Source organism: Geotrypetes seraphini, chromosome 8, assembly GCF_902459505.1.
Source record: "Geotrypetes seraphini chromosome 8, aGeoSer1.1, whole genome shotgun sequence".
Classification (NCBI taxonomy): domain Eukaryota; kingdom Metazoa; phylum Chordata; class Amphibia; order Gymnophiona; family Dermophiidae; genus Geotrypetes; species Geotrypetes seraphini.
In genome coordinates, this window is record NC_047091.1 from 30,679,296 (window position 1) to 30,801,191 (window position 121,896).

The window sequence follows — 121,896 nt, forward strand, 5'->3', positions numbered from 1 at the left end:
GCACCGTGTTGCGTCCGCGCATGCGATGCCCCTTTCCGACGCGATTATGTCGGGAAGCTTTTCAAAGTGACAAAGTGACGGGTTTTGAAAAGCCATCCGGGCCCCAGGACATGTCCTCAAAAGGAGGACATGTCCGGGCAAATCCGGACATCTTAGTAACTCTATTCTTGGTATGCAAATTGATCTCATGTGGATATGCTGAAACTCAAGTGGCTGGGTAAGCCCCAAGGACTGGGTTGAAAACTTTACGCGGCAGCATGCAGGGACTCCGGGAGAGATTTCTCGGTCTGGCGAGACCCCTATCAGCTGCCTGCAGGGGCTGGCTGTACGCGGCAGCATGCAGGGACTCCAGGAGAGATTTCTCTGCCGGGCCGGGTGCAGGCGGGGGGATTAGCTGAGCCAGGGCATTCTGGAGGCTCCTTACCCTGTAGTTTGTGGATCCCCCGCTGCTGCATTCCGATGAGGATGGCTGCTGGAGGAAGATTCTCGGGCCTCACTTCTCTTCATGAAGTCTCTCAGTGCCCTCTTCCTTAGCTTGCATGCACAGGCGGGTACAATGCAAGCACCAGGCAGCGGACGCACAATTCATGAGGATCCAGTGTACTCATCCTTTTTCTGCATCCCGGACATTTCTTTGATGTTTCTGGCATCTTCAAGATGGTAAGTAGAAAAAGTCTTGATGGTAGAAAAGTTGTAATGGAGAGCTGTAGAAAAATCCGACCAATGGGAACGGGCGGAGACTAAAGACTGGGGATTAGGGGGAAGCAGGGGGAAATGGGTAGGGCTCGGGTATGCCCAGTGGGGCCCAGGCACTGCACGTGCTCAGAGGAAAAAAAAAAAAAATCTCTCTGAGCTATTGGAGAGCTTATCCACAAATTGGAAGCTGTTGACACCAATAACACTAAGAGGCCTTTGGCAGCTGGATTCATTCTCCCTACGCACCTCCACTGTTGGGACAACACCCATATGTGGCTGACTCATCCTGCTTGTCCTAGGAGAAGCACTGGATTAGATGATCCCTCTTCCAACCTGGTTTCCCACAATTCCATAGATGCCCACTCCAGTCGAGATCCATTTGTTCCCCTCCATATAATCACCTTACTGAGGCTTCCGTGGGCAATGGATTTTTATACACGCAAAGGAAAGGAGCTGGTAGGTCTGTGGAAGTTTCTAAAATTTTTAGCAAGCACTTAAAATATACCTTCCTATAAAAGGAGGGGGAAGAATCACAGAACTATTTAGGGAACAAAGGGATCTTCTAGCAGATTGGTATCAACGTTAATCGAAAGCAGGCAGAAACTGCGTAAATTGTTCAGCTGGACCATCAAGATTAATGCTAAAATGATTACCTACAATTTGGAATTATCTGAATTCCCACATCAGAGCACGGTTTCTGAATGCTTTCAGGCGCATAAATATAATTTGATTAAGGGGGAAAGAGCCAGAAACTCGACAAGTTCCTGAAGCAGAAAGAAAACGAAAGACCACATACAGATGTTTACTGACCATGTTCCAAGCTTTTCCATATTCAAATACTCGTAAAGGCCGCAGACAATGAGACTGACCGAACAGTCACTCTACTGAGATCTTACCTCTGCCATCCTATGCGACAGAAATGGAAAGCATTCCCAGGTTATTAACGCACTAGGGCTTAAGAAATGTTATGTATTTTTCAATTTTCTATACCTTTCTCCCAAGGGAGCTTAGAACGGTTTATCCTGCCGTTGTATCGGGCGATGGTGCGCCCGCATCTGGAATACTGCGTCCAATATTGGTCACCGTACCTTAAGAAGGATATGGCGTTACTCGAGAGGGTTCAGAGGAGAGCGACGCGTCTGATAAAGGGGATGGAAAACCTTTCATACGCTGAGAGATTGGAGAAACTGGGTCTCTTTTCCCTGGAGAAGAGGAGACTTAGAGGGATATGATAGAGACTTACAAGATCATGAAGGGCATAGAGAGAGTAGAGAGGGACAGATTCTTCAAACTTTCAAAAAATATAAGAACAAGAGGGCATTCGGAAAAACTGAAAGGGGACAGATTCTAAACAAATGCTAGGAAGTTCTTCTTTACCCAGCGTGTGATGGACACCTAGAATGTGCTTCCAGAGGACGTAATAGGGCAGAGTACGGTATTGGGATTTAAGAAAGGTTTGGACAATTTCCTGCTGGAAAGGGGGATAGAAGGGTATAAATAGAGGATCACTGCACAGGTTCTGGACCTGTTGGGCCGCCGCATGTGCGGGCTGCTGGGCACAATGGACCTCAGGTCTGACCCAGCAGAGGCATTGCTTATGTTCTTAATTTATTTAGGTACTCAAGCATTTTTCCCTGTCTGTCCCGGTGGGCTCACAATCTATCTACCTGGGGCAATGGGGGGGGGGGGGATTAAGTGACTTGTCCAGAATCACAAGGTGCAGCATGGATTTGAACCCACAACCTCAGGGTGCTGAGGCTGTAGCACCACTCTAGAAATCAAAATGTAGCATAAGGGAGCCAAGTGTAGGACAATCAAACCATTGTGACATTACTGATGAGGTTGTCTCTTAATGGTGGAATAAAGCATTATGATGTCACAATCCCAGCTCTGGTTAATGAGGCTGAAACTCTTCACACTAGTTATTCATTCAAGTTTCTATACTTTTCTCCCAGGGGAGCTCATAACAGTTTACATGGATTTATTCAGGTACTTAAACATTTTTCCCTGTCTCTCCTGGTGGGGTCATAAGGAGCAGTGTGGGTTTAAACCCACAACCCCAGGGTGCTGAGGCTGTAGCTTTAACCACTACCCACACACTCCTAAGACATTAACAAAGACCCAATTTTCTTCTGTCTATTTTTAAAATTATTTTGTTTCTCAGCCCTTCCATCCCTCCTTCCCCCATCTTGAGAAGAATGCCAAAGCAGCATATTTTCCTCTGTGCTGGCCCAGGACTGGAAGGGAGGTTTGTTTTGAGACTGCACACTTTAGTTCTGGTCCGTGCTGCTAGCATCGATCATCCTACTCACCCTGGGATCATCATTCCTGTGAAGCATTCAGCTAACAGAGCAATTTCATAAAGCATTCTCTACATTGTGAAACAGTATTTGGGGCATACAAATCACCTTTTATAAAACTGCCCATAATACAGGTGCCTAAAGTTATGTACTTACATCCTGTATGCATATATGTTTATCCAGCCTGCTTGGAGGTGTTCTTGGCAGGAGAATTTTAGCGGGTGTTTGCAGTCATGCATGAATTATATAAAATATACATAAGGGCATAAATTAAACTGGAAAATATGTGCATGCCTGTGAGGAAGTGTAAATGCGGATGGTGACTTTCTGGGGGATAATTGCAAAAGGAAAGTACGTTATATATATATACTTTCCCTTTTAAAACTGCTGTGAATTACGTAAGTGCTTTCCTGCCACACAAACGGGGCAGTCTGTTATACAATTCACCCTTATGACAAAGCCAGGGAAGAAGTTCATGATTATAAAAAAGCCTTTCTATCGCAATTAGGGCTGCACATCGATTAATCGCGATTAATCGCATAAAGCATCTCTCCCTCACATTTCCTTCTATACTCGTACGGTGGCAAATATAGAAAGCAGAAGTAAATTCTCAGAACCAACATGTTTTAATTACTAAAATGAAAAGAAACCATTTTTCTTATCTTGACTGCTGCTGATTTTATTTTTCTAATCATTTTTGTTCCATCTTTAAAATCACTAGGCTAATAACCGCTATCACAGTTTAGTAAAATGGGGAAGGGGGAGGGGGTTAAGTTCAAGGAACGGAGCTTTCTTTTTTACTGCCTCTTCTTTATGGAAGTCCCTCCCTCAGTTCTTAAGACTTGAACTTTCCTGTCAAAAACTTCCCCCCCCCTTTTAACACATGCTAAACGCTAACACATGCATGTTATACTATGGACGCATTAGCGATTAGCGCAAGCTAAATCCACGCTAAAATGCTTAGCGCGCCTTTGTAAAAGAGGTCCTCTATTTATTTAAAGAATTTCTATACCGTTTAAGGCCTAAATGGTTTACGTGGTATTACGTACATAATATTGTATGACAAAATAAAAACAGGTAATATTTCTTTGAATTTATATATCTACAATGTATCAGTTGAGATGATATTCTTTGTAAGATTTTTGTTATGGATATTTTATTTTTAAAACTCAATAAAAATGATTGAACATTAAAAACGGGTAATATGGAGGTAAGCCTCGGTGATATCCTGGAGAGTCAGCTGCTATGACTGTGCGCACTGCTTCCATCCGGAAATGAGGAATCTGCAAGAAGCGGTTGACCGACTTTAGATCCAGATGAGCCTCTAGTCTTCCGAGCCTTTCTTTGGCACGATGAAGTATAAGGAGTATCTGCCTGTAGCAGGTAATTAGATGCAATAAAACAATTAGATAAACGTCTGTAACTCATGCCTACATCTTCTTTGAACAATAGAAAGCTTTCCTCTATTCCTATTTGGAAATGGTGGGTTACAAGTCAGTACAATTTAAACAGGGCAAAAGCGCCTAATAAGATTAATTTAGATTTTTAAAAAATTTTAAATTTTGTGTATGATGTAACCTCAGTGCGTAGGTAAAGCTATTGATCTTGGGAACCCTGAGTTCCAGGCTTATATAATGTAACAAAGGGCTATTTCTCAAGCCTCTTTGGCAGAACCATCATAGGTATACATCTGTGCTTATAAATAATATTAAACCCACTCAAAAAATGCATCTGTGATAGTTCAAACTATATTGATACAAAGTTGTAATCCACCAAACCAAAGAGGTACTCAAACTAGCGATTTCATGGTACTTAACTCAGATGCTCCTCGGTTGCTCAACGGCTCTCCAGATAGTAATTTATTTATTTATTCATTCAATTTTCTATACCGTTCTCCCAGGAGAGCTCAGAACGGTGGGGGGATTAAGTGACTTGCCCAGGGTCACAAGGAGCAGCGTGGATTTGAACCTACAACCCCAGGGGGCTGAGGCTGTAGCTTTAACCACTGCGCCACTCTAGAAATCAAAATGTTGTAAAAGTAAAAGTGAGCCAAGTACAGGACAATTAAGCCATTGTGACATCACTGATGAGGTTGGCTCATATTGGTGGAATGGGGCATTGTGACATCACAGTATCAGCTTTGGTTACGAGACAGAAACATTTCACACTATTTATTCAATTTTCTATGCTGTTCTCCCAGGGGAGCTCAGAATTGTTTACATGAATTTATTCAGGTACTCAAGCATTTTTCTTTGTCTGTCCCAGTGGGCTCACAATCTTTCTAATGTACCTGGGGCAATGGGGGGATTAAGTGACTTGCCCAGGGTCACAAGGAGCAGCATGGATTTGAACCCACAACCCCAGGGTGCTGAGGCTGTAGCATTAATCACTGCGCCAAACTCCCTATATTTGTTCCTGGCGCAGGCAAATCCGGCTCAACTGTGCCCAGTTTCAGGTCTATTCCCTTCTTCGGGAGCCAATTTAAGGGGACTTGAAAAAAATATCCGCACGGTAGAGGAAGAGAAGAAGCCCAAGAGTAGTTAGTGTAGATCTTCTTTGAAAACATATTTGTTTGTGAAAGCCTTTAATCTGAAGTTAGGTGACTCTGTGACCTTAGGGATCCACTTACCTCCACAAGAGCCTTCTATTAGTTTTTATTTAATAGTACATCTGTTAAGTAAGCGAGTTACAATATACATGCACACAAATTAAAACATATAAAAACACATTAAACATTTTTTTCACCCATAACATAAGAACATAAGAACATAAGCAGTGCCTCCGCCGGGTCAGACCATAGGTCCATCCTGCCCAGCAGTCCGCTCCCGCGGCAGCCCAAACAGGTCACGACCTGTCTGAATCACCAGAAGGGGCCCCCTTGCCACCTTGGTTTCCCATTGAGTCCTATCTTCCTATCGAAGTCCTAACCCTCTGGTCTTGCACATGCACTACCTGGTTGGGTTTCTATACTTATTACCTGGTTTGCTTTCTATACCTGTGTTACATCCCAGCACCTCTCTCAGTATCCCACGATCCCTTTATCCCTCAGGAATCCGTCCAATCCCTGTTTGAATCCCTGTACCGTACTCTGCCTGATCACTTCCTCCGGTAGCGCATTCCAGGTGTCCATGACCCTTTGGGTGAAAAAAAACTTCCTTGCATTTGTTTTGAACCTATCTCCCTTCAGTTTCTCCGAATGCCCCCTCGTACCTGTTGTCCCCTTCAGCCTGAAGAATCTGTCCCTATCCACCCTCTCTATGCCCCTCATGATCTTGAAGGTCTCTATCATATCTCCCCTGAGCCTCCTTTTTTCCAGAGAGAAGAGCCCCAGCCTTTCCAACCTCTCGGCGTATGGGCAGTGTTCCAGCCCTCTTATCAGTTTCGTTGCTCTCCTTTGGACTCTCTCAAGTACTGCCATGTCCTTCTTGAGGTACGGCGACCAATATTGAACGCAGTATTCCAGATGTGGACGCACCATCGCTCGATACAATGGCATGATGACTTCCCGCGTCCTGGTTGTTATGCCCCTCTTTATGATGCCCAGCATCCTGTTGGCTTTTTTCGAGGCTGCTGCGCATAAATCGTACATCTCAGTGCATAGAATCAACCATATTGATATGCTAAAAAAACATAGTTTTTTGGGGAGGGGGGTTTGTCTCCTCTACCTAGTCGCTGGCTTTATTATTTCTTCTGTGTCTTCTATAAGCTGTACTCTTATCTTTAGTTTCCTGACCCGAATGTGTATTCTTTGCTTTTAATGTAATAATTATATTGCACACTGCTCTGTTATTGTTTAAAGCAGAAGTGTAAGTCCCTTCTCGAGGGCTGCAATCCAGTCGGGTTTTCAGGATTTCCTCAATGAATATGCATGAGATCTATTAGCATACAATGAAAGCAGCGCATGCAAATAGATCTCATGCACATTCATTGGGGAAATCCTGAAAACCCGACTGGATTGCGGCCCTTGAGGAAGGACTTTGGCACCTCTGGAATAAACCATGAACCAGATGCAGTCAAAAGAATAGGTAGTCCCCACACTGCATCTGGGTACGCACATCTGAAAGCTCCTTTACAGAACTGCCCCACAAATGTGGAAAGTCTTATTAGGGCCAAAAAATAAGTAGGATCCGAGCAGTGAAGTTAACAGGTAATACCCGATTTAAAAAACAACAAAAAACCTGTGTTAAGCCAGCAATTAGCTGTAGTCCGTGTTATCACTTTGGTCATTAGGAAATGAGAAATCAGTCCCAGGCTGCAGATTTTGGGACAGTCCTGGATTTCTGAGCACCCAATTTTGGTGCATTATGGGGCAGATTATCACCAGGCACTACAAATCCCACAGTGCTTTGGAATGTAAGTCCCAAAACCAGGACTGGTCAAAAAATGTTTCCAGCCTGGAACTGGGTAACTTGGCATCTCTGGGAAAATTGAGGCTGGGGGGGGAAGGGAAGGAAAGCGAAAAGTTGAGGATCATCGCGGAGACACCGCGAACGGGGGACAAGATCGCCTGGGGGTCCCACAGTAATGGCGGCCTCTCCCTGCCGATGACGTGTACGCCCTGCGTCTGGCTCGGTCGCGCTGCTGATGACGTCAGCCCAGCGGGCTCCGCCTCTCGCACGCGGCGCTGCGGCCTGGCTCTTCTTTCTCGCTCCGGATCTCGGCTTCCTTCGCTCCGGATCTGCCTCTTTCGTCCTGGTCTCGAGCCGTTAACAGGGGCAAGATGGTGAAGCCGCGCTACAAAGGGAGGAGCACCGTTAACCCCTCCAACTCCAGCAGCAACCCAGGTACTTCCCCTCCCCCCTCCAAAATATTCATAAGCTCCATCTAGGCTCCCCCCTCTAGGAATCATTTGTTAATCTCTTATCTAGAGTCCTTCACAGGGAGCTCCAGAGAAACCTCCCCCTCCAAGTTCATCCCTAAATTCTGAACTATTTATAATTCACCCCCCACCCAGGGGCCTAGTGATTAGAGCATCTGTCTCAGCACCCTGAGGTTGTGAGCTTGAATCCCACCGCAAGTCGCCTAACACTTCATTGCCCCAGGTACAAAATAAGTACCCGTCGAACCACTTTTAATTGTAACCACACTCTATATCAAGTCCCATCCACCTACAAAGAAACCTCCCTCTCCAACTTCATCCCTAAATTCTGAACTATTTATAGTTCACCCCGCACCCAGGGGCCTAGTGGTTAGAGCAGCTGCCTCGGCACCCTGAGGTGAGCTTGAATCTCACTGCAAGTCACCTAACATCGATTAATCGCCCCAGGTACAAAATAAGTACCCGTCGAACCACTTTTAATTGTAACCATACTGTATATCAAGTCCCATCCCATTTACCTACAAAGAAACCTCCTCCTTCAAGCAACATAGTAAATGATGGCAGATAAAGACCTGACTGGTCCATCCAGTCTGCCCATTAGTTATACCCATTAAAAATACCTGATTAAATTAACTTGTCTCTTCTGATATTTCTGGATCATAGACTGTAAAGTCCACCTGGTAGGTTCCAAATGCTGAAGTTGCCATCCAAGCTCACTCCAGCCATTCTGTTTGCAGGATATCTACCATAAAGTCTGGCCAGTAACATCCTCATGGTCCAAGTTAGGAGTTCCCATAGAGCCCCCCCCCCCCAAGTACTTGTAGAGATCCCCCTCTATGAATCATTTGTTAGTGTCTATCTAGACTCCTCCCCAGGTACATACATAGAAACCGCCTTCATTCATAATCTCCACCTAGAGCTCTGTTATACACCATCACAAAAACCTGTGTTTTCTATATTGAAAGCCAAAATTGGGGTGGACTTGATTTAAATAATGGCGTGAATCGATTAATGGAATTAATTTACTAAAAAAATATAAACGTGGCATGAATATACAGCTTCTCATGACATAGCCTCTTACTACTTAGATAACTTTGATAGATGATATTTAAATACCTAAAATAAATAATCCTTAACTCATATTTCATGATGAATAACTTTTGAACTATAATGTTTTTTAAATAGAAAGCTATCATTAGATAGATTTTTTCTATAAAATGCATTGAAATTTAAAACCGATATTTTTTTTATTTAAAAAAAAAATCTTTGATTTTTATCCACCCTGGCCGAAATGTTGGGCAGAGGTTTTGCTGCAGTGCAATGCTCTGCAATCATCAGTGTATTTTAAGTTTCGGATGTGCTTCTCTTTCAGATCGTGTTAAGGGAGCTGGAGGCAACAATATGAGAGACCGGGCTACCATCAGGCGCCTTAACATGTACCGGCAGAAGGAGCGCAGGTAGGCGCCTTATTGTGTCTGACCTGGGAATGGAATCAAACTCAGAACATTGATTACCAATTTCTCATTAATGGACGATCAGAGAATGGGGAACAATGCCCTGCTTTGTTGCACACAGTCTGGTATAGGTTGTAACCAGTGCAAGAATAGAAGGCTTTATGTAACAGTGCTTCAACTTGAACACTTTGCTGATGTGGTGGATCACAAGTACCAAGCCTAAGAATACGCACAAATTCAAACAGAGTTTTCAGGCTATAATACCTATTAGCGAGCTGTCAGTCCGTCCACATACGTACGGTATGTCTCGAGAGCCCTCTGAATAGATTTGACTATATTTGTATCTGAACTTCCAGCAGTCCTACATATTTCCTTCACATTCATCCATTGAAAGGGCCTCGATAGTTTCCAGAATTTATAGGAGTGACAGAGCATTTAGGGAGCCCTCCATGCCTGTAATTTCTCACATTGTGTTTATTTCTTTGCTTATGTCCTCGAGTACCTGAACTCTGTTGAAAGTTAATGAGTGGCCCCTCTGAGCTTCACGAGTGTGCAGACATCATAAAAGTGAGCTGAAATATTAGAGCTGTTACATCTGGATGAGTGAAAGCTGCATTATGACATCACAACCTGAGCTCTAGAATGTTGCGACTTATGATTTTAAAGTGTCTGAGGCTTGTGCAGATGAGGACGGAGCTTAGGCATTTGTGGAATGAGGCGTTATGACATCACAATCTCAGCTCTAGAATGTTGCTACTTAGGATTTTAAAGTGCTTGAGGCTTGTGCAGATGAGGATGGAGCTTAGGCATTGGTGGAATGAGGCATTATGACATCACAATCGGAGCTCTAGAATGTTGCTTCTTAGGATTTTCAAGGGTTTGAAGCTTGTGCAGATGAGGACAGAGCTTGCAGGAATGGGGCAGGGGCAGGAAAAGAACTCACGGGGATGGGACAGGGAAAAATTTGTCCCCGTGTCATTCTATAGCCACGCTGTCGCATGTAATATCTCGCTAGAGGAAGCGCTTAGGCTGCTGTCTTAGTTAAGTCAGATGTGTGTTCTGAACTCAATATGCGTTATCATGCGGTAGAATGGATCTTTAAAATTACATTATTGTTTGTTGGAAGGAAGAATTGAGTCAAGTAGTAGATTTAAATATTCAGAACAAGTGCAGAAGTGAGGGGAAAATTTTGTCTCTCCTTTGTACGTGAGCTGGTCCTTCATATCGTGCTTACAGAAGGGAGCTGTGAGGTCCCAAAGGCTCGTGCAATGCCACGTCTTTTCCAATTCCGTCCTTTAAACGTAACCTAGTAAATGACAGAAGACAAAGCCCAAACTGGTAGTTTATATATTGCTAACAGACTTTTATCAATTTCAGGAACAACCGTGGGAAAGTCATTAAGACCCTGCAGTACCAGTCATCTGTTGCGCCTGGCACTGTGGCACGAGTGGAGCCAAATATAAAATGGTTTGGTGAGTTGCTCTAACCACGTATTACCTGTTTGACGAACAGATCAGGCTTGTATGGCTTTAATATCACCACACTCTTAAAGCGTCCCTGGAGCCATGAGCCCAGAAGTAAAAATGAGACCTTTGTATATTTATAGCACTTTTCTAGCTTTGTATCTGCTCTTCTCGTGGACCTGGTAACGGGCTAAATCACATTAAAAAAAAAATTATGTGTCATTACTGTGGATTAGAAAGCTAGAGCTGTGTTTTGTCATCAGTCAAGTGTCATCTTTAGACAGTGATTAGCCCATATATGATATCCAATATAGAGAAAACAACCTGAGCCTCTGATATCGCTTCCTCTCTACAGTAACTTGCAAAATAATAAAAAAAACATACCCGAGCCAGCCAACGGGCGGCTCCTTTTACCGAGCTGCAAGAGAGGGGGATGCAGTGGTTAAACCCACAGCCTCAGCAGCCTGAGGCTGTGGGTTCACACCCACGCTGCTCCTTGTGACCCTGGGCAAGTCACTTAATCCCCCCCCCCCCCCAAGATACATTAGAGTGTGAGCCCGCCAGGACAGGAAGGGAAAAATTCATTTAAACCGTTCTGAGGTTCCTTGGGAGAACGGTATAGAAAAGTGAATAAATAAATGCGTACGGCAGCTTAAAAGGGCTTTCTGCAGGATGCGCTGAAGTGTCCCACGGTAAGTTCCAAATGTGATCGTACAAACTACATGCTAAAATTTTTTTTTTAACTTTTTTTTCTGGGTGGTGGGGAGTGGGTGTTTCCATATCTACATTGCAATGTGCTAACGGTAGCATTAGCGCATGGCCTTTAATTCAAAATATGGAAACTTGGCCACTTTCGAGCTGCAATACAAACGGCCCTAGCGCGCGGGACCAACTGGCGTTGGGGCGCACTAACACCACTTTCTATTGCAGCTTTGTAAAAAGACCTGTTGCAGGTGACTAGAAGAGTCTCACTTTCAAGCAGGGTATTTGGATGGGGAGCAGCTTGTGATGCATTTTAGGGTGATAGGGGAGTATTTATTCCCCCCCCCCTCTGTTGATGACTTGTTGGCTGCATTTCACTTGCTCATTTCCTCCACCTCTTTTTTATTTTTTTTTTCCCCCAATACCCAGGAAACACACGTGTGATCAAGCAGTCCTCCCTGCAAAAGTTCCAGGAAGAAATGGGGAGCGTCATGAAAGACCCGTACCGGGTTGTCATGAAGCAGAGCAAGCTGCCAATGTCTCTCCTCCACGACCGCATCAAGCCTCACGTGAGTGCTGCCCGTTGGGTCAAGGCTCTGTCTGCCTTCGGGCATTAGTAAAGAAACCCAAGCTGGTTAGTGTCGGATTGGGAGCCCTGAGGCGCGGCCAGGCAGTTAACCCAGGTGTGACAGAGCTGTTTAGCATCCTCAAATATAAATGAATCGCAGGTGGAGCTGCGAAATAAGAGTCTACTTTGCAGCACAGGAATTTCCTCTTCTGTTAGTAAGAACAATAGAAAATAATCAAGTTTTAGAATACAAATATTTAGCCTTTACTGAAAGTAATCAAAACCATGGCACATGTGTCAACCTTAAGAAATTGTGCTGTTTGGAAAAATCTGTGAAAGTTTCGTGCGCTAACTGATGGATTGATTTCCTGTGGAGAAGCAGAAAGGACAAAATTGATTAATGAATTGCAGATGATTTCCCTAATTGCCTACATTCAGTTCTCGGTTTTCTGGAGAACACTTAGCTCCTATAATTTTCTTGGGAATAACTGGGCACACTGGGTGGGTGTGTTGGTCTTTATCTGCTGTCATCCACCACAGTGTGTTTCTGTGCATCTGCTGACCAGATGGTCCCATCGTGTGACTGTAGCTCTCGTGTAGCCAGTTAGGTAAAGCGGTCTTTCCCACCCACCATTCACCAGACCTGGCACATGTCAGTTCCCTGCCTGACCTGGAATCGGAGGGGGTTGTCTTTTGATGCCACTGTTCTGCAAATTAGGTCACAGGCCTCAACCTCCACAATGTGGCAGAGCCCAGTTGGGCAGGAAGTGTAAACCAAGTCACAGTGCTGTGACCAAATCGGGATTTTAGTGTGTACAACTGCAGGGCTTGGATGAAGACATAGGAAAGAATCGCCAGTGGAGGGGTAGCCCTAATGGTTAGTGTACTGGGCTGAAAACCTGGGGAATTGGGTTCAGTTACCACACAAATATGCAGGACCTCAGAGAGAAATATATCTACATCCACACCCAATACCTCTCTTTTGAATTACAATGGTACCTCGGTTTACGAGTGCACCGGTTTGCGAGTGTTTTGTAAGACGAGCAAAACATTTGCAAAATAGGCGCCTCGGAAACCGAGCATGGCTTGATTTACGAGGGCCCCCCCCACGATCCAGCACCCTCCCTGCCGTGATCCGGCACCCCCCACTGCGATTGGGTACCCCTCCCCCCCCCCGCTGCGATTGGGCACCCCCCCCCGCCGCTGCTTACTGTCATCTGGGCATCGACATGTCCTGTGCGTTGGTGCCGGTGCCCGAAGATCGGCTTCCTCTTCTTGCTGGGCCTTGAGCGGCGGGGGGATGTGCACAGTCGCGGGGGGGGGGGGGGGTGCCCAATCGCAGGGGGGGAACAATGCTGGTTCTCGTGGGGGGGGGATGGGGGGAACGTATCAAAGCGAGTTTCCATTATTTCCTATGGGGAAACTCGCTTTGATAAACGAGCATTTTGGATTACGAGCATGCTCCTGGAACGGATTATGCTCGTAATCCAAGGTACCACTGTATTTTCAAAAAAAAATTTTACTGTTCAAAATTTGAAAAAATGTATTCTTCAGTGTTAATCACCTATCAGAGGAAGAAAGGCCTCAGATCCCCGTATGCTTGAAATACAAAACTTAGAAAAGCATACTAGAGAGGGAAAACACCTCATAGGCCTTAAAAAACCTCAAAAACCTCTGTAACTTTAGCAGAGCTCTGGTATTGCTTCAGCTCAGAAAAAGAATGACAGCCAAATCTCTAAAGCAGTCTGTATCCAAGAGTCACGATGTAAAGTGAAACTTATCTCGCTCGAGTCGTTCGTTGACTTTTGTATGCTAAATGCGGTACAAGCCTGTGTCAGCCTGGCTAGCTGCCGTTTCGCCGAAGGGTTGCTTCAGGGCAAATGGGACACACACACTGTCGGCGTTTTCATCTTACGCTCACTTTGCGGCAGTGGAAGTTCAGTTCTTATTACAGCGTTTTTTTGTCTCTGGACAGCTCATTTAACTCTGCACTGTCCTAGGTATAAAACTTAGATTGTGAACCCACTAGGGAGAAAGAAAGGACCTGCATATAATATACGCAAATCACTTTGATTGTACAACAGAAAAGCGGTACATCAGATCCTATTACCCCCTTGCTAAGGGGGGGGAGTGATTATTGGTTCAGTGGTTCCACCCGCAGTTTAACGAACTGGCTTTCAGGGATTTATTCTCCTATCGGTCCCCATGATATAAGTGTATTTTTTCTTCCTTTTTTTATTACTTGTGCTTGGATTATATTATTTGTGGACTAAATAATTAATAATGATTTCTTGTGTGGGGTTTTTTTCCCATCATAGTGGCTGGTGTTGGCTAACCTAGTGTGCTACATTTTATTTCCAATCTGTATTCAATTAGATTTACTTGCTTATATTTGAAATTTTGAATAAATAAATAATGAAAAAAAACATCCCATAGCCCTTTACCACAAAAGTCCAAAATAGAGAGAGGTAAAGCTTACTAACAGAGGAAGAACCTGACACGGCCATGTTTCACCCGAGCAGGCTGCATCAGGGGTCACTATCTGTCACGGTGACAGCATGAATTTTTCCCTGATTACCATTTTAATTGTGTGACTGATAATGCCAGCCTTTAGAAGCACCACCAGTTTTTATGTGAGACAGTTTTCAACGGGTGATGACCCCTGATGCAGCCTTCCTGGCGAAACACGGCCACGTCAGGTTCTTCCTATGTTAAGGGTTCTCCCTTAGTAATAAACTTTCTCTATTTTGGACTTGTGGTCTGGTGGTACTTTCCTGTGTCAGTTTATTTTCTTCTTCTACAAACAAGAACTTAATCAGAACACTTATCTTTCATTACAGTCCTATCTGACGGGACCCGTCGCGCCTGTATAGCTGGCTTTCTCAAGGGTCACAATACCAAGACTGCATGGATTATTCTAAAAATAAACACATGAATTATTCTAAAGATAATGATTAACTTTGTGTTAAAATATATCACTGTTTGAGCTAGCACCTAATAGAATCTTAAATTGTATTGTGCCTACTGCAATTTAAATATTTAAACATTTAAATAGGCTAAAGTCTTGAACATGCCGGGCGAAGCTGGTCCCGTCGGGAAGGAGTGTAATGAAAGATAAGTGTTCTTATTAATTCCTTGTTTGTAGAAGAAGAAAAAACATTGAATGTATCTGGATTTATAAAGTGCACCTTTAATTTTGAGTATATTGGGTTAAGGGGTTTGAGGCCACCCAGTGATGTGCACATAAGAGGGTTTTTTCCAGGATCGACGATCAAAATCTGGAACTGATAAGTCTCAGACTGTTTTCAATTCTTTACGTACTGAGCAGGTTTCTGAGAGACCCTTTTCCTCTCTTTTTCACATTTGTTTCTTTCTACAGTTAGAAAGAAGCTATTCTTTAGCAACTCTCCAGACCGGCCCAATTCACTGATGGGTAATAGCTCACTATGACCAGCAGGTGGAGACTAAGACAAAACTTTTTGGCTGTAATACAAGTAGCTGTGCTTCCACCTAATATATTCAGTCTGCTCTCAGTCTCCAAGCAGGTGTGGTAAGCTGTGCCAGTCTTCCCTGGGTTAGCGTAGGCCTGTTGGAAGTTGCATGGTGGTCTTCTTGAGGTTTGTAGCAGTCCACTTTGTGGCTTTTTCCATCTGTGTTGTGGTTGGTATTTTCCTGTGTCCCTTGTTTGACCTGTAGCACCTTGTCTTCTTTTTTTATTCTGTGAGGTTTCTATGGAGCACCTTCAATGATATGTAAGTGAAAGGGGGTAAAGGTATCAGTAGATGAAGTGGACACAGGAAAGTAACGCCAATGATCAGCCTTTGAATGAGGGCTAAAGGAATGCAGGGAATAAGTGATGCCTCGGAGAGCTACCCTGGGTCAATTCATTCATTAAATAGAGTTTCGTCTCAACTTCACCTCTCTGCTTAAACTATTATAATATCGTCTATTTTGCATCATTTAAGAAAAATTTACAACTTATTCGATTAGTACAAAATACGGCAGTACGCTTAATTTTTGGCCTGAAGAAATATGATCACATTAGCCCATTTTATCTGCAATTACATTGGTTGCCTTTTGAGGCACATATTCTTTTTAAATTTGGTTGCTTTTGTTTTAAATCTCTTTTGGGTTTGGCTCCGGGATATCTAGAATCTCAATTTAATTTTTATACCTCATCAAAAATCACTCGTAATAAGTCCGCTTATTTGTCAAGCAGATTCTTATACTGTTTTTAGAAAACTTTTAAAAACACACTTGTTTGATAAGTTTGTTAAATAACTATGTAATTTTCTTCTTGTTACTCATTTTTATTAACTTGATAAGAACATAAGAATCACCGCTGCTGGGTCAGACCAGTAGTCCATCCTGCCCAGCAGTCCGCTCACGCTCTAAATGAGTCCAGCCTCACTTGCGTACATTCCAGTTTATAAGAACTTAAGACGTACCTTTCACTGACAGTTCTTTGTTGTTAACTGCCTGGAACTTCGTGGTTGGGCGGTATACAAGAATATATTTATTATTAAAAAGAGCAGAGGGGATTTCTTTCCTATCTGCGTGACTAGGGCAAAAGTGAGGCGCTCCTGCTCGCTGCAGTTCTCCACCAGACTCCTCTGTGCTGTGTGATATCCAGACACTCTGACTCAACACTTTACGGTGACGGAAGCAACATTTGACCTGTTGTGACGGCATCTTGCCTACGGATCTCACACGGTCCAATTTTAAGAGGGATAACGGCAGAGTGCCTTGTTGCAGATGAGATTAAAACGTGCAGGAAAGTGGACAGAATGAGAACCGATGGAAGAGGCGTGGAAGAACCTACGGCTGTTAGATTTATGAAGCGCTTGTAGAAGTGATGCACAGCTGGAACAAACGCAAAGGGTCCTTAATATGACTGGTTCTATCCTATCAAGATTTGACCGTTGAGATAACAGTGTACAGGGTTTTCAGCTCTTGTGCTTCAGTTAGAGTGTATAAATGCTAATTTAGGAAACATTGTTTTGCAGTCAAGAAACATCAGTGTAGACATCAATTTACAGGGATTGTAAGAGTGAATAGCGTAGCTGGTTTTAAGAAAGTTTTGGACAATGTCCATAGTCTGTTATTGAGAGAGACATGGGGGAAGCCACTGCTTACCCTGGATCGGTAGCATGGAATGGGAGGAGTGTGTGGCACAGTGGATGGAGCTACGGCCTCAGCACCCTGGGGTTGTGGGTTCAAACCCCGCCGCTGCTCCTTGTGACCCTGGGCAAGTCACTTAATCCTCCATAGCCCCAGGTACGTTAGATAGATTGTGAGCCCGCCGGGACAGATAGGGAAAATGCTTGAGTACCTGATTGTAGAACCGCTTAGATAACCTTGATAGGCAGTACAGTGGTGCCTCACACAACGAACTTAATCCGTTCCAGGAGCAAGTTTGTTATGTGAAACGTTTGTTGTGTGAAACGCGTTTTCCCATAAGAATACATGTAAAACAAAATAATTCGTTCTGCAGCCCTGTTGTCCCATAAGAATACCTGTAAAACAAAATAATTCGTTCTGCAGCCCTACATTTCCCTCCCTCCACCTCACCTCACATGCAGAGCCTGCCAGCCTTCTCCCTCACCCAGCCGCACGATCTGCAGGAGGCTAAGAACTTCGGGAACTGGGTCAGTTCCCACTGCAGCTCCATGTGACTCTAGGCAAATCACCTGACCCTCCAGTTGTCCTAGGTCAGTGGTCGGCAAACCGCGGCTCGTGAGCCGCATGTGGCTCTTTAGCCACTTGAGTGCAGCTCTGCACTTGCCTAGGGCCCGAAACTGTCAGAAGGGTCCCAGGGCTGGCGTAAGAGGGGGGAGCATAGATCTAAGGGGCCCTGCGATCCAAACTTCTTTATTAAACACCTAAATTTTCCTTTTCAGAGGGACCCCGACATGGCAGCTGTTCTCATAAACTGCCGGTAGCTGCCCCGAAGCTTTCCCTTTGCGGCGATCTGCCCTATCAGAAACGGGAAGTTGCAGCAGAGGGAAAACTTCGGGGCAGCCGCAGGCAGTTTGTGAGAATGGCTGCCATGTCGGGGTCCCTCTGAAAAGGAAAATTTTGGCTGGAGAGGGCAGTGATCTCTTGCCTTCCCTACTGCTCCTCCCCCGTACTGTCCAGCTTTCCCTCCCCTGCTGGCCAGAACTCCTCATCTTTCCCCCAAGAAATTCAACAGTTTTCCTTCCTCCCTCTTCGGCTGTACCAGCAGGTTAGTTTGTCTGCACAATATTCACTGCTGCTGTGCATCAGCGGGTCTGGCTCCCGGCACGATCTCAAAAAGCTGTGCACGCGCAGCTGCTGCAGTTGATCAATGTTCTCCTCTCCTGCAACTTCCGGTTTCCGGTTGCGTCAGAGGAGAAGATTGAACAACAGAGCATGCGCGCATGTGCTGCTCCCTGAAAGCGTGTGGCTGGCCGAAAAAGAAAGCCGGAAAACTCGGCATCCGAGGTAAGGTGAGGGTGCTGCTGTTCCCGGCTCACATTAGGAAGCGGCGAGAGTAGTTCCGCCCCCCCCCCCCCCGGGCCCCTCGGGCGACTTCGTTGTGTGAAACGAAGTTCGTTATAGGGAGCAAGACAAAAAGTTCATTATGCGCAGCGTTCGCTGTGCGAGGCGTCCGTTATGCGAGGCACCACTGTATATAAAAGCTAATAAACTTGAAACTTGAAACTTGCTACTCTTTGGGGTTCTAGAGTCTTGTTGCTCTCTGGGATTCCGGAATCTTGCTATTCTTTGAGATTCTGTATGGAATGTTGCTACTCTTTGGGGTTCTAGAGTCTTGTTGCTCTCTGTGATTCCGGAATCTTGCTATTCTTTGAGATTCTGCATGGAATGTTGCTACTCTTTGGGGTTCTAGGGTCTTGTTCTCTGGGATTCCGGAATCTTGCTATTCTTTGAGATTCTGTATGGAATGTTGCTACTCTTTGGGGTTCTAGAGTCTTGTTGCTCTCTGGGATTCCGGAATCTTGCTATTCTTTGAGATTCTGCATGGAATGTTGCTACTCTTTGGGGTTCTAGAGTCTTGTTGCTCTCTGGGATTCCGGAATCTTGCTATTCTTTGAGATTCTGCATGGAATGTTGCTACTCTTTGGGGTTCTAGAGTCTTGTTGCTCTCTGTGATTCCGGAATCTTGCTATTCTTTGAGATTCTGCATGGAATGTTGCTACTCTTTGGGGTTCTAGAGTCTTGTTGCTCTCTGTGATTCCGGAATCTTGCTATTCTTTGAGATTCTGCATGGAATGTTGCTACTCTTTGGGGTTCTAGAGTCTTGTTGCTCTCTGTGATTCCGGAATCTTGCTATTCTTTGAGATTCTGCATGGAATGTTGCTACTCTTTGGGGTTCTAGAGTCTTGTTGCTCTCTGGGATTCCGGAATCTTGCTATTCTTTGAGATTCTGTATGGAATGTTGCTACTCTTTGGGGTTCTAGAGTCTTGTTGCTCTCTGGGATTCCGGAATCTTGCTATTCTTTGAGATTCTGTATGGAATGTTGCTACTCTTTGGGGTTCTAGAGTCTTGTTGCTCTCTGAGATTCCAGAATTTTGCTGATTCTTGGGAATGTTGCTACCCTTTGGGTTTTGGCCAACTACTAGTGACCTGGATAGGCCACCGTGAGAACTGGCTACAGGGCTTGATGGACCATTGGTCTGACCCAGTAAGGCTATTCTTATGTTCTTAGAATCGATGCAGAATTTTATTTTATTTTCATATTTTGATGATAATGTATTTAGAATTTCTGCTTATTTACCTTCAAGTTTCAAGTTTATTAGATGGCTTGATTAACCGCCTTAGACAAAGTTTCTAAGCGGTGAACATTTAAAAAATTACATAGATTAGGTAACAAAACAGTACATACAATTAATAAATAAACTTAAAAAACTAAAAATTAACATTGTTAACAAAAGGTAAGGAGGGATGAAATACAATTTGTAAAGTAAAGAAGAAACATCAAAGGAAAGTACAAAAGGGTAATAAGACATTAAAGGGAATTAAAATAAGCAAAGTAATAAGATTAAAAGTTAACTTGCAAATGCATCTCTAAAAAGGAAAGTCTTTAATTCGTTTTTAAATTTTAGAAACTCTTTCTCCTCCCGTAAAAACATAGGGAGGGCGTTCCATGTCTGCGGTGCCGTACAAGAGAAGATATATTGTCTCCTAGTATTGATAATTTTTAGAGAAGGAATAGACAAAAGATTTTGTTCGCTTGATCTCAAGGTTCTCTTTGTAGAATAAGGGATAAGTAGTCTAAATAGAAATGCCGGGGACTTATTATATAAAGTTTTAAAAATAATTGTGCATAATTTATGAGTGATTCTGTGTAAAACAGGAAGCCAGTGAGCCTTTTTAAGGAGTGGTGTTACATGATCAAACTTTTTGGATTTAGTTATTAATTTAATTGATGCATTCTGAATAATTTGTAGACGTTTTATTTCTTGTAAAGCAATTCCTTTAAATAGGGAATTGCAATAATCGATTTTAGATATCACCAGAGAATGAATAAGTATATTTAGTGATTTAGGACAGAGAAATTTAGAAATAGAACGAATTTTCCGCAATCTGTAAAAGGTAGTTTTCACAATGCTACTGATATGATCGTGAAAGTTGAGTTTATTGTCAAAAATTACTCCTAAAATTTTAATATTTTTAACTAATTGAAGGGGAACATTTGAAATTGAAATAGGAGTAATAAGAGAAAAACTATCTTTCCAGGGAAAAAGCATGACATTAGATTTTTTAATGTTAAGAGCGAGTCTGTTTTTGTCAAGCCAATGATGCACTTGATCTAGTTTTTCATTAATAGCCGAAATTTCATTTATGTTGTTATTAACTAATGGGTGCAATAATTGTATATCATCGGCATAGGCAAAAACGTGAAATCCAATGGATTGGCACAATGTCAGTAGTGGAGCCAAAAAAATATTAAAAAGCAAAGGTGAAAGAATAGACCCCTGAGGAACCCCATGTGTAATATGTGAGGGTGAGGATGAAGATTCATTGAAAATAACTGTGGATGTGCGATCCTTAAAGTATGATGTAAACCAAGCTAGAACTTACGGCCTCTTTTACAAAGCCACGCTAGCTGCTGCGCTGCGCTAATGGCCCCGAAGCCCATAGAGATTTAAAGGGCTTCGGGGCTGTTGCTGCGCAGCAGCTGCTTGCACGGCTTTGTAAAAAAGGCTGTTAATTGCTTATTTATGATTTATTAAACTAGATTTATTTGACGTACGTCTTTGTTTCTGTTGCATTTCTGGAATATTGTGTTCAAGTTTCAGATTTATTATAAATTTGCTATACCACCTAATCAGACATCAAAATTAAAAATGGCTTTTAACATAAAATACAGATAATGGTACAGACAGCTCTTCCAGAAAATTATTACTCGGACAAACAAAACGATTTTCAACCAAACATTAGGAAAAGGGGGAAGCCTTTGGTGTTACTTCGTAGATATGTTCTCAGAGAATTATTTGTTTTTTAATAGAAATTTTAAAAATGAATAAATATTGCAGGAAAAAGCAAAGAGAAAAGTCTTAAAAATGTCCTTCAAAGAGTGGTTAAAGTCTATAGGCCGTGCTGGAAGCTGTACTTCTGAAAGGATGTCATCGGGGTGGCGGCAGTCTACGAAAACAGAGCAGAGCGCACAGCAGGATTGAATAAGCGCGTCCTAGAGGAGTGGAGAGATGGAAAGTGTCTGAATTAGAAACTTAGGTACCTCAGTGGTAGACCAATGTTTATTCAGGTTTCAGGTTTATTTAAAAATGTGATATACCGCCTTATCAAAATTCAAAGCGATTTTACATAATATAAAAACAAAGTATAAAAAGAACGTACATTAAAAACAAATTACAAACAATGCTACAAACAATCAAACACACTGACAAACATTAACTTACCGGTACAGGATGGAGAAGGGCAGAAATACAATTTGTATAAAGAGAAAGAGGGAGGGAAAAGGACCGAAACAAAAATATAAATAGTCTAGAATAATCTAAGATAAGCTAACATGATTAAAATATGGCAAGTAACAGATTTCCATGACTGTCCTTAGAAGGACTATTATACACCGAATGCAGAGATCATGGGATGAAACTTCACGGGGTAGACTTGGGCTGCTTGCATCAGAAAATATTTCTTTTTGGAAAGAATGGTAGAAGCATGGAATGACCTCTGAGTGGAGACAGTGTGGGAGGAATTTGTGACGCAGTGGTTGAAGCTACAGCCTCAGCACCCTGGTGTTGTGGGTTCAAATCCCATGCTGCTCCTTGTGACCCTGGGCAAGTCACTTAATCCTCCGTAGCCCCAGGTACATTAGATAGATTGTGAGCCCACCGGGACAGAGAGGGAAAATGCTTGAGTACCTGATTGTAAAACCGTTTAGATAACCTTGATAGGCGGTATATAAATCCTAATAAACTTGAATAAGCCCAGGGGATTCCTGGTTAAAATGAACTGAAGGGAATGTCAGAATCAATGGGCCTAAAAGTGGCGCAGCGAGGGCGATGGTGCCCCTCCCTCATTTTCCCGCCACTGCTCCTTCCCCCATACCTCTGTTCATTGTGCGAGCAACCACCTCATCGTGCTCCTCGCGACCGCGTCGGCTCTCCCTTTGACGTCGCTTCCTTTGTGCGGCACCCAGAAGTCACGTCGGCGGGAGCCGATACGGTCATGAGGAGGACGTTGAAATTGTTGCTCCTGGCGGAAAACATCATGGAAGGGGGGGACCATGCGGCAGGGAGGATGAGGGGAGCTGGTGCCCGCACCATGGCGGCGCCCGGGGCAGACCACCCTCCCCCCCTTACTACGCCTCTGGGGCCTAATATTCTTTATTTGTTGTCAGATTTTGTCTCTGCGATCCCTCAAACAGTGCAGAAAACCAAGAACAGGCCGACTGGCGGCTCCCGATGTGTGGCTAATGCCTTTCATCCGTGGTCCAAAATTCCTGTAGTCGGTAAACGTCAAGGTTCATTCCTTTAATCACAAAGACTGGTATTTTAGGCATCCAGCTCGTCTGTTTTCATGTGCATTTAATAATGGCATGGGCTGAGCCTAGCACAGTTATCTGGAAATGAAAAAAAGCATTTCTCGAGCGAGTCGGTCCTTCATCCATGAACAAAGTCCATGAAAGTTGTTATGGTGGCTCAGCTTACAAAGGAATTGTGTTCACAAAACCAGCCCCAGCTTCTCTCCCCCATGACAAATCTGGACATTTGGCGGGGTTTGCGCCTTGACTGGAAAAACAAAGGAAGATGGAGAGCAAAGATAGCGAGTTTGTTGTTGTTACAGCTGAGATTCTGCTGGATGTCAGTCGCTGATAAAGTAGACAGGGCACTGGGTTTTGGCAGCAGGCCTTCCCTTGCTGTGGATTGTTTAGACTTTGTTGCCATGGTGTTTGGATTTATGTGGCCATTTCTTTGGAAATATTTGCCAAGCCTTTTTCGGCGCTGACAGGAGAAATGCGTCTGGTGGGCTGAAAAGAGACAGCCCCGTCCACAGACTAAGCAGCTCGGTGACGGGTGAGAAACACTATCCTGTCTTCTGTCATGGATGAGCTTTAAGTAGGTAGCCAGTGGCCCCCAAGGGTTTTGCTGTTCCTGCAAAATGCTAAAATCATGGTAATTTAGGAAAGAGAAAAGGACCTGATGTCAGGATGTGCAAACAGAGGTTCAGTTACCATTTAAGAAAGTGAAAACATAATTCCAGGCATCCAGATTCGAAAGTTACCCTCATGTCGGAGAAATTCAAAACAAAGGGAGCTTATGGTGTTTGTTCCTTCCTTATTAAAAAAAAAAAGAGCTTTAAAAGTTATCTAGTTGGGTCTTGGGGTTTGTTTGGTTTTTTTGGTGAGGTACTCTAAAAATGAGAAATTTGGAAACACCTTGTTTTCTGTCTCCACAGAATGCCAAAGTGCATATCCTAGACACGGAGACTTTTGAAACCACTTTTGGCCCGAAATCTCAGCGGAAGAGGCCTAACCTAACTGCATGCGACCTTGTGGGCCTGGCGGAGCTTGCCGAGACATCTGCGGAGGGTTACAGCCAGGAGAAAGATCGGGATCTGGTTACTGAGGACACTGGAGTGAGGTACAAAGTCGGAAAGGGAGCACAGGAGGGAGTGACCGATGTCTGTCGGGGGATCCCTTGCCGTAGGTGCTCAGCTGATAGCAGCAGGGATATTTTCCCCTGATCAGCTGAGCCGGCGGTACTCTCCGAAGCTACGGTTTCGGGGAGTCCTGCTGGCTCAGCTGATCGGGGATAACTTCCCCTGCTGCGATCAGCTTATGGCTGCTGCAGGCTGGCTTTAGGCGGCATAGGCAGCTGAAATGTAGGCCAGGATTTTCCTGGCCCACATTTCAGCCGTGATTCTGTAACCGGCACTGTCGAGTGATTGACATGCTATCGGCAGCCGCTTTTAAGGCCGCCGCCCACATAGGCACTGGTTAAAGAATCTGGGCCTTTGAGACTCTCCTGGTTAAGTGGCGAGTAAAACCTAAATCTTGGTGAGACCTTTAAACTTCAGCCCATAGAATTCTGATATCATCTCTTGTGCTTTGCTTAGAAATGAAGCTAGAGAGGAGATCTATAAGAAGGGCCAGTCCAAAAGGATCTGGGGCGAGTTGTACAAGGTATGTGACATATCTCTCTCTCTTTCCCTCCCCTCTCCCCTCTTTTTATTCCATGGGTAAATGCTGCTGCTAAAAGTTACCACAAAGACTTTCCCCAGAGCCGAATCAACTACTGGTGCCCTACATGGATATTATGGTAGCTCATAAGGAGAAGGGAAGGGGAGAATTGTTGAATGATGCATTGCTGAACTCCTCAGACAGAAAGAAGCTCACTAAGACAACATTTTCCCCTAGATCGGGGGTGTCAAAGTCCCTCCTCGAGGGCCGCAATCCAGTTGGGTTTTCAGGATTTCCCCAATGAATATTCATGACATCTATTTGCATGCACTGCTTTCATGGTGTGCTAATAAATCTCGTGCATATTCATTGGGGAAATCCTGAAAACTCGACTGGATTGCAGCCCTCGAGGAGGGACTTTCACACCCCTGCCCTAGATACTAAAGGGGTAACTTGAGATGGCATTTTCCACCTGTAAAGTGTCTTAAAATGGCTCTTAAAATGTCACAGCAGCTTGAGTTGTGGGTGGGACTGACCCGGCATCTAGAAATGGTCTTTAACTATTTCTTTACCTCTGTGTCTTGAAAGTGATGTATATATGGAACAAAACATTTCTTGAAGTACCCTAGAGCCATGATTCTCAAGCCATTCCTCGAGACCCTCCCAACCAGTCAGGTTTTTAGGATATCCACAATGAATATGGTGAGATAGATTAGTATACCAAGGAGGCAAAACATGGAGATCTCTCTCTTGCAAAGTGCTGGTTTCAGTACTTCAGCAGTATAGCTATTTGGGTGTACAGTACTGCCCCGAAATTTACGGGGGTTCCGTTCCAGGAGCACCTGCAAACTTCAAAAAACCGCAAATGCGCTTTAGGAGCGGATCAGAGGCAGGAGAGGGCTGCAGGGGCAGCGGCGGGTGCTGAAAATCGGGTGCAGGATCGTTCTTAGTATTTTCTGATCACCTCTTCCGGGAACTAAAGTCAGGCTACACCAGGGATCTCAAAGTCCCTCCTTGAGGGCCGCAATCCAGTCGGGTTTTCAGGATTTCCCCAATGAATATGCATTGAAAGCAGTGCATGCACATAGATTTCATGCATATTCATTGGGGAAATCCTGAACACCCGACTGGATTGCGGCCCTCAAGGAGGGACTTTGAGATCCCTGGTGTAGCCTGACTTTAGTTCCCGGAAGAGGCGGTCAGAAAATACCACGAAAGACTTGAGTCTGCAAATTTGCAGGGGTTTACTCTAATTCTGGACTCAGCTTTATCATTTAAGCCAATGTTTCTCAACTCGGTCCTGGAGAATCCCCCTTGCCAGTCGGGTTTTCAGGCTATCGAAATGAATATGCATAAACTTGATTTGCATATACTGCCTCTACTGTATGCAAATTTATTTCATGCATATTCATTGTAGATATCCTGAAAACCTGACTGGCAAGGGGATACTCCAGGACCGAGTTGAAAAACACTGATTTAAGCCGGAAATAAAATTGGTGGTGTCGCAAGCAATCTTTTACGTTAAGATTGTTGCATAGATTAAGAGATTTTCTGTCTGTAGATAATTTTAGAAATGTGATGCAATTGACTCCTTTTCAACATATTCATAGGGGATTTGACTCAAGGGCTTCAAGGTAAAATAACACTATTCGCCGATGACGCCAAACTATGTAATATAGTAAGTGAATGCAGTTTACAGAATTATATGGCGCAGGACCTGCTTACATTGGAAAGTTGGTCCTCAACCTGGCAGCTAGGCTTCAATGCTAAGAAATGTAAGGTCATGCACCTCGGAAGCGGAAATCCATGCAGGACGTACTTCTTGAACGGAGAAACTTTAACTAGGACTTCAGCAGAATGAGATTTAGGAGTAATCATCAGTGCAGACATGAAAATTGCCAATCAAGTGGAGAAGGCTTCATCTAAGGCAAGGCAGATATTGGGTTGCATCAATAGAAGTTTCGTCAGCCGAAAGCCTGAAGTTATAATGCCGTTGTACAGGGCCATGGTGAGACCTCATCTGGAGTACTGTGTGCAATTCTGGAGGCCACATTACAGTAAAGATGTGCGCAGAATTGAATCGGTTCAGCGGACGGCCACCAGGATGATCTCGGGGCTCAAGGGTCTCTCGTACAAAGAGAGACTGAACAAATTGCAGCTCTACACTCTCGAGGAACGTAGGAAGAGGGGAAACATTTAAGTACCTCACGGGACGTGTCGAAGTGGAAGATGATATTTTCTTTCTCAAGGGACCCTCGGCCACAAGAGGGCACCCGCTCAAACTCAGGGGCGGAAAATTTCATGGCGACACCACAAAGTATTTCTTCACAGAGAGAGTGGTTGATCATTGGAACAAGCTTCCAGTGCAGGTGATCGAGGCAGACAGCTTGCCAGACTTAAAGAATAAATGGGATACCCATGTGGGATCCCTACGAGGGTCAAGATAAGGAAATTGGGTCATTAGGTCATTGGGGGTGATCATTAGCGAAGACATGAAGACTGCCAATCAAGTGGAGAAGGCTTCATCAAAGGCAAGACAAATGATGGGTTGCATCCAAAGAAGTTTTATCAGCCGGAAGCCCGAAGTTATAATGCCATTGTACAGATCCATGGTGAGGCCTCATCTGGAATATTGTGTACAATTCTGGAGGCCACATTACCAAAAGGATGTGCTGAGAGTTGAGTCAGTTCAAAGAATGGCCACCAAAATGGTCTCGGGACTCAAAGACCTCCCGTATGAAGAAAGGCTGAATAAATTGCAGCTATATTCACTTGAAGAACGTAGAGAGAGAGGAGACATGATAGAGACGTTTAAATATATCACCGGCCGTATTGAGGTGGAAGATGATATCTTCTTTTTTAAAGGCCCCTCTGCCACAAGAGGCCATCCGCTGAAAATCAGGGGTGGGAAATTTCATGGCGACACCAGGAAGTGGTCGATCATTGGAATGAACTTCCACCTCAGGTGATTCAGGCCATCAGCGTGAAGGATTTTAAAAGGAAATGGGATACACATGTAGGATCTCTAGGGGGGTAAATTCAAGGGGGTAGGGTTGTTGGGGTGGGCAGACTTGATGGGCTGTGGCCCTTTTCTGCCGTCATCTTCTATGTTTCTAGACAGGGGGTGGGTAAGCAGAGTGGGCAGACTTGATGGGCTGTAGCCCTTTTCTGCCGTCATCTTCTATGTTTCTATGTATTTGATTATTGCAATGCTTTGTATTTGGGGCTGCCTAAGTACGTTGTTAAGGCTTTGTAACATGCTCAGAATGCTTCTTCTGCGTGCATTATTGTACGTCTTGAGATCTGATCATATCACCCCGGTCCTGAGGGAATTACATTGGCTACCAATTAGAGTGCGCATTGAATTTAAGGTTCTCTGGGTCATTTTCGCCTTTTGAATGATGATTGTCCTATGGTGTTGCAATCATCGTTTCATTTTGATCGTCCAAGGAGGACTTTGGATAAGCAGCGTTTGGAATGCACCTCCTTTGAGTGCAGTGAGGTTATAATAACATAAGATTTGCCGCTGCTGGGTCAGACCCGTGGTCCATCGTGCCCAGCAGTCCGCTCACGCGGCGACCCTTAGGTCAAAGACCAGTGCCCTACTAGAGTCTAGCCTTACCTGCGTACGTCCTTGTTCAGCAGGAACTTGTCTAACTTTGTCTTGAGTCCCTGAAGGGTGTTTTCCCCTATAATAGCCTCTGAAAGAACATTCCAGATGTCTACCACTCTCTGGGTGAAGAAGGACTTCCTTACATTCGTAGGGAGTCTATCCCCTTTTAACTTTAGAGAGCGCCTTATCTGGGTATCGCAAAACTATGTTATCAGCGCAGGGGCCAATTTGCTGGAATACGTTACCCCTTGGAATTAAGGCAAGCCTCGAGGGTGTTGCAGTTCAAGAAGGGGTTAAAAACGGTTTTGTTTGCACAAACTTGTGCAACATGAGCAAGTGCATTTTGTCATTTTTTTTGCTCGGTATCTGTCAGAAAGTTTAATATTCATGATTTTCTAGGAAGTTCTGTGAGTTAATCTTTAATGTTGTTTAATGATACTGGCGTGTTTTATTAGTGAGAGAACATGTTGCCATTGGCTCCAGTGAATTGTATTTTAATGGTTATTGTTTTGATGTACTGTTTGGTTTATTGTAAGTATTATGTTTTTTGTGATTTTTATTTTTATTTTATCCGCATAGAATTGTTGGATTTGTGGACTCTAAATTTGTAAATAAATTCATTGTGGATATCGGACTTGGAGTATTGTGTTCAGTTTTGGAGACCGTATCTGGTGAAGGATATAAAAAGACTTGAAGCGATCCAGAGGAAGGCGACGAAAATGGTAAGGGGTTTGAACCAAAAGAAGAATGGGAAGAGACTGGAAGACCTAACTATGTATACTCTGGAGGAGAGGAGGGACAGGGGAGATATGATACTTGAAAGGTATTAATAAAGAACCAAATCTTTTCCAGAGAAGAGAAAATGGTAAAACTAGAGGGCATAATTTGAGGTTGAGGGGAGGAAGACTCAGAAGCAATGTTAGGAAATTATTTTTCACGGAGAGGGTAGTGGATGCTAGGAATGCCCTTCCGAGGGAAGAGGTGGAGAGGAAAATGGTGATTGAATTAAAAAAAGCATGGGATAAAAATAGAGGATCTCTAATTAGAAAATGAAGGTTGTAAATTAAAGAACTAAGGCCGACATTGGACAGACTTGCACAGTTTTTGTCCCATATATGATGATTTGGTGTAGGATTAGGCTGGGGAGGGCATCGATGGGAACTCCACTAATATGGAACAGGAGGATGTTACTGGCCAGACTTTATGGTAGATATCCTGCAAACAACGAGATGGTTGGATAGGCTGGAGTGAGCTTGGACAGCAACTTCAGCATTTGGAAACTACCAGGTGGACTTCACAGTCTATGGCACAGAAATACCTGAAACCCAAAGAGTAGCAACATTCCAGAGCTAAGATTGTGATGTCATAATGCCTCATTCCACCAATGCCTAAGAGCCAACCTCAGCAGTGATGTCACAATGGCTTGATTAGATGTTAACTTCAGCGTTTGGAACCTAGGACAATACCAGGTGGACTTTACAGTCTATGACCCAGAAATAGCAAAGAAGAGACAAGTTAATCTAATCATGTATTTTTAATGGGTATAACTAATGGGCAGACTGGATGGACCATTCAGGTCTTTATCTGCCGTCATTTACTATGTTACTATCTTAAAACCCAGGTTGGTTGGCATGTCCCTAGGACTGGGTTGAGAACCCCTGTTTGAGAGTAACTTAATAAAATAAGATTCAAGGTCCCTGTTTCTCATAATCCACATTCCTTGACTTTGCAGGTGGTTGACTCTTCTGATGTTGTTATCCAAGTTCTTGACACTAGAGATCCAATGGGTACCCGCTCCCCTCACATAGAGAGCTACCTTAAGAAGGAGAAGCCGTGGAAACATTTAGTGTTTGTCCTCAACAAATGTGACCTTGTCCCTACCTGGGTCACAGTAAGTATGACCTTGCTTAACCTTTTGAATGCATTGTTTTATGCACAATGTGCCTCATAGAATTTTTATTATTGTGGATATTTTTTGCTTTCTGGAAGCTGGAAGAGATTGAATCTCTGTGCAAAAGCAGAGCCAGCTGGTTCAAAGTTGTGTAAATATGACTGACCTGTGGGCATGTTGGAATCTTTATTTCTTTTGGCCTGAAAGTTACGGGGTGCATTTTTCAGGGTGGCCGGTGTCCTGTCAAAATGTATGAAAGTGCAGGTTGAATTAGGCGCTTCAGCTACTTGGTTTGGGGAATTGGTTTCTGTCCATCATGCCTGTGACATGTGAGGTTCTTGGCACTGAAGATCAAATAATTTTTCGTTTAAGTGGTGCATATTAGGATGAGGGATCGTCTGACCTCTGCAGTCACTGAGAGAAACCTGCTTTGCATTAGCTCGTACTAATTGAGTTTAGCTGGTAACAAAAGCCTTCGTGGTGGATTGTTTTTTGGATTTAAAGAAATAATAGTCCAAACATGCATTGTCATATTTGAGAAAGTTTAAATTCCTTGGCTTGTTGGTTTTGAACCATTGTGGTTCCTTTGTTTTTATTTATTTTTATTTTATTTATTGGGTCATTCAGGTTAAGTGGAAGTGTTTTGTAGATATGTTGGAACACTCTCTTCACTTTTAAAGAAAAATAAAAGCAGAAATCTTCTCTTCCATCTCTCTGCCTGGTTTGTTTTCCACCATACTCCATTCTCATTTGCTATCACCATGACAAGGTTTGGGGGGGAGGTGGAGATGCAAAGCTGGCATGTCACAGCTGCTGAGAATTTTTCTTGACCACACACCCTTCTCTTCCCCTCTAGAACCCAGTTATTTTATCATCAGCCCTTAATAAGGGCCCACAGACAGCAGCTTCCTTCTTAGCCTGGTATGCCTGCATCCTGAGTCTCACCAGTAGGTGTCGCTAGTCAGGTCTCCTCCATGGCATGCTACTGAGAACTCTTCATAATGAATGTTAATGGTAACAAGTGGGTGATTTTCCTCAGAATTTATCATAATTATCGTAACTGATTTTTATTTCTAGAGACGCTGGGTTGCTATCCTGTCCCAAGAATATCCTACACTTGCTTTCCACGCCAGCCTCACGAATCCCTTCGGGAAAGGTGCTTTCATACAACTCTTACGACAGTTTGGGAAGGTAAATACTGTTCACTGATTCATTTTTCGGCCCTTATCAGAATTTTACCGGCATCTTCTTGTGCAAATTCAGCTTTTCTGCTGTTCGCCTGATATGTGGGCTGAAGAAAAGCGAAAATATCAGCCCCTATGATTAATTATTACACTGGTTGCCAGTGGAAGCACGAGTAATGTTTAAAGTTGGTTTGGAGATTGGCCCCTACCTACCTGTTATTTCATTTCCTTTGAGGGTAACCAGGAATTGTAACTTATTTGCATACCCGAAGATTTTAGGCTGTAAAGTTAGGGCTTTTTTAGACAGGATGCTTGCATTTCAAGCAAGTAAACAACAGTCCTGGTTGGGTAACTATATTAGCGGAGCCATATTATTTTCTGGCGCCTTCCGAAAAGAAATTAACAGTATTATTTGATAAATTTATCTCTTAATTTGATGTTTTTATTCCTAATATAATAATTTGAATGCTTCTACTTAAATTTTTATTGTCTTTTTAGTTAATATGCTGTATTCTCATCTTAATATTGTACTTTGCTGATTGTCCAGTTTTTCTCTCTTGTATGAACTGCCTAGAATTCTTTTGATTGTGGCGGTATACAAAAATAAAGTTATGTTATGTTGTGTTTCCTGCAGTTGCACACCGACAAGAAGCAGATCAGTGTAGGCTTCATTGGCTATCCAAATGTCGGGAAAAGCTCCGTGATAAACACACTACGATCGAAGAAAGTCTGTAACGTGGCTCCCATTGCAGGCGAAACCAAGGCAAGTGTACATTTGGGGATCTTGTTGTAGACACAGAGCAAATGGAGAGCAGACCAAGTGCACAAAGCAATGAACGCAACAGATATTTACTCAAAGCAAGAATGAATATAGTAGTGCCCAGCATGTCTTCGGGCGAAACGTGACTATGTCAGGCACTGCTGTATTCTGTCTTGCTTTGATTAAATATAGTACTACTGCTATTAATTATTTTTATAGCACTACCAGATGCACGCAGTGCTGTACAGAGTCACAAAAAAAGTCCCTGCTCCAAAGAGCTTACAATCTAAACAGACAAGACAGACAAACTGGATGTCATGGATACAGTTAAGGGAAAGGGTTAATCTGCTGGCTGGGTTGGAGGACAGAGGGGAGTACAGGACAATCAAGCCATTGTGACATCACTGAGGAGGTTGGCTCTGATTGGTGGAATGAGGCATTATGACATCACAATCTCAGCTCTGCTTCCCAAAGACAAATTCTTCACACTACTACTATGAATTAATTCTATAGCGTTACCAGACGTATACAGTGCTCTACAAAGTCACAAAGAATACAGTCCCTGCTCGAAAGAGCTTACAATCTAAACATGAAAGACAGACAAACAGGATGCCATGGATACAGTTAAGGGGAAGAGTTAATCAGCTGGCTGGGTTGGAGGGCAGAGGAAAAGGGTTAAGCATTGAAGGCTATATCAAAAAGGTGGGTTTTAAACAAGGGAAGGGGCTTGACGGACAAATTTGGGCAATTAATTCCAGACATAGGGGGCAGCTAAATGAAAGGAACGAAATCTGGAATTGGCAGTGGAGAAGGGTATAACTAAGAGCGGCTTAGCTGAGGAACGGAGTTCTCTGAGAGGTATATAAAGAGAGAGAAGAGAGGAGAAATATTGAGGGCAGCAGAATGGTGGAAGAATATGTTATTGCTTTAATCACTTGATGCACTTGGTCTGTTGTTTGTGTGTTTTGCTTGTGGACATCAGTGTCTCATCTTTTCTGCTCTGAGATCATCGCATGCAAATGTCCGATACAGTTATAATGATCTGCCAGAGCCTCGGGAGTTCTTTTTCATTTAGAAATGTCTTCCTGCTTTTTTGGACTGAGATCCTGGTACATTCAGACATCATTCACAGCTACCCGAGTTCCCTCCACCCCACCCCCCACCCTGTGGTTATCTCCCCTCCTAAAACAATGAGTCTGATCATTGCAACAACAGTCCTTGGTCATGGGCCTGCAGTCATAAATCTAGCCACTGGGTGTCGCCCTAAAACAATGATCAGAATTCTTTCCCCATCCAGGGATGTGTGAGTGCTGTCTCTCCAGCATTTCCAGTCCCAGGGAGCAGAGGTCCAATGGTAGGATCAAATTGGGGACCTTTAGCACTTGCCATCAAGCCAGCTGTCCTTTCTTTTGGTTTTAATGATGTCTGCCAGTGAGAAGTCTCTCATCCTCTACCACCTCGTGTCTGCATACACAGAAGCCGTCAGTTGCTGAAACTTGAAGCAGATGTCAGTGGCTGCTCTAACTGTGAAATGTACACAGGTGCAGTAGATTCTGATGCAGAGCAGACCTGCTTAATACAGGGGTCTTCAGAATATCCTTAATGAATAGTCATGAGGGAGATTGACAGAAACTATGCAGAACATTACTGTATAGGGTGTCTGGAAAAAACAGGACCCCATAACATTTGTTCCAGAAACATCCCACTACAGCAGAAATTTCTACCTGAAATTTGAGACATTTCTGGATACAGTCAAACCTCGGTTTGCGAGTAACCCGGTTTACGAGTGTTTTGCAAGACGAGCAAAACATTCTCGCAAAACGTGTCTCGCAAACCGAGTGTTGACTCGATTTGTGAGCACCCCCCGATAACCGGCATCACTCCCCCCTGCTCGCAAAGGGCCCCCTCCCGCTCGAATCTGCACCCCCCACCCGCGAGAAAAGGAACCCCCCGCCCGACCAACTTTAACTCACCCCCCCTTTGGCACCGGCACGCAGCCCACAAGTGCCGGTGCCGCTTGAAGATCTTCTTCCCAGTCTGCCGGCTTTGAGCATGCATCTGCGCATGCTCAAGCCCTTCTAATTCTCCCTCTTACCGAGAATCTCGGCGAGAGGGAGAATTAGAAGAGCTTGAGCATGCGCAGATGCATGCTCAAAGCCGGCAGAGACTGGGAAGAAGAAGATCTTCAAGTGGCACCGGCACTTGTGGGCTGCGTGCCGGTGCCAAAGGGGAGGGTGAGTTAAAGTTGGTCGGGCGGGGGGGTTCCTGTTCTCGCGGGGGGGGGGTGCCGATTCGAGGGGGGTGCCGATTCGAGTGGGGGGGAGCGGTTCTTGTGCCGGTGCCAGACGGTGGGGGTGAGTTAAAGTTGGTCGGGCGGGGGATGCCTGTTCTCACGGGGGGTGCCGGATCATGCGGGGGGGGGGGGGGGAAACAGCGCCCTGGCCTTGTGTGGGGGGGTGAGAACGTATCAAAGCGAGTTTCCATTATTTCCTATGGGGAAATTCGCTTTGATAAACGAGCATTTTGGATTACGAGCATGCTCCTGGAACGGATTATGCTTGTAATCCAAGATACCACTGTACTTTATTTCTCAACAAGATGGAGCTCCAGCGCATTGAGCTCGCAAAACAGTTCAGCTCCTAGTTAATTCACAATTTGTGCTCTGTGTCCTCCTTCAACCTTGACACATTCATGCTGCTTTCGACATCGCCGAGCTGTTGGCTCAATGAAAAGAACCCATTAGATGATGTATTTTAAAATTTCATACTAAATATTTAAATAATTTTTAAAGTATTTTGAATCTGTATAAGAGGTCGCATTTTTTCCTTACACCATGGTTCAAGTTTTTATTAAAATTTGATTTAGTCACTTATCAAATTTCTAAGCGAGTTTGCAAGGTAAAAAATAAAAGGAACCCAAAAACATAATAAAGATAAAAACAATGCCATACAGTAGAGACTCACTTAACAGTAGCCCATGTCAATAACTTACCACCATAGTGTGAAGGGTTTCAGTCTCGGCTAATTGAGCTAATACTGTGATGTCATAATACCCCAATCCACCAATAAGAGCCAACCTCATCACTGATCGACCATGTTTTTGACGAGGCATACTCTGTCCCTGAATGGAGCGGTCCCCGCAGTGAGCACCTAACATATGAAATCCTACCGGCACTAACAGAAAGAAGATGATCGAAGGTAGAAACCTAATTTTCCATTATCTCTTTCCTGGAATTATATTTAGTTAAAAAGCAGCAATATTCTTGGTTGCATTCAGATTTAAACTTTTTTGAAACATACAGTCAATATATTTCTGTTTTATCCACTTTTCTGTGTTATCTTGACTTTTTGATTATCTAACACCTCTCAGTCCCATTTACATTGGATCGTTGAGAGTCTACTTAGTTAATTGGGGAAACTGTCTTCTAAGAGTAAGGGTGCTAGAGAGGAGGGGCAAATATTTGTACCATTCTTGAGCAGAATAATTTGGAACAAGCACGTGGAATGATGGGGATTTTGGAAGCGCAATTTAGTACACTTCTCCCTCCAAATTTGCGGGTTTAGGACTCGCGAATTCAGTTATTCACGAGTTTCTAAACCCTGACCCACCCCTACTTCCCGGACCTCTCCACACCGTACCTGGTGGCCTAGCGGTGAAATGAGGTAGTAGCTGTCTTCCTACGCTCCTGCCCCGTGCAGAGCCGTCAACAAAAATGGCTGCCATGAGTTCCCACTGTAGTCTCTTGAGACCACGGGAACTCGCGACAGCCATTTTTGTTGACGGCTGTATACGGGGCAGGAAGATTGTTCCTGCCCCACTTCACCACTAAGCCACCAGGTACGGTGTGGATAGATCCGGGAGGCGGGGGGGGGGGTGAATCAGAGCCGGCCCTAAAAGTTATTTGCAATTTTTCCATGTTCGGAACCCAGCTCTGCCCCTAACCCCCCACAAATATAGAGGGAGAAGTATACTATAATTTAATCTGGTCATGTGAAATCTTTCCAGAAGTTGTAACTAACCGTTTGGTCCTTGACAGGTTTGGCAGTATATCACGCTGATGCGTCGCATCTACCTTATTGACTGCCCTGGTGTGGTTTATCCCTCGGGAGACACTGAGACAGAAATTGTCTTAAAAGGAGTCGTAAGTATTTCAACAACACATTGAAAAGTTATGTATGTACCGAACAGGTTTATAATATCTCCACATTTCCAGAGATTTGAATCTGGAGCTGGCATGCCTGGAGTGGTGCTTTTGTACATGACTTTTGTTTAATTTCTGTACCACTTATATCCTAAGTGGTTTTACATTCAGGTACTTTATCGTATTTCCCTATCTGTTCCCGGTGGACTCAAACTATATAGTGTACCTGGGGCAATGAGGAGATTAAGTGACTTGCCCAGAGTCACAAGGTAGCAGCAAGGGATTTGAACCCACAACCTCAGGGTGCTGAGGCTATAGCTCTAACCACTGTGCCACACACTCCCCACCTTTCATATATTTGTGAGGATAAGGGATTTTTTTTTAAACACATGAGCACAGATGATTCCAAAAGCGTGGCATTTTCATCAAAACAAGCATTCACGACCTGCATTCATTATCTCAGTGCGAGTGTAAACAGTTTGACAGAGCCACTTAAATCATTTCGATTCTGCTTTTCATTTCAGGGTTATGGGGACTATTAAGTACTGTAACGTTTTCAAAGCATTGTCTCTTTTTGGCCATGCCCATCATTGCACGGCAGAACAAACTGGGGTGTTGTAATGACATTCATCGTTTGTGTTTGTGTCACTTTGTGGCATCTGAAATATAAATTCCAGATAAAAGGGGCAGATTTCCAAAGTGCAAATATAGTTTTCCTTTGAAAATAGTCTTGTAAGTTCAAATTAGCCTTGGGGGAGGAGCCTAATGATTAGCGTAGTGGGCTCAAAACCTGGGGAACAGAGTTCAATTCCCATTGCAGAAACTTGTGACTCTGGGCAAGTCACGTGACCTTCCACTGCTCCAGGTTCAAAAACTTAAGGCTTGATATTCAGCTGGTGGGGATCGGTGAGCCCTGATATTGAATTTCCAGGTTTCCAAAGTAATTGCAAAATGATTTTACCGCACTCGTTTGTTCTTTTAGGTTCAAGTTGAGAAAATTCAGAGCCCCACGGACCACATTGAGGCTGTGCTGGAGAGAGCAAAGCCAGAATACATCCGCAAGACCTACAAGATCGAGTCTTGGGAGCATGCTGAGGATTTCCTGGAGAAGCTTGCCTTCCGCACGGGCAAATTACTAAAAGTGAGACATGGGGAAGGAGAGGGGCTGGAATACCGGAGGATGTGGACTTTGATTGGCAGCCCTACCATGCTAGAGTCCCTGGTTGATGCCGCCTCTTGCCCTTTTGGACTCAAAGCACAGTTCTGTGGCGTTCGGTCTTAACCCAGACCTCCCGTTTTGCCACAATATGAGCTGTTAGACTTCCCAAGCTTATATCTTTATTCTCCAACATGATTTGGGTGGTTTATTCCCTTCAGCTGCTTGGGTTTTCAAAGGTGCTATTTTAAGCAGCCTCCACTGTGGGTTTTAATGACCGTGCGTTACCTATTTATAAAGCAAAACCATAGGAATATTTTCCCTGTGAAAATTAGAAGAGTTGTCAAGAGTCAATCTAATTCAGTATCCAGTTTCTAATAGAGGCCAATCACAAGTATGTTTTTGTTTATTTTTCCTTTTTATATTCTGCCTAAACTAGGTTAACAGTAAAATAATCATAATACAAAAAAACAAATTCTGCCTCAGCTCATATCAGTATTATTAACCACCTGTCTCAGTTTGAGGGGGAAAACCCTGCAGAAATAGTTGTGTCTTCAAATACTTCTTAAATTGTGCCAAATGCCCTCATAACCAGTAGGTCCCCAGAAAGTAGCGAAACTTCTTTCTGTTGTCCCCCAGTGGCTTTTCCCAGGTCTACCTTAAGAAGGGTTTATGGATTTTTCCTCCAGGAACTTTTCTTAACTTTTTTTTTTTTTAAATTAGAATGATACACCCTGTATGGCCAGCACCTGTTCCTTAGTGCTGGTGGCTGAAGGTAGGAAACTTAGAGGGTGTATTTTTGAAAATGTCCCCTTGTGCCACTCTCCTGCCTTTGAGCCATCAAACTGACAAGTCCTTGAAATGATTTCAAATATATCAGAGAACCAAATCAGTCACAGAGTCCACTGGAGAATAAACCCACCGCACTGAGTTTATTTCAGAGGTCCGAGACGGGTATCAGACAGCCCAACCAACCACTTCGGTTAGAGGGAAATATATTCTTCATATACCCCACGGAACCTCCTCCTCCGTATTTGCTCTTTTTTATTTATTTTTATTTTTATTTATATTTAAATTTATCTTTTTATCTTGTCATGGTATATCTTGTCATGGTATTGTGAATTAATTTATTAAGCATTCATGCTGCCAGTGCTACATAAGTTTGTACTTAGCTTTCAGCTGTAAATATTCCCCTGAACGCCGACGCGTTTCGATTCCTTTATCAAGGCGGCATAGGGAAAGCTGAAACCCAAATGAAAAGATATTAGCACTCTCCACACAAGGACTACGCTAAAAATTCAATAAAAAGCATAGCCCTCCCATTAAATGAATACCTTACCTAGTCAAGTACACTACACACAACCGTAAAGCTGGCCAAAAGACAAGCTCCGGCGTGAGAACTCTGAACTTAAAAACCCCCCAAAGATGACGTCATTTCCGGGGAGGGACAAATACTCTCTCAATTAACTTATCATACCGGAAAAACAGAATTTAGACAAGGATTTAAAGGGACAGAAAAATCAAAGAAGTTAAAGGTCTGATTGAGCTAACCAATCAGACGTTTCATTCAACCCTTTAGGGGACATCGTGTCTAGAATGAACATCCAACGGAGTTCACAGCGATTTAATCTCCGGGTAATGTTCCCACCCTCCCACCCTACAATAATGCGATCTAAAACACGCCACTTCAAATCTTTTAAAGTGTGGCCACAGTTCAACCAATGTCGAACTAGCGGAGAGGATTCATTACGAGTGTACACTCTAGATTTATGTTCAGTGAGGCGTACCCGTATAGAACGGGTCGTTCTGCCTACATACAACTTTGGGCAGGGACACTGAATTACATAGATAACATTATCAGAGCTACAGGACGTATTATGTTTAATCTTGAATGTCTCCCCGGTGCCAGGATGGGTCCAATATTCCCCAGGTATAGTAAAATTACACCATTGGCATTGACCACATGGGAGGTGATTCCCAGCTTGGATTCCCCCATCCTCCTGGAGTTTATTATGATTTAGGTATTCACCCAAATTTCTTCTTTTCCTATAGGAACAGATGGGGCTATCCTCCAAGGTGGGAATCGCCAGCCTGGGAATATGCCAATATTTCTTTACAATTCTTGCCTTTTTCGTTTGTTCCCGAGTACTCTTTTGTATGATATTCACTTTTTTGCTCAATAAAGAGATTATTAAAAAAATAATAATAATCATAAGTGTTCGAGGCTTGTGCGGTTAAGGCAGAGCTTGTAGGAATGGGATGGGGATATTAAGATCCCGCGGGCACAAATTTGTCCCAGTGTCATTCTCTATTTTGTCCTCACTGGATCTCCAACATACTCGTGTTTTGTTGTAAATATCCTGAGAATCTTGACTGGCTGGGGTGGGTTTGGGAAACTCCATCACTTTAGAAACTTTGCCTGGCATTTGCATAGGTTGAATAGGTGCCAACTGCAAATACCACTCTTGTATGGTATAGGGCCCGATATTCAGCCGGCGGCAACCAGCATTTTGCCGACCACTGCCAGCTTTATTCCCAGTTATTCAACGCCAGGCCATGTCTCCCTGGGCACAGACATTGAATATTCAGTATAAGCGAATGGTTAAAGCATAACTGGTTAAGTGAGATATTTGGCATTCCAAATATGTACCACTGAAAATGCCCAGCTAGCCCTGGACAAGCGTTTTAAATGGCCAGGAGCCATTTCTGGATGTTTAACTCACTTTGAATATCGACCCACTTAGTTTTTGAAATACAGTGCTTGCATGCAAGCTGCTGAGTGATTCTGCCGTTTTGGTTTTTTTAAACATGTGTTTGTTTTTGCTGTGCTCATGTTATCCCTCTCCTCAAGTCGCTTCATCAGCTCCCTGTCTCAAACTCCTCTTACTGACCTTCCGAGTGCACTCACTCTGTGGGCTCCTCAATCTCTCTCCTGCACCCCACCCCGGGAACTCCGTTCTTCAAGTAAGTCTCTCTTGTCTGTACCCCTCTCCTCTACTGCCAACTCCTGACTTTGTCCCTTCAGCGCCGTATGCCTGGAACAACCTGCCTGAATCGGTACGCCAGGCTCCATCCCTGGCGGTATTCAAATCCAGGCTCAAAGCCCACTTTTTCGAAGCTGCGTTTAGGTCCTAACCCTTCCAATTTGTAATACACTACAGGCTCCTTTTACTAAGGTGTGCTAGCATTTTTAGTGCACGCAGAAAATTGCCGCGCACTATGCTTCTAGAACTAACGCCAGCTCGGCAATGTAGTACGCGCTATTTCGCGCGTTAAAGCCCTAACGCGGCATAGTAAAAGGAGGCCTATGCAGGATTCCCTCTTCAGCCCCTACAATCTGAACCTCTTCTTCCTTTTGTATCCCCCTTCATGAACAGTATATTTTGATCCACCCTGTGTCCTGTGTGTCTTTCGAACAGGGACCATCCATTATGTTCAGCGCTGCATGCATCTGGTAGTGCTATAGAAATAATAATAATAGTTTTTGTGTTGTTGGGGTTTTTTTTTTGTTTTTTTTTAACAAAATGCCTGTTTCTGCAGCATGTTTTTAAAAAATACACAAAATGTTCCTGAACAAGAAAGAATGTCCATATATTCAATATCCAAAGCAACATTCAATATAATTCAGCATTACCTATGGTACCCAATCCAAAAGGAGAAAAGACCTCAGTGACTAATAGGGGTTCTAAACAAACTGCCCACATAGACTAGCCGATCTCAAAAACTCAAGTTTGAGACCAGCAGACAGATTCTTGGTCAAAAGCTCCAAGATAAGTGGTATTATAATATAAACAAAAAACATTTTCATTCAAAATCATCACTTATCTGAAAATATGGTATTCCAAAGGTTCCTTGACATAGTACTGAAACATGGAAGCAGGAAAAAACCAGCACAGTGGAGCATAGAGCAATAGCACAGCAGCTACACAATCATCACTGCTGGCATAAAGGGTTCCACAACATCCAACAGGGCCCCTGTTTCGCAATCAAGCTTCTTCAGGGATTTGAGCATCAGTTAACTCGCTTCACCTCCTGTTAACGCTCAAATCCCTGAAGAAGCTTGATTGCGAAACAGGGGGCCCTGTTGGATGTTGTGGAATCCTTGATGCCAGCGGTGATGATTGTGTAGCTGCTGTGCTATTGCTCTATGCTCCACTGTGCTGGTTTTTTCCTGCTGAATTATATTGAATGTTGATTTAAAAAAAAATACACACCATTTCCTATAGAAACTGTGAATATCCTGACTTAGGTGTCCTATTTCCCACCTCCATAACCTGTACTTGACTGGGAAGTCAAGGAATGTCAGGCGACCCGCAGGGGGTAACTTCTATTAGAGACCTTTTGTCTTAAGAAATTGCGTAAAAACCTTCTGCTCAATCCTTTCAGGATGTCGCTTAGAAACGTGCATTAATTACTTTTAGCAACTCTACCGGGCCTCTGTATATTTGTTTTTTTCAGGGTGGTGAGCCTGACATTCAGACCGTATCCAAAATGGTGCTTAATGATTGGCAGAGGGGCCGCATACCGTTTTTTGTGAAACCGCCCAATATGGAGCCAGTTCCTCAGGTAATAATTTGCATGCCATTGGCCAGAATCTGTCCTACAATGTTAAACTGGTTCACTTTAGGGTATTTTATGCAGAGAACGTTTTAGAGAAGAATTTAATCTTTGAAACAAGAAATTAAAAAATGTTTTTTAGTGGTTGAGAGGGAAAAGGAAGTGTATTAATATGACTGAACTTGTTTAATTAGGACACTGTGTAATTTGCCGTCATACTTTGTTTCTGTGTTTCTCTTAATTAAGGGTGGGGTTAAAATTATTATTGTGTAGCATGATGTGGGCCTGACAAAGGTTTATTGTGCTTTCTGCCTTTTTTTTTTTTAAGCCTTTAAAGGCTGTGGAAGTTGCTACAGTGCCTATTCAGAGTGGCATAGACGCAGAAACATTCAAATCAGCAGATGGCAATGTGGAACCAGCAGATCCCAAAGGAGGCACACAGACCATAAACACTGAAATAAAGCAATTCTTGTCGGGGGTCCGGCAGCACTTTGGCAAAATTAATGTGGCACCTGAATTCTCAGGGGAGGATCTGGTACCACTGGAGTGGTCAGGTGCCGAGGACACAGATTCCGAGGAAGAGGAAGGCGGTTGTGTCGGCGAACTTGAAAAATCTTGTGACGCAGACAGCAAGAAGACCGTGCAGCTGTCGCATTGTAGAAACGATGATCGAAATTCCAAAGCTGTAAATCGGACGCTGGATGATAAGATCGCAAAATATAAAAAGTTCCTGAGTAAAGCCAAAGCCAAGAGATTTTCTGCTATCAGGTATTTATGCAAACTGCTCAGGAAAAGACACTTTTTATTTATTTTTTTTTATTCTTCTTTTAGGATAATTGCTTATCTCCTGACATGGTTCTCAAATTAGAATTTCATTTTGGAAAATTATTATAGACCAGCACCTCAAAAGCCAAGGAACTGGCACATATCGGTGGCATGGTGAGAGGCTGAGAGGTGTGCCCTATTGATCACACAGGGAAGAAAGTTACACTTTATTAGATACTGGTTCTCTATCTGTATTACAAAATTATCCTTGTATATCTGAATTGTAGGATCTCAAAGGGACTGAGCGAAAAGATTTTCATGAAATCTGAACCAAAGGTGGAGAGGCAGGAGCAACCAGAAGTCCAAGGTATGGTGAAATTGGAATGACTGAGCCTGGAGGAGGAAGTGTCTCTTCAGTAGTTCCTTGATATGTGGGACGTGTCCCTTTTTCACTCGCTGGCTGGCCGACCTTGTAGTGACCCTCCTCACTAGCCGCTTCTGAGAGGAAACAGCTGTGCTCCTTTCCTATCCCCCCCCCCTCCTAATTTCAGAGATCGATCACTGTCTGAATGAATTCGCTGCCTATCATTATTCTGTGTGATGCCCTTTAGTCTGTTCAGAGCAACAAAAAGAGGCACTGGAGATGTCACAGCCAACTGATGGTTACGAACCTTTTATTTAAAGTGAAACAACTAAAATATATAAAAACGGGACTTATTTTTTAAATATATTTTAGTTGTTTCACTTTAAATAAAAAAACATCAGTTGGCTGTGGCATCTCCAGTGCCTCGTTTCGTCGTTCTTTTCATAATAATCAGAGGCTTGATCTCTTTTTTTCGCCTTTAATCTGTTTAACCACATCTAGCCTGTGAACCAAAATACACTTCCCCCTCCTTATTCACGAATTCTGTATCTACGGATTCGCTTATTTCACGGTTTTAAAAGAAAAAATCACTTTCATTTTTCGGGCTATTTTAAGCCCTATAAGCCCCCCCCCTTAAGCCTTACCTGGTGGTCTAGTGGGTTTTGGGGGGCAGGAACGATCTTCCCACGCTCCTGCCCCGTGCAGATTGCTCACAGGAAATGGCTCGAGAGACTACAGGAGCTCAAAGCAGCCATTTCCTGTGAGCGATCTGCACGGGGCAGAAGCGTGGGAAGATCGTTCCTGCCTGAAAACCCGCTAGACCACCAGGTAATGCTTAAGGGGGGGGGGCTTTCAGGGCTTAAAATAGCCGGGGGCAAGGGGCAGAACCGGCCCTAATATTATTTGCGTTTTTTTCATATTCGCGGGCCGGCTCTGCCCCTAACCCCCGTGAATACGGAGGGGGAAGTGTAGATCTCTGCAATGTATTGATGTTTTTCAGGTTCAGTTGCATCAATTTTCGTGTGATGAAGGGGGAATGCTCCTGTGGAAAGAGAACTTTCTTATCCTGGGTTGTTCAGTGATATTTGCAAATAATTCCAAGGTGTATTTTTTGCACCTTTAGGGTACAGAAAACAAGGAAGGAAGCGGAAAATGAATGATGACAGTGATGAAGTTAAAGCGCGAGAATCCCAGCAGCAGCTCACGTCAAAGCAGGTGGGTATGGGATGTGCCTTTCATACCCCCGTTCATGTGCGGTGGGGAAATAGCTGAGGTGACATTTGCTGCGAGGGGGTGACTCGGCTGCTTTACCGAGCACCATTGCTCCTTTTACAACTGGTGCAGCCTGAAAGACAATATTTGTTCCTTTGTAAGAAATTGAAAACATTGTTTAGCAAATACTTTTATTGTGATCTGATTAGAACCAAAGCTGGAAGTATTGTACAGCACAAGCAGAGCAGTGCAGGTCTTCCCTCTCCCCCCTCCCCCCCCCCATGCTGTCCTGGAATTACGCCTCTGGGTGCTCCTCGGGGGTGTGAAAAGTCTTTCAATCTCCCAGCCTGGTCTATCTGCCTTGACCCTTAGTATTGACTCCCAGCTCTCAGGGCCACCAGTAAGTTGGATTTTCAGGATATTCCTAGTGAATATGCATGAGAGTAATTTGCATAATATCCAGACACCAGACCTATTTGTGGCTTTTGAGGACTGGGACTGAAGACTAAGTGGAAGATTCTCAAATGTTTGCAGTAAAACTCGATGGCCAGCTGTTGCGGACGCTACTGTTACGATTTCAAAAAGGCGAGTCATTCTTGAAAAACCATGCATGCAAATGAGGTTCGCGGGGGGTCACTAAATTTGCATGTGCCGATTGCTGGTGATAGCGATCGGCACATGCGCAGAATAAATGTGCAAAAAAAGACCCATAATTCAAAGATTGGCAGGAGGAATGCATGTCCACTCCCTCCCACCTCCAAGCAACACGCCCTCCTGCCACTGCCATCGTGCCCCCAACGACCCCACCCCCCTTACCTTGTTTATGAAGTCCAACCAGATGGATGCCTACTCCCACCGACCAGCAGGCCCGCCTCTTCAAAATGGCCTTCCCCTCCCCGCCAGTTTGAAGAGACGGGCCTGCTGGCTGGAGGGAGTAAGCATCCCTCCAGCCGGACTTCATAAACAAGGTAAGGGGGGTGGGCATGGCAGTGGCAGTGGGTATCCCACCCGCTGCTGGGGGGTTGTTGGGGTTTTTGCACCGCAGTGGGAGGGAGTGGACATCTCTCCCGCTGCCAGGGGGAGGGTTGTTGCATGGTGACGGGAGGGAGCAGGCGTCTCTCCTGCTGGGGGGGGGGGGTTGCTTGGCGGCAGCAAAATTTTCTGGCAGGTCTAAGTTGTCAAGTCTTACTTTCCTGTCAATGCCTGAGCCAGTCAGCGCCAGAAAATTTTGCTTGCAAATGTAGGACAGCGAGGTTAGCGAATCACCCAGCAATAATAATCAACCGGAGTGCTCCTTTAAATATTAATGACCTCATTGTAATAAATTTGCATGGCAGAGACTGCTAGGAAGCTCGGAAAAGACCGTTTTGATAATTTGCCGCTAAAATATATGAATGCTAAACCGGCTGGAACCGGTTTAGCGACCACCTTAAAGTTTTGAGAATCTTCCTCTAAGGACCTAGTCTATCGGTAAGGTTGCCAGTGAAGATTTGATACTAGTGTGGATAGAGAAAATAAACTTTGCACGCAAGGCACAGGGCAGCATTCGGATTCTAGCCAAAAACTGTTTGTTGATTCAGTGGTGAAGGATTCTGGCACGATACCACCTCAGGGGCGAAGTTATCAATGTGGGCTGCCATTAAGATAAGCAGTTTTACAATTAACCCCCAGTTATAATTAATTAGGTCTTATTGCATATAATAGGACCAGTGACGGGACAAAAGCGCGCGAGACTTCAGTGTGCCGACAATTCGGCGCAAGACCCCAGCGCACCGCTGAAAAAGTTACTTTTAAAGAGCTCCAACAGGGGTGTGGGGGGGGGAACCCCCCACTTTACTTCATACTCTTTGCGCTGCCGTTGGGGGTGTGTGGGGGGTTCAACCCCCCACATTATAGAGAAAACTTAACTTTTTCCTAAAAAATCGGGAAAAGGTTAAGTTTACTCTATAATGGAGGGTTCCAACCCCCCCCCCCCACGGCAGCACGAAGAGTATGAAGTAAACTGGGGGGGGTTCCCCCCTCACACCCCACGTCAGAGCTCTTTAAAAGTAACTTTTTAGGCGACGCGTTCGGGTCTTGCGCCGAATTGTCGGCGTGCTGAAGTCTCGCGCGCGAATGACTATGAACCAATAGGACCTGTGGTAAATTAACAATAGCCCACATTGATAACCCACACCCCTTAGTGTATGTTGTCATAATGCCTAAGAGCCAACCTCATCTGTCATGTCACAATGGCTTGATTGTCTTTTTATATGTAACAATGATTGAGAATTTTAGAGCCATTTCTACCGCTACCAGTAGGGCAGGTTATTTAACTGTTAAACCTAGTTATGAGTAACTGGTCTAGTTGTATAAAATGGGACCTGTGCTAAAGTAAAATAACCCGTCTTACTGGTATCCCGTGTTGGTCATGGTCATCTTAGTTCATAGCTTTGAGATCATGGGTTCTGGCCCAGAAATAGCTAAGAAAAAGGGAAATTTAAATTAAATCAGTCATTTAAAGAAAGGGTAAGGTTGGGCAGACTGGATGGACCATTTGGGTCTTTATCTGCCGTCATTTACTATGTTATGTTACAATGCCATCTCTGCTTCTCGTAAGCGGATATGGTCACCTTACATAAAAGTAAAGCTGGTGATTTTAGTTTGCCTGTGTTAAAAACCAAGCCGTAACTAGTTTTGGAGGGTGAAGAGACTGGGCTGTTTCAGAGCCGAGCTGAATTTTTTATTGCCATCTCTGCAGAGGAGAAGACTGGAGCGGGAGCAGCGCGTGCGGAAGGTCGGCGTGCGATATTATGACACGCACAATGTGAAGAACAGAAACAGGAACAAGAAGGAAGGCTCAGAGGGACAGAAAGCAAAACAGATAAGAATAAAACTCAGACAGTGATTCTGTAAATCCTATTTGCACATTAAATTTATTACAAAAAAAAAAAAAGACATTGGAATCTATAATATAAGTTTTACTTGTTTATGAAGAGATTTATAATACTTATAACTCTAGTGGATGTACAGTAGTGATGAGTAAGTGCGATATATGTTCCTGCCTGAGAGAGCTTACAGTCGAGTGCACCTGAGGCAGCAGGAGATAACACAATAATGTTGGGTTTAGAAGTGGGTTTTGAACTAGGCCACATTTTCTTTAAAAGGGTGAAGAACTTCTGCCTATGTTCCAGAGCCTACAAATCTCTACTGCTGAGTATGTTTAGAGATTACTTTTGGCTAACGGTGCTCCCTTTAGTTTACACCACCTGTTGGCTGTTCTCGCTCGTTTGACATCCCAGTGCGGTTCCTTGAACCCTTGGTAAAGGCAGAGACTCTTCCAGGCACTCGGTTTGACTGGAGAATTGGTTCAGGCACATCGCAGCGAAAACTATGCCACGCTGCTAGCGTAGGTCTTGAGGCACGTTGCCTCCCAGGTAGAGAGAACTCCAGATCCATTCCCAAAGGTGATGTCAAGAGTCTGTGATAGATTTTTCTAACACTCGCATTTGGTTCACGCTGCACAAAATTAGCTATGGTCCCATCATCTGACTATTCTTCTCTTATACCATAAGGGATCGTATTGCAACAATATAAGGGGGAAGCACAGAACTTTGCAGCTGGCCTGCGACTGGTGTGTAGGGAATACATTACAGAGTTTTGGCCTGCAGCCCAGGTATTGTATTATGTATACACCCTAAGGCACCAAGTTCAAATCTGATGCACAAACTTGTTTTTATTTCTTTACAGCGTTACTTGCCGCTTGTTTATCAGTTTTCCCAAATGTTGGCTGGCTGGATTAAATTACCTTCATCCTTGTTGGCAGAAAAGCTGGCTAAAAGTCTGTATAAACTTCAAATACTTTCCTGCTTCCCTTATAACAAGGTTATAAGGAAATGCAATTCCATTTTCTTTTGATTTCTGTGGTAAGAGCACTGACCAGAGAGTAACTGATCTCCAGTTTTCCAAGGGATAGGGGTCCGAGATGGGTCGCCAGCTTCGTGCATGCCTCATTCCAGTTGCACTTTTGAGATGCCTGCAATAGCTCAAACGAATAAAGCAGAAAGCCACGGCCTCCTCGCTTCCAGTGCTATAGCTGTAATTTGCAGTACAGAATCGGAATCGGGGAGCGTGAGTTTTCAAGCGTGGTCCAGCTGAACTGCAGTTACATGCCAGCAAAATATTTGAGCTGCTGCTGGCAGTGTTTGTGACCTGAGGATAAGGCAACTGGTTGTAAAGCTGAACCGCTTACCAGCAGTATGTTTTCCCTTTTCTTGAAAAGAAAGGTGGTCTTCTACTTGTGGTCAGCTGACAATGAAAACACTTTTTAAATTAATTTAATTGAACTTGGAAGAGCCATTTTAGTCTCAGACCCAATATAAAAGATGGAGGTAGGAGAGAAGGTGGTATTTATGGTAATGGTAATTTTATTACAGGATCTGTCGGTATAAAAACTATCCCCATTGGCATATAAATTCTAACATACAAACACCTCTTGACAAAGGAATAAATGTGGCCCTGGGAATTTGTACGAGAGATCATGGTGGCCTGTATATTAAGCAACACATTGAGTTCAATGTTGTACACCCCCACCCCTGCTGTTTTTTACCTACTGTACAAAGATAACTCAAGTCTCCTGGCTTTTTCGCTGGTGCAGTCCCTTGTCTCTCTACCTTTCAATGAAAATGATGCGAGCGCAGCTGAAAAGAAATTGTTTCTGGGAATTTAACACACCGTCAATCGAGAGAACAGGATTTCTCTTATTATGGAGCAGACAGTCTGCTCCCCTTGCCTTTTAAAATGCTCTAGACAGTTGTAGTTGAATTGCACTTTGGTTTTTGCCTTCAACAATGTACCTGGACTCGGGCCAAGCAATAAGCAGCGCCCTCGGTTTTTATCTGTGCAGGCCTTTTACTCAAGTTTGCAATCTGATGTCTGGGTCAGGGACGACAGACTGGTCATGAACATCTAGGTGGAATGAGGAGGAAAGTGGAGCAGACACAAGAGAGCTGCCCCCCCTCCACCACCTTCATAGAAAAGATGGCAGCCAGGGGTTCGGAATCATAATGAGGGATCCTATGTGAGCAAAAAGGGATATCGAGCAATGTTCAGTTCATCGGGGAATTCACTTTTATTTTTGACGGTGTCATTAAAATCTACTGCCTCTTCTAGGAAAGACAGCTTAAGAATAAAGCCAGGGAACTTGGAAAAACACTATGAAAAATTTGATCATTAACCTTAATTATGAAAATGATATATTTCACAACAAACTTCTGTTGCAGGATCTTTCAAGATTTACAGTTGCTCTCATCGCTGTGATAAATATTGGAGGAATAAAGTGGATGAAGAATGCAAGTTGGCTGCTGGTGGCCATTACAGTGTTTTAGTAAAAACAAAAATCCTGGCAGATGTAGCGGGGGCCAAAGAAGAAACGTCTTCACTTCTTTGGTGCGATTATGCCTTCCAACTGTGCCTGAAAAACAAACAAGACAGATATTTAGAAAAATGATTATGAAATGAGCACTCCAAAAGAAACAGACCTAAAGCTGAGAGGTCTTCACTGGGGATGTTGTAAGACCAGGGCTGTGAGGCAAATCATAGCTTTGTAGCGGTGCCTTTGGCCTTGGGACTCAGCCTCTATAGCACTGAAAAGGAAACTGGAGCAAAGCTGCTGAAATCGTGTTTTGCCTCTTGGGTTCCAAGTTGGAAAATGTTTTACTCCGCAGAAAACAAAGCAACACAATCCAAAGGTTCCACAAGGGAAGCGAAGCAGCAAAAAGATTGCGGAACAGAAGGTCAGATGGACCAGTTTTTAGTTTAAGAAGCGTCCAAATAACTTAGAAACAATCCCCAAAGGGTGTATACAGTCGCAAGTGACCCACAGGATAGTCGTCTGAACTGTGTTGCTTGTTTGTAGCCTCTTAACTACTTGGATTTTCTGTGATTTTTAGGTTTACATTTAAGGCACCCAAGGACCTTATAAGACCCCTGAGGAAGGCATCTTTATTTTGCCGAAGCACGACCTGTGTGGGGTCATTTTTATTGTACATGTTATTTGGTTTCTATCCTGTGGTTCACTTATGACTGTACAATATATATCCTTTCTGGGTTGTTTTTAAGTTATTTGGATATTTATTAAACTACAAACTGGTCCATCGAATCTTCGGTTCCACAATCTTTTTGTTGTTTTGTTACTGCACAGAAAATCATTTGGCTTTGCAGCTTGTCTCCTGCTGGGGGTCTAGAGCCCTCTGGAATAGCAGCGTGCCAAAGCTTTTCCAATTAGCAAGGGTAAGATTTTCAGGGTAAGCCTAACTTAGGAGTATTCAGTTTACAGCTGAAAATTCATCTGAAGTTAGGAGTTTTATGCCTGCCATTCACTTAACCTAGATTTGAGCCTCGAGCTGAAAATCAGTGCTAAGCTCCTATTTTTTCCCTGTCCGAAACCCACTTTTTAAGGCTTCTCTGTGTATGAGTTTAATGAAAGGTTGAGCGTAATGTTAGGCACTCAGCCCTAATATTTTCAAAGAGGCCAATTTAGAATCATAAACCCTTTGAAGACTGAGCCCTGTGTTGTTAACTTCTTATGGGAGACCTAACAAGGAAGTCACAGATTTTAGGGGTAACTCCCTCAGCCCCTCCTAGTACCTGGAAATATATCAGGACTAGCGGAGAGTTGCCTGAAACCTTGAATGTCAGTTTCCTGCAGACACCAGTTCTTGCCTTATTTTCACCAACACACTTTTGATAAAGGCCAGTACGCCGAAACACTGCCAGTGTGACATATTTTGAACTATACCCCCTTGGCTGAATTTCTGACATCTTGTCCTCATGACTTCTCGTTGTGCATATCATCACCCTTTCCCATTTGTTTTAAAAGTACTTCCATATAATTTAATTGAGTGACGCTTGGTCTTTGTACTTTCTGAACGTGTGAAAACCCGTTCTACACCACTCAGGATTTTGTCAACCTCAATCATACCTTCAGTTGCTGATTGGTCCGTTTAAGGAACTGGATCTCCTCTGCATGCTTTTTCTCTTCAACTTGCCGCCTTTCAGCTTCCCGTTTCTCGATAGCTTCGCATTTGGCTTTTTGCTCATTTACTTGTCTCTCCAACTCTTTCTTCTCACCTTCTAGCTCTGATATCTTTAAGAAAATAAAAAGAGTAGATTGTTTCACAGGGCTTTGGAATTACATAAAAAATATTGGTAACCTTTTTTCCCCACTGTGGTGCCCATTTTTTAAGCAGATGGACATCTCAAAATCACCCAAAAAATGCTCCATATTGTGACTTTCAAAAGGCAGAATTTGGACATTAGGCCCAAAATTAGGACATCTTTCAGTGATAACAGAATGGGAAGAAATGACCAAATCTAAAAATAAGAGTATTTTTATCTAGACCTGATCAAGCGTCTCCAGGATACAAGAAGGTGCCCTGAATGAGCAGCTAATCCCCCCTGTGGTTACTGACACCTCTCGCAGCCCCCTAAGATATGAAAGTAAGTGTGAATACAAGCCTCTATGTCGGCTTCAGGCATTATGGTCATTCCTAGTAGACCAGCAGATAGAGGAGTAGCTTAGTGGCAGTGCAGTGGACTTTGAAAAACGGGATCCAGGTGTAACGTCCACTTTAGCTCTTAATTCTGTACAAATGTACCTGAATTTATAAACCACCTGCAAGCTTGATGGCTATTATAGTGGTGGACCTTTAGGTACCGTAGGTTTATCTGTTCTTGGAGGGTCATAATAACATAAAGGAATTAAGGTGGGATCTTGTACTGGGTTTGTTATTTAAAGTCCGCTGCACTGATGTCTGTATGTGTGGCCATTTTTGCACAAATGTTGCCAGACAGATTAGAGCCTGTTTTTTTGGCATTCATATTTTCAAAAAGGAAATCCTGATATTTTTCCTGTTAGAAAATGGCTCTAAGATGAAAGGGGTTGTTTTTTTTTGTTTGGGGGTGGGGGGAGCCTCATGGATGGTCTTTCAAAAATGCCTCTCCACCTATCCTCTACCTAAAATAATGCAGAATGTGAGTGAGCTAAAATGCCTGCCCTGGGTACTCAGCTTTCTCCTGGAGTACTGGGGCTAAAACATCACAAACAATCTGAAACATAGGACAGATACGTTACACAGGTGTAACTAGAAATGTCTGAATACACAGAAACTGACAAAACTACATTATTTAAAAAAATACTCTTCTGAAGCAAGCAATGAGCTACCAATGAGAAGAGGATAAAAACTTGTATAGAAAATCCTTGCACTGTAACTATGACAAATTGAAACCTGTAAACTGTATATTATGCATACAGTGGTACCTCGGAATCCGAACACCCCAGAACTCGAACAACTTGGAATCCAATCTATTTTTTAAATTAAATTTTGCCCCAGAATCCAAACATATGGACACTGCAAGCGTTGCTCAGCCCATAGCTTTCCCTCTGACACAGCTTCCTGTTTCTGCCTGGATGCTTCGCATCAGAGGGAAGCGTTGGGCTGAGCACTGCTTGCAGTTGCCGATCTTGCTGCCTATGCCAGTGGGGCCTGATCTTGTCTATGCCGACTGGGGTGCCCGATCCAGTGTGTTTACTGTTAAATTTATTTGAAAATCTGAGTTTGTGGGATCAAGGAATGGATTAATCCAGTTTCTAATATTTTCAATGGGAAAAATTGTCTTGGAACTCGAACGGGGTTAAATTCTAATACTAATTAAATTCTAATACTAATGCAGAGGTACCACTGTATTAGTATTAGATCCCTGGTATATGTTGAGTTAGGATAAAAACTTGTATCAAAAAATTTGTAGTGTAACTATGGCAAATTGTAAACTGTATATTATCCCAGGACAAGCAGGCAGCATATTCTTAATGCATGGGTGACGTCACCGACGGAGCCCCGGTACGGACATTTTTCACTAGAAAGTTCTAGTTGGCCGCACCGCGCATTCGCGAGTGCCTTCCCGCCCGACGGAGGAGTGCGTGGTCCCCAGTTTCTTCGTTTCCGCGGAGCGAAGAAGACGCATGTGGTTTCAACGGCCGTTGAAAACTTCCTTTTTGCCTTCCCGCTCGCGTTATTTTCTTGTTTTTTCTCTTTTTCCCTTCGGGTTTCTTTTTCCGTTCTAAATAGTTTTAAAAAAAAACTTTGTTTTTTCTTTATTTTTCAGGCCGGCCCCGGCGGGGCCTGTTGCCATCATACAAGCCTCCGGCTTTGATTTTGAGGAGGCCGTGTTTCCCTTCATGCCCCCTCAACCGGGCTTTAAGAAGTGCCAGCGGTGTGCACGCCCGATCTCTCTCACTGACCCACACAATTGGTGCCTACAGTGTTTGGGTCCAGAGCATCGGGCTGACACCTGCACCCGCTGTGCCACTCTTAAGAAACGCAACTTAAAAAATCGGCAGATCCAGCAGAACATCCTTTTCGGTACCGGATCTGCTATGGAAACTGCCGCGATGTCGACGGTACCACAAAAGATGGCACCGACCACTTCGACGCCCGATCCTTCCTCGGGGTCGCTGGCACCAGGTAAGCCGGCTAAGAAGCCTTCCACCTCCCTTGAGCGCCCACCTGCCACAGTGGCGACGCCGGTCCTCCCGGCCTCACGCCGATCCCGCAAACGCTCCGCCCCGATCTCGGTGAGTGCCTCGTCATCGGCCTCCTCATCGCCGGGGCGTGGAGCAGCACCTATGGAACCGAAAAAGAAAAAAGCGGTACCGGTGCCACCCCTGGATGACCGCATCGTGGCCATACTCCAAGACAAATTGCAGGAACAGCTGCAGCAACAACTCCAGCACCTGCTACCGACCCTACTGGCACCACTTCTTTCGGTACCAGACCGGCCCGAGCCTCGCACCATCCCACCGGTGTCCACCCCCTCGGTGCCACTCAACACTTCCATGCCAATCCTCTCGGCTGAACCACTCCGTTCTCGTCCTGTGGTACAGACCCGCTCTGAGGTCGATCCTCCTCGGGTCCAGGAAGGGCACCGGTCTCCCCGGGACCCAGAATGTCACCGCTCTTCCCGGGACCGGGTCAACACCGATCTTCCTCTCCCGGTACTGTCTCCATGTGCTCTGGCAAGTCTCTTTCTAAGACCCGCCACACCGAGCCTTCCACCCCGACATCTCGGCGTGCGCACACTGATATCAGGGACCCGGACTTATGGGAAGAATCCCCACCCGGTACCGAGGAGGATGCATCATCCACAGACGAGGAACCCTCAGTGCCCGATACCACTTTCAAGCCTGAGCAATCCTCTTTCACCAAATTCCTCAGGGAGATGTCGGCGGCTCTTTCTATTCCTTTAGAGTCCGACTCCAAAAAGTCCCAGGCCTTTCTGGATGCCTTAGACTTTGAACAACCTCCCAAAGAGTTCCTCAAGTTACCCGTCCATGACATACTGCGGGAAACTTTTTATAAAAATTGGGAAAATCCACTCACTGTCCCCGGAACTCCTCGTAAGCTTGACAGCCTATACAGGGTCATTCCAATTCCGGGTTTTGACAAACCTCAATTGCCCCATGAGTCTCTCCTAGCTGAGTCTACATTGAAGAAAACTCAGGGCTCCAGTGTTTATGCCTCCACCCCTCCTGGCAGAGAAGGCAAAACGATGGATAAGTTTGGCAAACGCCTTTATCAAAATGCCATGCTAGCCAACAGGGCGAATAATTACACATTTCACTTCTCATTTTATATGAAGTATCTCGTACAACAACTATCCGCCCTACAAAAATACATCCCTGAACGCAAAGTTCCACTCTTTCAACAACAAATTTCCAGTCTCCTTCAACTGCGGAAATTCATGGTGCGCTCTATTTTAATATATTCATAAATGATCTAGAAATAGGGACGAAGTGTGAGATAATAAAATTTGCAGATGACACCAAACTATTCAGTGGAGCTCGGACTAAAGAGGACTGCGAAGAATTGCAAAGGGACCTGAATAAACTAGGGGAATGGGCGACGAGATGGCAGATGAAGTTCAACGTTGAGAAATGTAAAGTACTGCATGTGGGAAGCAGAAACCTGAGGTACAACTATACGATGGGAGGGATGTTATTGAATGAGAGTACCCAGGAAAGGGACTTAGGGGTAATGGTGGACATGACAATGAAGCCGACGGCACAGTGCGCAGCGGCCGCTAAGAGAGCGAATAGAATGCTAGGTATAATCAAGAAGGGTATTACAACCAGGACGAAAGAAGTTATCCTGCCGTTGTATCGGGCGATGGTGCGCCCGCATCTGGAATACTGCGTCCAATATTGGTCGCCGTACCTTAAGAAGGATATGGCGATACTCGAGAGGGTTCAGAGGAGAGCGACACGTCTGATAAAAGGGATGGAAAACCTTCCATATGCTGAGAGATTGGAGAAACTGGGTCTCTTTTCCCTGGAGAAGAGGAGACTTAGAGGGGATATGATAGAGACTTATAAGATCATGAAGGGCATAGAGAGAGTAGAGAGGGACAGATTCTTCACACTTTCAAAAAATAAAAGAACAAGAGGGCATCTGGAAAAGTTGAAAGGGGACAGATTCAAAACAAATGCTAGGAAGTTCTTCTTTACCCAACGTGTGGTGGACACCTGGAATGCGCTTCCAGAGAATGTAATAGGGCAGAGTACGGTACTGGGATTTAAGAAAGGATTGGACGGTTTCCTGCTGGAAAAGAGGATAGAGGGGTATAAATAGAGGATTTCTGCACAGGTCCTGGACCTGTTGGGCCGCCGCGTGAGTGGACTGCTGGGCATGATGGACCTCAGGTCTGACCCAGCAGAGGCATTGCTTATGTTCTTATGTTCTTATTTATGATTCATTTGAGTTGACCTCCCGAGCGTCTGCCATAGCTGTTGCCATGCGACGTCTGGCCTGGTTGAGGGTATCTGATCTTGACATCAACCACCAAGACCGCCTAGCTAACGCACCCTGTCTTGGGGACGAACTTTTTGGGGAGTCCCTGGATTCGACCACCCAGAAGCTCTCAGCACATGAGACCAGATGGGACACTCTGGTAAAACCTAAAAAGAAGGCTCCACCTGCTCGTCCTTATAGACCACAGTCCTCTTACCAGCGCAGGTTCTCGGCCAGGCCTCTCAACCCGCCCCAACAGCAGCCTCGCAGACCTCGTCAACAACAACACACTCAGGCTCGCTCTCAATCTCACCAACCTGCCAAGCCTCTTCCTCCGTCAAAACCATCTCAGCCCTTTTGACTCCTTTCTCCAAGGCATAGCCAGTCTTCCACCATCATTACCTCTTCCTCAGCCAATCGGAGGACGTCTCCAACTCTTCCTCAACCGTTGGGAGGTCATCACATCAGACCTGTGAGTCCTCAACATCATCCGTCACGGCTACTCTCTCAACTTTCAGACTCTTCCACCAGACAACCCTCCTATAGAGTCTGCGTCCCACTCCTCCCAGTCCCTTCTCCTCCTAAGGGAGGTCCAATCCCTCCTTCTCCTCAATGCCATCGAAGAGGTTCCCAAAGACCAAAGGGGTCAGGGATTCTACTCCCGCTACTTCCTGGTTCCCAAGAAGACAGGAGACCTTTGTCCCATCCTTGATCTCCTGGACCTCAACAAGTGTCTGGTCAAGGAAAAGTTCAGAATGCTCTCCCTGGCCACGCTTTATCCTCTTCTCTCTCAACACGACTGGCTATGTTCCCTGGACCTCAAAGAGGCCTACACTCACATTCCAATCCATCTGAATTCACGTCGCTACCTCCGATTTCAGATACAGCACAGCCACTATCAGTACAAGGTGCTACCCTTTGGCCTCGCATCATCGCCCAGGGTGTTCACCAAATGCCTTATTGTGGTGGCGGCTTTTCTCAGGTCTCACAACCTCCAGGTGTTCCCCTACTTGGACGATTGGTTGGTAAAAGAACCTACGTCTCCACTTGTGCTGCAAGCCACTCAGTACACCATCTCCTTCCTCCATCTCCTGGGGTTCGAGATCAACTACCCCAAGTCGCATCTGCTTCCCACACAGCGACTTCAGTTCATTGGAGCCGTTCTCGACACCACTCTCATGAGGGCGTTTCTCCCCTCCGACCGCCAACGGACCCTGCTCCACCTCTGCCGCCAGGTGCTCCTTCATCACTCCATTCCAGCTCGGCAGATGATGGTCCTCCTGGGCCACATGGCCTCGACGGTCCATGTGCTTCCTCTGGCGCGACTCCACCTCAGGACACCTCAATGGACTCTAGCCAACCTATGGTCACAGACCACCGATCCTCTTTCTCATCCCATCTCTGTGACATCGTCTCTTCAGCAATCTCTTCAATGGTGGTTGAACTCATCCAATCTTTCCAGGGGTCTACTCTTTCATCTACCCCCTCACTCCATGATCATAACCACAGATGCCTCCCCCTATGCACGGGGAGCTCACCTGGGAGAACTTCGCACTCAGGGACTCTGGACCCCTCAGGAGCGTCAACATCACATCAATTTCCTGGAACTCAGGGCCATGTTCTATGCCCTCAAGGCCTTCCAGCACCTTCTCTACCCTCAGGTTCTTCTCCTGTGCACAGACAACCAAGTCGCCATGTACTACATAAACAAGCAAGGCGGCACCGGATCTCCCCTCCTCTGTCAGGAGGCCATCCGCATCTGGACCTGGGCCACGGCCCGCAGTCTCTTCCTCAAGGCTGTCTATATCCAGGGCGAGCAGAACTCCCTGGCCGACAATCTCAGCCGCATCCTTCAACCTCACGAGTGGACTCTGGATCCCCCCACACTCCGCTCCATCTTTGCTCAGTGGGGCACCCCTCAGGTGGACCTCTTTGCAGCTCCTCACAACCATCAGCTGCCCCAGTTCTGTTCCAGACTCTTCTCTCCTCATCGTCTGGCCCCGGATGCATTCCTGCTCGACTGGACGGATCGGTTCCTCTATGCCTTTCCTCCACTGCCTCTGATGTTGTGGACGTTATTCAAACTCCGCAGGGACAAAGCCACCATGATTCTCATTGCCCCTCGGTGGCCTCGCCAACACTGGTTCTCCCTCCTACTCCAGCTCAGCTCCAGGGAGCCCATTCCTCTTCCTGTGTTTCCTACTCTACTTAAACAGCAGCATCAGTCTCTACTGCATCCCACTCTATCCTCGCTCCACCTGACAGCTTGGTTTCTCTCGGGCTGACCTCTCCAGAGAATCTATCTCAGCCTGTCCGTCGTATTCTGGATGCCTCAAGGAAACCGGCCACCCTCCAATGTTACCATCAGAAGTGGACCCGGTTCTCCTCTTGGTGTCTGCTTCATCATCACGATCCCACCTCATTGGCGGTGGAAACCGTACTGGACTATTTGCTCTCTCTCTCCGACGCTGGCCTCAAGTCGACCTCAATCAGAGTCCACCTCAGTGCCATCACTGCGTTCCATGAGCCTATCCTCGGAAAACCTCTTACGGCTCATCCCCTGGTTTCCCGGTTCATGAGAGGCCTCTTCAATGTCAAACCACCTCTGAAGCCTCCTCCAGTCGTCTGGGACCTGAATGTGGTTTTATCAGCACTCATGAAACCTCCGTTTGAGCCTCTTGCCACAACTTCACTCAAATTTCTTACATGGAAGGTGCTTTTCCTCACTGCCATTACCTCTGCCAGGAGGGTTAGTGAGCTGCATGCACTGGTTGCCGACCCACCTTTCACTGTTTTTCACCATGACAAGGTGGTTCTGCGTACCCATCCTAAATTCCTTCCCAAGGTGGTCTCGGACTTTCATCTCAACCAGTCCATTGTGTTGCCTGTCTTTTTCCCTAAGCCCCATTCTCATCCTGGGGAACAGACGTTGCACACGCTGGACTGTAAGCGTGCCCTTGCTTACTACCTTGACCGTACCAGGGCTCACCGCTCATCTCCTCAGCTCCTTTTGTCCTTCGACCCTAACTGTCTAGGTCGTCCTGTCTCCAAACGGACGCTTTCCAACTGGCTTGCTGCCTGCATTGCGTTCTGTTATGCTCGGGCCGGTCTCTCACTGGAAGGTGCTGTCACGGTCCACAGGGTCAGAGCTATGGCTGCTTCTGTGGCTTTCCTCCGTTCCACGCCCATCGAGGAAATCTGCAAGGCTGCACTTGGTCCTCAGTTCACACATTCACTACTCACTACTGTCTGGATACCTTCTCCAGACGGGATGGGCACTTCGGCCAATCTGTATTACACAATTTATTTTCCTAATGGCCAACCATCCCTCCTCCCTCTCTGTTAGCTTGGAGGTCACCCATGCGTTAAGAATATGCTGCCTGCTTGTCCTGGGATAAAGCACAGTTACTTACCGTAACAGGTGTTATCCAGGGACAGCAGGCAGATATTCTTACGACCCACCCACCTCCCCGGTTTGGCTTCTTAGCTGGCTTATCTTAACTGGGGACCACGCACTCCTCCGTCGGGCGGGAAGGCACTCGCGCATGCGCGGTGCGGCCAACTAGAACTTTCTAGTGAAAAATGTCCATACCGGGGCTCCGTCGGTGACGTCACCCATGCGTTAAGAATATCTGCCTGCTGTCCCTGGATAACACCTGTTACGGTAAGTAACTGTGCTTTATGTATGTTAACTTGTAACCCATTCTGAGCTCTGGGGAGAACGGATAGAAAACAAGTCTCGACACAGGCTGAATCTTTTTAATTGTCTTTATGACATCTTTGGTATGAGAAATAGTTGTGTGCATTATTGTATTTTTCTGTAACTAATTGAGAAAAATGTATCAAAAATGGGAAAACTAGCCATTTCAGAAATGATCTGGGAACTGGTGTTAAAATTAGTTAACTGACTTGATAGCATGAGTCACAGCTCTGCAATTTGTACTGCCACCTAGTGACACGGGGTAAGAATGTTCATAGAAAATCCCACTAGAATGACTTTGAAAGGTTGAAATGTTGGACAATGAAAAATATTGCAGTGAGCACAGCGAGACTGAAGACGCCGTTAAGGTGGCTGTAGTCGATGGAGAAGAGGTTGCTGTCCGTACAAGAAAACAGAACTATACTACTGAATATGTTTATTTGCTACTGATACTAATGGCTATGTGGTTAATGAGAAGAATTTAGAGGAATTTAAAAAGTATTGAAAGTACTTTGGCATTGGACTTTAAAGAGAAAAAATAAGGGAGAGAAGTTAATATAAAATAAAGAAAATTTAGGGGGAAGTTTTTATATCTATGACTGCAGTGAGAGCAGTGCAAAACCTATTTCACCCGGAAAGGTATCTAGCTATCACTGGTCATTCTAGTGCGATTTTTTTTTTTTTTGCTATTTTTGTATGAGTGTTTGACTACTATGTTTGAGTGTGTGGCGCAGTGGTAGAGTTACAGCCTCGGCACCCTGAGGTTGTGGGTTCAAATCCCTCGCTGCTCCTTGTGACCCTGGGCAAGTCACTTAATCCCCCCGTTGCCCCAGGTACACTAGATAGAGTTTGAGCCCACCGGGACAGATAGGGAAATATGATAAAGTACTTGAATGTAAAACCACTTAGGATAGAAATGGTATAGAAATAAATAATAAGATAATATATTGGCTATAGCAATCCATGCCATGTATTTTATAGGCTGAATATGGGGTGGGAGTGAGGTTACCAGGCCAAATATAGGGGCTTTGGAACCTTATCAGCAAACACTGATCTAGAAATGAGATTTTGCTTGAATGCTGAACTAGCTAACTCAACTGACCTGGGGCCTATATTTTGGAAAGGTTAACAAGCTGCTCTTTTAGGCGCAGTGCTTTGTGGAAGTGTATCAAAACAAGCAGAATGTTGATAAAGCACAGTTACTTACCGTAACAGGTGTTATCCAGGGACAGCAGGCAGATATTCTTGACTGATGGGTGACGGCACCGACGGAGCCCCGGTATGGACAATTTTAGAGTGATTGCACTCTAAGAACTTGGAAAGTTCTAGTAGGCCGCACCGCGCACGCGCGAGTGCCTTCCCGCCCGACAGAGGCGCGCGGTCCCCAGTTAGGATAAGCCAGCTAAGAAGCCAACCCGGGGAGGTGGGTGGGACGCAAGAATATCTGCCTGCTGTCCCTGGATAACACCTGTTACGGTAAGTAACTGTGCTTTATCCCAGGACAAGCAGGCAGCATATTCTTGACTGATGGGTGACCTCCAAGCTAACAAAAAGAGGGATGGAGGGAAGGTTGGCCATTAGGAAAACAAATTTTGCAAAACAGATTGGCCGAAGTGTCCATCCCTTCTGGAGAATGCATCCAGACAATAGTGAGATGTAAAAGTATGAACTGAGGACCAAGTAGCAGCCTTGCAGATTTCCTCAATAGGAGTGGAACGGAGGAAAGCTACAGATGCTGCCATAGCTCGAACTCTATGGGCCATGACAGAACCTTCAAGTGTCAGTCCGGTCTGAGCATAACAGAATGAAATGCACGCTGCAAGCCAATTAGACAACGTACGTTTAGAAACAGGACGTCCCAATTTATTTGGATCAAAGGACAGAAAGAGTTGGGGAGTTGATCTGTGGGGCTTAGTACGCTCTAAATAGTAAGCTAGAGCCCTCTTACAGTCCAAAGTATGCAGAGCCTGTTCTCCAGAATGAGAGTGAGGTTTCGGAAAGAAGACAGGCAGAACAATGGATTGGTTGAGATGGAATTCAGAGACAACCTTAGGGAGAAACTTTGGATGTGTACGCAGAACCACCTTGTCATGATGAAAGATTGTAAAAGGTGGATCCGCAACTAGTGCATGTAGCTCACTGACCCTCCTGGCAGAGGTTAGAGCAATAAGGAAGACCACTTTCCAAGTGAGAAACTTGAAAGGAGTCGTAGCCAAAGGTTCAAACGGAGGCTTCATTAAGGCGGAGAGAACCACATTGAGATCCTAGACTACAGGGGGTGCTTTAAGAGGTGGTTTCACATTGAAAAGACCCCACATGAATCTGGAAACCAAGGGATGAGCTGAAAGGAGTTTCCCATGAACTGGCTCATGAAAAGCAGCAATAGCACTGAGGTGGACTCTGATGGAAGTAGACTTGAGACCAAAGTCAGACAAAGAAAGAAGGTAATCCAACAAAGTCTCCACTGCAAGGGATGTAGGATTATGATGATGAAGAAGACACCAGGAAGAAAATCTTGTCCACTTCTGATGATAACATTGCAGAGTTGCAGGTTTCCTGGAGGCATCCAGAATAGAACAAAGTATCATTCGAAGTCAGCCCGAGAGATACCAAGCTGTCAGGTGCAGAGACTGTAGGTTGGGATGCAGAAGGGTCTCCTGATGCTGTGTAAGCAGAGAAGGAAACAATGGAAGAAGAATAGGCTCCCTGGAACTGAGTTGAAGTAGAAGGGAGAACCAATGTTGTCTGGGCCATCGTGGAGTGATGAGAATCATGGTGGCCTGTTCCCTCTTGAGCTTGAACAAGGTTTGTAACATGAGAGGTAGCGGAGGGAAAGCATACAGGAACAGATTGGACCAATCCAGGATAAATGCATCCGCTGTCAGACGGTGAGGAAAGTAGAGTCTGGAGCAGAAGAGGGGCAGCTGGTGATTGTGAGGAGCTGCAAAAAGGTCTATCTGAGGAGTGCCCCACTGAGCGAAGATAGACTGTAGAGTTAAAGGATCGAGAGTCCACTCGTGAGGCTGGAGAATTCTGCTGAGTTTGTCCGCCAAGGAATTCTGTTCTCCCTGAATGTAGATCGCCTTCAGGAAGAGTTGGTGATCTGTGGCCCAAGCCCAAATCTTCTGGGCTTCCTGGCACAAGAGGCGAGAGCCTGTCCCACCCTGCTTGTTGATGTGGTACATTGCAACTTGATTGTCTGTGCACAGCAGGAGGACTTGAGGAAAGAGAAGATGTTGGAAGGCCTTGAGGGCATAAAACATCACTCTGAGTTCCAGGAATTGATGTGATGTTTCATTTCCTGGGCTGTCCAAAGACCTTGAGTTTGGAACTAGTTCAAATGAGCTCCCCAGGCGTAAGGGGAGGCGTCGGTGGTGATGATAAGTTGATGAGGAGGTAGATGGAACAGAAGACCTCTGGAGAGATTTGAGGATATCAATCATCATTGCAGAGACTGACGAAGAGACGATGTCACAGATATGTGTCGTGAGCAGGGATCCGTCGCTTGGGACTACTGAGTAGCTAGGGTCCATTGAGGAGTGCGCAGGTGAAGACGTGCGAAGGGTGTGACATGAACTGTGGAGGCCATGTGACCCAAGAGTATCATCATTTGCTTGGCAGAGATGGAACGTTGAGGAAGTACCTGCTGACATAGAGACTGAAGAGTTTGAAGACGGTTGGACGGCAGGAACGCTCTCATGAGGACTGTGTCCAGCACCGCTCCAATGAACTGAAGTCTCTGAGTAGGGATGAGATGAGATTTGGGTAGATTGATCTCGAACCCCAGAAGTCGTAGAAACAGGATGGTTTGGTTGGTGGCCAGAAGTACTGTCTGAGATGAATTGGCCTTGATTAACCAATCGTCCAGGTAAGGAAAGACTTGAAGGTGGTGAGAACGTAGAAAGGCAGCCACCACAATCAGACATTTGGTGAATACTCTTGGAGAGGAGGCAAGACCGAAGGGCAGCACCTTGTATTGGTAATGACAATGATGGATCATGAAGCGGAGGTACTGTCTGGAGGCCAGATTGACCGGTATGTGAGTATATGCCTCTTTGAGATCGAGGGAGCATAGCCAGTCGCCCTGATTGAGAAGAGGGTAAAGAGTGGCCAGAGAAAGCATTCTGAATTTCTCTTTGACCAAGCATTTGTTGAGATCGCGAAGATCTAGGATGGGTCTGAGATCTCCTGTTTTTTTGGGGACTAGAAAATAACGAGAGTAGAATCCCTGTCCCTGCTGATCTAGAGGAACCTCCTCTATGGCGTTCAGAAGGAGGAGGGATTGAACCTCTTGAAGAAGGAGGGAAGACTGAGGAGTGTTCAAAGCAGACTCTTTTGGCAGACTTTGGGTAGGCAGAGTCTGAAAGTTGAGAGAGTAGCCGTGGCGGATGATGTTGAGGACCCACTGATCCGAGGTGATATTTTCCCAACGGCTTATATAATGAGCAAGGCGTCCTCCTATGGGCTGCGGAAGATGGGCAGATGGTAGAATACTGGCTAAGTCCTGGAGAACCAAGTCAAAAGGGTTGGGAGGACTTTTGTGGAAGAGGAGGCTTCACTTGTTGTTGCTGTTGTGCTGGTCTAGGGTTTTGCCTCTGTTGTTGCCGTGGACGCCGGGGTTGTTGAGTGGTCAGTGGCAAGGGACGAGCCACAAATCGGCGTTGGTAGGCCGATTGCTGCCGGAAAGGTCTGGTAGGTGGGGTCTTCTTTTTTGTTTTGAGGAGAGTATCCCACCTAGTCTCATGAGCTGAGAGTTTTTGGGTAGTGGAGTCCATGGATTCTCCAAACAGCTCATCCCCCAGGCAGGGTGCATAAAGCCAGTCAATCTTGATGATTGACATCAAGTTCTGACACTCTGAGCCATGCCAGTCGACGCTTGGCTACCGACATAGCCGTGGCTCTAGAGGTCAGCTCAAAGGTGTCATAGATCGACCTGACCATGAACTTACGAAGTTGTAAGAGTGACGAAGAAGTTTGGCGAAAGGCAGATCTTTTGCGATCAGGGAGGTACTTTTCAAAAGTTGACAAATTCTGAATGAGATGCTTAAGATAGAATGAAAAATGGAAAGCATAATTCCCTGATCTATTAGCAAAAATCGCATTCTGATATAACCTCTTGCCAAACTTATCCATGGCCTTACCTTCTCTGCCAGGAGGGACCGAGGCGTACACACTAGCTCCCGTGGATTTTTTTAAAGTGGATTCCACCAATAGAGACTCATGAGGGAGTTGTGGTTTGTCAAAGCCCGGAATGGGTATGACCTTATATAAAGAGTCCAATTTGCGAGGGGCTCCTGGGATGGTCAAAGGCGTCTCCAGATTCTTGTAAAAAGTCTTTCTTAATATATCATGGAGAGGCAATTTTAGAAATTCCCTTGGAGGCTGGTCAAAATCCAGTGCATCGAGAAACGCCTTGGATTTTTTGGATTCAGCCTCCAAAGGAATAGAGAGAGAGTCACACATCTCTTTGAGGAAAGAGGTGAAAGAGGTTGCATCAGGCTTAGAGGACGGATCTAAAACAGAAGGATCCTCGGCCGCCGATGAACACTCCCCCTCAGAGAGAAGAGGCTCTTCGGAGTCACCCCACAGCTCAGGGTCCCTTACTTGAAAGCTTCGATCTCGGGACTCCGGTGTGGAGGGTTCCAGGTGTCGAGTTTTATGTGTCGACTTACCCGACCTCTGGGAAACGGTACCGGGAGATGTTATGGGTTGTACCGGTGCCGAAGTTTGCACAGCCTGGAGTAAGGACCTCGGTTCCGGCGCAAAGATCGGCATAGATACCGACGAAGCCGAATGTACCGGTACCGACAGAGTGGATGCAGATAAAAGAGGTTGCTCCACTGTCGGTACCGGTGGCTCAGACCGGACCGGGATTGGAAGGCTCGGTTGCAAAAGAGCAGGAAGGAGCTGCTGTAATTGCTCCTTGAGCTGCACCTGCAGGACGGCCGCAATTCGCTCGTCCAGCGAAGGCACCGGTACCGCTTTTTTCTTCTGCGGTACCTTCGGTGCCGCTCTACACTCCGAAGAGGAACCCGAGGTCGAGGAGCTCACCTCAATCGGTGCGGAGCGCTTCCGTGGGCGCCTCGAGGTCGGCAGGACTGGGCTCGCTGCTACTGAGACCAGAGGACGCTCCAACGGGAAAGGCTTCTTAGCCGGCTTACCTTGAGGATGCGACGCTGGCGCGGTGTCGATGAGGTAGGTGCCGACTGCGTCGGGGCCGATGTCGGGGCCGGTGCCGCCGAATCCGACATATCGGTACCAAACAATAACCGCTGCTGGATCTGTCGGTTTTTTAATGTTCTCTTTTTTAGAGTGGCACAGTGGGTGCAGGTGGACGCCCGATGGTCAGGACCCAGGCACTGTAAGCACCAGTTGTGCGGGTCGGTGAGAGAAATGGGCCTCGCACACCGCTGGCACTTCTTAAACCCGGGTTGGGGGGGCATGAACGTAAAAACGGCTTCTGCCAAATCGAAGGCCGAGGCCTCGATGGTAGCAGCAGGCCCCGCCGGGGCAAACCCGAAAAAAGAAGAAGAAAAAAAGAAAATTCTTTTTTTTTTTTTTTTTTAATAAAACAAGAAAAAGAACGAAGGGAATACAATTTCTGAAAAGGTTTACGAGAGCGGGAAGGCGAATGAGAAAAAAGTTTTCAACAGCCGTTGAAAGTGCGTCTTCTTAGCTCCGCGGAAACTAAGAAACTGGGGACCGCGCGCCTCTGTCAGGCGGGAAGGCACTCGCGCGTGCGCGGTGCGGCCTACTAGAACTTTCCAAGTTCTTAGAGTGCAATCACTCTAAAATTGTCCGTACCGGGGCTCCGTCGGTGCCGTCACCCATCAGTCAAGAATATGCTGCCTGCTTGTCCTGGGATAAATGCAGTTTCTGATATCGCTTAGACTGTGCAGCCTAGTGCTGTGATAACATCATTAAAAGCTGGACATCGCATAAAAGATCAGGCACAGACTGCAGTGCAGAGCTTACTCTCTTCTCCATGTCGGATTTGCCATGCTCAGCCTGCAAGGCCTTCCTCATGCCAAATGCTACGCTGCTCTCGTAAAGGGTCTGGTAGGCTGCGATGGTCATGCGGATCTCGTCTCTCACTCGCAACAGAAGCACGCCTCGCTCCGCGCAGTTAATGGTGACCTCCCTGATCAGCTCATCTGAAAAGGATGGCAGCAGTTTTTACATATCCTCTGGTTTGACTAGATTATGAACTCCTTGGAGCAGGAATTGTCTCTTACATGGTTCTGTCCTGGGTTGTCTTTTAGTGCCAGAGAAATGAGAAGTAAATAACCAGTACTGCTATCAAGAAAGTCAATCACAGGATCATGCAACTGCTATCTTACTTGGATACAGTACAGAATAATAAAGCATGATTTGGAATATAAATCTATAGGGATTAGGACTGTACAAAATATCTGTATTTGACTTAATTCAACCAAATAGTGACAAATCTGGGACTCTGTGCTAAATCTTACTGAAATAAACACTTGCCCCCCTCCTTTACTAACATAGAATTCCTATGAGCGTCAGAGCAGTTACCGCCACTGCCAGCGCTAAAACCCACACTAGTTAGTAAAGGAGGGGTTTGAACTCCGATTTCTTTTATTATTTGGTAAGTTAAAGTTCAATGATGATTATGTGTATTTGGCTGAATAGTAAAATATGGTATTTGGTACAACTCATTACTTTGCCTTTAGCATAACGTAGCAAATCAGTTTCGATAGTTTAGATTGTATACTTTTTTTTAATTTGATTGTGAGAATGTTTCTTGTTTTTATCTTTTTTTTTTTTTTAAAATCTTTATTCATTTTTGATTCTTACAAGTGAATTAAACATAATAAAAACAATTTTCACATATCACTTGTATTTACAATCAAATATTCTTGTAAAATAAAATAAATACCCCCCTTTTTATCAATATTCCTAATTCCATATGATATACATTTCCCACCCCAACCCCACATATATGCTACCCATGTGCTAAGATATCTGATCATTAGAGTAATTAGTCAATGGTCCCCATATCTTTTCTTTTAATATTGGCATTCTTTTCAACGTGATTTTTTTTTTTTTTTTTGTAAACCGCTTTGACCTTTTGCATTAAGCGGGATATCAAATGAGAAATAAACAAACCTCATCAAGTCTACTTTTCTAGCCAGAAACAAGGGGCTGCTTAATAGCAGAAGGGGTGCCATAATGACCTTTATTGTTTACTAGGAACAAACAAAAGAGAGAATTAGCCAGAAGGTTCAGCAACAGAGAGAGCAAAATGGACAAAGCATTTTACCAGTTGCAGCTGGTCTGTAATAAGTAGAAGGCTTTGCATGCTTCTGTTTGTCCAGAAATTACACCATTACATTTCTATAATTTTGGGCAATTTAGAATTCTGCAATGCACACCCGAGCATGGGTGTGTTATAACAGCAGTGGTTCTGAAACATTGTGCCAGACAGGGCTGATTTTGCATTGGTAAGTGAGCCCTCTCCTAGACTAAAAACAAAAATAATACTGTGGAAAAGATGTTCTCGATGCAGGAGTTTATTCAATCCAACACATAAAGAAAATATAGTAATCCACATTAAAAAAAAAAGAAAAGATGGTGCTGACCCAACATGGTCCATGTTTCGGCTGAAAACGCGTTGTCCTTAATGTAAGTGAGTTTAATGAGTGAAAACATTAGCTTTCCAAGCAGGATTAATGAATTCATGTTTGAATCTTCTTATTTCTCCATTTCTTACCATCAATTTTGAAAACATCTTTAAACCCATTTATTTAGACAATATAAAATACATTATTGATTTTCATATTATCATGTAGTTATAATATACTTTTAATCTTTTTATCTATACTTATTTTAGTTTATATTGTGTTTTTTTTATTCATTAGTTTTAATGGTTGAATTAGTTCCAAATTGTTTATTGGAAAATCATGTAGCGTTATCTTATGATACTGTGATATTTGGAATGTCCATGAGAAAAGAGAGTTAGATATCATCGTGTAACAATAAACTTTTATTGATCATGACAGGAGTTGCCATCCAACATATTACTAAAAACTGGAAAGACCACAGTAGACTTAGTTTCAATTTCTGGTGGAATTTGTTGTGTCACCTATATAGAATGGAAAGATCACTGGCGGTACAGAATGGAAAGTATAATAGTTTTATAAAAATATGGGAGCCATTAACATCTTTTTGTCATGATTAATGCCATTTTTCTATTAATTATACACCAGTTAGTGTTGAAAGAGGGGAAGGGTTTAACGGGAGGGTTTATGATCTTATAATTAATAATGTGATTAGAAGAAGGGTGGGGGGAGGGTTGCATTTATATTTATAAGATATCATGATAAGTGGTCTAATTAATAGTGTGTATTATGAATTTTGTACACTTGATGAAAGTTTAAAAATGAATAAAGAATTTAAAAAAAAAATGCTTGAATTAGTTACTTAGAATTTTATTATGTATGATGTTATTATTATATTGTATAACGAGTACCTATTGTGTAAACCAGGGGTGTCAAACCTTTTGGCTTCCCTGGGACGCATTAGCCCAAAAAATGTTTCTGGGGCCGCACAAACATGCAAACGCTGCAGCAAGACAGAGGAGGGAGCCGGCAAGACGTTAAACACCCAGGGGCAGCAGAGGAAAACACCGCATCACCCTCGACTGGGGCCGCACAAAATACCTCACTGGGCCACTTGCGGCCCTCGGGCCACAGGTTGGACACCCCTGGTGTAAACCGTTATGAACTGCTGGTTAGGTGGTATATCAAAATAAATTATTATTATTAAACTAAAAATGAATGTGAAACAGTGATCAACCAAAACACGGACCACACCATCAATTTTTTATGTGGATTACTATATTTTCTTTATGTGATGAATCGAATAAACACCTGCATTAAGAACATCTTTTCTACAGTATTATTTTGTTTATGGTTTCTCCTTTCTACTGTGGAATTGCTGGGTTCTCTCTTCTAGGCTAGTCAGTAAACTTGGATGTCTCATCCCCCTAACGCAGTATATCGCAAACTGTGTGCTGCGAGACGCCGGTGCCGGCTGCCTGCCTACAGGATGTGCCTCTTACGGCGAGAGCCATGCCTCTCTTGCTCCAGCACGCCCTACTGGTGGCTCGGCCCTAGCTGGAGGCCCTTTGCGCAGACCTCATATGTGACTCGCAGAGGCCTCGGGAACACCTATGGAAGAACTTCTTTGCTCCGTCTGCAGAACAGGGTGAACTTACTCACCAAAGCACTGGGAGTAAAGCTCCCTGCGCACAGGACATATCCCCGTCTCTCGAGCCTGCCTTTGCTGCAGTTTGATATCCAGCTGCTCCTGCAAATGCACCACATCCATGCGGGTGCTTGGTGTGCTGGAAACCTGCTGGATCCAGAGCTGATTTCCTTCCACCCATTCTCTGTACAATGACAACACGACATTGTTGCAAAAATAATGCAAGTCATCGTTTAAATAATTGATCCACAGTTGGAGATTGGGAACATTTCTAACACAAATACCTGACAGGTGGTATATAAATACCTAAATAAATAAATAAAATGCATGGTCTGGCAGGAGGAATGAAGCTGTAGGAGCAGATACAGTGGTAACAAACTGAAGACTATTAGCAAAAATTAAACTGAACAGTAACCCTCCCCCAGGAAGTTGGAGGTCCTGCAAGGCCTGTTTTGAAGTGAAATGTTCAAGCCATAAGGCATGTTTAGCCCCTGAAGCAACCCCTACCAGGGGAAACACAGATGATTGGGCACTCTTTTTAATTAACTGATTTGCTAATAAGGTCTCCAGCTTTTTACCATCACATTTCCTACGTCTTCATTCCTTTTGGATCTTGCGGACCACTTCTCAGTCTGTTTTTGAGACAGAGTCCAGCAAATGCAAATGAATGGATCCTAGGTTTTAGAACCAGGGGCTCAAAGACCTTGCACATCTCACGTGCAACTTGCTCTAAATTGGTCCCTTACTCTATCTCTTCAATCTATATACTCCTTCTCCGCTTACACCTTATGCTATTAAAATGTTTTGTCACGCATTGTGTTGACATTGTAATGTATTGGTAATATCCTATCTAAGCACCAAAGTCTGAATCTTCAATGGCATGCACCAAGCACCACCCACAGGTCCTGAAATAAGGCCACAGATAATGAAGCAAACTACAATGCACTAATCAGTACGGGCTTGATTTTCCCTCGTGATGACCAATAGCCCCAGGCAGGTATTTGTTGAATGATAAACACTTAGACCAAAGTCTAAATAAAGCCTGCCCCGTACATCATCATCGTGCCTTTATAAATTATATGTTAGTGAACTGGTGGTCTATGGACTATTTTGTGATCTCATTTTAGTTATTTATTTGTTCCAGCGTTTTTTGATTGATAGACTTTTTGATTTTTTTCTTTTCTTTTTATTTAGGTAGTGTGGGGTGTTTTTTGGAGGGTTGATTCTTCTTCGCTGTTTCTTATTTTGGCTCCTTCTGTCTCTCCTTTGGTTTTGCTCAAGCACTTGATTTTTCCACCAGTTCACTAACATATAATTTATAAAGGCACGATGATGATGTACGGGGCAGGATTTATTTAGACTTTGATCTAAGTGTTTATCACTCAATAAATACCTGCCTGGGGCTATTGGTCATCACGAGGGAAAATCAAGCCCGTACTGATTACTACATTGTAGTTTGCTTCATTATCTGTGGCCTTATTTCAGGACCTGTGGGTGGTGCTTGGTGCATGCCATTGAAGATTCAGACTTTGGTGCTTAGATAGGATATTACCAAATTTTTGTATTTGGATTATTTGGTATTATTGGTAATTTTTGGTTTTTTTCTGACATTGTAATGTAACATACTATGCATACTTAGTATTGTAATTTGATTACTTTTTTTACTGCTGCAATTGTCTGTTGCTTATGTCTGACTTATTCTTGTTGTACACTGCCTTGTTGGCACATAAGGTGGCCTATGAATCCTTTTAATAAATAAAGAAATGCAAGTCTCTCATTAACCCCTCTCATAAGAACATAAGAATAGCTTTACTGGGTCAAACCAACGGTCCATCAAGCCCAGTAGCCTGTTCTCAAGGTGGCCAATCCAGATCCCTAGTACCTGGCCAAAGCCCAAGGAGTAGCCACATTCCATGCTACCGATCCAGGGCAAGCAGAGGCTTCCCCATGTATCCAGTACAGACTGCAACCTTTCTGATGTCACCAGCATCTGCACTGCAGAAGGATGCAGGATATGTTCTGAGCATGCTTCAACCGTGACATCAATGCCAACAAAGGACAAGAACTCAGGGGCAATTAAAATCCCTGCCTGTTGTTACAGAGTGTGTGGCACAGTGGTTAGAGCTACAGCCTTAGTCCCCCAAGGTTGAGGGTTCAAAACCCATGCTGCTTCTTGTGACCCTGGGTAGAGTGTGAGCCCACCAGGACCATTAAGAAAAAATACTTAAGTACCTGAATATAAACTACTTAGGCTATAAGTGGTATATGAATATGAAAAATAAATAATAAACAATACTAGATTGGGAACAAGTTTGTCTTCATCAAAACCTCAATTCCCCATTTATAAATGCCCTGAGACTTCTGCAAGGAAATGAAGTATCAGAGGAAATAGGGCCTGGGCAGGAGAATGTACAAACATTTCACTTTGAAATGCTCATGCCCTGATTTCCCTTGCATTTGTTTGGAACTGCAATGCAAGAACATAAGAATAGTTTTACTGGGTCAGACCAATGGTCTATTTAGCCTATTATGCTATCTTCACAGAGGTCAATCCAGGTCACAAGTACCTGGCATAAACCCAAATCCAGGTCAAGCAGCAGCTTCCCCCCATGTCTCTTTCAATAGCAGACTATGGACTTTTCCTCCAGGAACTTGTCAAAACCAGCTATGTTAACCACTCTTACCATATCATCTGGCAATATGTAAGTAAGTAAAAATAAGGCAAATGTACGTTTAGAAAGCACAGTTACTTACCGTAACAGGTGTTATCCAGGGACAGCAGGCATATATTCTCACATGTGGGTGACGTCATCTACGGAGCCCCAGCGCGGACAGCTTTTCAAGCAAACTTGATTGAAGTTTCAAGTTTGCTATGCTGCACCACGCATGTGCATGCCTTCTTGCCCACTAGAGGGCGCATCCCCACCTCGTGGTCCTCAGTTCCATATCCAGCAAAGAAGCCATCCCCGGGGAGGAGGGCGGGTTGTGAGAATATATGCCTGCTGTCCCTGGATAACACCTGTTACGGTAAGTAACTGTGCTTTATCCCAGGACAAGCAGGCATGATATTCTCACATGTGGGTGACCTCCAAGCCAACCCAAAAAAAAAAGGGCAGGTGGGAGGATGGCAATTTAGGAAAACAGATTTCGCAAAACTGACTGGCCAAACCGGCCGTCACTCCTGGATAACGTATCCAGGCAGTAGTGGGAGGTGAAAGTATGAACCGAAGACCAAGTGGCAGCCTTGCAGATGTCCTCCATCGGAGTAGACCGGAGGAAAGCAACAGAAGCTGCCATCGCTCGGACCTTATGTCCCGTGACCCGACCATGCAGCTCGAGACCAGCCTGAGCGTAGCAAAAAGAAATAGAAGCAGCCAACCAGTTGGACAAGGTTCGCTTGGAAACAGGATGTCCCAACCGATTAGGATCAAAGGACAAAAATAATTGAGGAACCTTCCGATGAGACTTGGTGCGTTGAAGATAAAAAGCCAACGCCCTCTTACAGTCAAGCGTGTGAAGCGCCGCCTCCCCAGGATGAGAGTGGGGCTTCGAAAAAAACACCGGAAGAACAATGGACTGATTGAGGTGGAAATCAGACACAACCTTAGGTAAAAATTTAGGATGGGTGCGAAGAACCACCTTGTCATGATGGAACACAGTAAAGGGCGGGTCTGCAACCAAAGCCTGCAGCTCACTAATCCGACGAGCGGACGTGAGCGCAAGCAAAAAGATCACCTTCCAAGTGAGAAACTTAAGAAGAGACTTGTCAATAGGCTCAAAAGGAGGTTTCATCAGCTGAGCCAAGACCACATTAAGATCCCAAACCACAGGAGGAGGTTTGAGAGGAGGATTAACATTCACTAGACCCCTCATGAAACGAATCACCAGAGGATGAAGAGAGAGAGATCGCCCCTCGAGATGCCGATGGAAAGCAGCAATAGCACTGAGATGCACCCGAATGGAAGTCATCTTCAGCCCAGACTTGGACAAATGCAACAAATATTCCAGAACCGAGGACACCGGAACCGAACTCGGATCCAGATGGTGCGAGGAACACCAGGATAAAAATCTGGTCCACTTCTGGGAATAACAAAGCCGAGTCGAGACCTTCCTGACCGACTGAGAAACAGAAACCGAAGTCAAGGGGAAAGGAACCAAGCCGTCAGATGTAAGGACTGAAGATTGGGATGCAACAGCGAACCCCGACTCTGAGACAGCAGAGAGGGAAAAACAGGCAGAAGCAGAGGCTCCCTGACACTGAGTTGAAGGAGCAGGGAGAACCAGTGCTGACGAGGCCAACGAGGCGCAATGAGAAACATAGTGGCTCTGGACGACTTGAGATGAACCAACGTCCTCAAGATCAGAGGGAAAGGAGGAAACGCATAGAGGAACCTCCCTCCCCAGTCGAGAAGGAAGGCATCGGCTTCGAGACGGTCCGGGGAGTACATCCGAGAACAATAGAGGGGCAGTTTGTGAGTCTCCGGGGAGGCAAACAGATCCACCTGAGGAGTCCCCCAGCGGTCGAAGACCTCGTGCAGAACTCGGGAGTTTAGCGACCACTTGTGCGGCTGGAGAAGACGACTGAGTTTGTCGGCCAGACAATTCTTCTCTCCCTGAATGTAAACCACCCGCAGGAAGATGTTCTGGGAGACAGCCCATTCCCAAAGGCACAGGGCTTCCCGGCACAGGGACCAAGAGCCCGTCCCCCTTCCTTGTTTATATAATACATTGCCACTTGGTTGTCCGTCCGCACGAGTACTACCTGATCATGCAGCAGGTGGCAGAACGCTCGAGCAGCCAGAAAAATGGCACGAAGCTCCAACACATTGATGTGACAAAGACGGTCCTCCGCCGACCATAGACCTTGAGTCCGCAGACCGTCGAGATGAGCCCCCCACGCGTACTCCGAAGAGTCCGTGGTCAGGACCTTGCGATGCGGAGGGACGAGAAAGAGAAACCCCCGGAAAGATTGGAAGAGTTGGTCCACCAACGGAGCGAGCATCTCAAGGAAGGAGTCACTGTCACAGGAAAGGAGAGTGGGTCCCGATCTTGACGCCACTGGGAAGCCAAGGTCCACTGAGGGAGTCTCAGGTGCAATCGGGCGAATGGTGTGACATGAACCGTCGACGCCATGTGGCCAAGGAGAATCATCAGACGGTGCGCTGAGACGGAGCGCTGCAGCGAAATCTGACGGCACAGTCGAAGCAGAGCCTCCAACCTCGGAGGGGGGAGGAACGCACGAAGGCGAACCGTGTCCAGCACGGCCTCGATAAACTGAAGGGATTGAGCAGGGCACAGCTGAGATTTGGGAAAGTTCACCTCGAACCCCAGACTTTGAAAGAAGGTGATAGTCTGTTGGGTCGCTGAGATAACCCCCTCCCTGGACGATGCCTTGATCAGCCAATTGTCCAGGTAAGGAAAGACCTGTAGCCCCTGAGATCTCAGGGCAGCCGCGACTACCACCATGCACTTCGTGAAGACTCGAGGTGACGACGTCAGCCCGAAAGGAAGGACCCGATACTGAAGGTGCAACTCCCCCCACCTGGAACCGTAAGAACTTGCGGAAGGCGGGATGCACTGGAACATGAGTGTACGCTTCCTTCAAGTCCAGGGAGCACATCCAATCCCCTTCCTCCAACAGAGGGTAGAGAACCGGAAGTGACAACATACGGAACTTCTCTCGGACCAGGAACCTGCTGAGCTTCCAGAGGTCCAAAATGGGGCATAAGTCCCCGGTCTTCTTTGGGACCAAAAAGTAACAGGAGTAAAACCCCCGCCCCCGTTGGTTTGGGGGGACCGGCTCCACCGCCCGAAGGCTCAACAAGGCCCTGGCCTCCGAGAGGAGAAGAGGAAGCTGGGCTCGACTGGAAAGAGAGGTCCCTGGCGGATGTTCCGGCGGCGAGGCCGAGAAGTTCAGCGAGTAACCCTCGGAGATGAGACGGAGCACCCAAGCGTCTGACGTGATCATAGCCCAGGCCGAGTGAAAGACCCGTAGCCGGCCCCCGATGGGCAGGGGGTCCGGCGAGAGTGCGGAGGGGGCCCGCCCCCATCCACTCATCACGTCAAAAAGACGGCGCCGGCTTAGACGCCCCCTGCGCCTGAGGTTTAGGTTGGCCCCCTCTGCCCTGCTGTGGGGGGCGCAGGGGCGGAGGCCTAGAGAATGCTGGTGTAGACTTTTGAGGGTATCACCACGGTGGAGGTCTAAATGGCTTCTGTGGTGGTACCCGTGGCTTAGGACAGACCAAGGAGGCGATGGAGCGTTCATGTTCGGACAGGCGTTTGGTCGCCGCCTCCAAGGACTCATCAAACAATTCTGATCCAACACATGGCAGATTGGCTAGGCGCTCCTGCAAGTTCGGGTCCATATCCACCGTTCGGAGCCATGCGAGACGGCGCATCACCACCGCAAAGGCGGAGACTCTGGAGGCCAACTCAAATGCGTCGTAAACAGCATGAAAAAGGTATAGACGCAGTTGAGACAAGTTGGCCATAAATTTGCCAAAGTCCTCCTTATGGGAATCTGGCATAACCCCATGATAACGAGGTAACGCCTTCACCCTCTGCCTCAGATAAGATGAAAAAGTGAAAGCATAATTAAGGATCCTGGCCGCCATCATGGAATTGGAGTAGAGGCGGCGACCAAACTTGTCCAGGGTCCGCCCTTCCCGCCCGGGAGGGACCGCAGCTGAGACCCTAGAAGGCTGGGACTTCTTTAACGCCGACTCCACCAGCAACGATTGGTGAGACAGTTGTGCTTTCTCGAAGCCCTTGCATGGGATGGTACGGTACTTCGACTCCATTTTCGATGGAACCGCTGTGACTGTAAGAGGGGAGTCCAAGTTCCTCAGGAAGGTCTGATGGAGGACCTTATTAAGGGGCAGACGAGGAGTCTCCCTCAGGGGAGAAGGTAAATCCTGCTCCTCCAAAAACTCCTTGGTATATTGAGAACCGGACACCAGATCCAGGTCCAAGGCCCTCCCCATATCAAGCACAAATCTCGAAAAGGAGGAGGGCTTGGAAGGTGGGGAGAGAGATTGAAAGGCCCGTGTCGCCAAAAAGGAAGGGGAAGCCTCACGGGAATACCGAGGTTCCCTACCAGTACCAGACCCCGAGCCCCACGACGCCGCTCCGATTGACCTCGACGGGGTCGGGGACCACCTATGCCCCGAGGAACCCCTTTGGGAAGTCCCCTGGGAATGAAGCACCGAGGCCTGCCCCTTCCGTTTCGGCGAGGAGTCTCTCGATAACCCTCCCTCGGAGGAACGGAAAAGCCTCGGATTATCGAGGCGGAGCTCCGAGACACGCAGCGTCTCAGCCCCGGTCGGCGAGGAGCGACCGCGTCTCCGAGGCCGACCCGAGGGCGAGGAGCCCCGGGAGGACCTCGACGAGGAAGAAGTGGAAGAGATCCTCCGAACTCTCCGCACCTTGTCCCGAGGCCGCACACTCCGCTCCGGCTGGTCGACCGAGGTCGAGGGCAAGGTCGGGGTCGAGGCCGGAGCCACCCCGGGGGCCGAAGTCGAGGGCACCGAGACCGAGGCTGCCGAAGCCGGGGCACTCGAGGCCGAAGCCGGCTGCAGATGCGCGAGGGCGCTGGACAGCTCCGAGGCAATGAGGGCACGGAGCAAGTCCTGAAAAACAGGAACCCCCATCATGGCCGGTAGATCCGAGGCCGGCGGGTGCTCCCTCGAGGGCGACCTCGGTCTCGAGTATTCCCGCGGGGCATCCGACTTCGACGCTCGGGGCGGGGCCGAAGACGACCCACCCGCCCCCGTCGAGGATCCCGAGGATGGCTTCTTCGAGGTTGGAGCTGAAGAAGGAAGTGAGGACTTACCCCCCCGTCGACTTCGAAGTCAAGGACGCAGGCTTCGATGAAGCAGGATGTCGCGGCGAGGTCGAGGGAGTCGAGGCCGAGGTCAAGGCCGGGGCCGAAGCCGAGGCCGACGTCGAGGCCTGCCCCACCGCGGGGTCCACAGCAAAGAGCTCCGCCATTCTGGCACGACGGCGGCGGAGAGCTCTTGGCTGAAAAGCCGAGCACCGAGGACAGGAGTCGGTGGGGTGCTCGGGACCCAGGCAAAGTAAGCACCACCGGTGGGGATCGGTGATTTAAAGCAGCCGATCGCACCGGGTGCACTTTTTAAAGCCCGTCAAAGGACGGGACATGAAATCGAAAACGGCCGGGAACGTAACGAGGTCCCGCGGCCGCGGCTACCGGGAGCCCCCAGAGCCGAACTAAAAAATACTTTTTTTTTTTTTGACGATTATCAAACACACGAACGAATAAAAAAATAAAGCAAGCACAGCGACCGAGAAAAACGACTCAGACGCGGTGTCAGAAGGCAAAAATAGAGAGCACAATTTCCACAGGGCTTCTGGCTCCGCGGAAAAAACTGAACTGAGGACCACGAGGTGGGGATGCGCCCTCTAGTGGGCAAGAAGGCATGCACATGCGTGGTGCAGCATAGCAAACTTGAAACTTCAATCAAGTTTGCTTGAAAAGCTGTCCGCGCTGGGGCTCCGTAGATGACGTCACCCACATGTGAGAATATCATGCCTGCTTGTCCTGGGATAAATCAAATATACTGTACAACAAGAAATCTGAAAAGTATCCTGTTCTGTGTGATGTACCTCTAATAATGTAACACAATGCACTTTTAATACATATTAAACAAAATACTAGAATTTATCTACAGCTGGTTATCCAATATTAGCCAATAGGGGGGAAGGGGTAAAACACGGACCTCGGAGACCTATACCGCACGTCCTTAAAAATCTAAGGTCCATGCCACTTGTAGTTAGTTTCTGGCTCTGACAGACCTCAATGATAATTTAGCACTGACCGATCCGTCTCAGCATAGGGAGGGAAAAGCATTAGGATCCATCAGCGCTAAAATGTCACCAAAGTCTGTCAGAACCAGAGACTAAAAGTGGAGCGGCTACTTTGCTGGCAATAATTGAATGTTTATAGAGCCTGGACCGGGTCCCCGCCACTGGTATCTTTTGCAGGAGAGATTTTCTGCAAAAGTTCATTAAGGGGAATGGTTTTAGTCTCTGGCTCTGACAGACCTCTATGACATTTTAGTGCTGAAGGATCCTAATACTTTTCCCTCCCAATGCTGAGACGGACCATCAGTGCTAAATTGTCATTGAACTTCAGCTAATAACAATAAACTTTTATTAATTTTAACAGGGGTTGCCATTCAGCAGATTACAGGGAATTGGAAAGATTATACTAAATTAAATTATATTTTTTGGTGGAATTCAGTGTGCCATATTTATAAGATGGAAAGGGTATTTGCTCTGCAACAAGGTAATTATAATAAGTTTAAAAAGATTTGGGGGTCATTGGTGGTTTATTCTAATGATCAGACATCTTAAACACCAAAATATTGAATAAGATAAGGGGGTGGGATTCTGAAGGATAATAATTGTTAATTGTTATTTATTGGTATATGGTTGGGAGGGGTGGGCTTCTTATATAATTATTTATTTGGAGTAATACAAATTGGTATCTGGGAGGGAGGGATGGGTTTCTTATATAATTATTTATTTGGAGTAAAACAAAGAAGATTGTCAAGTGATGAATTAAGGTATTTCTGAATGATTGTTGTACATTTGTTGTAATTTTTTGAGAATTATTAAAAAAATAAATAAATAAATTGTCATCGAGGTCTGTCAGAGCCAGAAACTAATTACAAGTGGCACAGACCTCAGATTTTTAAGGACGTGCGGTTTTAGATTTGTGAGGTCCGCGTTTTACCCCTTCCTGCCATTAGGCTAACGTTACAAACAAGGAAGATTTTTTTTTTCTTTTGACTTACCCTATACTGTTTATTTCACCAAACTAATAAGATATGTTAATTCCAAACCACTATGGTTAGATAATGTCTAATGGATTTGTACATCTGTTTGTTGTTTCAGTACAGGAGGTATAATCTTGCTTTGGCAATGCTTATTCTAGTATGATACAAGTATTCCCAGTGGAGGTTGGAGGTAGGGCATTAACCCCTAATATTGTACCGGTTCTCAGTTCATAGCTCAGGCTCTACATTTGTATCTAAGCCAAAAAGCTTTAAAACAGAGTTCTTACCTAGGAGGCAGGATTGCATTTAAAATTTCTTCAGGCTGTTTACTTGTATCTATAGGTGGCGACTTTGGCTTGTGGGGGGGAACCGGACCAGTTACATCAGGCTGCTGCGGACTCACTTTCAAAGGCCGGGCCTGAAAAGTATAAACATGATCCATCATTTACAATCCCTGCACAAAACAAGATATAAAGGCGCTGCTGTTCTGGTCTCAGAGTAAAGGAATTGGTTAATGGTTAATACAGTGGCCTGAGAACTAGGTTCGGTTCCCACTGCAGCAACTTGTGACTCGCAAGTCATTTAACGCTCCGCTGCCAAGGTACAACATAAGTACCTGAACATATGTAAACCGCTTTGATTGTAACCACAAATCCTATCTCCTTTCCTTTTCAGGATGGACCTTAATTGGATTTCTTCCTGATTTTCTTTCTAGATTGTACTGAAATTCTACACTGTGAACTAAAACTAAAACCCAGACCCCCGCTATGGTCAGCACAACCAGGGCTGTGGAGTCGGTAGATAAATGTTCCGACTCCGACTCCTCAGTTTTTTGTACTTCTGACTTCGACTCCAAGTACTCGAAATTTCCTACGACTCCGACTCCTCCTCCACAGCACTGGTTAATTTTCAGATCGTTAAAATGGAATGTCAAGTTGAGAGAAATTAGCATTTTCGACACCACCTTCTTTTTGCTTTTAATCAAGGTTCTAAGGCCGCAGAAGCTGCTCGCAACATTTGTGCTGTGTATATAGTGGGTGCTATAGCTGAAAGAATCGCTCGTGATTGGTATGCCAAGTTCAAAAATGGAGTCGGTAGATAAATGTTCCGACTCTGACTCCTCAGTTTTTTGTACTTCTGACTCCGACTCCAGGTAGCCGAAATTTCCTCCGACTCCGACTCCTCGACTCCGACTCCACAGCCCTGAGCACAACTTAAATAAAACTGGTCAAATATTGATCATTTTTGGCATAGAGAAACTTCCAAATATTTTTAATCTTGGGGACAGTAAATGGCTTCCATGGGATCAGTTCTTTGACAGCTTGAACATTTTCTGCCATTGAATAGTTCTTGCTATCTTGCTACCAGCCTTCTGACCAGTTGAACCTGAGTGTCTAAGAGATTTCAAAAAGTTGTCCAAAGTGCATTTCTTCCAATCTTTGGGCTCCTTTTATAAAGCTCTACCATGGGCCAGCGAGGTAAGTGCTCTGACACATAGGAATTCTGAGTGTCGGAGCATTTACCTCACTGGCCTGTGGTAGAAACCTCTAGTACGCTTTATTAAAAGTTAGCAATTGTTTGAAAATTATCCAAAATTGTTGATATTTTTTACCAGTTTTGTAGAATGATGACCATAACAGATATCTGGGGGGAGGGGAGGGGTTCACAATGTAGCCTGGCCTTCAGTTGTATAAATGCTGTCTCCAACTCCAGAGATGCGGAGAGAAGTTTTTCACTGTTCAATCTGATACCTTCTGCTAGAAGAAAGTCACTAAGCAAGAAAAAATTGTTTTGTCGAGTATAATTTAATGAAAATACTGAATTGTACTGAAATTCTGGATAATAGCAAAAATATTGTTTAAATGTTGTCAAATAAACTTGCAGAATTTGCAAATTTTGTGTGCAGAATTCCAACAGGAGTGACACAAAATCTTCCTGTGAGAAATAATCTTGTACAATGTATTATTAGGTCAGCCTTACTGGATCGGACCAATGGTCCATCAAGGCCAGTAGCCCATTCTCATGGTGGCCAATCCAGGTCACTAGTACCTCGCTTTCAGTGGAAGTAAATCTCAAATATCTCAATCCGTCCTCTCTTTTCTGGAGCCATATGGTAACCCTACCTTTGACCAAGCAGCTGCTCCACTCTTCTATCAAACAACAGACCAGAGGGCTTGGTAAAACCTCTAGCCTGTCACTTTGCATTAATTTCAAACGAAAAAGTCTAGTCTCTAGCCTGGTCATCCCCTGTTTGTCAGTTATTCCACAATACAACATGTAAAATCATTTATTCACACAACCTCCCCACAACCCTAAGGCAAGAATCTAATTTAAATAATTTCAAGTCCAGTCTTAAAACTTTACTTTTTAAAGACACGAGATTTAAATAAATGGTTCATCCCAGACAACCCTACTTCCCTTATGTTTTTTCCTCTACCCTCTCCTTTTTATTTCAAGTATTGTAACCTTTCCCTTCTGTTTTATGTTTTGTCAACAGAAATTTTTTTTAGCATGTATGTCCTTCCCCCTGATTTTAATCATTTATTGTAAAATCTTGAAACTTAAAGGATCTAAAGGGCTCTTTTTCTAAAATGTACTAGAATCTGGGCTTAATGCATGGGAAAGCAGAATTTTACCACTCCCTAAGCCCAGATTGAATGCAGCAATTTGGGGAATTTCTTTAATACACTTTTCATAACATGTCTACAAAAGATATAAGATATAGAAAAAAATACATACTGTATACATATTTCAATAAGGATAGTATATGCTGGGTTTTACTAAATGGTGGTAGAAGTAAGTGCTCTGATGGGGAGAATAGGAGCAGAGAAGGGAGATGCTGAACTTGGGGGAGGGGCATAGGGACATAATAATAGCTTTATTTATATTGCGTCATACCTTTCAGTTCAAGACAGTTTATAACAAGAGAGGCTGCAGGAAAGACTGAGCAAATTGCAGCTCTACACTCTCGAGGAGCGTAGGGAGAGGGGAGACATGATTGAGACATTTAAGTACATCACGGGACGGGTAGAGGTGGAAGATGATATCTTTCTTCTCAGGGGACCCTCGACCACAAGAGGACATCCGCTCAAGCTCAGGGGAGGGAAGTTTCGTGGAGACGTCAGGAAGTACTTCTTCACGGAGAGAGTGATCGAGCATTGGAACAAGCTTCCAGTGCAGGTGGTCGAGGCACGCAGCATCCCAGACTTCAAGAACAAATGGGATACCCATGTGGGATCCCTACGAGGTCATGCCAAGGATAGGGTCACTAGGACTTGAATAAGCGGGTCAGTAGAGTGACGGTATAATTACAATGAGCAGGTCAGTAGAGTGACAGTATAATTACAATTATACTTAAGAGGTCAGAAGACCTAAGAGGGTGGGTAAATAGTGTGGGCAGACTTGATGGGCTATATGGCCCTTATCTGCCGTCATTTTTCTATGTTTCTATGTTTCTAAAGTTAAATCAAGAGCATGAAGTAGGAGTAAACAAATAGGCATGCAACATAATTATAAATATCAGAAGGCAGGAGCATGCAAGTAGACGTAGAGGAAATCGTTTGAGGAAGTTTAAACAAATTTATTGAATAAATGGGTTTTCATTGATTTTCTGAATGAATGGTATGACGATGAGTTAAGGAGTAAGTCACTCAGAGTACTGTTCTAGATTACTGCTTGGAAGGAAAGTGTCTTGTCGAGGAATCTTTTGACTTGGTCTCCTTTGGGATTCGGAAAGGCGAATAATAATGTTCTGCGTGAGAGGCAGAGTTTGTTTTGGAGAACAAAGTGTTTCAGAAGGTAGGTGGGTGCAGTACCGAATAGTGGTTTAAAGCATAGACAACTGAATTTGAAAATTATTCTTGCCTCTACTGGTAGCCAGTGCAGTTTTTTGAAATATGGAGCACACTGGCTTCCGGTTGTACATCGCATATTATATAAACAATGTTTACTCACCTTTAAAGCTATAGAATACAAAACTCCAGCCTTTATATATAGACTTTTGATACCTTATACCACCTCTAGATCTCTTAGATCTCAAGACCAACACCTATTAGCAATTCCTTCACTAAAAGTTATTAACACAAGACGTAGCACAATCTTTTCAATAACAGCCCCTCAAACCTGGAACAACCTCCCACTATACCTAAGACAAGAAAAAAACCTGTCAAAATTTAAGACTGAACTAAAAAGTTTTCTATTTATAGATGCTTTTAACGACTAAAGCCTTCATATTCCTAATTTAATTATTAGGCCAAATGTCTTCGTTCCCCCTTCCTAATGTTTTTTCCTTGAATTTAATGTTTTTAATAGCGATTGTAACCATTAAATAATTTTCCTTCTGTTTCATTATAGATGGTAGTAATTACCTCTAAAATGTATTGTAATTTGTATACATAAGTTTATTATTTTTTAATTTAAATTATTGTATGTACGTTACCAAAAACTTTTATTTACTTGTACATCGCCTTGAATTTTGAATAGGCGATAAATCAAAATATTTAATAAACTTGGAAACTTGGATGTGGTTGGATTTTTTCAGGTCAAAAATCAGTCGTATGATTGTTTTGGATTATTCTCAATCTTTTGGTAGTTTTTTTGTAGGATCCTAGGTAAATTATGTTGCAGTAGTCCAGTGAGCTTAGGATTAGTGATTGTACTAAGTCTAAACGATGCAAAATTGAAATATGATTTTAATGTATGTAGTTTCCATAAAAGGCAGAAGCATTTTTTTTTTTTACTAAGATGTCGGTGTGGGTGTCGAATGTCAGTTGTTAGTCTAAGGTCACTCCTAGAGAAGTAATGCTGGACACAGGAGGAGGAGATGGGGACATAGAATGATGATGTTGATGATGAAGGCAAGAAGATGGACACAGGGGAAATACTAGAAAGGGAAGTATAGGAGACACAGAGAAGGGAGATGCTGAACATGGGGAAAAATACATACACAGAGATGGATGATAGATAGTGAGCTTGGAGAAAGAAGAAGAACCTGGAGAGTGAATTAAGAGAAGACGGAAGGAAACAGAAACCAGAACCTGAGACCATCTGTTACTGTCGCAGCCGGCGCTAAAAACTGCACTACAGTTTTGTAAAAGGGGGAGAAGATAACTAATCTAATCAGAATTTTTGAATTGCACTTATCTAGTACAGATTCAAAGTGATTTACAAGATAAGAGGCCCATGCAATGACATGGGGAAATAGTTACATCACATTGTAGAGGAAGGATACATTGTTGCCACGGGAAATAGTTACATCACATTGTGGATACATTGTTACAGGAGGCTGTCTAGATAGATTAGGACAGATTTGCAAGTGGGTCGGATATAGGTTACCATATGGCTCCAGAAAAAGGAGGACGGATTGAGATATCCGGGTTTTATTTCCACTGAACGTAAAGGAAGTAAAACCCGGATGTTTCAAGGAGGAGGGGATACCAGGTCATAGAGGGTTTTACTCAGTTACAGGGAGAAGACAATTAAGGTTCGTCTTTGGAAAAGGGGGCTAGACAACGGAAGGTAGAAAAATAATTATTTTCTCTTTTGTGATTAGAATATAACAGATTTGAAATGTGTATCCTGCCAGAGCTGATGTTAAGATATAGCTGGGGACCATAAAGCCCACTATCAGGCTGTGCCTTCTTCAGCTTCAAGCAGGCATAGGGCTCTCTCTAGCCAAGAGGCAGCTACATAGTAGATGACGGCAGATAAAGAACCGAATGGTCCATCCAGTCTGCCCAATCTGGTTTTTTCTTCTTCTTAGCTATTTCTGGGCAAGAATCCATAGCTCTGCCCGGTCCTGTTCTTAGGTTCCAGCTAGTTGCAGTCCCTTAACACTATTCCTGCCATGTGGCATGATTCTGTAGTCATTTGTGAGGGGGAGGGGAGACCGGGGTTTTGTTGATCCTTGTTCTATATGCTATGCGATGTAGAAAATGACAGTTCTACAGAATATTATTGATTTCAGCCTTGTGCGGGCCCCAGGACTACAACCCCCACAATGCACTGGGCGAGGGGCTTGAAGTGCGGCAAGCCGGCTTCGGCCCCTGCGCTCCTTCTTCCCGGCGGGGCCCGCGTCCTGTCGTCGGCCCTCCTCACCTTGGGGGACTTCCTGTCCGTGTTGCGGCTGATGAGCAAGGGGTTGTCATACTTGAGCAGGGAGTCTGCCGGCGGGATCATGGCTGCCGGGACGAGCGGCTCCGTCTCCCTTGCGGAGAGGCGCTTGTTTACCGTTGCCCTGGAAACCGCTGCCGGAAGTCATCGAGGGCCGGAAGCCGAGGCGGAGGGCGGGCTCCCGCATGCTAATGAGCTGCGCCGCTCGGCCAAGAAGTACGCGGTTGTTTCCGTGGCTTTCGGAGCCCCCCATGGAATAAACGAATGCTAATTTGATTTTTTTTTTTTTTTTAAAACCCGGACATCTGAGAGTGACAGTGCGTTGCCCCAAAACATCGGGGCGGGAAGGGAGTCAGCGGCCGTTCTCATTGGCCACGACGAATTGCTGGTCCTTTCCTATTTGGCGGTAGAGAGTGGCGACACCCTCCCATTGGGCAGCGCCGGCGCGCGCGGCCTCCGTCTTCAGCCATTGGCTGTGGCCGTGGGCTGGCGGTTTAGGTTTGAAATCTGTCGCCGGAGCCGTGTGGGCGGTTGCTGCGGCCTTTCCCGGCGTCAAAGCGAGGTAAGAGCGGGTCGGGGGGGGGAGGTTTAATGGAGGAGCCCCGGACCCCCACCTTCGGGCCCTTTCGCGCCGCCGGGAGGCTCCTCGGCCGAATCCAGAGCTCGGCTGATGGCTCCAGGCCTCCGAAAGGGCCCGAGGTCGGCTGCTGTTGGCGTTCAGAAGTGTCACTGTTACCCAGCTCCAGGCGCCCCGTGGCACTGTGGGAGTTGTAGTCCCTGATTCAAATCAGTGCTACCAGGCCCACAATGCACTGTTTCTCAACTCGGCAACTCAGGTTTTCAGGATATCCACAATAAATATGCAGAAATGTGATTTGCATACGCTACCTCCGCTATATGCAAATTTCTTTCATGCATATTCATTGTGGCGATCCTGAAAACCTGACTTTCAAGAGGGCTGAGTTGAGAAACATTGCCATGATGCCCAAGATGAGCTTGGAGCAAGGGTGCCAGCTTTTCTTAGGGAATGCAATGTGGAAACGAATAGAGAATGACATGGGGGACAGCTTGTCCCCAGCCCCGGGGGATCGGCCTCCATCACCGTTCCCTTGAGTTCGGTCCCTGTCCCTGCAAGCTTCATCTTCATCTGCACAAGCTTCGAACGCGTGATTTTGGAGACTTGCGCAAATGAGGTCAGAGGTTGCAAGGATGGGGACAAATTTGTTCCCATGTCATTCTTTACCCATAAGTTCTCTCTACGCCAGGGGTCTCAAAGTCCGTCCTTGAGGGCCGCAATCCAGTCGGGTTTTCAGGATTTCCCCAATGAATATGCATGAGATCTGTGTGCATGCACTGCTTTCAATGCATATTCATTGGGGAAATCCTGAAAACCCGACTGGATTGCTGCCCTCAAGGAGGGACTTTGAGATCCCTGCTCTATGCAATGGGGTAAATTGAGGGATTACTATATGGTTCCAGAAAAAGGAAGATAGATTGAGACATCTGGGTTTTATTTTCATTACTTTCGATGGAAGAAAAACCCAGATGTCTCGATCTGGCCTTCTTTTTCTGGAGTTATATGGTAACTGTAAACCTGGATCCACTTGACTTTCAATCGGTCCAGTGGTACCAATGTTGAGGTGGTTTACAAAAACATTAACTTCCCTCTAAGAATTAAAATGCCTCACATTGTAATCACATGCCATCTGGGAGAAAATTAAGATTGAAACTCCTATGTTATTGATGATAGATACTGCACATTATGTGACCATAAGTTAGTCGGCTTTCTCAGTGGCTGCCGCAAAATTATGGAATTGGATGCCAGGCACGCTAAGCCTCTGCAGCAATTGTTTGCGCAGACTTTAGTTATTTGAACATTTTGTCAAACCATAAAGGTTAGAATTATGTTAATAAAGGGTATGAAATGTTTGTCATGTATATGGAGATTGGTTTTATATATGTTATGTTGTAACTCGCCTAGAGGTTTTAGATGAGCAATACATTTTAAAATAAATAACAAGCTTCACTATCTTACCAAATCATCACCTGACACCCTTAAAAATCTGTGGAGCATCTTATCATAGTTCAAAGACATCACCTGACTGTTCAACCAAAGGCTTACAATAAGATAATTTCTGAATCTTTCTGCCACATTTTTTTTGGCCACTGATTGCATTTGTTGATGTTTGGGGATCTTCTGTTTCTCCATGCATAATGCAGAATAGTCACTTCAAACTGATGCTTCTGTCAGTAAAAGCTGCTTTTTTACATCAGCTTTTTATAGGATTGTCCCAGGAAATCAGTTCTTCACAGATGTAATTTGTCTTCGTTTTAGCCCCCATTTATTTAGCCTAGCAACTTTCTCCTACCCATTTTTCTGTTTGTCAATAGGTCTCAACTTTACTTGCCCCCTTGACTGCTTAAGAGGTTTCATTGTATTGCACTGACATCTTGAGCTTCATATCTGTGTAATGTTCTTTGTGCCTATTAAACTCTGCCATTTGTATTGTGCTGATGTTTGTCTTATCTGTTATATGAATGTTCCTCCTATTATGATATATCATTTGTACACTGTTGACTGTTATATTTCTGTAATATGATTTGTTTCACAGTGTTGTTGTAATGTGTGTGTGTGTATATATAGTATATCTCTGACTAATCAAGTTTCAAGTTTATTAAAAAAAATTTATACCGCTTAATCAAATTTCTACAATAATAAAAATAATCACCCTTAAATTAATAGATAGACACTGTAGACATTGAATCATGCTATTTCTATTATTAGGATTCAGTTTGCTTGTCTTGAAGTTTAGTTAACCTCATTGATTGTATTAATGGTTCGATTTTGCTATGCTGTTAACAAAATTGTAAGCTACACCTGCAGTATAATGCCTTGGCTAAATATCTTCATAAAAGTGGCTAATAGAATTGTGTCCATTGGGATTTGTCTGGGTCATGATTCCTCAAAAGGTACCGCAGTGCTACTGTTTACATTGGTTTCCAGTGAATGATGATGTTTTCCTGAGCTTTTGTGTATACAGCTTGGTGATATGATATAGTAGGTGCTATATTAAAGTCAAGCTTTTTAAGAATCAAAGGCTGCAACACAACTGTAAGAAAATTTCACCAGATTTGATGGGGAGGGGTGTTTTTGTAATACTACCTCTGAGTTGCCCACACATGAAATTCGGTTATGATTTCCACACCAGTAGTGCTGATCTTTTGTGCAATTGATACTTCTAAGCATGCAGTAACCCCGGCACTTAACAGCAGGATCTGAACAGACCCAGTTGTTACCCGTTGCCCCTCCCCCTTCACCTCACTTGCTACTTGCATACGTTCTCGCTTTAACATGGTTATAAAATAATTACAACACAAAACTCTCTGCTTGGGTAAATAGCCACAGCTCTTGTTTATTGGCAACCATAACAAGTTAAACAAACTGTAAACAGAACAGATCCCGAGCTACCAAAATTAACCTCATAACATTTATAGCCCCCGACCCTGCCATGTCAGCAAGAGTCTGGGAGGTGGCATGTACTATCATGCCCCATTTTCCAGGGCACAGCTTCCAGCTGGCCTGCCGCTCATCCCGGATGGTCCCAGCTACCACATGACCGGCCACCTCTGACCTCCAAAAACGGTGAGTGGATGGGAAAAACCGCCTCCAAGGATCAGGTAAGCTCTGAATCCTTCAAGGTCCCGGATTTTGTTACCCCCTCCGCCAGAAACCATCACGACTGCACCCCCCTCCAATCACTTTAAACTGCTACGGTGGGAATTGCCGCTGACCAATCCCCTTCCCCAGAGGTTCCCCCCAACCTCATGGCTGCTGTCCACCCCTAATCTTGATGGGTGACAAAGCCCTGTGCTATTGTTGCCCACTGAGACCATTTCTTGGGTTCACCTTAACAAGATAAGATTATAAAAAATTGTAACACATGGTAGAAAACAAAGTCTGTAGTGAAACTTAGTATAATTGTTAGACATACATGAATATTTTACATCAGTTTGTTATTGTCCATATTGGCATTCTATAGAAGTTTCCTGAATTTGTTAATTTTTGTTTTCATCATGCTTGAATACCTTCTGGGTTTTTTTTTTTTAAATAAAACTTCAAAACAGAATGCAACAGTAAAGGGAATTGTACAATACATATCAATCATGTTTACTTGATCCAAAAATCATTATGGAACCTTGATTTTTCTTGAATTTAATGATGGGGTCTCAAAGTTAGGGAAGCTGTCATCTATTATATAGTGTCTCCTGCAAGAACAAATTGTCACCTGAAAGCAAGTGTCATTTGTCAATTTTGCGTGAAATGAGAGATATATGTAAGATCATCTTTAATTACAAACTTTTATTTATTAAAATTTGAGATATTATTGGTGATAAGACATTCAACTTCCTTTCTCATTTTCTCTGGTTTTCATCAAGGGCATATAACACTTTCTTTCAGGCTACAAAATAAAAATCTGAATTTAACGAAATACTTTTAAAAATGTTACTGCTGGAGCTGTGTAAAATGCAGGGATTGTAGCTGGTCTGAACAACTGGATTAATGTTTAGTTTTTCTATAATCCAGTGGTTCCCAAACATGTCCTGGGGAACCCCCAGCAGGTTAGGTTTTCAGGATATTCGTGAGAGAGATCAGCAGTAGTGCATGCAAATCTGTCTCATGAATATTCATTGCAGATATCCTGAAAAACAAACAAGAGGTTGACCCTTAAAAACTCCACAAAATTAACAAACAAGATATCCTGAAAACCCAGGGACAGGTTTAAGGGACTATTGTCCTAATCTTTTTGTGTTGCGCCTTGGGCTTTATCATTCTTACTTTAAATCCGGTGAAGCTAAAAATTGCTTATTTCCCAATTGTCAATCATTACTCCAACCTACTTAATTTATGGTAGTCTTTTCCTTGCCTCCTGCCAAATGATACAAATACTGAAAAAGGATATGGAGGTCTTGCTATTTGTGAGAGCTTTCGTTACCCGATTGTTTTAAACTAGTACATACAGGGCTGTGGAGTCGGTAGATAAATGTTCCGACTCCGACTCCTCAGTTTTTTGTACATCAGACTCTGACTCCAGGTACCCGAAATTTCTTCCGACTCCGACTCCTCGACTCCAACTCCACAGCACTGGTTAATTTTCAGATCATTAAAATGGAATGTCAAGTTGAGAGAAATGAGAAATTTCGACACCACCTTCTTTTTGCTTTTAATCAAGGTTCTAAGGCCGCAGTAGCTGCTCGCAACATTTGTGCTGTGTATATAGTGGGTGCTATAGCTGAAAGAATCGCTCATGATTGGTATGCCAAGTTCAAAAATGGATTCGGTAGATAAATGTTCCGACTCCAACTCCTCAGTTTTTTGTACTTCTGACTCCGACTCCAGGTACCCGAAATTTCCTCCGACTCCTCGACTCCACAGCCCTGAGTACATGACAGAGCAATCCCTTGTGAATTGAATAGTAAATGATGACTTTTGATTTTGTTGCTGATGTTTTGATGAATTTGTAGAGTTTCTCTTTTTATGTATGTATCATTTGTTACCCGCTTGGATGTAAGCGAGAGAGAAATTTTAAAACTAAATAAAAATTCTGTCTGTCTCTCAAGCACATCTATGCTTTGCACTACGTTTAAACATGAGCGGCAGAAAGAACAAAGCTGCAGAAATATAAAGAATTTTTCCGAACTGGAAGTTCTTCACGAAGAAATAGTGCTAAATTTCATGTTTTTATTGCCTTCAATTTAGCGATTACGTTTGCACCATGGCACCCGCAAAGAAGACTACTAATGGAAGACAGAAAAACACAGCTATGAAAAATGAAAAGCTGACTGCTTTCTTGAAGGATTTTGACAGTCAAGGTAATGAATTTAGTTTCTGGGATATAAATCTCACTTTGCTTAATTTAGGACTAAGAAAACTGTTAGTTTTTAGAATTGGTTTGCCAGTGCCAGCTATTTACTAAGGCCTTCATTTTACATGCCCTATTCAAATTTTGCCTTGCATAAATATTCTATAAATAGCGCCCTACCGGTGCCTAACTTAAATGGAAAAAGCTGTTTAAACATGATTAAAATTGTATTAAAAAAAAGAAATGTAAGCACCTAGAAAAATGGCACCTTCATTATCCCAGGACAAGCAGGCAGCATATTCCCACACATGGGTGACGTCACCGACGGAGCCCCGCAGCGGACAGCCTCGAAAGCATCTTGCTTGAAGATCTCGAGCTTTCGATTGCTGCATCGCGCATGCGCGCGTGCCTTCCCGCCCAAACTAGGGGGCGCATCTCCTGAGAGGATCCTCAGTTCAACGTTTTCCGCGGAGCCGAGAAGACTTGTCGACTTGGTTCCCGTAGCGTTGTGCCTTCTCTTCACCGCGGCTGAGTACTTTTTATTGTTTTCGGTCGCTGTGTTCGTAATTCTATTTCTTATATTTTATTTCTGTAAAAAAAAAAAAAAAAAAAAAAGATACATCTTTTTGTTTTTCTTTAGCGTCGGGTTAGAAGATTGAGGCCTAGGCCTCTCTTCTCCGTTCTCGACACGGACTTTGTCCTATCTATGTCCCGGCCTGTTACCGGGTTTAAAAGGTGTTATCAGTGTGGTAGAACTATTTCCATCACTGATCCACATAGTCGGTGTATGATCTGTCTTGGGTCGACTCATCGCCCCGAAGATTGTATTCGCTGCCTCACTCTTCAACCTCGTGCTTTTAAACGCCGCTGCGACAGATTTTTGGAGCTTTTTCCTCGTATGGAGCCTGAAAAAGCTGTGGCCTCGGTCGAGGCATCTGTAAAATCCTCGACTCCGGGTCCAACCTCGAGTACTAAAACCTCGACCTCGCCTCCTCGACAGGCCTCGGCCTCGAAGACCTCCGGGTCCTCGGCCTCGAAGGCCTCGACGATGTCCTCGAAGCCTGGATTGGGGGGTAAGTCTCCTGCTTCCTTTTCAGGTACCATCTCTAAGAAGCCGACAGAGTCTACCTCCATTCAGCCTGGGGCCCCAGGGTTGACTCCGTCTTCCAGACCTTCAAAACGTGCTTCCAAGTCCAGGGAATACTCTCGATCGAGGTCGCCCTCCTTGGAACGCACGAGACCTCCTGTGACTCCGAGTCCTTTGGTCTCCGTCCCCATGTTTGAGGATATGCTGAAGTCAATTCTGACTACGCAAATTTCCTCAATAGTGGCTCAGTTGGTACCGGTCTCGACTCTGTCTGCGCAACACCAGCCTGAGCATAAATCGGCACCCTCTCGGCGATCTCCTCGTCGCAGGTCTCGATCCAGGGTTTCCTCGTCAGACTCCTCGTCTGAACATGGAGCTAAACAAGCATTGCCTCGATCAAAGCACAGGTCTCGATCTTCGAAGCTTACCTCTACAAAGAGCTCGAAGCATTCTGATATTACTTCTAAAGCTCATACTACCATTGCCTCTTCAATATCGTCGAGGCATTCGAGGTCGAGGACACCACCTTCGAGGCATTTGTCTCGAGAAAAATCTCCTCTTACTAAACCTCGTACTCCGCGCACTTCTCCGACTCGGAGCCTTAAGCGGAAACATTCAGCCACTCCTCCTCTGACAGGCAGTGGAACATCTTCCATCACTTTACATCTTGAATCTGAGCCTCTATCTCAGTATTCACGCGAGGCTTCTCCATCTTTTTCAGTGACACATCGTTCTCGTTCTCTTTCTCCTGAGGAAGCCTCGACCTCGAAGTCTGCTTCTTTTGCTAAATTTGTCTTCGACATGGGACAGGCTCTTAATATTGATTTACATTCTGATTCAAAATACACGCCTGAATACCTTGCGGATATGGAACTTTCTCATCCTCCTAAGGAGACTTTACGTCTACCCATGACACCGGTGCTGAAGCAGACGTTTCTACGTAACATGGAGACTCCTTATTCTGTGACAGCTATTCCATCGAAGCTGGAGTCTAGGTATCGTACTGTTCCATGTAAAGGGTTTGAGAAATCCCAACTTTCTCATCAATCCCTAGTGGTGGAATCTTCCCTGAAGAAGGCTCACCCATCTAAGGTGTCTGCAACAGTTCCACCAGGACGCGAAGGGCGTACTATGGACAAGTTTGGGCGCAGACTTTATCAAAATTCTATGATGACAAATAGAATTTTGAATTATAACTATGTCTTTACTTCATATTTTAATCATTTTTTGAAGCAGTTGTCATCTTTTTGCCCAGACTGGCCCAAAGAACGCCTTTCTGAATATAAAAACATTATTCAATCTCTGTCTCAGTTACGTCTATTCATGTTGCAAGCATCTTATGATGCTTTTGAGCTATCCTCCAGAGTCTCGGCATTTGCAGTGGCTATGAGACGTCTTGCATGGCTCAGGATTGTAGATATGGATCCCAACTTACAAGATCGTTTAGCAAACCTGCCGTGTCAAGGTTCTGAGCTCTTTGATGACTCTATTGAAGCAGCTACTAAAAGGCTTTCTGAGCATGAGCGTTCCTTCGCCTCTCTGATTCGTCCGAAACCAAAACCTTCTCTGACTAGAGCTTACAGACCTCCAGCTCGTCGTTACCCCATGAAGTCTACACCGGCTTTTTCTAGGCCTCCACCTAGACGGCCACAACAACAACGTCCTCAAAAGCCTCAGACACCTGCTCCAACCAAAACAGCTCCGTCTTTTTGACGGTCCAGTGATGAGCATTCCAACCTCTTTACATCCAAATTCCTCCCTACCAATCGGAGGTCGTCTTTCCCTTTTTTCATCTGTCTGGGAAACCATTACATCGGACCTTTGGGTCCTTACGATCATCCGAGAGGGATACTCTCTGCGCCTGCTTCAGGTGCCTCCAGATCACCCTCCAAGAGAGTGTCTTTCCAGTTCCTCGCAACTCCCTCTTCTTCTTCGGGAGGCTCGAGCTCTTCTTCACCTTCGAGCAGTGGAGGAAATTCCTCCTCACGAACGCAACCAGGGGTTTTATTCCAGATATTTCCTGGTTCCAAAGAAGACGGGGGATTTGCGACCCATTCTGGATCTACGAGCTCTCAACAAATTTCTAGTCAAAGAAAAATTTTGCATGCTTTCTCTCCCGATCCTGTACTCCCTCATGGATCAAGGGGATTGGATGTGCTCACTGGATCTCAAAGAGGCTTATACTCACATTCCTATTCATCCAAATTTTCGCAAATATCTCAGGTTCAAGGTGGGGAACCTTCACCTTCAATACAAGGTTCTTCCATTTGGCCTAGCAACCTCTCCTCGGGTCTTCACCAAGTGTCTGGTTGTGGTAGCCGCGGCTCTTCGAGCCCAGGGATTGCAAGTTTTTCCTTACCTCGACGATTGGCTTATAAAAGCCCCTTCTCTTTCAGGGGTTACGCAAGCGACCCTTCAGACTATTTCTTTTCTTCAAAGTCTGGGGTTTCATATCAACTTCCCAAAATCTCAGTTAGTTCCAACTCAATCGATTCAATTTATTGGGGCGGTGTTGGATTCCATCCGCATGAGAGCTTTTCTTCCTCTCAATCGACAAAATACTCTCTTAAACCTTTGTCATCATGTAACTTCCCTATCAACTATCAGAGCGCGTCAAATGATGGTCCTTCTCGGTCACATGGCATCTACAGTACATGTGACTCCTTTAGCAAGACTACATCTTCGCATCCCTCAGTGGACTCTAGCATCCCAATGGCAGCAAGCTCTAGATCCACCTTCTCGCCATATAACGGTGACGCCTTCTTTAAAGAAGTCTCTCCGCTGGTGGATGCTCTCTTCAAATCTTTCCAGAGGTTTGCTGTTTCACCATCTTCCTCATCAGAAAGTTCTCACAACAGATTCGTCCGAGTACGCATGGGGAGCCCACGTAGATGGTCTCCGTACGCAAGGATTATGGACGGCCACAGATCGTCGATGTCATATCAATCTGTTGGAACTCAGAGCGATATTTCTGGCTCTCAAAGCTTTTCTTCACATCCTTCACGACCAAGTAGTCCTTGTTCGGACGGACAATCAAGTAGCAATGTATTATGTCAACAAACAGGGGGGAACGGGTTCCCATCCTCTGTGTCAGGAAGCTCTGAAGTTGTGGCATTGGGCGATTTCACACAACATCTTTCTTCGAGCCGTTTATATTCAGGGTATTCAGAATTGCCTTGCAGACAAATTGAGTCGTCTGCTTCAACCTCACGAATGGACGATCAACTCCCCCACACTTCGTCAAGTATTCAACCGATGGGGGACTCCTCGGGTGGATCTTTTTGCGTCACCCAACAACTTCAAACTTCCTCTGTTTTGTTCCCGCATCTTCTCCCCTCTTCGTCTCGAGGCGGATGCGTTTCTACTAGACTGGAGGAATCAGTTCCTTTACGCCTTTCCTCCTTTTCCTCTGATTCTCAAAACTCTTGTCAAGTTGAAGTCGGATCATGCCACAATGATTCTCATAGCTCCTCGGTGGCCCCGACAACATTGGTTCTCTCTTCTTCTGCAACTCAGCATCAAGGAACCTCTTCTTCTGCCAGTTTTTCCTTCTCTGCTCACTCAGAGTCAGGGATCCTTACTTCATCCAAACCTGCAGTCTCTTCATTTGACAGCATGGTTCCTTTCCACCTGATGGATTCTGCTGAATTTTCTCAGTCTATTCAGGATGTTTTTCTGGCTTCCAGAAAACCGTCCACTCGTCAATGTTATAGTCAAAAGTGGACCAGATTTTCTTCTTGGTGTTCCACTCATAATCTTCAGCCAACTTCTTCTTCTTTGGCTTCTGTTTTGGATTATTTACTTCATCTATCCCAGTCGGGTCTCCAATCCACATCTATTAGAGTTCATCTTAGTGCAATTGCTGCTTTTCATCAGCCTTTAGAGGGGAAATCACTCTCGGCACATCCTCTAGTTTCTCGTTTTATGAAAGGTCTTTTTAATCTCCATCCACCGATCAAACCTCCCCCTGTGGTATGGGATCTTAATGTGGTCTTGGCTCAACTGATGAAACCTCCTTTTGAACCTATTGACTTGGCTCATTTTCGATATCTTACTTGGAAAACTGTTTTCTTGATTGCTCTCACTTCAGCTCGTCGAGTTAGTGAGTTACAAGCTTTGGTTTCGGATCCACCTTTTACTGTTTTTCACCATGACAAGGTGGTACTCCGTACACATCCCAAATTTTTACCTAAGGTAGTGTCTGATTTTCATATCAATCAATCTATTGTTCTACCCGTATTTTTTCCTAAGCCACATTCTCACCCTGGTGAGGCGGCTTTGCATACTTTGGATTGTAAACGTACGTTGGCTTTCTATCTTCAACGTACTCAACCTCACAGAAGTTCTCCTCAACTTTTTATTTCTTTTGATCCAAATAGATTAGGTCATCCCGTTTCGAAGCGTACTATCTCCAACTGGTTGGCTGCGTGTATTTCTTTCTGTTATGCTCAGGCTGGTCTTCCTCTACAGAGTCGAGTAACGGGCCATAAAGTCAGGGCTATGGCGGCTTCGGTTGCTTTCCTCAGATCAACTCCTATTGAGGAAATTTGTAAAGCTGCCACTTGGTCCTCGGTTCACACTTTTACTTCTCATTATTGTCTGGATACTTTATCCAGGAGGGATGGCCATTTTGGCCAATCTGTGTTACAGAATCTTTTTTCTTAAATTGCCAACTTCCCTCCTCCCTTTTGATTTAGCTTGGAGGTCACCCATGTGTGGGAATATGCTGCCTGCTTGTCCTGGGATAAAGCACAGTTACTTACCGTAACAGGTGTTATCCAGGGACAGCAGGCAGATATTCCCACAACCCTCCCACCTCCCCTGGTTGGCTTCTTAGCTTGGTATCTGAACTGAGGATCCTCTCAGGAGATGCGCCCCCTAGTTTGGGCGGGAAGGCACGCGCGCATGCGCGATGCAGCAATCGAAAGCTCGAGATCTTCAAGCAAGATGCTTTCGAGGCTGTCCGCTGCGGGGCTCCGTCGGTGACGTCACCCATGTGTGGGAATATCTGCCTGCTGTCCCTGGATAACACCTGTTACGGTAAGTAACTGTGCTTTATGGCTACAGAGGCGCTTTGCGATGCCTAATGCCACTATAGGTGTGGCTATCGTCGTAAGTAGCAGTAAGCATAAAGTGCCTCCATAGTTGCGCTTCACTTGAAAGGTTGTTGCTGGAAATGTAGGTCTTTAAAACCCTGGCCTATGTTTCTGGTACCTAACTTTTCACGAAGCTGCAGTTCTATAAACGGCATCGTTGCGTGATTAATGCAATCAGCAGCCGCTGCCGCCGTTTGTGGAATCCGGCCCCCAAGTGCGTGCAATTGGCAAGTGGGTGTATGCTGGGTTTGTTTTGGGCAGCAATAACTCATTGCCCTAAAAGATCGACATTGGGAGTTACACCTGCTACCAAGCACATTTATGAATTTGTAAATAGCTATAATGCAGCACTCCATTGGAGGGATTAGGGGAGGTTGCTTCCTTAATCCCCTAGCGCTGCCCTGCAAAGGCCAGAAGAACTAGTGCCTATCTATATTGAAGCACTTGCTTCTTTTTGCTATTGCAGGGCAGAGTGTTCCTCCCCACCCCACCTTCTTAATGCCAAATTAGTCAGGGAAACAGTCACTGATAACATAGGATGATACATAAGAACATAAGCAATGCCTCCGCTGGGTCAGACCTGAGGTCCATCGTGCCCAGCAGTCCGCTCACGCGGCGGCTCAACAGGTCCAGGACCTGTGCAGTAACCCTCTATCTATACCCCTCTATCCCCTTTTCCAGCAGGAAATTGTCCAATCCTTTCTTGAACCCCAGTACCATACTCTGCCCTATTACGCTCTCTGGAAGCGCATTCCAGGTATCCACCACACGTTGGGTAAAGAAGAACTTCCTAGCATTCGTTTTGAATCTGTCCCCTTTCAACTTTTTTGAATGCCCTCTTGTTCTTTTATTATTCGAAAGTTTGAAGAATCTGTCCCTCTCTACTCTCTCTATGTCCTTCATGATCTTGTAAGTCTCTATCATATCCCCTCTAAGTCTTCTCTTCTCCAGGGAAAAGAGTCCCAGTTTTCCCAATCTCTCAGCGTATGAAAGACGTGTTGCTCTCCTCTGAACCCTCTCGAGTATCACCATATCCTTCTTAAGGTACGGCGACCAATACTGGACGCAGTACTCCAGATACACAGTTATGTTTCTAAAGTCACAAAGATAAGCCGATATGTGCTGGCTTTCAACCTGTCACTATTTTCTACATCCAATTCTCCTGTATTTTAGCAGGCTCTGTGATTTGCAGAACCTGTTCTAAAATATTTATGAAGTTTGAGACTCACTGACCTGCATATGTTAAGGCTGCCCTTATTCATTATAGATAGTTTTTGTGAACAATTTTAACCCCTAGCAGTATATCACAATAAACATAATGCCAATAAAAATGGATCACCCCTTTCCTGAACATACTGTGTCCCCTATGCGATAAAGGAAATCTCAAATGTAAGCACTCAAGTTTTTATGGTTTGACAATTCACTTAAAGTGCATTCCTGTGCAAACAGCATACAATTTCTTATGAGTGGGTTGTCAGCCCCAACTCGTGAGTTGAATTGTAGAAGAAGTTGATCATTTTTCTTGGCTCTGCCTCATCTCCCTGGGCAGCGCCTCCTCTCCTCAGACTTAATTTTTACAAGTGAGTTGAGAAGATGTCTTTTCCTCTGCTCTTTATTTTCAGGTCTTAATCGGATCTTTTTCAGGGGGTTTGAAGCCTTTTATCATGCAAAAAGTTGCACTAAATGGGGACCTGAGGAGCATCCATGTATCATGTGCTGCAGGAGCTGTGGGCTTAGACCCTCTGGCAGGTCATGAATTGCAAAATGCTCAAGAGCTTGTGTTTAAGTCCCTGCACTCATTTGGAGTTCTTTGTGCAGTTCTTAAGATTTTACTTCAAAAAGCTATGGCTAGGATGGAGTTGGTAGTCTTCATCAGAAAGCATATGGGGACAGATCAGATTGAAGAAGGCTCTGAATAAGGGGGTAGACTTGGAAGTAGTCTAAGGAAATATTTTACAGAAAAGGTAGTGAGCACATGGTAGAAAAAGTATGCTGTCTGAATTTAGGATAGCACAGGGCGAATACAAAGTGTTGCAGAACTTAGTTTTTGGTGTAAATGGATAGACCATTTAATCTTTATCTGCTTGCCTGATAGGGGGCAAAAAGCCTCCACATTCACAGTGGTGACATCACGGAGGTCAGGAGTAGTTCAAGTAAAGCACTTGCTAATATTCTGTCTGCAGCAAGATGGTGGCATATACAGTCGTGGATCAGTGTATCGTAAACTGTGTGCTGCCCGAGATTCCAAGTGTGCCACGAGATGCCAAGGAGGAGGAGAGGCGCTGGCTTACTGCCTACAGGATGTGTGTCTCACGGCGCGCCTCTCCACTCCCTGGATCTTTCCTTTGAGCAGCTCAGGGTCCGTTGGAGGGCCTTCACGCATGCACGAACATCGACATGATGGATGCCTCAAGCTTCGGCCAACACATTTAGTGTGTCACGGCTTGGCAAAGTTTGCGAGACACTGCTGTAGATGAATGCTTGTGTTATTGTAAGATCTGATGGGAGGAAGCTGAGTTTTGAGCTGACAGGGCTGCTTATCTTAATACTGTCATTCAGTCTGATATTGGCTGAGTTACTACATACAGTGCATGTTCATATATGCATATCTACTGTATTACATCATGTTATCAGATACAGTAGACTCTCTGTTAACCAGAACCAGAGCACCCAGAAAACCAATAGTGTAATACTTTAAATAAAAATGCAAATCAAAATCTGGTGGAAATTTAAGTGTAAACTTTGCACACCACATCCGAGTACGCCCACACTTTGCTTACTACCTGTTCAATAGTTTGTCTGGAATAGTTTATGGCAGGGGTGCCCACACTTTTTTGACTCACGAGCTACTTTTAAAATGACCAAGTCAAAATGATCTACCAACAATAAAATTAAAAAAAAAAACACAACGCACACTGTACGCATAGAATTCCGGGGTTTTTTCAAAGAGGTCAAAGCAGATGACTCTATGCACTGTCACCTCAGTAACAACCATACAAAAATAGACAAATACCCACCCCCTCCCTTTTTACTAAACCACAATAACATTTTTTAGTGCAGGGAGCTGCGCTGAATGCCCAGCATTGCTCTCGACACTCATAGGCTCCCTGCGCTAAAAACCACTATTGCGGTTTAGTAAAAGGGGACCATATTGTAAAATATAGACAGCAGATATAAATTCAGACACATTTTGATCACTAAATTTTAAAATAAAATCATTTTTCCTACCTTGTCTGGTGATTTCATGAGTCTCTGGTTGCACTTTCTTCTTCTGACTGTGCATCCAATCTTTCTTTCAGCCTGTATGCTTCCTCTCCTCCACACCTCATTACCTCCCCCAACTTTTTCTTCTTCTCTCCCTGACCTTTCTTTCTTTCTCTCTTCAGGCCCCCTTTCTTTTTTCTGTTTCTCTTCTTTCCTTCCCTTCTGTTTCCCTGCCTGCCCCCTTTCTTTCTTTCTTTCTCCCTGCCCTTCCCCAAGCCACTGCCGCTGCCATCAGGGAACAGGACCCAAACACCACCAATGGATAACAGGCCCCAAAGCCGCCGCCGCCGCTCCATGCTCTCTCTGCTTTGGGCCGATGAATCTTCCTCTCCTCGACGTCAATTCTGTCGTCGGAGAGGAAGTTCCGCCCAGCCAGGCAGCGATTGGCTAGCCCGAACTTCCTCTCCGACGGCAGAATTGACGTCGGGGAGAGGAAGATTGATCGGCCCCGATAGATCGCCAAGGCAAAGTGAGTTCTGGATGATCGACTCACTTTGCCTTGGCGAGCTACCGGTCGATCGCGATCGACCTATTGGGCACCCCTGGTTTATGGTATGGCATAGTATGGGATATAGTATTAGTTAGGCCTATTTTTTATAGTAACTCTCAAGCAACCAGAAACCACATTTATCCAGCATCTATCAAACCCTGTGGGTGCCGATTAACAGAGCCTACTGTAAATATTTAGCTTTTTGGTTCTATATTTTCAGAATGGAGAATGATAGAATTGCAAAGCTATTTTAGGCAGGGTTCTTAGAATATGCATCTTCAAATGAAATTAAGAGGTGATAGGCTCAACAGTAATCTAAAGAAATACTTTTTTACAGAAAGGGTGGTAGATGCGTGGAACAGTCTCCCAGAAGAAGTGGTAGAGACACAGAGACTGTGTCTGAATTTAAGAAGTGGGATAGGCACTTGGGATCTCTTAGAGAAAGGAAGAGATAATGGTTAATGCAGATGGACAGACTGGATGGGCTGTTTGGCTTTTATCCCAGGACAAGCAGGCATGATATTCTCACATGTGGGTGACGTCATCTACGGAGCCCCAGCGCGAACAGCTTTTCAAGCAAACTTGATTGAAGTTTCAAGTTTGCTACACTGCACCACGCATGTGCATGCCTTCTTGCCCACTAGAGGGCACATCCCCACCTCGTGGTCCTCAGTTCAGTTTTTTCCGCGGAGCCAGAAGCCCTGTGGAAATTGTGCTCTTTAGCTTTTGCCTTCTGACACCGCGGCTGGGTGTTTTTGCTCGGTCGCTGTGTTTCATTTGTTGTTTTCTTCGTTCGTGTATTAGTTAACGTAAAAAAAAAAATAAAATAAAGGTTTTTGTTCGGCTCCGGGGGATCCCGGTAGCCGCGGCCACGGGACATCGTTCGTTCCCGGCCATTTTTTGAGTTCATGTCCCGTCCCTTGATGGGCTTTAAAAAGTGCACCCGGTGTGATCGGTTGCTCTATCACCGATCCACACCGGTGGTGCTTGCTCTGCCTGGGTCCTGAGCATCATGTTTCTGTGTAAATAGAATAATCCTGTTGACCAATTTCTAGCATTGTCAATTCAACACTAAACATTGCGAGCATTCCTTAAGCAGGATTAAACCTACCTTTTTCTTCCAGTCAAAATTATCGTTGAGCAGATGAAAACAGCTGGTTCAAGAATGATGAAAGAAATAGATGCTCTCTATAATTTGGAAATTATCAAACTTCCGATGTCACTAAGGGAGATGAACTGGCTGGAGTACTTTGGTATGATACGTTCTTTTTCTTTGTAAAGTGTTAATTATTTCTTTATAGTCATTAAGAGCCCGGATTCTATATAGGTTGCTTAAAAAACCTGTAGCTCTAAGCATGATTCAATAACGGGCACACTGCGTAGAATCACGCAGAGCGCTGCCTAAGCAGCGTTAGACGCCCTAACTTTTAGGTGCACCATATTTACGCCAAGGTTTTGGTCTAAGTTAGTTGCACCTAACTCCAAAACACGCCCACCTTTCGCCCATAACCACACTACCAAGTTTCATTTAAGTCCAGTTATGAGATGTTAAAAATGCTTATTTTACAGAATTGTCAAAATTGGGATAGATTAAATTATTCATTCTGGTGGGAATCCCTATGTTTATGGCCATTCAGAAGGGATATTATAAAAAATTTATGGAAGTTTGGGAACCATTAACTAAATATTGTAAAGTTTGATTTATTTGTATAACTGAGGAAAGCATGCACATCCGGGGAGGGGGGTAGGTTTTGGCATTGGTTAAGAAGTATAGAAGGGTTGATTATAAGTATTTTTTTTTTTTTAATTTCTTTATTCATTTTATAACTTACATCAAGTGTACAGTAAATATCAAACAATTATAGTACAACATCACTTGAAAATCTACAATATCATACAACAAGAAGATTTAACCCCCACCCCCTCCCAAATTCATATACAACTAAAATATACCACATGAAAATAATATTACAAGTATTTTTATGAGATGCTTGTTAATTAGAAAGTAGGTGGGAGTTTAGCTTCAAAAATGATAAGAAGAGACTTGTTTTCCAAACAGACAATGTATTATGGAAATTCTAATAAGGCGGGAAGATTATTGGCAAATTATCTTAAAGCAAAAAAAAGAACTAACATTAATGGGATAAAAGATGATAATGGTATAATAACCAATCAAACGGATATAATTTTAAAGCAGTTTCTAAAATTTTATAAGGACCTGTATTCTTCCGAGCCTTATTTGGAGAGGCAAAAAGATGGTAAAAATTTTTTAGATTTAATTATTGGACCTAAGGTTCCTGATCATATAAAACGGAGTTTAGATGAACCTATATCATTAAAAGAATTAGAAACAGCGTTGAGATCTCTTAGAGTTGGATCTGCTCCAGGTGGTGATGGTTATACAGTAGAATTTTATAAAACATTTCAAAATGTCCTTTCCCCATATTTACTAAATTTATATCAGACACAACTTATAAAAGGTGATATTAAAGGTACTATGGCTGAATCAATAGTAATTGTTTTGCCTAAGCCAAATAAAGATCCTACTTTGGTTTCAGACTACAGGCCTATATCTTTAATAAATGTGGATAATAAACTTTTGGCGAAAATTTTGGCTTTGAGATTAGCCAAAGCTCTCCCACATATTATAGACACGCATCAGACGGGTTTCGTTGCTAAAAGACATTCCTCTAATAACTCTAGATTATTGTTTCATATGTTAAATTTATCAAAAAAAATGGATGAACCGGCTTTTACAGTTTCCTTGGATGCAGAAAAAGCGTTTGATAGGGTAGAATGGAATTTTATGTATCAGGCTTTAGAATGGTTTGGTATAGGTTCTGGATTTATACAAATGGTAAAAACATTGTATAGCTTCCCGATTGCAAGATTAAATATTAATAATATGATATCTGATGGTTTTCAATTGCAGAGGGGAGTTAGACAAGGTTGTCCTTTATCTCCTTTGTTATTTGATGTTGTATTAGAACCCTTATTGTTAGCAATATTCTGATATGGAATATAAAATTTCAGCTTATGCGGATGATATTTTACTTTATTTGAGGAATCCAGAGTCTACCTTATCTTGTCTATTGGAATTAATTGATATGTTTGGCAAAATTTCAGGTTATAAAATTAATTGGAGTAAGTCTGAACTTATACCTTTAAATGTTCATTGTGTAAAAGGATTATTTGACGTTTTTCCGTTCATATGGAAAGAAGAAGGATTTAAATATCTTGGCATTCAAGTTAAAAATACAATTGAAGATACAGTAAAAGAAAATGAAAAATTTGTATTGAAAAAAGTTACAGAGTTATGTGAGCAATGGAATCCGTTACATCTTTCTTGGTGGGCGAGAGTTCAAACTATTAAAATGATGATCTTGCCTGTAGTTTGCTACCAAATGAGTATGATACCTATTTATTTTCAGGGGTCCTTTTATAAAAAGCTTAATAGCATTTTAACGAAATTTCTTTGGCTTGGTAAAACGCATAGAATAGCTTTGGTATCTTTGCAAAAATCAATTAAGGAGGGAGGGGTAAATTTTCCAAATTTTTATAGGTACCATCAAGCCTATATTTTACGTCAGGGTATGTATTGGATCCTCCCAGAACTGATAGATAATGCACCGGATTGGTTATATTTGGAATGGCGCCTTATGTTTCCCCTAAATTTAGTTCATCTTCCAAGTATCAACATGCCTAGAAGATACAGAGAAAATAAGATATTAATGGATACTTGGAAAACGTTGAGGTTTATTAGTAAATTAACACCTGTCCCAAAAAACAAGTCAACTAATCAGTCTTTATGGATAAACTCCAAGATTAAAATTGGCGGAGCTCAAATCCTTTGGAAGGAATGGATTATTGCAGGCATTAGATCTCTGAATGATGTTATTTCGGAAGGTAAACTGCTGGAATTTTCACAATTGCAACATAGATTTGGTCTTAGTAGAAAACAAAGTTTTAAATGGTTGCAATTGAAGCAGGCCATTCAGGTTGGGTTCCCTGAATGGAAAACATTGAATAATTAATATAGTTTAGAGTTCTTATGCTTCCAAGCAGACTTCCTAGGGCATCAAGCTGCATTGTGGTATAAATTAATATCTGGATATTTGAATAAAAAACCAAAAAATGGTCTAAGAGACATTTGGAGCATTGAGATTAAGCATCAAATTACTGCATCTCAATGGCCACTAATTTGGTCTTGGAGAATGAGATGTACAGTGTCAGCATCTATGAGACAAACTTGGTTCTTTTTATTACATAGAGCTTTTTGGACCCCTACACGTTTGCAAAAATTAGATAGTTCTAAGTCCAATAAATGCTGGCACTGTGATCTGGAACCTGGGACGTTGGATCATTTACTATATCATTGTCCCTACATTAAAAGTTTTTGGAATGCAATTTGGCCACAAATTAATAAATTGATGGAAAATTATGTAGCAATATCATATGATACAGTGTTATTTGGAATGATGATGAGAAAAAAAAGTCAAATTTCACCAGAAAATAACAAGCTTTTACTAGTCATGACAGGGGTTGCCATTCAGCATATAACCAATAACTGGAAGAATCATAGTAACCTTAATTATACATTTTGGTGGAATACAATTTGTCATATATTCAAAATGGAAAGAGTAATAGCAATACAAAGAGGGACATATCCTAAATTTATAAAAATATGGGGGCCATTGACAAAGTATTGTACTGAATGAATAATAGGATTTATCTTCTTCTTTTCTTCTTTTTCTTTTCTTCTTTATGGCACACATGGAGGGGGGTAGTGAAAATAATTTTACATAACATGTTATAATATGGTATACAATATGTATAAGGTGATTGGAAAGTACTTGAAGGGTGGGGGGTGGGAGAGGGGATAAAAAAAATTTGTTCAGAATATTATGTAATAGATATAAAAGTGATATTGTGTATTCATTAGTTGTAACTCAATATTTTGTACACTTCATGTAAAATATGAAAATGAATAAAGAATTATAAAAAAAAAGAAAGTAGGTGGGAGAAAATAAGTCTTGTCTTTATTCTTTTTAAGTATATTGTGCTGTAATGATAATATTTTATGTAAATGCATCATCTTTTGTGCACAATTGAAGTTTTAAAAATGAATAAAGAATTTTAAAAAAAGATGTTAAAAATGCCATTTATCAATGCCTACATGTAGACACCTAACTTTAGAGGGACTTTATGGAATTTAGGGGTGTCAAATAAACATGCTTCTAAAATCTATTTTAGATGAAGTACAAATCCTTGGTGTATTGTGTGGTCATGCCATTTCAGGGGGTGATTGTTTTAACACGGTCTAACATATATTGGAAGCTTGCTTTCTGCTGTGCTTATCTGTGCAGTATGGAAGCTCGATATAAACCTTTCTAAGTACAGATTTATTATTATATTTTTTTAAAGGTTTATATTCATAGTAATGCAGTTCTGCTTCTGCTGCTCTTGAATAAATGCTCTTTTATTCTTCTCCAGCCAAGGGAGGGTGTCAGAGGGCCTTGGCAGAGGTGGCGGAGGTAAGTTCTGTTTCCTCATACTTCTGTGACTTGGAAAGATATAGCACACCATTAGAGAATGACACGGGGAAAAAATCTGTCCCCGTCACCGCCCCGTCCCCGGCCCACCATCCTCTGCACCGCCCCGTCACCGCCATTCCATTCACCGCCCCGTCACCGTCACTGGCATCCCTTTCACCGCCCCGTCACCGCCACTGCCATCCCATTCACCGCCCCGTCACCGTCCCCGCAGCATCCATATAAGCCTTAGTACTCTAATATTTAGCGTATTCCATTCTTATAAATCAAAGTTCCTGCTGCTGAACTAGACAAAGAGATGTTCAGCTGGCAGGGCTTTGTTTATAAATTTTTATTAACACAACTAATATACCACCATAATGTTTCCGACAGAGGACAAGTATGCAATAAATGCATTTTGCTGTTTCAATGCCAGTGCTCATTAGAACAACAGACAGCAATATGGACATTCACCTTATGTAGTACTTTTTTAATATATAAAAATAGGCAAAATTAGTTGCTGTTTTATCATTATATTTTCTTGCCATTATAGTATTCTTCATTGATCATTTTTCTTTTTAAATTCAAAACAAATTCAACCTATCTTGTGTCCCAGCATGAATTAATGTTTCACTCAATTGGCTGTTTCAAGGGAATTAACCCTCCAACTTCCATTTGCAAAAATACCCAATGTTGTTCCTTCTATGAGCAATATTTAAATTATGAGGAACAACATTGGGTATTTTTGCTGAATTGTGTGACACCATTTGGGCTGAACATGAAGATTGAAAATGCCTGGTTAGCCCTGGACAGATGATTTGAACAGCCAGGAGCCTGTCCTGGCCATTTAAATAATTTTGAATATCTAGTCCAATGATAACAGAATTAGGGTGATTATAGAAACATAGAACTTTGTTGATCACTAAAAACAGTGGAGACTAAGGGTCTATCAAGCTCAGCATCCTGTCTTTGACACTGGCCAGTCTTGGTCTTTGGAACTGCCCATTGTGTCAGAAGCAATAGGGATTAAGTGACTTGCCCAGGGTCACAAGGAGTGTAGTGTAGCTCTAACCACTGGATTTAGAAGTTGGCTTCTTTTGGGATCTTTAACTCATCATCGCTAGGACTCGAATCTGAGTCCGTGGCACCTAACATAGAATGGAATTAGTATGGCAAAGTAATGAAGAATGGTCCAGCAGCCCCCACCCTCCCTCCACCTCACCTTATATTCGTTCCGAGTTTGCCGGCTTCCTTTTTCCCTAGCCGCACGCGTTCAAAAAGCCGTGCATTTAGCCAGCTCCCTCCCTCCACCTCACCTTAAATTTCGAGTTTTCCGGCTTCCTTTTTTCCGAGCCGCACGTGTTCAAAAATCCGTGCACGCTCGGCTGCGCGAGTCAATCAAACTTCTCCTCTCCTGCAACTTCCTGTTTCCGGTTGCGTCAGAGGAGAAGATTGATTGACTCGCGCAGCCGCGCGTGCACGGATTTTTGAACACGTGCGGCTCGGAAAAAAGGAAGCCGGAAAACTCGAAATTTAAGGTGAGGTGGAGGGAGGGAGCTGGCTAAATGCTGCGGGCGGTGGCTGCGGGGACCGCGCGATCCTTGATACCTCACTGCGGAGACAAGACCATTCACCGCCCCGCGGGCGGTGAATGACCTTGTCCCCGTCGCCGCAGCGACTGCTAGTTTTCTTCCCCGTTTTCGGCGGGTGACCCGCGGCTAAAATGCGGTGGCCGCGGGTAAACCGCCACCGTGTCATTCTCTACACACCATAGTAAAAGGAGCTCTAATGACTAGAACGCACTTTCAGGGATCTCAAAGTCCCTCCTTGAGGGCTGCAATCCAGTCGGGTTTTCAGGATTTCCCCAATGAATATGCATTGAAAGCAGTGCAAGCTCATAGATCTCATGCATATTCATTGGGGAAATCCTGAAAACCTGACTGGATTGTGGCCCTCAAGGAGGGACTTTGAGACCTCCTGGCGTATATAGTTTTATGCCTCCCTTGAATTTATGCTCTAAGGCAGGGATAGGCAATTCCGTTCCTCGAGAGCCGGAGCCAGGTCAAGTTTTCAGGATCTCCACAATGAATATGTATGAGATGGATTTGCATGCACTGCTTTCATTGTATGCTAATAGATCTCATGCATCTTCATTGGGGAAATCCTGAAAACCTGACTGGATTGCGGCCCTCGAGGAGGGACTTTGAGACCCCTGCATTAAATGCTACGAAGCCCATAGAAGAAATATGGCTTCTTTAGCACTCTCCAGACCAGTAGAGGTTAACTTTACGATTGGGTATATATCTAATCATGACCAGCAGGTGGAGACTGAAAACAAAACTTTGGGACAGTATATCCTAGCCCCTCCTCTCTATTTCCCTCAGTCTTCTTTCAGTCTCCAGCAGGTGTTGAGTGATCTGTACCCATCTCCCTTGGTAGGGCTGTTGGAATTTGTTTAGGGGTTTATTGTCCCTGTTTTTAGCCGGACGGAGCTTGGACGGACTCTGTTTGGGGGTTCGTCCGACCTCGGGGGTGTCAAACCCGGCGGGTCACGAGCGGGGTCCCTCCCCCCACTTCCTCCACCTCCCCATATTTTTTTAGAGGAGCCTCAGCAGTAAGCCTTGCCCCCTAAATCAAGCAAGGCATATTGCTTCGAGAGCCTGTGGAGTCTGTTCTGTAAAAAAAAAAAAAAAAAAAAAAAAAATCCTGAGGTAGTGCTGGTCTGGAGGGTTGTATCCCTTTAAGAAAACTGTATTTTACTGTATTTTTTCAACTAACCGGCACTTTATTACAGCTAGGTCGCGTATGGAGCAATGAGCACTTCTAAAGGGAAAAAGTGCTCATTGTGCTCCAGACGCGAGGCACTCGCGGCCGGCCTGTGCAAGCGGTGTTCAGGCCGGTGCGGTGGAGGAGCTCCGTCGGCAGCGGCTGCAGGCGCCCAGAGCTCCCCGCCGATGGTGCCTCGCGAGTCGGCAGGGAACGGTGGAGAAGCCCGGTCTTCTCCGTCCGCCCACGGAGGGATTCCCCGAGCCGCCGACGGTCGGGTTTTGGAGGATTCCCTCTCAGCTGATATTTTGACAGCTGATGCCGGCTTGCCTGTTTTAGCGGCTGAGACTTTTCAGGTCTCTCAGCCGCTGCAGGCTGTGGAGGGAGCAGTTTTGGCGGGAAAGACGCCATTTTCTCTGTCTGGCCCCTCCATTTTGTCTTCCACCTCAGGTGACCTTCCCCCTGTTTTGGCTAAGCAGGGGCAGGTTGCTGCTGGGTCCCCTGCTGTGGCAGGGAGTCCCTTGGGACCCTCGGGGGGTTTTCCCCCTGATTTTTTCTTTTCATTATGCAAAGCCTATTTTCAGGCGGCTGGGGGTCCCGGTTGCGCCCAGGGGGTCTCGGGGGGTGGGGTTTCCTCCGCGCTCCCTGCGGCTTTGCCTCTCTCGTCTGACGTGACGTCCCCTCCGCCGCCTCTCTTGTCCAAGCGTCCGCGGGTGTCGTGGGACGAGGATTTGTGGTCGGAGGAACGTGTCGGTCTGGAGGAGGACCTGGACCCTTCTGAGGAATTCCAGGACCCTCTGGAGGGGACGGAAGCTGGCGGCGGGTTGTCGGGTTTCCCGTTCTCCAGTGACGAGGCGTCCGTGGTGCGCCTTTTTCAGAGAGATGAGCTGCCTGACCTTATTCAACAGGTTTCTTCGGCTTTGCGTTTTGAGGACGCGCCGCCGGAGACTCCGCGTGTGGGGGACCCTCTGTTACGAGGGATCCGTTCCGTTTCCCGCTCTTTTCCTATGCATCAGGATATTCGGGATATTATTCTGGAGCAGTGGAAAACGCCGGAGACGCCGTTTCGGCTGGCGCGCAGCATGGCTCGCCTGTATCCCATTCCTGAAGGGGATCGGGCTACGTTAGCTTCGCCAGTCGTGGATGCGGTGGTCTCGGCTATTTCCAAGCGGCATACCGTGCCTGTTGAGGGCGGTTCTGCCTTGCGGGACTCTGAGGAGCGCAAATTGGAGACCATCCTTAAGCAAAATTTTCAAGTCTCTGCCTTTGGGGTCCAGGCGGCTATTTGTGGGGGACTGGTCGCTCGCGCCGTGTTTCGGTGGGCGGAGCGGGTCTTGGATCGAGAGTCTGACGACTGGTCTCTGGTGGATCAGGAGGTAGCGAAGATTGAGATGGCTGCCTCATTCCTCTCGGATGCTCTGTATGACTTGGTGCGGATCTCGGCTAAGTCCATGGCTTTTGGCGTGGCCGCAAGGCGTGTGTTGTGGCTGCGCGCTTGGGCGGCGGATGCTGCGTCCAAAGCTAAGCTTACTAAATTTCCCTTTCGGGGGTCGTTTTTATTTGGAGAGGACTTGGATAAGCTGATTCAGACTCTGTCGGACTCGAAAGTTCCCCGTTTGCCGGAGGACCGTGCCCGCCCGGCGTCTCGGGGTGGTGCGGCCCGGGGGCGTTTGCGGGAATTTCGCAAGTATCGCCCTGGGCGTGGGGCTGCTTCTTTCCAGTCTCCGGGGTTTTCCCGGGGTCGGTTCTTCCAGCGCATGCAGCCCTTTCGGGGGGCCCGTCGGGGGGCAGGGAATCCCTCCGCCGGTTCCCCCGCTTCCCGTCCTGCACAATGACGCCTTGCCGGCGCCCCCCTTGGTTCCGGTGGGGGCTCGGCTGCGCGAATTTTTCCCCAAATGGGCCGAGATCACGTCCGATCAGTGGGTCCTGGAGGTGGTGCGGGACGGTTATGCCCTGGAGTTCGCCCGCTCTCTGCCGGATTTTTTCCTCGCTTCTCCATGTCAGTCTCCGGGGAAGACGCAGGCTTTTCGCCAGACCCTTCAGCGCTTGCTAGATCTCAGGGCAGTTGTTCCGGTGCCCCCTTCGGAGTGGGGCACGGGCAGGTACTCCATTTACTTTGTGGTGCCCAAGAAGGAGGGGACCTTTCGGCCCATCCTCGATTTGAAAGGGGTCAACAGGGCTCTCAAGATTCCCTCTTTCCGTATGGAAACTCTGCGGTCGGTCATTCTGGCGGTTCAGCCGGGGGAGTTTCTCACTTCTCTCGATCTGACGGAGGCCTACTTGCATGTTCCCATTCGGGCCTCTCATCAGCGTTTCCTGCGCTTTGCGATCTTGGGTCGGCACTATCAGTTCTGTGCGCTTCCCTTTGGGCTGGCCACGGCTCCCCGGACGTTCACCAAGGTGATGGTGGTCGTCGCGGCAGCCTTGCGGTCGGAGGGCATCCTGGTACACCCCTACCTGGACGACTGGTTAATTCGGGCCAAGTCGTTGCAGGAAAGCTCCCGGGTTACGGCTCGGGTGGTGGAGTTTCTCCGGTCGCTGGGCTGGGTGGTCAACCTTTCCAAGAGTCGGTTGGTTCCGGCTCAGCGTCTGGAGTACCTCGGGGTGCTGTTCGACACCTCCTTGGGGAAGGTCTTCCTCCCAGAGGCCCGGGTGAGCAAATTGCAGTCTCAGATTCGCCTGCTTTTGGCGTCCCGGTGTCCTCGGGCGCGAGATTTCCTCCAGGTCCTGGGGTCGATGGCGGCGTCCCTGGACGTGGTGAGGTGGGCGCGGGCCCACATGCGTCCTCTTCAGTATGCTCTGCTCCGGAGGTGGTCTCCCCAGAGGCACGGGATGGATGTTCCGGTTCCCCTGCGAGGCTTGGCGCGCTGCAGTCTGCGTTGGTGGCTCCGGACCCCTCACCTAGTTCAGGGGGTGGGTCTGGATCTTCCGCAGTGGACGGTGCTCCTTACGGATGCGAGTCTCCTGGGTTGGGGGGCCCAGTGCCTGGGTCACTCAGCTCAGGGAACCTGGTCCACGGAGGAGGCCTCCTGGTCGATCAACGTGTTGGAGACCAGGGCGGTCCGGCTGGCGCTGTTGGCTTTCCACTCCCTTTTGTTGGGCAAGTCGGTCAGAGTCCTGTCGGACAATGCCACGGCGGTGGCTTATGTCAATCGTCAGGGGGGCACCAAGAGCACTCTGGTGGCGCAGGAGGCGGCTCGGCTCATGGTTTGGGCGGAGTCGCATCTTCTGGACCTCTCGGCCTCTCACATTGCCGGGGTAGAAAACGTTCAGGCGGACTTCCTCAGTCGTCACTTCCTGGATCCGGGAGAGTGGTGTCTCGGCGCCGAGGCATTTCAGTTGCTAGTGCGTGCTTGGGGGCAGCCCCTGATGGATCTGATGGCTACAAGTGGCAACGCCAAAGTACCCCGCTTCTTCAGTCGTCGCAGGGACGGTCTGGCCGAGGGTCTGGATGCTCTGGTCCAACCGTGGCCAACGGAGGGGCTGTTGTATGTGTTCCCTCCTTGGCCATTAGTGGGCAGAGTACTGCTTCGCGTTGTTCGCCATCCGGGGCTGGTGGTTTTGGTGGCTCCGGATTGGCCTCGTCGTCCGTGGTATGCGGATCTGGTGAGGCATCTGGTGGCGGATCCTCTTCCTCTGCCTCTCGGGTGCGATCTTCTGACGCAGGGTCCCATTCCCATGTTCGACCCGTCTCCCTTTTGTCTTACGGCTTGGCTCTTGAAAGGGGCCGCCTGAGTAAGAAGGGATATTCCGACAAGGTGATCTCTACACTTTTGGGGTCCCGGAGGCTTTCTACCTCTCGGGCTTATGTACGGGTTTGGCGTCTTTTTGAGGAATGGTGCCGAGCGCGGGGAGTGGTCTCCTTTCGCGCTTCTCTGCCTAACATTCTAGAGTTTTTGCAGGATGGCCTGGATAGGGGCCTGGCCTGGTCTTCTCTTCGGGTTCATCTGGCGGCCCTGTCGGCTTTTCGGGGGCTGGTGACAGGTCAGCGTTTGTCAGCCATTCCTGATGTGATTCGCTTTCTTAGGGCGGCCAAGTTGCTCAGGCCTCCCATAAGGCCCTCGATTCCCTCTTGGGATCTCAATCTGGTTCTCTCTGTTCTAGTGCGCCCTCCTTTCGAGCCGTTGGATGGCTGTTCGTTGAAGGACCTTACGCTGAAGTCGGTCTTTTTGGTGGCCATTACTTCCGCTAGACGGGTGTCGGAGCTACAGGCTTTCTCTTGTAGGGCTCCCTTCCTGGAGTTTTCGAAGGAGCGGGTTGTTTTGCGGCCTGTTCCTTCCTTTCTGCCGAAGGTAGTTTCTCCTTTTCATGTCAATCAATCGGTGGTCCTCCCGGTCTTGGGTAGTCGGGAGGGTTCTTCTGAGCAACGACAGCTGCGCAAGTTGGATGTCGGTCGGGTCCTCCATGCTTATGTGCAGCGGACCCGGGAGTTTCGGAGCTCCGATCATCTCTTTGTGCTTCTGGCGGGTCCTCGTCGGGGGGCTGGCGCTTCTAAGGCTACTATTGCGCGCTGGATCAAGGAGATGATTGCTTCCGCTTATCTTCTGAGTCAGAAGCCGGTTCCGGAGTTTCTCAAGGCTCATTCCACTAGGGGTCAGGCGGCTTCTTGGGCTGAGTCGTCGCTTGTGCCTCCGGTGGATATTTGTAAGGCTGCGGTTTGGTCCTCCTTGCATTCTTTTGTTCGGCATTATCGGGTTGATGTTCAGGCGCGTCGGGACGCGGTGTTCGGTGAACGTGTACTGGTATCGGCCCTTCGGGGGTCCCGCCCGTGAGGGGACTGCTTTGGTACGTCCCAATCGTAAAGTTAACCTCTACTGGTCTGGAGAGTGCTAAAGAAGGAGAAATTAGGTTCTTACCTGCTAATTTACTTTCTTTTAGCTTCTCCAGACCAGTAGAGGTCCCCACCCTGTCTGTTGTTGTTGTTGTTGGGGCTGTTGCGCGGGCAGTTTTTGGTTTTTGCTGCGGGTTCTAGTATTTTTCTAGGGCCGGGGAGTATTGAAGAACAGCGGCTGTGGCTCGGCTGGTTTAGCTGGCGAGCTGTGGGGACCTTCTTCCTTCGGGAATTTCTCCTCTGCATTTTCCAACAGCGTTTTTGGGTATGTTATTTGTTACTCCTTTCGGAGTATTGTTTTTTCTCTCTGTTGTTTTCCAGTTCTTGGTTCTGCTTGGCTATTCGGCAGACTGAGGGAAATAGAGAGGAGGGGCTAGGATATACTGTCCCAAAGTTTTGTTTTCAGTCTCCACCTGCTGGTCATGATTAGATATATACCCAATCGTAAAGTTAACCTCTACTGGTCTGGAGAAGCTAAAAGAAAGTAAATTAGCAGGTAAGAACCTAATTTCTCCTTTCTTAGCATTTAGAACCAGATTCTTGAAATGGCGCCCAAGCTAAAAATGAATGCCGCTTAAATGACGTTTTTAATTGAGTTTCATGGCACCTACTGACACCTACAAAATCAGCACCGACAGAGGCATGATGCACATCAAAATTAGGCGCCGGAAATGTAGGCCTGGAAAACCCTACTTTTCTGGCGCCTACCTTTGCTGGAGTGCAATTCTAAACCGGCATCCTCGCATGATTGTCATGCAATTAGCAACCACTTTTAAGGTGGTTAGACAATCTGGGCCTTAGTGCGCACTAAATCTGTTAGTGAACCTTAATAAGAATGCGATAAGCGCCCACATTTGGATAATATGTAAAGTGACTATTCAGTCTACTGATGTGTTAATTTTGTATTTTATAAGTTCAATTGTGATCTGCTTTGCACTTAAATAAAATAGAAATATTAAGTCTTATATTTATCAGCTTGCTTGTAACTTTTATGCTGGATAACTCATGTGAGCAATACAGCAAGTTAGATAGCTTCCAGCCTATTCAAAGGGGAAAGGAAAACCTGAAAAACTCACAAGATGACATGTTTGTGACACGCTAGTAATCCTAGTTGCTGATTTTGTGGCTGATTTATTTCAGGCTGATTTGGATGTTGAAGAAATAATAACAAAAGTTTCTCAGACACCTTTCAAGCCTGCCAAGAAAGGTCAGTGAAATTTGGCCTTTTACGTTTGTGAAGCATAATGTGGAAATTTAAGCGGTTTGAATTTAAACTGGACTTCAGCATCTGTTAAAAAGTTGATGGCTGGCTGGAGCTTCTCATGTTTGGTCCTGGTCTGAATCCAGTTAGTTGTTGCTTTGTCTTGCTTAGCTTATACCAGAGGAATTGCTGATTTCTGTCCAGTTCTAGGAACCAGGAGCTTGCAGCACTAAACCCGCTTTTACAGCATATTTAATCATCTCCTCAGAGTCTTTGGGGATTGTGTTGACACACAAACTGAGTTCCTCTTTCATCATTCAAGGTAGCACATTGGTTGGTAGATTTGCAGGATATTTATTAGTGGCTCTGCTGAATCCATGAATTTTCAGCTTGCTATACTGTCAATCCGTTGCAGCACTTTTAAACAGGAGCTTTGCTTAGTTTGAGAGAAGAAATTCCTTTCTTTCCCTCCACCCCCTTCACCTTCCAAGACTCAACAATCATGGTCGCCCAACACCACCACTCCCAGACCAAGTCTGTAAAATGCATAATTGGATTCTTCCCAAAAGCAAGAAGGGTGGGGGGGGAGCAGTGCTGATACTACTGGGTGTGGCGGCTGGTACCTGTTTTGCTTTGACTTTACCAGCACGTAATTTGCTTAATGGTTAGCCCATCCCTGATTACTTTTGTAATACATGGGAGAGATAACTTGTCAGGTTCCTTTTCAATGAAGAAACTTATTTGGAACAACTATGAGAGCAAGGAGTCAAATCTTGTCAAATAACAACAAACTTTTATTTATTTTGACTGGAGTAGCAATACAGCAAATAACATACAATTGGAAAAAGTATGACAGTTAAATTACAATTTCTGGTGGAATTCTGTATGTCATATATACAAAATGGAACTCACAATAGCAACGCAAAAAGGTTATTTTAGTAAATTTCAGAAAATCTGGGGACCATTAACAGATTTTTGTAATGAATGATTAACTTTTCCCATGATAAGATATTTGATTGTTGTTATTTCATAATACATGATTATTTGAATAGTTTCATAGTAATGATACTTCTATGTATTATTGAGTAGGGAGGGAGGGGAGGAGAGGTTATTCTATTCAATAAGAATAATTTATATATTAGATTTCTTATATAATATTTAAAATATTACAGAATATTAATTTGTAATGAAATGTTATACTTAATGCATATATGAGAGTTAATCAAGTGTGTATCTTTTAGTTCATATGAGTTTAACTGCTACACTTGTTGTAACATGCAAAAATGAATAAAGAATTTAAAAAAAAAATTTTTTTAAATGAAGAAACACATGGCCATGGCAGTTTTTTCACTGTTAAACTTTTTATTTGTCTCCTCCCTATAGTAAAAGAAACAAAGAATATGGCGGCAGGTCAAGAAGTTGTTCTTATAACTGAAAAGACAATTGAAAAAACCCAAACAAAGGTAATTCATGCCTTGAGCTTTGGAAGGTAGAAAGTGCAGTGAGCTGTGTTAAATACTGCAAGGAAGATAGTAATCATCTACTTCTGAGAATGCTTTTGATGGAAAGAAAATGAGAAGTGAATGTGCACATCTGGATTGGCTTGAACATCTCTTTGTACCTTCTCTGACAAATCTACAGTTTCAGGAAAGTTCCCGGGAGGAGACCCCACTGTCTTGCAGCTCTAAATTGCACAGGGCAGTAACAGAAGTACATCCAGCTTCCAGTAATGCTTTTCTTAATTGTTTTACATGTTTTAAATAGGCTAAGTCAACTGCAAAGAAAGTTCCTGTTACTGCTCCTACCAGGAAGAACAGAGCATGCTCAATCAACAACTCAACGATTAGAAGAAGTAAAAGGTAATGATTTCTGTGGTAGCTTCTTATAAAGCAGAAACAAATTTGAGTTATCCAGGCAATACCGTATCTTTAGATTAGTAGGTTTCTGCAAGGAACTCAAAAGAAGTTTATGATGTTAATATTTGTTATTGAACTAAACTAATTTTTAGCACATTTTAAAAGCTTTTGTTATAGTTCTATGATTTATTTTTTGAAAAAAGACAAGAGAGTGGGTTGACATGACAGCATTTAATCATAGCAGAATTACTCAATTCCTTCTTTTTTTTTCCCTGTTATAAACAGGTCATTCCGAAGGAACTTGGTGACCCCGTTGAATAACAGAGTTGCAGATTTGTCAGGAAGTGGATCAAGGCACATGACCTCCAGGTAAATAGTCATTTAATTTCAGTGATTCTCAATTTATTTATTAAAAGCCTTTTTGAAGAAATTAATTCAAGGTAATGTAAAACAGGAATGCTGTTACACTTCCCCCTCCGAATCCACGTTTTCAGCATCCACGGATTCGGTTATTCGCGATTTTAAAACAAACAAACAAAAAATTTTATTTTTTGGGCTATTTTAAGCCCTGTAAGCCCCCCCCCCTTAAGCCTTACCTGGTGGTCTAGTGGGTTTTCGGGACAAGAGCGATCTTCCCACGCTCCTGCCCTGTGCAGATCGCTCATAGGAAAAGGCTGCCTTGAGCTCCCGTAGTCTCTCGAGCCTTTTCCTGTGAGCGATCTGCACGGGGCAGGAGCATGGGAAGAGCACTCCTGCCCCAAAAACCCGCTAGACCACCAGGTAAGGCTTACATGGCTTAAAATAGCCGGGGGGGGGGGGGAAGCGGGGCTTAGGGGCAGAACTGGCCCGAATATTATTTGCGTTTTTTTAATATTCACGGGCCAGCTCTGCCCCTAACCCCCGTGGATACGGAGGGAGAAGTGTAATACAACTTAAGTTGTTTAATCAAGCTATAAGATGAGTTCTGTTTCTTTAGCCTAAAGTGATCACAAGTAATAAAGTAACAACAATAAGAAAAAAAAAAATAGATGACCTGAAGATTTTGGGGTTTTGTCTAAATTGTGTATTGTATGCAGTTAACTGAGACCAAAGCTTTGTTTAGGGCTTACTCTTCTTAGACGATAGCTACATAAAGAAAGCAGCGTGATATGTGAATCTTGTGAAAGAGAACCTGAGCCCTAAAACATGCTGTAGAACCTAATTCTTGTAGTGTTAAGAGTCGCAGAAGGAATTAGTTACAAGCAAGATCATCTTTGGCAGGCTCTACAAAACACCATTTCGTACTCCGGGACCGCGGGAACAGGTGTACTGCTGTTCGGAAAATGGGAGTCCTCTTGCAGACTTTCAGAGTGTTTATGTGAATGTGCCAGTTGGAGATGGAAAGGTAAAGGCGACTTCCCCCCCAAAAAAAAAAAAAAAAATTCCAAATTTGTTTTGAACCTATGCAATTGGCTTCTATATATGCATGTGTACATTATATTCTAATTCTGTAGATCACAAACCTCCCTCTTTTACTAAAACATAGCGCAGGTTTTAATGCCGGCAGTAGCAGTAACTGCTCCAACACTCATAGAATTCCTATGAGCGTCGGAGCAGTTACTGCCACTACCGGCGCTATGCATTAGTAAAATGGGGAAAGTTTCTGGATTTGAAAGTTAATGTAAAAAGATTCTGTTACTAGTAGTGGTGATGTAGAAAGGGTATCACAGGGGTCAAAGCCCAACCGTCCTGCATGTTCTCCTTACACGGCTGCTGTTTAAAAAAGGTTGTTATTGTGGCTTAGATGTCCTTTTCTAAACTGGAACTGCAATTTGTGTGGTGGAAAATGCCTTTAGTAATACAAATTTCGTGATTAATCTTCCAATCAATAAACATCACTCAGCCCAATACTTTATTGAATGGAAATTCAGATTCCACCTTTTCAAATAGAATCGGTGGTAATAGTGGTACTCTTCATTATTTCATATTACTGGTAAATTTTAAACTTTTATACTTTATTTATAACTTATTTATTAAATCTTTTTATAAAATTGAATAACTTATCTTAGAATCCTTCTCGGTTCCCCTTCCCGACGTGTTTCGTGTATCTTTCTCAAGGTCGGGGGAACTGCAAGACATAAGCCCACATTATAACTTCCATCATCCATTCAGGTATCCTTATATACCATTAGATAATGAAAACAACTACACTCACCAAAGGATAAGGGTAAACTTGCTCCATTTCCTACTGCCGCAGGTGATCAAAAGATGGCCGCGGCGTTCATTCTGAGTGTTAAATAAGCTCCTCCCCTGACGTCACTTTCTCACCTAGCAACCATTCATACACTCCCGCGTCCCCCTTTTTTTAGTAAAACCCAAGTCAAAGAGTCCACCTGAGCCATCACAAGTCATGTTAACTCGGTTATAGCTCATGAAGTAAAGTTTCAGTGGAAATTCTTTTGCCTTTGTGATACATCACTTTTTGGGCATATCCGTAGCCTCCAGCATTGTAACATTCACATGGTTATTAAACAGGATTGAATGTTGCTGCTTTCGGTGATCCAGCATCTGTTCTACTATAACTACAAACACAACAGTGTGTGTCAGCAGGCCTAGATTTTCCTCTCTAGATCAAGCAATATTAGTTTTTGTAATAATCAGCAGCTTTACATTGCACTGTACCAAAGGGAATCTCTCTGGTACTTACACCTGCTGGGTTCATAGCTAGTGAATGAAATTTGGCATCCCAGGCCAGTGCAAGGTTTTATTCAGACCTGGAAATATCCTGGAACCAATAGTGTATTAACATCAGCATTTTCTTGTACAGAACATTCGATTATTACCCAATGAAATGGACACAGATGATCTTAGCAACCTGAATCACGAGACCTTTCAAAATATTCAGCTGCTATCAGTAAGTCTCTTTATCAGCCTAGCAAACTGGACTGCATAGGTGTATGTAATTCTAGGTACAGTCATATTGGGGATATAGTTTGAATACAGATGTTTGTTACTCATTGTTTGCAAGAGTCAGACTAATGCATGTTTGCTGAGATAACAAAAAATGTGCATGCTGTCAGAATGCTTCAGATCCATTCTGTCAGGTCATTCATGGCTGTTGTAAGAAAGTGTTTTTCATGGTTAAATCAGTCAATGATGAATGATCACATACTGTAAGGAAGTGGCATATATAAGCCCTGGGCACATCTGTTTTGGGAGGGTGCATTGTAAGAAATTTAGTCCCATCTGTATTCCTTCCAGTCTAGGGACATTTTTTTAAAGATGAACCTGCTTACATTTTAGAAAATGACTTAACTTTTTTTTCTTTTTTCTTTTCAAGAATCAACTTGCAAAAATATGCAGAAAAATACAGAACAAAAGTTGATACCTGGGCTAGCATTGTTTTACCTGAAACATTTGTATTACTTCCTTTACTAGATGTACTTGTAAACATTGTTTTATCTTTTATCTGTACAATTGTGTGCCTTATGCATAAGCCTGGGATGAGAAACAAGTCTTGTGAAATATGTGCTTTCACTATAGTGTGTACAGTACCCTTTTATTAACAGATTTTTTTTATATGGACCTGATGGTGTCTTAGGCTGTGCATTTATAATAAATTTTATTTTCCTTGTTTTATCAGGTGCAAGCATAGTGAAATTGTACACTGTCTCCAGCTGAAAAATAGTGGGGGAGGGAGAGGTATGGGGCTGTTCACTGTGTCTAAAACATTTATTTTCAGTTAGAAGCAACCGGAATCATGTGCTAATGGACTATTTCTGCTTTGAGCACATGGGGGTGCTGTGCTCTTATTAGCTGCTAAGTGCTTCTCGGTCTAGCCTTTCTTCTGAGCTATCTCATAAATTCCCTTCTCTCGATGTTCATAGCTCAGGTTTCATTTCTCTCTCTATGCACCCTTTCTTCAAATAGCCAGGAGAAAGGAGTTTTAAAATTTGTGTTTTTAATTTGAATGGCAAACTGCTTACTGTCG

At 44.7% G+C, this 121,896-nt stretch overlaps 3 protein-coding genes across 3 annotated transcripts; 2 read left to right on the plus strand and 1 right to left on the minus strand.

Annotated features, from left to right (window-relative positions):
* The first annotated feature begins 7,579 nt into the window (after positions 1-7,579).
* GNL2 (G protein nucleolar 2) lies at positions 7,580-47,214 on the plus strand. Its single transcript, XM_033954962.1, has 16 exons — positions 7,580-7,780; positions 9,188-9,272; positions 10,647-10,741; positions 11,864-12,003; positions 23,911-24,095; positions 24,571-24,637; positions 29,980-30,138; positions 31,216-31,329; positions 31,957-32,085; positions 36,119-36,223; positions 37,206-37,364; positions 41,838-41,945; positions 42,265-42,704; positions 42,989-43,068; positions 44,189-44,280; positions 47,018-47,214. Exons 1-16 carry the CDS (start codon positions 7,717-7,719, stop codon positions 47,162-47,164), a joined length of 2,169 nt encoding a protein of 722 aa, XP_033810853.1. The 5' UTR covers positions 7,580-7,716; the 3' UTR covers positions 47,165-47,214.
* A 2,154-nt stretch (positions 47,215-49,368) lies between these two features.
* DNALI1 (dynein axonemal light intermediate chain 1) lies at positions 49,369-86,084 on the minus strand. The gene is made up of 6 exons (XM_033954964.1): positions 85,929-86,084; positions 80,120-80,250; positions 70,047-70,216; positions 66,778-66,956; positions 51,239-51,403; positions 49,369-49,729 (listed from the first exon to the last, which is right to left on the minus strand). The coding sequence occupies exons 1-6, from the start codon at positions 86,007-86,009 to the stop codon at positions 49,694-49,696; spliced, it is 762 nt and encodes a 253-aa protein (XP_033810855.1). The 5' UTR covers positions 86,010-86,084; the 3' UTR covers positions 49,369-49,693.
* Positions 86,085-86,222: 138 nt separating this feature from the next.
* On the plus strand, positions 86,223-121,544 carry CDCA8 (cell division cycle associated 8). The gene is made up of 11 exons (XM_033954963.1): positions 86,223-86,505; positions 91,702-91,814; positions 102,866-102,994; positions 107,235-107,275; positions 116,010-116,076; positions 117,454-117,533; positions 117,835-117,929; positions 118,212-118,295; positions 119,187-119,310; positions 120,733-120,819; positions 121,246-121,544. The coding sequence occupies exons 2-11, from the start codon at positions 91,718-91,720 to the stop codon at positions 121,288-121,290; spliced, it is 849 nt and encodes a 282-aa protein (XP_033810854.1). The 5' UTR covers positions 86,223-86,505; positions 91,702-91,717; the 3' UTR covers positions 121,291-121,544.
* The last annotated feature ends 352 nt before the right edge of the window (positions 121,545-121,896 follow it).

What these genes read in the sequence shown, in the direction of transcription:
- CDCA8 (XM_033954963.1), top strand. Translation starts at nt 91,718, where the DNA reads ATGGCACCCGCAAAGAAGACTACTAATGGAAGACAGAAAAACACAGCT. An exon ending in TGCCAGTTGGAGATGGAAAG is followed by an intron (nt 119,311 to 120,732) that starts GTAAAGGCGACT and finishes TTTCTTGTACAG; the next exon opens with AACATTCGATTATTACCCAA. An exon ending in AAAATATTCAGCTGCTATCA is followed by an intron (nt 120,820 to 121,245) that starts GTAAGTCTCTTT and finishes TTTCTTTTCAAG; the next exon opens with AATCAACTTGCAAAAATATG.
- DNALI1 (XM_033954964.1), bottom strand. Translation starts at nt 86,009, where the DNA reads ATGATCCCGCCGGCAGACTCCCTGCTCAAGTATGACAACCCCTTGCTC. An exon ending in GCTTTACTCCCAGTGCTTTG is followed by an intron (nt 66,957 to 70,046) that starts GTGAGTAAGTTC and finishes CATCCTTTTCAG; the next exon opens with ATGAGCTGATCAGGGAGGTC. An exon ending in GGACCAATCAGCAACTGAAG is followed by an intron (nt 49,730 to 51,238) that starts GTATGATTGAGG and finishes TTTGTTTTTCAG; the next exon opens with GCACAGTTGGAAGGCATAAT.
- GNL2 (XM_033954962.1), top strand. Translation starts at nt 7,717, where the DNA reads ATGGTGAAGCCGCGCTACAAAGGGAGGAGCACCGTTAACCCCTCCAAC. An exon ending in ACTGAGGACACTGGAGTGAG is followed by an intron (nt 24,096 to 24,570) that starts GTACAAAGTCGG and finishes TGCTTTGCTTAG; the next exon opens with AAATGAAGCTAGAGAGGAGA. An exon ending in CCATTGCAGGCGAAACCAAG is followed by an intron (nt 32,086 to 36,118) that starts GCAAGTGTACAT and finishes GGTCCTTGACAG; the next exon opens with GTTTGGCAGTATATCACGCT.